This window comes from Triturus cristatus, chromosome 10 (assembly GCF_964204655.1).
Source record: "Triturus cristatus chromosome 10, aTriCri1.1, whole genome shotgun sequence".
Taxonomy (NCBI): Eukaryota; Metazoa; Chordata; class Amphibia; order Caudata; family Salamandridae; genus Triturus; species Triturus cristatus.
The window spans coordinates 870664531-870808709 of NC_140593.1; the positions used below are offsets into that span (position 1 = coordinate 870664531).

Consider the following 144179-nt stretch of genomic DNA (forward strand, 5'->3'; position numbering starts at 1 on the left):
ATAAGCAGCCGTGCAGACAGAAGCATAGATTTGCAACATATTTATGTACATATGTTGCATCCCTGTGCTTCGGAAGTACTACAGCACACTGCAGCTAAAGAGGTTACTGTGTGATGCTGCAGCACTTCCTTATAGTTCTGCACTTATACATTCACCATACGCTACTAATGCATTAATTCAGTCAATTACGTACTACACATACATTCATGTAAACTTTCACACACTAACAAAGAAATGTAGCTCTTTTTTTAAACCAGGAAAGTTAGTTCTTACAAGAACTTTTCTTTTTCTTCTTTCTTCTTTTATATTTTTTGGGGGGGGGGGTTCTGAACAATTTTGTGATTTTTTAGATTTTTCTGAAAAAAAAAACCAAAAAACAAAACAGGAGAAACCAAAGAATGAACTTCAGGGAACAATAAAAATAAAACAAAAAAAAACTAGCAAATATGACTTTCTTGGCGGCGGCAGATCAGATCGATCGACTGCTCGCCATAGCACAAAGTCTTATTGCACTTAGTGCAGAGCACTTTTAAAAATTGAAATTGAGGACGGATGTCCAAGGTTTGGTCTGATGGATGCACTCTTGATGTGCTTGGCTGCGATGAGGTGGATGGCGCAGGAGCAGGAGTGTTTCTCATCGTCGGCACTCTTCTTTTGCAAGATTGTTTGGATGAAGGGTCCTCATGTGCTTCATCATACTTGCCGTGCCACAACAGTATTTCTTGTTAGGATCCCCTCTCGATAGGACTCTTTTTAAAATCTTGCATGTGACCAAGGTGGCATTGGTTTTATTTTGCCCCTCGGGAAAAGTAAAAAATTTCCATACCACTGAAGAGAAACGTTCTTTGCGTGGTAACTCCGGCAAAAATTCATCCTCAGAGGCTTGAGGTGATGCAGGTGATGCCTGCTGTTCTGAAGCCATTTATGGTTGAAAAAAATTAGAGCTAAGTGTAAACTTAGTCTAAAATATTTTCTTCTCTCCAAAGAGGTGGTTCTCCAAAGAAGCTCAAAGAAGAATGATTGAAATGGGTGGGGTCTTTCAGTAGTTAGAACAGGAAGTGTAATGAACCAATCAAATCTCTTTTTTTGCAGGTCACATGGGATCCGCGCACCGTGCGCTTACGCAGCACGCACCCAGCGCGCATCCGCGAAATTGAATTAAAAAGAAATATAGGATTAGATGTCAAAATATATTAGTTTTAAGACTAGTTTAGAGTTTGTCTTCAATTAATATTCACATGCAATACATAAATATGTTTTTTTAAATGTTAAATAATTCGCTGGATCTGCGCACCCACCGCGTCATAGACGCAGATGACGCATCACGGAAGCGCATAAACGTCGCGTTACGTGCATCGAACGTGTCGCGTATAGGCTAGGAGTCGCGTACCGGTCGCATTGAAATCGCGCACTAACCACGTACCCGCCGCATACCATGCGCGGATGCTATCGCGTAGGGATCGAGAACGGTGCGCTTAGGGTGCGCGGATCAAAAACATTGAAAAAAATATATAAAATAAAGTTTTGCACATATAGTTAAAAAAATATTTTGAAAAATATAAAAAAATATGTTTGAAAAACTCATTAAGTTCAAATAATATTTTTTAATTTTTAAAAGAATTAATTGAAAAAAAAACATTTAAAAATGGTGTTAAAAAAGTATTTTAACAAAAATGTGATTAAATGACACACTGAATTTGAAAAATATAGAAATCCAATCAAAATCATTAAACATGATATCTTCAGAGATAAGTTATAGATAGGAATTAGCATTTAAAAAACCTTTGAAATTCACTGAAAAAACCATAGGTTTCATGCACGTTATAGTTAGGAATTGGCATTTAAAAAACCTTTGAAATTCACTGAAAAAACCAAAGGTTTCAGGGGCGTTATAGTTAGGAATTGGCATTTAAAAAACCTTAGAAATTCACTAAAAAAAAACATAGGTTTCATGGGCGTTACAGTTAGCTGGACATTTCCCTCATACAAAACTCTAGAAATTCCCCTGTTATAGTTAGTTCAGCTAACGATAATTCGCGCCCCCGCAATGCACTGTTGATGACGTCACATATTACATCACTCATGACATGGTCAGTGACATCACTGATGACATCACTGATGACATCTCAAATGACATCACAGATGACATCACTGATGACATCATCCAGTGAATGTGTGTTTTTCTGAAAAGTTTAAATATGTTTTATATATTTATACTGAAAGGCCTATGGAAGAATGAGTGGGTGTACAAGTGTGTGAATGGATGATTTTCTAGGTGAGTAACTAACTCTATAAGTGAGTCATTAAATGTATCTTACTGCAGACTAGTGACTAAACTGTGTGAATGTCTGTAGGTTTCTGTCTGTTGGTGTATAAGTGGCGGCATGGTTTTGTGAATAGCTATATGAGTGTCTATATGGGTTATCGATTGGTTGTCTGAGTATCTGTATGGGTGCCTGAGTGTTTGTGTGGGTAGGCTATGTGTGACTCTGTGCATAGATGTGTGAGTGGGTGATTCTATGGGTGCATTGTTTTAAGAGTGCATCTGTGATGAACTGTATGGTTGAGTGAGTGTATGTATGGGTGTGCTAGGGATTGAATGTATATCTCAGTGGTACATTTGTGACTAACTACATATGTGAAAGGCAGTATATATGCATGTAAGAGTATATAAGTGGGTATATGTGAGAGTGTGTGATTGTGAGAGTGGCTGTATGGATGAGTGTGTGCTTGTATCAATGATTGTATAAGAGCGTAAGAATGTGGTACTATTTTTATGAGTAAGTGAACTTGTGTGTATATAACTGCATAGGTGAGTAAATGGGAGTGTAATTAATTATTTCCATGACTGACTAGGTGTGTGAGTATATCTATGGATGATTGGTGGTGTCTGAGTGTCTATATAGGTATATAAATGCATATGATAGTCCTGTACTGAGTGACTGTAAGTATGAGTGACTCTACAGGTGAGTGAGTGGAGGTGTGTGTAGACCTAAGAGTCAATGAGTGTGTATGTAGTTATTGGTATTGGAGTATCTATGGTTTTGAGAATGGAAGTCTGAAATTTTGAATCGGTGTATCAAACGTTATATTAGGGTGTGAGAAGATGCACTAATTTATCACATGGATGATGTCATCAGTGATATCATCAGTGATGTCATTTGAGATGTCATCAGTGATGTCATCAGTGATGTCACTGACCATGTCATGAGTGATGTAATATGTGACGTCATCAGCAGTGCATTGCGGGGGCGCGAGTTATAGTTAGCTGAACTAACTATAACAGGGGAATTTCGAGGGTTTTGTACGAGGGAAATGTCCAGTTAGCTATAACGCTCCTGAAACCTATGGTTTTTTTAGTGAATTTCTAAGGTTTTTTTAATGCCAATTCCTAACTATAACACCCCTGAAACCTTTGGTTTTTTCAGTGAATATATATATATATCACTAAAAAAACCATAGGTTTCAGGGGTGTTATAGTTAGTTGGACATTTCACTCGTACAAAACCATAGAAATTCCCCCGTTATAGTTAGTTCAGCTAACTATAACTTGCGTGCCCGCATTGCACTGCTGATGATGGCACATATTACATCACTCATGACATGGTCAGTGACAGCACTCATGACATCACTGATGACATCTCAAATAACATCACTGATGACATCATCCTTGTGCTAGAGTGGCAGACCTCCTCTCACCCTAATATAACCTTTGATACACACACTCAAAAATACAACTAACATTTTCAAAACAATGAACATACCAATACCAGTTACAACATACCTATTCAGTAATTCCAAGATCTACACACACATCCACTCATTCACCAACAGTTCCTATACAGTCACTCATACATGTACTCACTCATCATATGTACTCATACACCTATACATCCTGTTACACACTGCCACTCATCCATAGAGTTACTCATACACATAGTCACACATGCAAACAAAGTATCAAACATCCATTTACTTGCATATACAGTTATACACACACTACCAAACTTACTTCTACAGAAACTTACACATACTTACTCTCTTAAACAATCTCTTATAGAAACACCTACTTATTTGTACAGGAACTCTTCCAATCTCTCACTCTCACATATACTCACTTATATACACCAATACTCATATATACTAGTTTAAAACATATGTAGTTACTCATAAAGACACTATTGAGACAGCCATTCACTCACTAACACACCCATACACACACCCATTCACCTATACAGTCCTGCACACATGCTGTTTCAACACATACAAACAGTGAGTCACTCATTCATGAATCTATGCACTAAGTAATACCCCCCACCGAACCATACAGACACTCATACTGATACTAAAAAAAATAACTAATAACCCATATAGACACTCATGTAGCTACTCACCAACCCATGCAGCCACTTATACACAAAGTGAGAGACTGATACAGATATTTACATATTTAAACATTACTCACTAACCCATGTATTCACTAAGATACACTTAATCAGTCAGTTATACAATAAATTTTACACAAAAAAATCATCCTTTTAGACACGTATATACCCCTTTATTCTTCCATCAACCTTGAGATATACATATATAAAACATATTTATTTTTTAGAAAAATACACATTCACTGGATGATGTCATCAGTGATGTCATATGAGATGTCATCAATGATGTCATGAGTGATGTCACTGACCATGTCATGAGTTATGTAATATGTGACGTCATCAGCAGTGCATTGCAGGCGCGCGAGTTATAGTTAGCTGTACTAACTCTAACAGAGGAATTTCTATGGCTTTGTACGAGTGAAATGTCCAACTTACTATAACGTCCCTGCTAATTTCTAACTATAACGTGCCTGAAACCTATGGTTTTTCAGTGAATATATATATATTTATTATACTATGTATACATGTGAAAATGTCTCGGTCCGCCTGTTTGCCTCGGTGGCACAGAAAAATGGGTGGAACTGACGTCAGCATGCCGACGAGGTCCTCTTATGGCTCCGATGACGTCATACGGTGTCGCGAGCGGATCCATGCTATTTTGATGTCCTCGTTAATGTGGGAGAGCTAGGAAAGTATTTCCGTGGAATGCTGGTGCAGGGGATATTCACCTAAGTGCTCAGGTTAGTCCTTTGGGAGCAACTGTTTATGTTGCCACTCCAGAAACCAAAACCAGTGATCTGAGGGCAGAGGCCCTGCAGATGGCTCACCAGGTGGGGTGCCCAGTCATGTGTACCGGCGGGGCAGCGAGGTGACAAGCACCACAACCCACAAAAAAGGTAACGAGGGCACTGAATAACACAGGATCTTCTCTTTGTATCTGGCAGGAACAACAAAGTTAAAATGCCCTAGTACCAAAATGTAGAATTTGTGCTACAATGATCTTCAAGAGGACCTGCGATGACGCTTCTGCCTCCCATACCCTGAAGGCAGCACATGGGTCACGCGGTACGGTCATACTGCGGTGGGATGCACACTTGTTGACCTCTCATGGCACTGCTCCACACTTCAGGGAGGACGCTTTCCATTATCTATGTTTTCTGATGACGTGACACGCCAGCCCCGTCCAACAACAGAACTCCTTTAGATCCAAACAGGCTCTTCCACTTTCTCACCGGAAGTGAAACCAGGCCATGCGGACACTTTCATAATACAACAGCTGGGAATGCACTTTTCTGTAAAAAATGACATTCCTTCCTCCTAATTAATCAAATAAACGTCTCACTGAAGAACAGGGGCCAGCTTCGATCAGTAAACAGTCGTTACAATGACATTTTTACTTCGCGATACCATTACAACGCATGCATTTCCACGCATGCGTTGTACATCGCGAAGTCATTACTACACATTTTTTTAGAACACATGGTCATTTTCCACGCATGCCTTTACAACAAATTTTGTTGTAGAGGTATGTATGGTAAATGACCATGCGTTCTAAAAAACATGTAGACGATCCACGTTCTTGTAAGGAAACAGAGGCTGTTCCGTTTCCTCACAACGACGTGCACTGCCCCTCAGAGACGACGTGAAGCAGGAACCACGAGGAGAGAGGAACCACGAGGAGTGAGAGGTAAGGTGATTGGGCATGGGGTAGTGTTTTAGGGTTTAGGCTAGTGCAGTGGTGTTTGGGTAGTATAGGGGGTAGTGCTGGGGTAGTGATTTAGGGTTTATGGTAGTGCAGTGGTGTTTGGGTAGTATAGGGGGTAGTGCTGGGGTAGTGATTTAGGGTTTGGGGTAGTACAGCGGTGTTTGTGTAGTGTATGGGGTAGTGCTGGGGGTAGTGTTTTAGGGTTTAGGGTAGTGCAGTGGTGTTTGTGTAGTGTAGGGGGTAGTGTTTTAGGGTTTAGGGCAGTGCAGTGGTGTTTGTGTACTATAGGGGTTCATGCTGGGTTCTAGTGTTTTAGGGTTTAGGGTAGTGCAGTGGTGTTTGTGTAGTGTAGGGGGGTCGTGTTTTAGGGTTGAGGGTCATGCAGTGGTGTTTGGGTAGTGAAGGGGTCATGCTGGGGGTAGTGTTTTAGTGTTTAGGGTAGTGCAGTTGTGTTTAGGTAGTGAAGGGGGTCGTGCTGGGGGTAGTGTTTTAGGGTTTAGGGTAGTGCAGTTGTGTTTAGGTAGTGAAGGGGGTCGGGCTGGGGGTAGTGTTTTAGGCTTTAGGGTTGTGCAGTAGTGTCATAGTTACCTCAACTAACTATAACGGCCAAATTTTTCTAGTTTTATACAACTGAAATGGCCAACCATCTATAACGTCCCTGAAAACTGTGTTTTTTTCAGTGAATGTCTAAGGTTTCCTAAATGCTAATTGTTAGACCTGGCACCATTGTCGTAGGTCTCCCTTCCATTTTTTGCTGTTGACTCCTCTGTTTTTGCTGGTATTAAATGCTCTGGGCGCTGTGCCACTGCCATTCAGTGCCACAGCGCGAATGCTCCCTGTGTAAATATGACATGTGAATTGGTATATCCATGATTGGTTTATTTGGTCTGCCTGTTAGTCCCTAGTAGCGTGGCCTGTGTGTGCTCAGGGCTGGTAAACCAAATGCTGTTGGTGGGCCTGCAGCGCTGGTTTGCACCACCCACAGAAGCAGCTTGTAAAGTGTATCTCAGACCTGCCACTGCAGAGTCTGTGTGCAGTCCAGAACTGCCATCTTGGCTGTGAAGTGCACCCACTTCCCAGCCCCTGAACCTTCCCTTGGCATCATGTAAGTCACCCCTATGGTAGGGTGCATTGTATATGTAAGGTAGGACATGCCTTGGTGTGTGTAGCATGTCCTGGTAGTGAATTACACCCAATTTCGTTTTTCACTACTGTAAGGCCACGTGTTCTCTATAGACCAGAATGGGCAGTTTGACTATTACACTCTATAGTCCTAACTGACCCCAGGACCATGGTAGAAAAACAAATTTAGTATGCCTGAACTCAGAATATTAAAATACATCTTTTAGTGAAGTTTATTTTTATATCCTGTGTTTGAAAATACCACTTTTAGAAAGTAGGTATTTTCTTGCCTAAGCCTTCCAGTGTGCTCTGCTGTTATGTGTATTGACTGGTTATGGAGGGACAGGGCAGGCTGAGTCAGACCTGGGTTGAATAGAGAGATCTGCATTGGAGTATGGGGAGGGGTAGCTCCTTGACCTGAATAGGGCTGTGCCTGGCAAGGTGAATGCTGGCTCCACCTCCTACTGTGCGTCTGATGGCAGACCCCGTCTTTCTGAAAGGAAGGATGCAGCCTGGTAATCAAAGTGCTCCAGGACTGGGCAGAAATGGTTCTGGCTGGGTTCAGTGACTTGTAGCTTTTGAGAACAAAGTCTTGTGGGGTATTAATATCTGTGCTGAAACCCCTACAATGTGTATTGCTCCTGGACATCAAGAGGAACCTCTATCCGTGTAACTGAAGGAATCTGCAGAAGGTGACTATCCTTGTGCTTGTGTGCTGTTTCTTGGATTGGCCTGCAGTGGTTACCATTGGACTTGGAAGATAAGAGAAAAGGACTTTGAGAGAACTTTTATTTTATCTTGCTAAAGCAATCACCCAAGGGCTAGAAAAAAGCTAGCCTCCTGTTGAAGTCACAGGCACTTCAGACTTCACCATCAGACTCCTGTTTTCTCCCAGCGAGGATTTCTATCTGCAGGTGAGGCTCCTGTGAGTGTTGAAATCGTTGCTGACGCCCGTTTTCGAGCTGCCGCAGCTGAAAGCACCCGGAAGATCATTGCGCTGCTGCCGCTGAGTCCTTGCTAAACCCAAAGATTATCACATCGCACATTTGCAGGCCTCCAAGCACTCGCTAACCAGAGATCTTCGCATTGAGATCATCACTTCACGACATCTCAGTGCGGACGCCAGGCGTCCGCCATTTTCATCGCATCGCATCAGGATCTTTGCTCCCTCTCAGAGCACCATTTCTTTTCATCGCAACCTGATCGCACACGCATCAGGATCGTCGCATCATCTCCTCCCGCGCGGCAAGGAGTCATCGCATCAACGGCCTAGTGTGCATAAGTTTGTCGCATCGTCTCCGCAAGCATCAGCAGATCGGCGCATCATCCTCCCTCACGGCAAGGATTCAACGCATCGCCGGCCTCGCATGCAGAAAATCCTGGCTACAGCTTCTTTACGACATTTTGTTGGTTTTGCTACAGAATCCAGGTACTTTGTAAGTAAAAGGGTCGCAGAAACTACTGCTTTGAACTGAACTCCTCTTTGCACACTTTGAACTATTTTTGCAGCATTTCAAGAGTAATCCTATTTTACAGTATTGTGGCATTTTACCGTTATTGGTCTTGTATTAAGTCTATTTATAAAGATACTTATTTTTTTATAACTACTTGTGTGGTGTCCCTTTGTAGTGTTCCTCATGGTGTTACTGTGTATGGTCATAAATGCTTCACACACTGCCTCTGAGATAAGCCTAGCTGTTTGTGCTACGTTACCACAGGGTTGAGCAGGGGTTATGAAAGGGTGAAGCCCTCTTACTCTGACTTAGGAAGAAGGGTCCCTATATGGACAGTGGCCAGCCATTGCCAACTAGAGACCCCCATTTCTAACACTAATTAATAAGTATAATGTCCCTGAAACCTATGGTTTTTTCAGGTAAATGCTAATTTCTAACTATGCCTACATAGGTAGGACATATGCAGAAAGAGGAAGAAAGGCACAGAAAGAAGCAAGAGAAATGCAGACAGAGGCAACAGAAGTGCAGAAAGACGAAGAAAGGTGCAAAAAGAAGCAAGAGATATGCTTAAAGAACCAACAGGGGTGCACAAAGAGGCCTTGTTGCAATGTCATCCTGTGCCCCCAACTTTTTGCTCACTGGTACTGGTGGTAACTGACTCTGACTGACCAGGCCTGGAGTCAGTGCTATGCTAAAAGACACTTGGAATACAGTGAAAACACCTACAGACACTAGGGTATACTATGTACCCCTGCGATTGGCATGACCTCCCGTGTAAGGCCCTAGTACTTAATAGGGCAGGGGGATTAAAACTACCTCTAAGTCAGAGGTGCAGAAAGAAGCAAGAGAATTGTTGAAAAAAGCAACAGAGGTGTGAAAAGAAACAAGATAAGTGCAGAAAGAGTCACGTGGGTGCAGAAAGAGGCAAGAGAGGTGCAGAAAATGGCAAGAGAACAGCAGAAAGCGGGAAGAGGGATGCAAAAAAGGGGGGAAGGGTGCAGAAAGAAGCAAGAGAGGTGCAGAAAGAAGCAAGAGAAGTGCAGAAAGATGGAAGGCAAGTGCAGAGAGAGACAACAGGGGTGCAGAAAGAGACAACAAGGGTGCAGAAAGAAGCAAGAGAGGTGCAGAAAGAGGCAATAGAAGTGCAGAAAGAGGCAAGTGATGTGCAGAAGGAGGCAATAGAACTGCAGAAAGAGGCAAGAGCATTGCGGAAACAGGCCAAAGGGGCCAAAAAGAGGGAACAGGTATGTAGACAGAGGCAAAAGAGGTGCAGAAAGAGGGAAGAGGAGTACAGAAAGAGGCAAGAGTGATGCAGAAATTTGCAAAAGAGGTACAGAAAGAAGCAGCGCAGAAAGAGCCACCAGAGGTGCAAAAGAGGCAAGAGGGGTGCATAAAAAAGTAGGAGAGGTGCTCAAAGAGGCAAGACAAGTACAGAAAGAGACTGGAGAGGTACAGAAAGAAGGAAGAGAAATACAGAAAGAAGCAACAGAGGTGCTGAAAGAGGCACGAAGGATGCAGAAAGAGAAGTGCAGAAAGAAGCAACAGAGGTACAGAAAGAGGCAAGAAAGGTACAGAAAAAGGCAGGAAATGTACAGAAAGAGGGAAAAGGGTATAGAAAGATGCAAGAGAGGTGCAGAAAGAAGCAAGTGAGGTGTTTAAAGAGGCAACAGAGGTGCAGAGAGATGCAAGAGAGGTGCAGAAACAAGCAAGAGAAGTACAGAAAGAGGCAAGAGAATTGCTGAAAGAAGCAATAGAGGTGCTGAAAGAAGCAAGAGAAGTTCAGAAAGAGGCAAGTGAGGTGCAGAAAGAGGCAAGAGAGGTGCAGAAAATGGCAAGCATACAGCAGAAAGAGACAAGAGGGATGCAAAAAAGGGAAGAAGGGTACAGAAAGAAGCAAGAGATGTGCTGAAAGAATTAAGAGAAGTATAGAAAGAAGCAAGAGAGGTGCAGAAAGAGGGAAGACGAGTGCAGAAAGAGACAACAGGGTTTAAGGAAAAGGCAACGGGTGTAGAAAGACGCACGAGAGGTACAGAAATAGGTAATAGAAATGTAGAAAAAGGCAAGTGAGGTGCAGAAGGAGACAAGAGAACTGCAGAAAGAGGCAAGAGATTTGCAGAAACAGGCAAAAGGGGTGCAGAATGAGGGAACGGGTGTGCAGACAGAGGCAAGAGAGGTGCAGAAAGAGGGAAGAGGGGTACAGAAAGAAGCAAGAGGGATGCAGAAATTGGCAAAAGAGGTGCATAAAGAAGCAAGAGCAGTGCAGAAAGAACCAACAGAGGTGCAAAAAATACAAGAGAGGTGCAGAAATAATTAGGAGAGGTACACAAAGAGGCAAGACAAGAACAGAAAGAGGCAGGAGGGGTGCAGAAAGAAGGAAGAGAAGTTCAGAAAGAAGCAATAGAGGTGATAAATGAGGCGTGAAGGGTGCAGAAACAGCAGGAGAAGTACAGAAAGATGCAACAGAGGTACAGAAAGAGGCAATAGAGGTACAGGAACAGATAGGGAAGGTCCAGAAAGGGAAGAAGGGTACAAAAAGAGGCAGGAGAGGTACAGAAAGAGGGAAGAGAGGTGCAGAAAGATGCAAGAGGGGTACAGAAAGAAGCAAGTGTGCTGCATAAAGAGGAAATAGAGGTGTAGAAAGAGGGAAGAAGAGTGCAGAAAGAGACAACAGGGGTGTAGAAAGAGACAACAGGGGTGCAGTAAGAAGCAAGAGAGGTACAGAAAGAGGCATTAGAAGTGCAGAAAGAGGCAAGAGAATTGCAGAAACAGACAAAAGGGGTGCAGAAAGAGGGAAAAGGTGTGCAGACAGAGGCAAGAGAGGTGCAGGAAGAGGGAAAATAGTACACAACAAGGCAAAAGGGATGCAGAAATTTGAAAAAGAGGCACAGAAAGAAGCAAGAGCAGTGCAGACAGAACCAACAGAGGTGTAGAAACAGGCAAGAGGGGTGCAGAAAGAGGTAGGAGATGTTCACAAAGAGGCAAGAGGGTTACGGAAAGAGGCAAGAGGGGTACAGAAATAAGGAAGAGAAGTACAGAAAGAAGCAACATAGGTGTTGAAAGAGACAAGAAGGGTGCAAAAGAGACAAAAGGGGTGCATAAAATTGTAGGAGTGGTGTACAAAGAGGCAATACAAGTACAGAAAGAGGCAGGAGGGGTACAGAAAGAAGGACGAGAAGTGCAGAAAGAAGCAACAGAGGTGCTGAAAGAGACACGAAGGGTTCAGAAAGAGAAAAAGAAGTATAGAAAGAAGCAACAGAGGTACAGAAAGAGGCAAGAAAGGTGCAGAAACAGGCAAGAAATGTGCAGAAAGGGGGAATGGGGTGCAGAAAGATGCAAGAGAGGTGCAGAAAGGGGCAACAGATGTGCAGAGAGATGCAAGAGAGGTGCAGAAATAAGTAGGAGAGGTACACAAAGAGGCAAGACTAGTACAGAAAGAGGCAGGAGGGGTGCAGAAAGCAGCAAGAGAAGTTCAGAAAGAAGCAATAGAGGTGCTAAACAAGGCGTGAAGGGTGCAGAAAGAGCAAGAGAAGTACGGAAAGACGCAACAGAAGTACAGAAAGAGGCAATAGAGGTGCAGAAACAGGTAGGAAAGGTACAGCAATAGAAAAAGGGTGCAAAAAGAGGCAAGAGTGGTACAGAAAGAAGCAAGTGTGCTGCAGAAAGTGGCAATAGAGGCGTAGAAAGAGGGAAGACAAATGCAGAAAGCGACAACAGAGGTGCAGAAAGAGACAACAGGGGTGCAAAAAGAAGCAAGAGGGATGCAGAAATATGCAAAAGAGGTGCATACAGAAGCAAGAGCAGTGCAGAAAGAACCACCAGAGGTGCAAAGAGAGGCAAGAGAGGTACAGAAATAAGTAGGAGAGGTACACAAAGAGGCAAGACAAGTACAGAAAGAGGCAGGTTGGGTGCAGAAAGAAGGAAGAGAAGTTCAGAAAGAAGCAATAGAGGTGCTAAACGAGGCATGAAGGGTGCAGAAAGAGCAAGAGAAGTACAAAAAGAAGCAACAGAAGTACAGAAAGAGTCAATAGAGGTACAGAAACAGGTAGGAAAGGTACAGAAATGGGTAAAGGGTGCAAAAAGAGGCAAGAGAGGTGCAGAAAGAGGGAAGAGGGGTGCAGAAGGAGGCAAGAGGGGTACAGAAAAAAGCAAGTGTGCTGCAGAAAGAGGCAATAGAGGCATAGAAAGAGGGAAGACGAGTGCAGAAAGAGACAACATGGGTGCAGAAAGAGACAACAGGGGTGCAGAAAAAATCAGGAGAGGTGCAGAAACAGGCAATAGAAGTGCATAAAGAGGCAAGTGAGGTGCAGAGGGAGGTAAGAGAACTGCAGAAAGAGGCAAGAGAATTGCAGAAACAGGCAAAAGGGATACAGAAAGAGGGAACAGGTGTGCAGACAGAGGCAAGAGAGGTGCAGGAAGAGGGAAAAGAGTACAGAAAAAGGGAAAAGAGTACAGAAAAAGGCAAAAGGGATGCAGAAATTTGCAAAAGAGGTGCAGAAAGAAGCAAGAGCAGTACAGACAGAACCAACAGAGGTGCAGAAAGAGGCAAGAGGGGTACAGAAAGAGGTAGGAGAGGTGCACAAAGAGGCAAGAGGGTTACAGAAAGAGGCAAAAGGGGTACAGAAAGAAGGAAGAGAAGTACAGAAAGAAGCAAAAGAGGTGTTGAAAGAGACAAGAAGGATGCAGAAAGAGGCAAGAGAAGTGCAGAAAGAGGCAAGAGTGGTACAGAAAGAAGCAAGTAAGGTGCAGAAAGAGGCAAGAGTGGTGCAGAAAGAAGACAGTGAGGTTCAGAAATAAGCAAGAGAAGAGCAGAAAGTGGCAAGTGAGGTGCAGAAAGAGGCAAAAGAAGTATAGAAGGAGGCAAGATAAGTTTAGAAAGAGGCAAGAGAAGTGCAGAAAGAGGCACTTTAGGTGCAGACAGAGGCAAGAGAGGTACATAAAGAGACAGAGAAACAGCAAAAACAGGCTAGAGAAATGCACAAAGAGGCAATAGAGGAGCAGAAAGAGGCAAGAGAGGTGTAGAAAGACGCAAGAGAAGTGCATAAAGAGACAAGTGAGGTGCAGAAAGAGGCAAGTGAGATGCAGAAAGAGGCAAGAGAGGTGCAGGAAGAGGCAAGAGAGTTGCAGAAAGAGGCAGGAGATCTGCAGAAAAAAGCAACAGAGGTGGTGAAAGAGGCAGGTGGGGTGCAGAAAGGGGCAAAAGAAGTGCAGAAAGAGGCAAGTGAAGTGCAGAAAGAAGACAGTGAGGTGCAGGAAGAGGAAGAAAGGTGCAGAAAGAAGCAAGAGAAATGCAGAAAGGGGCAAGAGAGGCACAGAAAGAAGAGAGATGTGTGCACCATTAGTACCAGTGTAACACCCACATTATGCAATAATTAACATGTGACCTTTCCAGCTTTGCAAAGGGCCTTCCACCACGCTGTAACACGTGACGCTGCATTTTGGGGAACATTTGAGCCATTTGAGCTAGAAACAAGGTTTTTTTGTTCAAATCTGCAGATCAGGCAGTAGATTATGTAATATTTGGCCAATGCGGAAAATGTTTAATTATGTGAAAATCGGTACAGCGTTACAGTCATTTAATTCCAGTGGCCCTGCTCATACGTCCGACTAGGTTCAGAAGTGCTCCTCAGTGGTTCCTTCTTTTTTTGTGTCTCATTGAGTTTATAGTTTAGCTTCTATGGAAACTAGGAAGACTATACCTGAGGTTACCACTCCACAACACAGACTACAATACCACATAATTACTAACCCTGGGCGCGACACTACGCTTCGCCCACGTAGTGTACGTAGCGCTGCCTGCTTCGCAGTTTTCGAAGTAGGCGAAGCAGGCAGCGCCTACGCACACACGAGGGCGAAGCGTAGCTGCCTGCCGCCTACCACCCGCCTCCCGCCCGCCCTACTTTTAAAAGCTAAAATAAATTTGTAATAAAGCAAATTAAAGGCACTTACCTGACGCGCGGCGTCTCCCGGGGCTCCCTCTTCCTGGTTTTCAATTTTCCTGACAAATGCGCATGCGCGGACACCCGCGCATGCGCATTTCTTGCTTTATTACAAATTAATTTTAGCTTTTAAAAGTAGGGTGGGTGGGTGGCGGGTGGCGCGTAGTGGGGCTACGCGAAGCACGTAGTGTGCGTAGATTCGGGCACACTACGTGCTGCTTCACGTAGCCCCACTACGCCCACTACGCCCACCCTTAATAATTACTCTCCAAAACACATAATCCCACTTCACATAATTCTTATACACTAAATACGACATACTTTCTATTCACATAATTTCACTGCACTACATACCACATAATTCCACTACACACAACGTATATCCACTCTACACCAAAAAACATAACTAAGCATTGTTTACATTTACAATGCCAATAGCTCTACCTCTCGCAAATGTGAAACCTATTACATTGCAAAAGCTTCTTTAACTAGTAGTCGCGTATGGAGAGTGGTGGAGAACGGGTGCTGGGCCTCTGACCAGTGCTCATGAATTCTGCTGCATAGGACTTACAGGAGGTACCAGGAGGGCTTCTTGGCCCCCAAATTCCCTCATGAGTAAAGTGGACTTCATCCTCTGTCATGTAGTCTGCCAGGAGCTGTGTTTGCAGAGTGGTGTAGAAAGGGGACGTGGCCTCCGAAGACGTCTAAGCAATCCCACTGTGTGGGACTTACTGGAGGTAACAAGAGGGGCAGTTGGCCCCCATGGACTTCCTTGGGGGCCAACTACCCCTCCTATTACCTCCAGTAAGTCCCACACAGAACGATTGCTAAGTACTCATAACTGGCCACCCCCCTTTTGCCCATCACTCTGCAAACACGCTCCCTGGTGGGCTCGTGGATGGGCATTGAAGACACCTTCGCTGCTGGGGGTCCTTTGGTGCCAACTAGCCTACCTCTTACCTCCAGTAAGCCTCACACAGTGGGATTGCTGAGAGGTGGACACAGGCCACGCCCCCTTTCTCCACCACTCTGCAAATGCACCTCCTGGCGTGCTCTTTGTTGGGAGATGAAGTACCCTTGCCTCCTGAAGGTCCCTGGGGGCAACTAGCCCACCAGGTACCTTCAGTAAGCCCCACACAGCTGGATTGCTGAGTGTGGTCCGAGGCCACGCCCCCTTTTTACACCACTCTGCAAAAGTGCCGCCTGGCCCCCACTACATAATTTCATATTGCCCCCTGGGCTTGGCCCAACCAGGGGCATAAGGACAACGAAGCTCGGAAGCAAGCGCTTCATTTTTATTAACTTTCTCAGCCAGATTCACGCACCCAGTGCAAATTTTCAACAAAAAAATGTTTTTTTGGGGCCTATTGGGGGTCAGGGTGTTTCTTGTTTTTAATCTTTTTTTATCCTTTCTTTTTCTGACTCGGTACCAAGGACAAGATGGCTCCCAGCACATTCTGGTTTAGAGTGTTTTATATATATATATATATAAATAACCTACTGGCAGTTGTTTCAATTAATGTGCTCTCTCTTTGGCATAGTAAATCTTCATGTTCAAGGTGGGCATGATTCACAGAACTAACTTAAGACAAAATCCTAAACTTACTACCATTTTGGTATTCACAGAAGGCACTTACTCATTTCGGTATTCACAGAAGTTAGGAGTCCTAAAGTTAGGACTCCTAAATGCCTTCTGTGAATACCGAAAGTCTTAAAATTAGGATTTTTCTCAGTTTAGGAGTCCTAAAGTTAGGAGTCCTAACTTTACTACTCATAAACTGAGAAAAATCCTAATTTTAAGACTTTCGGTATTCACAGAAGGCATTTAGGACTCCTAAAGTTAGGAGTCCTAACTTTACTACTACTAAATTGAGAAAAATCCTAATTTTAAGACTTTAGGTATTCACAGAAGGCATTTAGGAGTCCTAAAGTTAGGAGTCCTAACTTTACTACTCCTAAACTGAGAAAAATCCTAATTTTAAGACTTTTGGTATTCACAGAAGGCATTTAGGAGTCCTAAAGTTAGGACTCCTAACTTCTGTGAATACCGAAATGAGTAAGTGCCTTCTGTGAATACCCAAATGGTAGTAAGTTTAGGATTTTGTCTTAAATTAGCTCTGTGAATTGGGCCCGGAGACTTTAGGGGTAATCTGTCAAGAATGGGCCAAAAAAAGTGCAACACAGTCCCAAGGGGTGGAAATAAACATTGGAAAGTATATAAGGGGACAGGGTGGATTTCACTCGTACAAACTAGTGAAATTCAACAGTCATAGTTACCTAAGCTAACTATAACTTACGCCCCCGCAATGCAGTGCTTATGGCCACACATATTACATCACTCATGACATAATCATTGACATCCCTGATGACATAACTGATGACATCTCAAATGGCATAAATGGTGACATCATCCAATGATTGTGAGTGATATACATACTAAGGTACTTCTAAAATTAAATTATTACACTTTCTGTAATACTGATGAGAGATAATGTTTCTAACATATATTATGTGAATGGCTGTGTGACTGTTCATATGGATGTGTGAGTGGATATATGCGTGGCTGTATAGGTTTGTGAGTGGGTGTATGAGTGGCCATATGGGTGAAAAAGTGGGTGTGTAAGTACCTTTATGGGTGAATATGTGGGAGTAACTGTATGGATGTGGCAATCGATGCATGTATGGTTGCATTGATGAGTGAGTGGGTGTGTGAGTGGCTTAATGGGCAAGTGAGTGGCTATGTGCGTAGCTGTATGGGTGAGTGAGTGAGTGCGTGGGTATGTGAGTGCCTCTATGAATAAGTGAGTGGGTGTGGGAGTAGGAGTGTCTGAATTGGTGAGGGAGTAGTTGTATGAGTGGCTGTATGGGTAAGTGAGTGGTTGTGTGGATGACTGTCTGAGTCAGTGAGTGGATATGTGAGTGGCTGTATTGGCAACTAAGTGGCTGTCGAGTGGCTGTATGGGCAAATGACTGTGTATGTAAGTGGCAGTATGGGTGACTGAGTGGCTGTTTGAGTGGGTGTTTGGAGAAGTGTGGCTCAATGATTAGAGTGGCAGACCCTGATGCAGAGGACTAGCCCGGGACCAGGGTTCAATTCCCCGCCTCGGCGGGTCTTGGGCTAAAAAATTCCACGGACCTGATAATTCTCGCCTCGGTGCCATTCCAATCATGGAGTCCCACTCTGCAACTCTGGGCAATAGCTTGCTTAATCTCCACAATGGCCCCCACAACACTAAGGATGCCTGGCCTCCACCTTGGGGGTGCCCAGGAGTGGACGCCTCACAGGGAAAGCCAGGATGGGTTCCACAGCGGTATTCGTACAAGCGCCTTGAGACCCTTGCGGGTGAGTAGTGCGCTATACAAGTATCAATTTACATTTGGTTAACTGGTTGGTTGTCTCAGTGGATGTATTGGAGAGTGAGTGTGTGTAAGTGGCTGTATGGTTGAGTGAGTGGCTCTGTTGAGAGGCAATATGAATGAGTGACTGGGTGTGTGAATGGTTGTATGGATGAATAAGTGGGTGTGTGAGTGACAGTACAGGTGAGTGAATGGCTGTGTGAGTAGGTGTATGTTAAAGGAGTGGCTGTGTGAGTGGCTATATGGGTGAGTGAGTCAGTGTGTGAATGTCTCTGTGGATCTGTGAGTAGGTGTGAGAGTGGTTGTAATGTTTTTGAGTAGGTATATGAGTTGTGCTGGTGTGTGAGTGGTTCTGTGGATGATATCATCAGTGATGTGACAGTGATGTCATTTCTGATGTCATCAGTGAAGTCATTAGTGATGTCACTGACCATGTCATGAGTGATATAATATGTGAGGTCATATGCAGTGAATTGGGAGTCTTAAGGTATACTTAGCTCAGGTAGCTATAACTGGTGAATTTCAATGCTTTTGTATGAGTGAAATCTGAGCCTAAATATAAATCCCTGTAACCTTTCATTTTTTCTTTGAATTTCTGTGTTTTTTAAATTCTATATCCTAGTTATAATGTTTCTTTAACCTTTGGGTTTTTTGTGAATATCAAAGGTTTTTTAAATGTTATTTCCTAACAGTAACCTCTAATCTTCCGGATTGGGTATGTGAGTGGCTGTATTGGTCAGTGAGTGGGTTTGTGAGTGGCTCTATGAGTCTGTAACTGGGTGAGTGATTTGTCATGTGGGTGTGTGAGTAGCTGTGTGAGTGTGAACGTGAGTTTTTGAGTGCTGTATGGGTTTGTTAGTGGTTGTGTGTGTGTCTGCAGGGTTCTGTGAGTGCGTGTGTGAGTAGCTGTGTGGGTGTGAGACTGGGTTTGTGAGTTGCTTTATGGGTCTGTGAGTCGGTATGTGACTGACTGTATGGGTCTGTACAGTGGGTGCAGAAATGGGGCAGGGTATCCAATCCTGTGTGGAAATTACTGGTGGTAACAGGAGGGGTTCTTGGCTCTAAAAATCCTCAGCATCCATGGGGACTTCATCCCCTAACTTTTAGTGTGCCAGGAGCCATTTTTGTTGAGTGCTAGACTAAGGGGGTGGGGCCTCTGATGACCTCTCAGCAATCCTGCTGTCTGGGACTTACTGGTGGTAACAGGGGGGTTTCTTGGCCCACAAGGACCCCCAGCATTCAAAAGGACTTCATCCCCCAACCAGTAGTGCACCAGAAGACACATTTGCAGAGTGGTGGAGAAAGGGGAAGGGCCTCCAACCAGCTCTCAGCAATCTGCCTTTGTGGGATTTACTGGTTGTAACAGGAGATGTTCTTGTCCCCCACAGCTTCCAAGGGGACTTCATCCCTCTACAAGTAGTGTGCCAAGAGGCGCATTTCCAGAGTGGTGGAGAAAAGGAGTGTGGTCTCTGACAACCTCTCAGCAATACCGCTGTGTGGGACTTACTGGAGGTAACGAGATGGGTTCTTGTCCCCAAGAACCCTCAGCATCCAAGGGAACTTCATCCCCCTACAAGTAGTGCACCATGAGGCAAGTTTGCAGAATGGTAGAGAAAGAGGGCAAGGCCTTTAATGACCTCTCAGCAGTCCCACTGTGTGGGACTTACTGGAGGTAACAGGAGGGGTTATTTGCCCCAAAGGATCCTCAGCATCCAAGGGAACTTCATCTCCCAACTAGTAGTGTAGTAGGAAGTGCATTTGCAGAGTGGTGGAGAAAGGGGCGTGGCTTGCAATGACCTCTCAACAACCCTGATGTGTGAGACTTACTGAAGGAGGGGCTCTTGGCCCCTAGGGATCCTCAGCATCCAAGGGGACTACATACCACAACCAGTAGTGTGCCAAGAGGCATTTTTGCAGAGTGGTGGGACCTCTAATGAGCAGCATCAGGATGTTTGGGACTACAGGGGATGGAGGTTGCACTGAGCAACATGGGGCATCTGCGAATTCCCACGCATTGAGAATAAAATCTTATACAGCAATTTAGTGGCCTTTATGGGTCCCCCTCTAACATATCCATAGCATCATGGTACCTCCACCCTGACCCCTTTATTCACTTTGCACAGAAATGTTCAGCCCCGTGGACCGTTTCCCGACAAACAAAATTGCAGCAGCAACTTATCTGTGAAGGTGTGGTCAGTCAATCAGAACTTTGCTTTGGCGCATGGATCCACGTCCTTATATTTACAAAATTGTTTTTCGGCTCATATCTCTAAAAAACTGTACGGATTTACACCAAATCACAAAAAGACTGATCTGTGAAACAACATCTACCTTTCTGCCAAATTTAGTGTAATTCCATACAGCAGTTTGGGCTGTAGTCATGTTCAAAACTCCTAGGGGAGTTAACATCTGGAAAATGCATTTTGCCCTCCCCCCTTTTCTCAGTCCCTGCTAGACAGGCCTCCCTGAAACTTTCCAGACACAAGCTGAAGTGAGTGTCAAATGTTTGGGGAACATTTTGTAAAGATTTCTCAACTGGCATCAAAGATATAGGCAACAAAAAAACAGCTTTTTATTGAAATTAGGTCCTAACTATAAAACCTACCGGCATTCGCCAAAGGGTAATATATACAGAGAGAGAGAGAGAGAGAGAGAGGTACGTTGGGGACGAGAGAGGATACGAAAACTGTGTTGCTTAGCCGATCATGTGAGAAGGAAAGAGGATTTAGAATATAGACATAATTAAATGCGGCCTTCCTAGGCCTCTGATGTAAACAGTATACCGTATACAAAACTGAAAGATGAATGTTTTAAAGCGTGTATATCATTGTGCTTCCTATGGTAACACTAAATAAACACAGCCTGTATTTCTTTGTGGGTCCTAAGGTAACGCTAAATAAACTGCATAGTATTTAAAAGGATTGTTGTTGCTCATTGTATTGAAAACTAAAATCACTCTTGTAACCCCTCATTTTAGGCACAGGTGAACAGATTCCGAGGGAGGGGTCAGCCTCCTGTTTACCTGACGCGCCTGGCTTTCGTTTTTGCCTAGAGACCGGTGCTGGATCAGTGTTGCTCTCAGAGTCTCATGAGAAGCCTCCCAGGGCAGGAAAGGTGACAGCCTGCTCCCTGACTCCACGGCGCATTGAGGTATTGTACCCGAATATCTTTAGCTTAAGTTGAGTGGTGAGTCTCCTCACACGTCCCCCTGGGTGGAAGATTATCGGACTATGGTGCCCAAGGTGCTGGTGGGTGAAACACAACCGCACAGCTGTGTTTTTTTCATGGGGAAGTGCATAATTTCACAGTTAGACTCGGCAGGATTTCTTATCCATGTGTATACACAGCTCACTTTGATAACCAGAGGCAGTGACTACATAATAAAACAGATATTAATTTCCAGTCTCAGAACGCTGCATACCTCGTTCACAGCTGATTACTGGTGTTGGGAAAATGCAAAGCGAGGGAGGGCTGATGGTGACAAACCAACAAACTATACACATTGTTATAAGAAGCGAGTGATGTGAAATAGGCGATTGTAACATGGACTTTACAACCCAACTAGATTTTAAAAAAAATCACTTACATAATTTTGATCATAATGTCCATGCCCTTTTTGCTTTCACCTCTTTCTTTGTTTTCATAGTAATCTAATAACCAATTATCCGGATTTTTGAAAGAGACCAAGAAGTAATCACCAGCCATGAGCAACCACAGACAGAATGTTGCTGGCCACAATGTAAGTGCTTTTTACCTTTCATATGTTACATTTGTTACATGTTTTTACTCAAAAAGATTTATCTTCACAATGTCATTGTATGGCTGAGCTCTGTGCTGTGAGTTGGGATTTAGAGGTGAGCAAAATGTATGTTGTGCCTACAGAATAGGGATACATTTATATTTTGAACGTTTTGCGTAATTCTGTATCCGGCAAAGTTTGAACACAAACATTCTTTGAATTTTCCCCCAAAAGCGGATTTTCAAATGTGAGTCAGGGTTTGTGGGAGGGGGCTCTCAACAAAACAGGTGAATACGTTATTTCGCCAATTTTGCTGAGAAATTAAATATGGAGGAAACTCCCAAAGTTGAAAAATGCAAAAAGTGAAATTTTAAGGACGTGCCTTTACAGTGTGACAAGGCTTCAGTATTAACAGAAGAACAGCAGACTTTTCCAACGAGCACTTCAAGACATGTACTTTGGTGAATTTATTTCAAAAGACAAAACTATACAACCTAAAAAAATATTTTTAAGTCCCCTTTAGCACAATTCATATATATTTCTATGCTTCTCACTCTATCCATTATACTACATAGGGTATGGGCCTTCTAAACAATGTAGTTTTCGAATGGTCACGTTCCCTATTGGTCACCTTCAGCCATTCCTGATTTTTTTTCTGCTAAAAGTAGGACGCATGTTGGGACTTGTAGTTTCACTTACTTTAGATATAGTAAGAATAGGCTCAAAGTTCCTGGCATTCAAGGAGATGAGTTGATAAAAGCCTGTTCTCGTTGACGGTGTCTTATATGACAGGGGGCTCTTCTCTCAATTGTATATATTGAGAATATGCCCCACAGATTTGTTTCAATTGCAGTTGGACATCTCGAATTCAATATACTTAGACCTCTCAAAGAAAAACACTAGGGGATTGCAAAATATTCAAAATGTCACTGTCAGGCTATTTCACAATCTGAGGAAATTTAACAGCATTTGGCTTCAAAACAGCTCAACTGGCTTTTAAGATGGCCTATGTGAATTACAGGATATACAGCAACACTGATCCAGGGGTTTTTAGCAAGAGTTTTACCACATTGTCGTATGTCATGGTCTCAATCCATGGCCATACTCATAATCTCTAAGACTCAGACCAATAAGGGCACAATTATGAGTGCCCTGGAAGCATTGTGCAATATAAGGTAGCCAATAAAATCGGAAATTCGAGGGTTCAGAATTTATCCAAATGTGAAAAAAAGCACCAGGTTGAGTTTTCCCCCTTAATGTTGAATACAATGTGCATTTAGTGCTTATAGCACCAGAATCCATGCATAACTAAACACCTGCCTTTTTTACCCCTGATGAATATCAGAAGTTTGATCTGCCAAAATTTGATGGAGGTTGGGGATTTTCTTGTACCCAATACTTAAGAAACATTTCAGTTTATTAGGGTGCTTGTTATCAGGTTCTTGGTGAAGATGTGGCGCCTTCTGGGTCCTGGGAACTTTAGAATAGAATAGCATCCCTGCAAATATATCACTTGGATCATCTGGACTGATGTTCGGGAGAAGCTGCAAAGTGCCTCTTCTACACCTAAAGGAGGACACCTATGGGCTGCTGCTGTTCTTGTCATCCGCAGTAAACTATGGTTCAACAGTGCCAAGAGACTACTTGAGAGTAATAGTCACACTTGAAAAATAGGTCAGAGAACAAGGGTCATAGGACCATAATAGTCTACATTACCTGTGAGTTATTGTTTAAGACTCCCCACCAGCTCCGCTAATAAAGGGATACCTAGGAGACGGTGAGGGATTTTAAAATCTAGTTAAGCCCCTTGGTCACCCATCTAGTAAGTGCCCCCTGAAATACGGTTTAGCCCACCCTGACCTTTAGGAGTCAGGGTGAACCCGATGATGAAGCAAGACACAACTAGGGTGTGTGAGGGTTATTTATAAAAAATAAGTTTTCCTTTCCCGCACAAGTCATGCGGAGCTAGTGCACCCACAAGGGATGACCAATCACCCCTCTAGACCATGTCCAGTATATTATAGGCAATAAACCCACTCTAACCTTGTTGGGATACTTTTTTGTTATATAATGATTTATCCTGGGAGGAAGTATCCCCCCCATTCCCTTCATAGCCGAAGGGCCCTCTCAACCCTCCAGATCCGACAGGCGTCCCCTGTCTGGACCTTTTTTGTTCATTGCACTTTAAAAATAACCATTTAAAAGTACTCAATATTAATCCCCGGTGTTTCAATGCAATCACTGGCAGGAATTCTCACTTTCCGCTTCAGGGCAGCGCCTTGGGACCCTCACAGGTGAGTAGTGCGCTTACAATTCCCTGATTGAGGGCTGTGACTCATTTTCACATATATAGGGATTGAAAATTCATTGAAGAATGTTATGTCTGTTAAGTGTATTATCTTCTAATCAAGTAGTGGAGAGAGAAGCTAAGATCTATTTGGCTTCCATTCAATAATCAAGTAATCAGAGGAGAATGGATCACTTGTTCTTTTTTTTACCAGGGTCTTGGGTTCTTGCTGTCTAAAAAAACCCTCATTCACATAGTGCTCATAATAGTGGTATATCTTGGTTGTCCGCTTTCATCTTTTACGTGAACAGCATCATCATTGGCTATTATCTGTGCTATCCTCCACCAGGAGGGAGACCAACTGGTTATTCGCAGTAGTGATCAGGAATGGTGAGAGTGAAGTGAACTTAAAATTGCCTCTATGCCACTGATTCGGATTTATTTTGTCAGGGATTGGGCAAGGTTAAAAAGGGGATGTGGTGCATAAATACAAGGTCTACTGTTCTATGGCACCTGTATCAAAAGGTGAGTGGTCGAGCCATCAACGTGTTTCAGCCCTATAGGTGCCTAGTCAGGTCGGAGGGCTTTCTTCAGGACCAGATTTGCAAGTCACTATTGTGTGAAGTGCGAAGGTAAGTAATTTCACTTACCCTTCTTCTTTGGGCGTCAGTTAGTGCGCTGAATGGTTATGGGTCAGTTGTTCCTATAACTCAAGAAAGGGAGAATAGACCACCATGACAGTATATACATTCATTCAGTATATTATTATTCTACTTGTGACCGTATCTTGTCTAGGTGATGCAATATGCACTCCTTGAGAGCTTAGAGATCAGTTCAAAAACACACTTGGCGAAGCAATAAAATTAAATAATAATGGCTGAGAGCGTGAGGTTTACTTCACAAAGTCGTTGCTATAGGTCAGTAAATTTAGGAAAGCTCCTTCTTGGTCAAGTAATGTTACGGTATGGTATTTGTATAGCTACAGTGTAATCGTTGTTTAAATGTCCTTGAATTTTGAAAATAGTCTTTTTGTTGCAATTTATAAGAGCGAGGGCTCATTGGCATGATATGTTGAGTAAAATGGAGAAGAATGAAATCCCCAAGGTAGGAGTGGAGGCTGGTACTATGTGGTTGCCGCCATGATCAGAAACTATCATATCTCTTGCGCTGTCATGGTGCGATTTTATGCAGTGAGCTGGCGGTTTGGGATATCACAAATGTGTGAAGTATTTTGAAGTAGGTCGGTAGACCTGTGAAGATTTATAGGCTTAATAGGCCAGGAGGAAGCGAGCACGGCATGTTTAAGCTGTCCGATGTTATCTAAGTATAGACAATGCCGTCATCGTGTGAAAGGGCTAATTGCTATAGTGATTAACGGCATACTATCGGCAGCATTTGTGCTTAAAAGAATGGTTTCAAAATAGTCTACGGAATTAATTGATCAAGTGAAATGAGAAAAATTGGTAGAGCGTGGCAAGCTGCTTTGTTGCTACGCGATTGTGTTAATGGTACCATAGGGAAAGTATTCACCTTCATTAAGGGCTCGATAGGCTCCCTAGGAGGACGTGCGGAGTGTGCGCACTTCTACTGGTATGGTTGAAATTGGGAAAGACAAGGTAAAGGCGAGGTCAGTATTCCCGAAACAGCGCACCAAAGCGTGCGTGTGTCCTTGAGTTTTAAAGACGTACCAGTGGGAAGTCTTTGGGGTTGCTTGTATATTCTCCGTCTGACGTGCTCCGGGAGTGCGGGCCGGTTAGTTAAGTACTCTGAATTGTATACCCAAATTCTGCAAATTCCGCGAGCGGAATGGAATTTATCGCCCAGGCCTGGTAAAAACTAGGCCTGGGCTAAGTATCCGTTCCGCTCGCGGAAATTGCGATAATTTGACATTTTCGCGATCCGCAGAGAGCGCGAAAATGTCAAAATTTCCGCATTCCGCAGTTTCGCGATCATTTGTTTCTTGCTCGCGCTGTAAAATAATACATTCTCGCGCGCGCGTGATCGCCTTACCTGAATCCCCGTGTTCGCCGACAAGTTTTCCCGATCCGGTCGCGTTCTCCACAAGATGTTGAATTGTTGGTAGCCGTTTGCGCTGTCTTGCGACAGTTTGCGCCCGCAGTAACGTCATGCTTCGCGCGATCACGTCTTTTTTCTCGCGATCATGCACCGCGAGAAGAGTGAAAACAAGATGGCCGCACCCGCAAGCAACCGCATGGGTGAGTTGGCGAGCCGCGAACACGCAGAAAATACTGCGAACGGGCGGGAAAAAAACTTCCGCATCTTCGCGATATTTCCGGGTGTTTGCGGAGATTTTAAACATTTTCGCGATAATTTGCGAAAGTCGCTTTCGCAAATTCCGCCCACCCCTAGTAAAAACAGGGCAAGTGATCCATTCTCCTCGGATTACTTGTTAAGTGTATTATACAGGGCAACTGGATTCAAACGATTCCGAAAAATAAAATAGATATACTGCATTTGCTAAGTAATACATAATCTGCTGCATAAACTACAAATGTTACCCTAAAAACGTTCTACCTCAAACCATTCAAAAGTTACTGGAAATGCAGCAACACATGTTGCTGCGCAGTAGAAGGCCCTTTGTATATGTTGACTGGTCATGTTTCTTTCATATATGGCTCTATTTGGTTGTTAAACTGGAACTAATGAGGTGCAAGCAAGGTCCATATAGTGTTAACAAATGTAGAAATGACAAAATAATGGAGTAATACTTTAAAGAAATGTGCAGCTTTACGCCGCATGATTTATTCAACTCAGCCAAATAATTTGGCCTCCTCTGCCGCATAATTCCAGTGGCCCTGGTATTATGTAATTAGGCAGCTTGCTGTGGATGTCTTACAAAATGAAACGTATCATAGTGAATATAGAAAAAATGATCGTTAGAAATACAGAGGTTGTGCTGTTATCACATTATTTTATCTCATCAATTCAACTATTGAGAAAAAACTCTTCAAGCCACATGTGCAATTTGCGAATTCTAGCGACTCGCAATTTGCGAATCGCAAAAGGAAATGTACTAATGTGTTACAGACACATTTAGCGATTCCCAATGCGTCCGCAAATGTCCTGACTTATTAATATTCATGAGTCATGTCACAATTTGCTACCTATTGAGAAAGGGCAACAACACAGGGATGGTGACCAGCTGTCGGTGTTTGCGTTTAGAGTAAAGCAACTTTTTTTTTTTTTTAAATGCAGCCCATTTCCTTGAAGGAAAACGGGACATGTTTCAAAAACAAAAAAGGAACATTTCAGTTTCATTTGTTGAGTCGGCAGTGGTCTCAAGTACCATTGTCTGCTCTTATAAAACATTTCAGCTGCCAATCACAAAGGGGAAGGGGTCCCCCCAGAAGCACATCCTGTTTGCGACTGGCTTACCACCTACTTGATGTAGGCGGTGAACTTCAATTGTTTTGCAACGGATATTCCAGTCATAAAACAATTGTACATCTCCCAGCGACTCGCTATTAGGAAGGGACGCCCTTGGTACGCCCCTACCTAATAGCAGCTGACAAACCCTATTTTGCGAGTCTGTAACAGGTTACTAACTTGCAAAATAGGGTTGATGCATGCTACAACCCTTTTTGGAGGTCACAAACAACCCGAATCTCCATTTGCGATGCTGAAACCTGTAGTACATGTGGCCCTTCATCCTTAAAGAGCACAGAATGGGAGTGAATGACTGAATCAATAATATTTTTAAAGTGCACTGCTACCCCGAAAAAAGGGATGCCTTCTTGCTGACCCAGGAATGTACACAACCTTTTATTGATAATGGGCTAAAAGCAGTTTCTTTTTACTGTCCACAGTGCCTAATGTTTTAATGTCTGTTAGAAATATGCTGAAAAAATGTTCATCATTATTAGTACTTGTTTACATACATTTCGCTTTAAAAAATGATGTCTTATTTTTTCAGAAGGATGAGCAGTCAAATGCAGAAGAACCCCGTCCGTCCGGTAAGAGCTTGCTTTAAGTGGGATGATGTGTCTGCCATAAGTGCGGTGTCAGTCTGTGCATGTCCCCATGGGGGATTGTATTGTGTTATGTTTCAATACAGGCAGCCTCTTGGAACAAAGGCTGGCTGTTTCCATGAGTGTGATTTCGCATAATGTTTACTCATTAAATTCTATGAAGATTTCTTGAAATGATGGTTTCATAGCGAAATTTGATTTGCCGGAATTTCCTATCACTGTTTTTACACGAGCATGCACCTAGCAATAAAAAGGCATTGGAGATACTGGAAGGAGCCTGGATCGATTAGAACATGTTTTCAGTCAAGATGTTTTATTTGCAAACGGGTATCTTGCTGGAAAGGTGCGTGATCAGGTAGAAAAAAAAGATAAGGCAAAATTGCACAATGCGAAATTTCCAGAAATATCAAAATTTTCCATAATGCAATATTTGAGAATTGTGCAAATTACTCCCCCTCTGTAACAGCTTACAGTTCAGTCAATTTCAGTAAAGAGCAAGACACCTCAATAAATTCTAATATAATAAAATAGTAAAGCAGTAAGAGGTAGTAATGGACGCTATGGTAGCTATGACAGTTGCTGTGGGTATGATAAGTTGGAACTAAAAGTGAGGCAACAGCGCTATTAGGTTTTGAGGGTAGGTGACGTGTAGGCGCCAACATGACATTTGAATCCTGTGGCCCTTTCAGCTTAGATGAAGACTCAAGGGCAAGGTACGAGGTAATTTAATACAGGGTGAAGGATGGTTAGGACAACTTGGGGCACATTAGATGTAAATTAGGTGAGTGAGTGCATGGATGTTGTGCAAGTTATGCACATTGAAGGAACGGCATAAGGTGGAAGGCAAATTGACATTTGATCCAACCCAGTATTACGGCTATCATCAGTACTCCAGAAGATCTGGAAATATGGGTCCAAACCGAGATGAAAGCAGACTAGTTGCCGGGTAAAAAAAAGCATTCAGCCATCAATGGATCTTCTTTGACGTCTCCTGTGGTCCCCAAGCTCTGATGGACCTCAGTTAACCCCATATCAAGCATCTAGGTAAGAAGGCAAAAAGCCACTATACAAAGCAGGAAAAGCAGAAAGACTAAATTCCACTTCCTCAGTCTCGTCAACTGGTGTGAAACAGGGCCTCAAAGAATGGTAGATGGAATTGCCGTGACCCTTAATCAGATCTCAGGATTTCAGAGCTAAGGGTAACAGAATGCTAGCTTGAAGGCTTGGGTGCTCCTGGCCAAACACAGCATCTGTTCTCCTATGCATTGGTGCCTCCGTCAACAGACCATCGTACAGCCTATATAGTATAGAGTGCACATTGTATATATAGCTTGGCAAAAAATACCTTCATGCTTCTGGAGTGTCACATCCAAGGCTGTGGCTGGTGCTGCAAGTCTCCAGTGATGTGCCAGTTTTAATATGTAGTTGTAGCTACTGGCAGGACTACAATTCTCTTTTTAGGGATGCAGTGTTAATATCCTTTGCCTAACATTAGTCTGTGCTTTCTGTAAATGTTAGTATAAGTTTATCTTGTAAATAGATTTGATTGACCATAGCGAGATCAACAAAGTTCTAATAGGCACTTTAACAGAGCCACCATCAGCCTGAGAAGTTGTAACTTGCAGAAATCCCCATGCTTCGATATGGTCATGAAGATAAACCATTGGGCTCTGCTGTTGTGAGACAACTTGTGGTAAAAGAAGATTTTGGCCACACCAGGTAGGACCTGCTTGACAATGGCTTCACACATGAACAAAGTCCAACAAGTAAATAAGTATAGGCAGTCCATGAATCTAATCCGTATTTGAGAATCCCCATTTTTTATAACTGGGATTCTCAGAAAATTAAAAGTGGCCCTCCAGTAGGATATTTGACAGGGTGATTGTGATGATGACATTCAATCAGATGTAGAGACGAGGACAGTCACTAAATTCGGCCACATATCACTGCGATTTTTGCATTGAGTCTTTCATTTTTTTCTGAAACTTTATTTAACCACATCACACGTTCCCATTGGACCTACGTGGTTTCCTTTGAAGAACAGTCTGAACTCATACAGTTCGGTGCCAACAACCAAAGAACACTGACTTTGTGGGAAGTAGGGCAAATACTCTTAAGCCACCACTTGCTAAAAATATGGTGCGCAGTGTCTCTGATCTGACTATTGTAATAACTGAGTATGTAGACAGCAAAGCACATGAGATAGTTCTAGGGAAAGGAAAGAGTCCAACAGGGAGGGTGGTTTTAAATGGACAAATAAAGCCTTGTTGGTTGAATTAGCTGCCTATAATGATAAATATTGCACGAGCAAGAACGTGATTACTGAGGTAGATGCCCATGGATATTGGTTCAATTAAATTGAAGATTAACACAGATAACCCCAAAGCCCAGATCAACACTCACCCAGGTGTTTGCCCTTGGATTTAACTGTGGTCATGCAGTAAGGCTTTAGGAAGGGTAATTCCAGCTAGTAAACTTGCCTGCAACAATAGCCAAAGCTAGTCATTACAACCCTCAAGACATTTTTCTCAGGCAATGGAGAGCATGCAGCGCTCCCCTGCCAGAGGTATCATACTTCCTCTTCTCTGCCTTCCACCTCTCTATCCCATTGTTGCACCCCTGCCACACTCAGAAGCCCCCTGCTCTGTGCAGGTGGTTAATGTGTGTGTTAATCATATGCGGCGTACCCCAGGGATCCTCCCTCAGCCCGACACTGTTCAACATTTACATGGCCCCGCTCGCACACGTCGCCCGACAGCACGACCTCAAAATAATCTCCTACGCCGACGACACTCAACTGATCCTCTCCCTCACCAAGGACCCCATCACCACCAAAGCCAACCTCCACGAAGGAATGAAGGCCGTCACCGATTGGATGAAGATCAGCCATCTGAAGCTGAACTCGGACAAGGCGGAGGTCCTCATCCTCGGCTCCAACCCTTCAGCCTGGGATGACTCCTGGTGACCGACGGCACTGGGGGCAGCCCCGACACCCACCGACCACGCACGCAACCTGGGAATCATCCTCGACTCAACGCTCTCAATGACCAAGCAAGTCAACACCATCTCCTCCTCCTGCTTCAACACCCTCCGCATGCTCCGCAAGATCTACAGATGGATCCCGACAGATACAAGAAAGACAGTCACCCAGGCCCTCATCCGCAGCAGACTCGACTACGGAAAAGCCCTCTATGCGGGTGCCCCGACCAATCTCATCAAATGACTACAATGCCTCCAAAACGCCTCGGCATGACTGATCCTCGACGTACCACGACACGGCCACATCACCCCCCACTTGAGAAACCTGCACTGGCTCCCCGTCAACAAGAGGATATCCTTCAAGCTCCTCATCCACGCACCCAAAGCACTCCACAAGACCGGCCCAGCCTACCTCAACAGACGGATCTCCTTTTACATCCCAACCGCCAGCTATGCTCCGCCGATCTCTCACTCGCCACCGTCCCGCGCATCCGAAGAACAACCACCGGCGGGAGATCCTTCTCCCACCTCGCCGCCAAGACATGGAACACCCTCCCACTGAGCCTACGACAGACCCAAGACCTGCTGACCTTCAGGAGGATACTCAAGACCTGGCTGTTCGATCAGTAGCGGCCCCCCCCAGCGCCTTGAGACTCTTGCGGGTATGTAGTGCACTTTACAAATTATTGATTGATTGATTGATTGATTAAAGCCCTCGTAATAGGGGATACCGTATGGAATTCCTCATGGTGATCCCATGTCTGCACAAGTATTTCTCATTCTGAGGGGTTTAAATCATAATTGGTGAAAGCCCTTGCAGAGATACTGGCCAGTAATAATACTTTCTGCTGCTGGAAAACTTTGCATGGAATGTCAGCAAACTGGTAAGCAGGAACTTAGAGCAACATGAACGCAGGTTTAAAGTAAGGAAGCCTCCTATATTACCCTAGGCAGACACTACTGTTCTATCAAAAACAGGTGTATGCCTTGCAAGAGCCACTCTCTTTATTTAAAATATCCCTCCTTCTATATTAATTCAGAAAATATCAGTTGAAGATTATTGGAAGGACCAAGCCTAAATCCAAGAATTGTGCTCTGAAAGAGGGTCCAGTTGAGCAAGCCAAGTAATATGACTATTGTATGTGAAGTTATCTTGTATTTGGCCTTTGTGGCCCCATATTGAAAAAACTGCTGTTGTTCTGTCACAGTCAGATGGGGCTATAATAGCATTCAACTGGCGAATGGGAAGCTGCTAAGTTTGTGTAGCTCTTAAAGAATATCAGGCCAAAGCAGTCTTTAAAAGCCAGTGTGAAGCTCTGATTTAGGCATATGCAGTAGGAACCTCTTTAAATGTGTCACAAACATACATTGATGCCATTTATGGGGTACCCCATGCTTTCCACGTGTCACCCTCTGCACAGCTTTTGTGGCGCTAGCCCCAGAGGTAGCAGAATCAGTAACAGGAGCACAGGGACTGCTCACCTTTATTGCTCTGGGGCTCCACACTCCTTGTTTATTGCCCATTCTTGATTATACCAGTAGTACATCATAAATGATTACTATTCACTGTTCGTCTAGTAAAAAAGGAGCACCATGAGCTGGATCAGCATCTTCACTGACAAATGAGCAAATAAAAGAAAATTATTTAAAATGTTTGTTGTGTGCATGTGTGTGGGTGAGAACTTTTGTGCGTAATAGATAGTTTGATTGGCCATTTGCATGTGTGTCTGTATATATGAGAATGCGCGTGAGTATAAGTGAAGTGACAGGTATTGTGTGAGAAAAATTGAGACTGAGTCAATGTGAGTTAGAATGAGTGAGAGGAAGTGACTGAAAGCTGTGGTGCTGGAACAGTGTTCTGATCAGGGGTGCTTGCCAGGGACATATGCTCACTCAAATTATGCATGTTTTTGAAAAGCGTTCCAAAGATTTCCGGCTGATATTGAACAAGAACTTACAGCAAATCAAATAAACAATTTAAAAGTGATGTGGGATGGAAGGAGGGGAGTGAGATGGTAGCTTGAGACATGTTTGGTGAAAATGTGGTTCAATGGTGCATTGCTTTACATTGAATGATGGAATGTCCTTGAATATAAGAATAGATTGTTTCAATTCACTCAAAAAAGGAGTAGTTTTAAAACAGAAAATTATTAAATCAGACGGGTTTTAGCCGTGCGCGCGCACATGCATAACATAACAGCATTGTTTTCTCACCCTGAATTAAAACTTGCCTGTCACCACATTCCAAGATTAAAAGGCCCACTTGAAAAGGAGCCTCATTTTGAATATTTGCACATTTGAAGAAGCTGTTTTTACATTGGCGCCTTTCATGTTTCTCATTCATTCATTTTCAATAGAACTCGATTACAAAAGTGACGAAAGTGTGGTGGCTAATGCAATCTCTTTGAAGCACATATCATAATAGATACAAGTGACAAGCAAATGTGCAGTGGTTTGTCGAATGTTCTTCTCTACTTAATTACCACTGACCAATCACTGCAACTGAGCAAATCGTTTTTTCAAACATTCTCAAAATGTTCTCTATCAGATATTACACCTTTTTGAAAGTGAACAATCTGCAGACATGAAAGTGTAAAATATATTCATACATTTCTAAAATTAATCCCAGGAAAAATTTGTCGTCGACCGCCATAGAAATCTATATTTTTTGTTACTGGAACAGTCAAATAACTATTAATCAACATTGTAATGCATTGTTTCCTAGTACTGTTCAAAGGATTGCTTTCGAGGCTACAGTGTTTGTATAACTTTCCCTTGTCCTCTGCAGTGAGAGCGTTAACAGCCATGTTTAACCCATCAAAGGTGATGGTCGTCAAGCCACTTCCTCCATCGATGAAACCAAGGTTCAACAAAAATGATGCACTGAAGTGGATGACGTCAGTCATCGCAGGTAATCCAGTGACGGTTTCTGTTTCCCTTTTGTGGAATACATCTATGCATTGTTTTTCAGGTAAGAGGTGCCCATACGTTTCTAATTTACGAACAACAGTTCCCCTACTTTTTGTGAAAAGAAAACCATTCCAACAATTGAAATGCTTCAACTGACGTGTAAGGCAGGGAAGCTCCTGTGTTGTGCAACCAAGGGTAGGGCAGACAGCTAAACAAGCATTCCTGCCAGGGTGCCTGCTTGCCTGAAAGAAATGATGTGCGCAACTGGTCAACCTACAAATGTAAAGGGTGCTTGGAAGCCGGTATTAGATTTAATTGATGGAATCACTTAAATCTTCCTGATGACACAAATGTATTGTTTTTTGCGTGGTATTGCAAGGGAGTTATCAGCTGAGCTGTGAAGTGTGTGCATGGAAAATGCAATTATAAAAAAATCCACTACGTACAGTCTGGGTATTACTAAAATCTGTTTTGGAAGCCCTTTTTTATCTTGAACATTTTTTCGCATTTTGTAGCAGCCTAATGGTAATGTATGTAATGCAACTTTAAAATAATGACTTACATACTTACATAGTCACATTGCTTTCTGTCACACTCAAGGACTAAACATGCACAAGTCACCATTCTCCACTGAATCAACCAGGATTCAGTTCGGTGGCTCACGTGTTACAGACACAGACCTCTGAAATGCATTAAAAAATAGCGGTTACGTAATGTATGATAATGCATTTCCCACTGATTAACATCATTTGCATTTATTTTTCATTAAAGCTGTGCGCTGTTTTATATGTAGTTACCCGTGCTTTTGCCAAATGCGCTATGTGTGTGAATTACGTTGTAAGAGCGGATCTGCCCTTGTTGCAAGAAGTGCCCTCGGAAGCGTGGATGGGTTATGACAGGAAGCATATCTCAGTTCATTCCTCTTTCAGTTCGGGATGTGTTGAAGTCTGCGCCTAGCACGCCCCCTGCTGTACCCTTGTGGTCTTCAACTCGAAGGCGGCTGACACAGGGGAAGACGCATTGACAATGCAGGCAGGGAACAGAAATGTCTCACATTGTATTGCAGACTTCATATTCCATCACTCATGAAATGCATGATCAGTGAAGTGCAGACTTACACTTCTGTCTTAGAGGTATGAATGTAATTAAAGGCTTTGCCACTGATGGATGCTCTCCCATGGGTGACTGGGCAGCAGTCTGCAGATGTCACAAGCATCTCTTCGCTACATGTGGCTGGATTTTGAGACTGCTTAATAAAGCCGAGGGAGTCGCCCATGACTTAAAGGGAGTCAGTATGGAATGGTGAGCACAGTATCTGCCCTCACAGCCTCATTCAGATGATATCCGCAGAGCCTGGCTGTAAATCAGCATCCGTGGGCTAAAGGAGAGCAGGCCCACCGTTTCAAGAGCGTTTGACCCCTGCCATGTGCACCTAGGATTTATGTAAAGCAGACTCTGAGTATTCAGCATCTGTATCATTACACCAACAAGCAGTATAAAATGTATTAAGAAATAGACATTGACATCTGATAGGTCATCTATATCTGACCTTGAAATCACTGTGGGCAGGTAACTCAACAGAACAGCAAGTTTGTATGATTCAAAGAAACCAAGTAACTAATACCAATAGGTGAGCAACATTGCCACAATTTTGTCATGACAATTTCGTGCTACTGAGCACACAATTTTTGAAACTGTCATCAAATTGGGAGCATTATCCTTATGAAAGTTAGCACGAGACAGCAGCAGGAGGAGAAAGCTCCCGATACAAAAAAACACCCCAGTGTGCCAACCCACTATTTCAAGCATGTACTTGCAAAGTAAAGTGATTTGGAAATGATGAGACTAGCGACGGAGATGAGCAGGAGCCACAAATCCAGCAGCAGGTGCAGGCCGTAAGAGTTGTCATGAGCTGGTCCATTGATCATAGTCCTTTCAATGCTGGTAGGACATGATCCATCCCACAGGAAGGGGCTGATCTTAGAACTGTGACCAGCTGACAGAGGAGGAGCAGAGATCAATTGAAAGCCACTAGGAGATGCAGATAAAATGGCTGTGCTGGTGCTTTCATCCCACCGGCAAGAGGTGCTATGAAAAGGCATCATACCCGATGCTGATGGGTATAATGTATGCAGGAATCTCTTCAATAAACCCTGAACAGGCAATTTGGAGAGGGCACCCTGCTGGTTCCTAGGAGTAGTTTTGGTCCTGCCAATGGGCTAACACATGCTGAGGGCTGGTGGACACAAGTCACCCTGGAACAATGGGACCTCACCAGGCTAAGGTGCAGGGTCAGCCTAATTCATTATCAACTCCATGAGCTGTGATATGCCTTGCACAAAGTAATGTGAGCAGTGTGCTAAGGTGTCTCAGAGCCCAAAGATATTTGCACCAGAGGTGATGCTCATTCAAACACTTATATGTACTCAGAGAAGAGTCAATGAGTGTAGAGTCCTGACTTCCTGGGGCACAAAAATGTCAAGCTGCAGTATCAGAGCAGGAGTGTTGGACCTGTCATCCTTAGGGGGGGGTCTTTCCCCCAATTTTTTGCCTTTTGCCCCCTACATTTTGCTGAATCTTTTTGTTGGCCTTAGGACTCTGAGCACTTTACCACTGCTAACTAGTGCTAAAGTGCTTCTCCTCCAAACATGTTGACATTGGTTTATACCTAATCGGCATATTTAGTTTACCTGTAAGTCCCTTGTAAAGTGGTATACCATATACCCATGGTCTATAATCTAAATGCTACTAGTGGACCAGCAACACTGATTATCCACCCACATAAGTAGCCTTTCACACTTGACTCAGGCCTTCCATTGCAGATATTGTGTGTGCAGTTTGCTGCCACTTTAACTTGGCATTTAAAAGCTCTTGCCAAGCCTTAAAACTCCCCTTTAATTACACAAAGTCACTTTAAGGTAGTCCCTAAGTGACCCTAAGGGCAGGGTACTGTGTAACTAAGAGGCATGATATGTACTTTTAAGGTCAACATATCCCGGCAGTGAAAAACAGCTAAATTCGTTTTTCACTGCTGTGATGCCTACTCCTTCCATAGGCTAGCATTTGGGATTACTTAAAATACCCTTTAAGCTGTAATTTCTGAATGAAAGTGAGTAGTTACTTCAGGCTTAATACCTTGAGAATGGTGGTGATAAATCCTCTTTGGTGATAAAGTTTGATTTGACATTACCATTCTAGAAATGCCACTTTAGAAAGTGGACATTTCTTTGCTCTTATGTTTGTTCTGTGTGCCTGCAGCCTGCCTCCAATACATGTCTGGGCTGGGTGACACCTACACTTTGTGCATACTCTCTAGACAGCCACAACAAAGGAAGGGTTGGGTGTTACAGGGGATATATCTGCATTCATCTACATACTGATAGTCTTCCTGGACAGGGAGAAGGAAAGGTGGTACATACTTACATTTGAATAGGTTGTGTCCTGCCCTCACACAACAGACTAATTTACCCCTAACTGGTAGTCTGGAGACAGGGCAGGGTTGTAAGGGATCCTTGTGCACTTCAGAGAACTCTTTTGAAGTCACCCCCTACATCAAAGGCACTTTTGGGTATAAGTAAGAGGGCTTTGGCCCCATAAAATCAGTACACTACTAGACCTGGAAAGAACGTTACTGGCGTATAGTCTGCTGTGCTGAAGGATTGCCACCCTGCTGTGCCTGACTGTTCTGAGGAACTGCTTCACTGCTCTGCTAAGACTAAGGACTAAAACAATGAAGTGACTCCAAGGGCTTGCCCCCTGTTCTCCCTGAGGTCTCAGAGACATCACAAACCTTGCTATTTGCTTTTTGTTTACATCACTTCTGCAGAAGCTTTTCTGCAAAAACCAGCGCTACGCTCTGTGGGAGCCAAGATCAATATGTGGTGAAATACCATGCTGCCCAATTGCCCTAGGTTCAGTTCACCATAACTAACACATCAAAGACTTTGTTGTTCCCATTCCATACCTGACTACAGGGGCTGTTCTGTACAAACAAGTGCTCCACTCTGTGAAAGCCAAGATCTTTGTCCGTTAGGATCCACAGCATTGCCCAATTGCCGCCAGGCTCAGTGACCCGCCTTCCCTTCAGAGCCGCATCAGTGTTCGAACAGGCAGTAGCCCGTCAGTTCCTCCCACCAACTTCCTTTGTGGACAATTGCTGGAGAAACGCCTAGCCCCGCCTTTTACTTGGTCTGGAGCTAGACATCTCTGGCTGCTCATCCTAATCCTGTGGCCCTATCCAAGAAGGTATTGTGTGTCATCACGTTCTAGCAGCCCCTGCAAGCCCTACTGCACTCCATGCAGATAACTGAAGCTCACTCAGCGTGCCGATTTTGGGGAGAGGAAACTCTTAGAGCACCTCCTGTGCTCGTGATTAGGGTGCACATTCAGGTATTCATTCTTTGGTGATTATTTATCTAGCAATTCCCCGATGGGGATCGGACACAGTGAACAAGTGACCGTGAGTGATTTACTAAATGCAAGTGTCCCTTCCATGTTCAGGATTGTAAGACACAGTGTGATCATTGCATTTGCAAATGCATCTAAAGTCAAAAGCTCAGCTTTGCATTTATTCCTGTAAAATTGTTATCTCCTTAGTACTGGGCAGAATGAGTGAGGGTGGTTGGCGTCCCAGACAAAAACTACAAAGGGGTTCGAATCCATGTGCCAGAGGGGGCATTTGATGAATGTTTGAGGGAAATGTATTCGAGAAAAGGTTTTTACATTTTACTCTCCTTCACACGATTCCTACGCCCAGATCAATTGTGGCATCCTTCAGAGGTGCAGCCTTTCACAGTTGGAGGGCAGATATGATTTTAGTACCCAGTCACACCATGACCTGACCATAATTACTATGATAGCCTGACCCCTTGATATGAAGGAAAGATTATGCAGCATGACGTAGTAATCGTAGAGTTTTGGCAAGCCTAACTGCTCTACTTTACTGAAAATGATGATGTAATTGTTTCAAATTCCACTCTCTTGGAAGTGTTCAAAGCAACATTGTGTGGATCGTTAGTGGCCGGAGGCACAGCCGGGAAAGGAAAATACATTTTACCAGCGTTAAAACAAAGATCTCACTAGAAATGGAATTGTTGAACACAGTGGATGAAAAAACATGTACCAACTGGCCGACAAGGAACAAGGGTTCAGGGAAAGGCTCTGTTAGTTGATGAGGCAGAGAGGAACATGGCTGCCTTTAAACAAACATAGCAGACAGAAGGGGACAGATAGTCCTTAATATTTGGACTAGAGATGTGGTTGCTGAGACTGAAAGAAATTATGTAGTGCATGAGTTCTGTGACTTTCACAAACACCTTTGCACAAGTAAAGAGTTAGGGAAAAGGTAGGCATCAGGATAATATCTAAAGACATTCAAGTTACCCAGTGAGAATGTAAAAATAGGTTCTCTTTTCACATCACAAGACATGTCTGGAGCTCTAAGTATGCAAGTGGGTAAAGCACCACAATCAATGGTCTCACGGTAAGATTTTTAAAGCACTATGGGGATGTCCTGGCAGAACAAGTGGCATACCTTTGTAATGATGACCATTGCGGAGTCTTATTGCCACTGATGATTCTACAGACCTTGGTTAAGAGAGGAGGCTCTTGCCTAAAATGCTGAACAGTGCAGATTAGAGAGGTGTCAATAAAGCTTTAGTGTAAATGAACAGTTCCCTTAAAGTCATCCCTGTCATGCTAGATATTATGTTTATAAAAGGTCTAATCATGAATACCTACTTATTTTTTATAGTGCTTTGTACTGTATGTTCTGTGATGATACGATCTGAATGTTGTGAACAATTGTAACATGATACCTGATAGTATTGTAATGTATTTCCACTATGAACTGCACTTTATGTACTGAACAATGCATGATGTGTTCTATATTATGCTTTCAGCTAAAATGAGAAATAATAAAGCTTAAAAAATGATAAGCAGGTAAAAAAGATCTCCCTGTCAACATTATAAGTTGTGTTAGTTATTCAGCCATGAAAGTGAGCAATCTGAGGCAATACAAATATTAAAGGCATCACCTGTGAAGGACACCAAGTCAAAATTTCTCTGTTTCCGGATGATATCCTGCTGTGTCAGAGACTGTCTGCATATTTCTGACGGTATCTGTAGTTATCAATCAATCAATCAATGAAGATTTATAAAGCGCAGCTAATCACCCAATAGGATATTCAGGCACTTGCGGGTCCTGGAGGGTTTATTCGAACAGCCAGGTCTTGAGGGCCATTGAGAATTGCGAAAGTGAGGTGATGGTCCTGAGGTGCATAAGGAGGCTGTTCCAGGTCGTTGCTGAGAAGTGGGAGAAGGAGTGTCCTCCACTTCTGCTTCAATAGATGCAGGGAGTATGGGCAAAAGAAAGGGAGATAGAATGTAGTCATCTTGACGGTTGGTGGAAGTTCAGGCGGTGATGAATGTAGGCAGGTCCTTTGTTGTGCAGAGCCTTGTGTGCGTGAGTCAGCAGCTTGAATTGGCATATTTTCCGAACGGGGAGCCAGTGGTGTTTCCTGAGGTGGGGTGTGATGTGGATTTGAAGGGGAAGGCCAAGGATGAGTCTGGCTGTGTCGTTCTGTATGGTCTGAAGTCTTTGTAGGAGGTGTGCAGCGATTCCTATCTAGAGGGCTTTGCCATAGTCCAGTTGGCTGGTGATGAGGGCTTGTGTCACTGTGCATCACGTTTTCTTGGAGAGACCACTTGAAAATCTTAAGCAGCATGTGCAGAGTGAAGAAACATGCGAAGGAGACAGCTGTGATCTGTGATTACATGGTGAGCTTGTTGACAATTATGATTCTGGGGTTTCTGGTGTGGTTGGAGGGAGTGGGTGCTGGTTATAGGCATGATTGCCACCAGAAGTTGCTCCCTGTGTTGCTGCTGTTGCCTAAGATCAGTACTTCTGTCATGTCTGTGTTCAGCTGCAGGCAGTTGTTCTTCATCCAGTCAGCGCCGTTTGTATTGCATCAGTGGAAGTTGTTTCTGGTGTTGGGGAGGTCGTCGTTGAGTGAGAGTATGAGTTGGGTGTCATCTGTATAGGAAATTTTGTTGAGACCGATGGATCTGATGATGTTGGCCAGCGGGGTCATATATGCATTGAAGAGCGTGGGGTTGAGGGATGAGCCCTGGGGGACACCACAGGTAATCTCCCTGGGTTCAGAGGTGAAAGGTGGAAGGTGGATCCTCTGGATTCTTCCGGTGAGGAAGGAATGGATCCATCTGAGCATGTCCCCTTGGATGGCGATATGGTGGAGTCTTTCAATCAGTGTGTGATGGGATATGGTGTCGAAGGCATCTGAGAGAATGAGGAGGACAAGGAGGATAGACTCTGGGGTGCTGTTGCCGCTTGGAGGTCAATAGGAAAAGGTCAGTACTAATGGCCTTGTATCATACTGAAGGAATCTTTGTTAGAATCAGAATAGTGAAATATGAGGGTGGTAAATGATAAGATCAAGTATCTAGGGGTCTGTGTGGCAACCACCCTCACCAGACTTTATGGCTATCCACTGTTGCATAAACCTAATCTAAACAGGTTTAGGTCTTGAAGTTCTGACTTTCCCACTCATGGATGCCTGAACTTAGTTCAGTGCAACAATGCTTGAATGTGAAAGTCCAGGTTGTTGTATCCCCACACAATCCCACCCAACTCTCTGGTTAATGTAGTGTTAGTGTTTTCCAATTTACTAACAGTCCTGTAAATCTTTTTAGGGATGCAGTGGTAATTCAAATCCAATTCATATCTTTTAAATGTCGCTCATAAGCACTGTGCTAAGAAAGTGATACTCTATACTTAAAAATTGTTAAGGTCTATGAGGGGGGAGTGGCCAACCACCGAGGTAGATGGTCTCTTTCTGCAGCGGCTCTCGTCACTCGCCATATTAATCCCCGTCATCCGTGCACTTATGATCCACTACCATGATGCAATAACCTGCTGCTTGTGTTCCACTAACTCGGAGACATCGGTAAATGAAGCTGAGAAGGACCTACTTCTGCCCTCTGATGAGAACAGTGGTGCGGCCTGAATTGCGAGGTGAAGACACAACCTTGCATGCTTTGAAGAGGAGGGTGTGGACACAGGCGATTGCGAACTGCGGATTGGGCATGGTTTACCCCAACTGGCAGCACTTCTCAGGGCCAGCTGCTACGCTGTGCTGAGACTCAGGCTTTGAGTCGTAAGTCGATGGTGATGAGTGATCTAACATCAGCTTTGAGGGTGGAGCATACTGAGAGGGTTCCAGCGAGGCCTCCTGTGGAGGTGACTAAACCAGTAGCCAGCGAGAGATACATTGAAGGTGAGAGGGGCTTTGTCCTCCCTCCCACAACTGTTCTAGTGTCACAATTCCTTGACCCCTTGTGCATATGAATGTGGGACACGCCACCTGCCTTTCCACTTTGCTGAGAGCAACCTGACCACAGCCTGTCTTTCCTCCAACCACCCCTCACTGTGGAATTTTCAGGTTGGTGCAGAATGGAAACTGCACTGGGGCCTTCTACTGCATTGTTGTCAGCACCCAAGACTGGCATAACTACCTGATTTGTGGGGGAAATACTGAGTTTTTTCAAGTGGCGAGCCTCCGGAGTGGGGACTGACGACCAAAAAAAAAAGGAAAAATAAAAAACATAACAAAATAAAAGAAACCACAATCTCCTCTTCTTGAGCCTCTATTTTCATCCAGCATCTGGCAGCCTTTGATGGTGACATGGGGCAGTAGGCCATCTCGGACTGCACAAGAGTAGCTCACCTCAATTCGATATCACGGCGCAGCCTTGCAAGTTATGCCACCTGCTAAGTGAGACTCCTGCAACCTGAAGTCTGCCACTTTTCTGCCCCAGAGATGTCTTTGATGAGCAATTCCAATCACAAGGCTCAGTCTGCGTCCTAATTGGTCAACCTTGGAGGGGGGCTCCATTCATCTCCGCTTGACCAGTGGACCTACCTCTTGCCCGCATTCCAGGAGCAGCGATAGCGTCGCAATCTTCTCACTGCTGGTGGTACAGTGCACTTCACTAGCCAAATTCATCTGATCAGAACTGGCACTCAAAGACATCTAGGGAAGGTGAAGGGAAAACCAAAAGGCCAAAGGAGGGCCTAATCCTTGCTCCCTGGCAGGTGACGGCGAGTACTGGAGCACCCCCCTTCATTTCACACATTGCTGATAGCTGGGGTATGGTGAAACCCAGGGCAATCCTCTAGCTATGACTGGAAACAAAGGAAACCTCACAGTTCACCAGACCAATCTGGACAAATATACCCAGCTGAGAGAATCCATGGCAACACCAATGCTGAAGGAACAGCAACCTCCTGCGACACAGGCTCGACAGCAGGGACCCCTACCCTCATAGACACATTGGTGGCGACACAGAGAATCTACATGGCCTTTGAGTGCAAAATCGACTCAGTCCCCACTGAGGTTACTCTGATACGTGCATATCCCACTACATGGCAGCCCACGTCAAGGAGGTGGAGGATTCAAGCACCACTTTACAGGCGGACACCAAGGCCCTAAAGACTCAGGACAAGGAATTGTCCACCACAGCTGCTCTAAAGGCCCAGTTGGAAGATTTTGAGGAACAATCAAGGAGAAACAATGTCCACACAATAGGAGTCCCCGAGCGCTTGGAGGGATACATAATTGATTTGTGTATTGAAAACCTCATACTCATACAGCTTCAACCTCGAGGTCTCTTGAAACATTTCTCTGTTGTGCATGGTCACAGAATTCCAGGCACTCCACCAAGGCTAGCCACGCCACAGTGTCCCATAATAGCACACATCTTCAACTACCCTGATAGGGAAGTTATTCTACAAGCCGCTCGAGTGCGCCACCAGTCAAATGTGACAATGCCTCTGTCACCTTCTTTCCGAACTTTGCAGTCTGAGTGCAAAAACTTTGACAGTTCTTCTTTAAAGTTAAAAAAGAGCTGAGAGATCATGAAACAAAATACTCTATGGTTTTCCCGGCGAGGTTAAGAGTGGTGGTAAATGTTAAAAACCTGGTATTTCACTACACCGAAGGAAGTTTGGGACTCGCTGGATGGTTGGTGCGTGGTTGGAGGTGCTGGACCTTGTTCCTGCCCTCATAGGCAACAGACTGGTGTTGGGTCTTCAGATGGACTAGAGGACACAGCTGTCTAGCGATGATGGTAAGACCTGACCAGGAACAGAGCTCCCTCCTGGCCTTTCCCAAAGGACACTGTCCGACGTTCAGTGACGGTTGCTGCTCATGATCTATTATTTGATCACCAGAACTGTCTGGAGTGGACACTGATATGGGGGGATTTTTTAACCCTCCTGCCAAATGAATGATATCCTCTGTGGTATGGGACTGGAATTCTTCAGCTGTTGATAATATCAATTGTGACCTTACATATCTTTGCATACAAGGGGGCGGCTGGATGGCAACCATGACAGATGCACAGTCTCCTTTAGTTTGCAGTATGTTTGGGGTGACAGGCATTCTGCAAAGTTTGAGGTCGTGCAGGTTTAGGTCTGTCCTGCAGGACAGCAGAGTTTGGAGATGTTAAAGGAGTTTGTGTTAAACACAGTGACTCAGCAGCTCAGATTGACCCTCCAGACCCACTACTCTTTGCTTGTTCCCGCTGCTCGAGGGCTAGGCTCTGAAATGGTGCTACTGTTCCCTCCATTGCCTACCAGACACCCCCGAATCCTGGTGGGAGACTCAATCTGCAGGCTATATCCACGCGTTTGTGTTATTTGGTTACCCATGGCTCGAAACCTAAAACACCCTAATTTTAAGAGCCTCTCTTGGAATGTCAATGATTTGGGTGGCAAAATCAAGAGAGGAGTGGTACTGCATTATCTCAAATGACATTCACCCAACGTAGTCCTATTGCAGGAGATGCACTTACAGGGGAACACTTTACACACCATGGATAGATGGGGTTACAAAATGCAGGATACGTGTGGGGGTTAGAGGGTGGGCATCCTCATGCATAGATCACTTCGATTAACTGTACAACATGCCTGGCCTGGTAGATATGTAGCGATCATGGGACATTGAGAGGGCACAAACCTCAGTGTCATCTTGCAGTATATACCCTAGAGACTCGAAGATGCAGCATTATCCCTTTTTCTCAAGCTCCCGGGGGGGCTTGTTGTTGGAGGGAGACTTTAATACGGCCCTGTCCGATGCTAATGATCACTTGCTCTTTGCCGGTCACTCTTTGTTCATCGTCCGTTAGCCATCTTTATGTTGGGGATCAAACTTATCGACAAGTGGTGCACTTTTAACCCCACAGCACGTTAGTACACATACTTCTTGGGAGTAAATGGGAGCCTTTTGTGCATGGATTATATACTTACCCTGGGCTCACCAAATTCTCCACATTCATGAGGTTCACCACTTTGCCAGAGGCATCTCCGATCACTCCCCTGTCTGCACGACCTACACACTGGTGGAACGTAGTAATAGACAGAGAGTGGTGCTTAACCCATTGTACCCTAAGAAACCTCGCATTTTAGTGGACCTCTATGGTGCCAAAGAGCAATATTTTGATGAAAATTAATGTTCAGTGAACTCTGTACAGACACTGGGAAGCTAACAAAATGATCATAAGGGGTCAGGGCGTAGCTTTGATAGTGAGAAACAAGAAGGAAATACGAACCTGACTGGAAAACCTTGAGAGAGACATCCAGGAGTTGGAATCCCAACTCCCTGTGGATGAACAGGGGAACATACAACATAATCTGTCCTTGAACCAAAAGGAATAGAGAGATGTTGTGAAAGAGGCCACAAGGACTCATCACTGCGTAACCCAACACCACCTCTATGATGTGAGCAATAGGGCTGGTAGACTTGTGGCCTGGTTGGATAAAAGTGAGACAGCACCACAAATCATAAATGATAGGACGAACATGTTAAAGACAGACACGGCATGGCTGATGTTTTTGTCAAATATTACCCCCACCTGTACTTCCAGACCCTCAGAGCCACAACCGAAGAATCCTGAGAGTTGCTATCCAATATTCTGCTACCAAGACTCACACATACAGACACAGAGTTTCTAGAACAGCAAGTGCGAAGTGCCTAAGGCAATACATGACTAGACGATAGGTAAGGCTGTGGGCGATAACGGCCTGCCAATGGAATTCTACAAACGTACAGCGACAAATGTCACCCCTCAGCTCCTGCAGATGTTCTTGGAGTGCAGAGATGCTAGAGTGCTACCCAAAGAACAGAGAGTAGCTAATTTAGTTGTCATTCACGAAGAGGGCAATCCGCCGGAGGTGTGTGCCTCCTAAAGGCCTATATCGTTGCTAAATGCACAAGTAAACATTTTGGTGAAATGATTAGCCACACTACTGATTAAGGTATCTCAGTCCTTGGCCCACCCGGATCAATCCAGATTCATGCCTGGGAGGAGTACTGAGTTTAACCTGCAACAGCTACATGGGGTCTTGAGATGGGCAGCAAGAATCAGAGAAGAAGCTCTTGTGTTGTCGATTCACAAATGGCTTTTGACACAGTGGAGTGGCTCTTCATGTATACGGTTTTGGAGGGATTGTGATTCGGTCCCCAATTTGTCTCCTGGATATGGCTCCTATATTTAAATCCCCTTGCTCAAGTAACAGTGAATGGGGGCATGTCTGATCCTTTCCCTTTCCACTAAGATGCAAGGCAGGGCTGTTCACTTTCCCCCTTGATTTTGTCCTGGAACTGTTGGTGACATGGATTCTTAGTGATCCCTTGGACTGCAGACTTGGAGGATACAATCTCCCTTTATGCAGATGATATCCTGCTTTATATAGCAGATCCCTCCTCCACTCTTGATAGGGTAATTCAGATATTCACACTCTTTGGTCGGTATTCGGGCCACACCATTAATTGGATGACGTCCCTGATCTATGCCCTTCATTGATCGGTGCAGCATCTGCCTGATGATTGCTCAGCTCTTGTGGTCACAGAGGATATCTGTGGATCTTTGTTACCACCACTCCTGACGCTTTTTATTTTGCAATCTTGAACCACTGCTTACACGTTTGCGAGAGGATGTCCTACATTGGGGAAGGCCGCTCTACTTAAAATTATGGTCCTCCTCCGCTTCCTGTATGTACTTCAGAACACATTTGACCCATTCCCCAGTCCTACCTCCAGGCAATAAACAGTGCAATCTGCACACTCCTCTGGGATGGAGGCCACCCTCGAAGAGCTCTCAAGCAACTGACAAGGGGCTGGTACGATGAGGGGATTGCTCTCCCCTATCATCAGAAGTTTTACTGAGCATCACAATTAACTGTCATCCCTCATTGGAATCACCTCCAAGAGGATGATCCAGCTTATAGAATGGATAGAACAAAACATGCAGCCCAGGGATTACCTATGAACCATTTAAGGGGGAAGACACACTACACCCCTCCTCAACCATACAGCGTTATGCTATCTCTTTGGCACACAGCACTGAAGCCTATGGGCTGGCAGGGTAAGATCAGGCGAGCCACTCCCCTATGGGATACTGCACAATTGGGCAAAATAGCCTTTCAAGGGGGCTTTGATAGGAAGGATCTCATTGGCCTGTCTAAGGCGGGAGACTAATGGAAGCAGGGTGAGGTACTCACATTTTCAGAATTACCAGGAGAATACCAACTGGAGCCAAATGAGACCTATCGATATCTGCAGATTCGTCATGCCTCACATAAGGAACACTCAAGGGGTGAGGAACTCCATAAATCCTCCTCACTTGAAGATAGGTTGTTGGATGATTATACTCCCAGAAAAGCAATCACACTCACCTACCAAAAGTTGTTAAATAATCCCCCTGACACCCTGACCTAACTGCAGGGGAGTTTGGAATATGACCTGTGAGACTTTGAGAATGATGAGTGGCCTGAGGCTTTGGTGTCCCGTAGAGGAAGTGGCTGTTCAATCACTATTTTGCCTGGTACACCTCAAAATCCTCCACAGGTGTTATTATGCATGTACCGCTTTGGTTATAGGCAGGATGGACACAGCACTCTGCCCCAAGCAATGTGGTCAGGATGGGACACTTTTCCATATGATACGGAGCTGCTTTGCACTCCAAAGACATTGGTTAGTAGTGTGTCTGTCTCAACTGTGTTTCTAGGAGTGACAAGGCACCAGCAGTGAAATGGTGCCTCCTGTATGTTTGGGACAGCACTGATCTCACTTGTATTGACCCCCTCTGGCTCATATTGGGTTTGATGGTGGTGAAATGTGATATATCAGGTTTATGGGGAGCTGAGCAGCACCGCAATTAAACAATTGGAAGAGGGATATGGACAGGTGTATGCAGGCGGAGTGAGTGGTCTACGAGCGCAGTTATGTCCTAACAAGAGAACTAAAATGTGGGGGAAATGGAATATATACCAGGGTAGGCTATGTGCTCCTGTTGTGGATACCAAATGAGATATATGAGGTCAGGGACACCTGGACTTTATCGGTTCCCTGTAATTTCTTAGGGGGTGGTTGGTAGTTCTGGGGTGGTGCAGATCAGATGGGTTTTGCTGCTGTGTGTTTGTGATTCAATCAACATGATGCATGCTGCTTAATGCCACCATGATTCTTAAACAGCAATAAAAGGATTTTTTTTTTTTTAAGTGTTTATGTCAACATTCTAATTTGTTTGTTTAGCACATGGAAGATCAGCACATAGGATATGATTAAAACAGCACTGAGGCATGTGAAAAACAATGAGAAGCCTATGATCAGTTCTAATGCAGTGAGAAATACACTTAGCAACTTACCAACCTAACTCCCTAACACCTACTTCTATGTGCATGGAGAAGATTATTTTACATCTAGAGTTTCTTGAAAGACAATGAACAGCACACCTGTTTATTGCAAAGTGTTGTGATTATCAGGAGTACTGGAATCAAGTGTTGTCTTGAAAGAAAACACCTAAGAGCTGGGCTCAGCTCTTTGCCTCTCAGCGCACTATCAGCATTCGGCACGGGACTGGAGGCTGCAACAGTACATTGGTTTGGCAGACAGTATCAGGACAATCTCTGGCAGAATCAGGTCTGATAATCTGAGGATAAGACCTCTTCAATTTGTTGGTGATTTTAGGAGGATTTTATACTAAATTGACTGGCTTATCACTTTTAAGGAATGTACTCAGATAATTACATACATCAAATAGATGTACTAACAAGGAAAAACATGTCAATACAGACTGCACAGTTTGAGTTATAGATATGACTTGACCTGTAACAACGACCTGTCCGAGTCTGACGTCACACAAGAAGTCTTCATTTATGTCACTGTGGGGAGGATATGACACTTATTTTATGATACTATTCCGGTGGATATGGCATCTTTATATGTTAGGGTAAAAAGAACATGACACATTTACGGATCAAAAGGGAGTGACATATATGCATTTCTTAGGGAAGGTAAAGACCATCATATTTTAAACTGTCGTGTAGTTCCTACTAAACCATAGGATCTGCACGTTTGTTAAGGGCTTGGTTCCTAGACTGATTCCGGACTACCCCACAGGATATGTTGGCCTGTAGACCAGCTAGCTCACACTGACACCGTGAGCCCCCCTAACCTTACCAGGGAGCGAATGGTTTCTGGCAAACACTGAACATGACCTCCCTGATCCTGCAGGAATCGTGGCAACAGTACAGAACCTTTTGCCCTGTCTCTCGTGCTCCCTTATTTTCAGAGAAGTATACAGCGAATACACACTGGGATGTTTTCATTATATTTATTGAACTAAAGTTATTGTTGAAAATGCATGTGCTGCAATGATTAATAAACAGAAGCAGATAAAAGTGAATACAAGCACCAAAAGTGTAAATAGAAGATATAGTTCTACCACGGTGCTAAAACAGTATATATATGCTGGCATATAACAAGGCACTAATCGAGCATACTCCTACTATACGAATCCTACTCTAAGTGTACCTAGAGTGTGTCTAGGCGCAGAGCCAAGAATCCCCGCAAGGGATGATCCAACCGCATTACCTGATGGGAGAGAATGAAGGAGCCCGTTTTAGTCACAAACTGGATACCCCCGCAAGGAAATGTCAGACTACTGTGTGGTGACGTCTCAACATGCAGGGACCCTCCATGTCAGCTGAAGGGCCTCCTCTACCAATCTATTGGGATGCTCATCTTTTATAATATAAAGCAGCCTTGCGATGTGCATATAAATTAGTGATGTTATGGTGTAGGTTTTTTTTAAAGAGATAGGCGGACCACAAGGCGCTTCGAGGAGGGGGAGATCCCCGTATTTATTGAGGGTGTTCACAATCAAAAAGAAACACAACGTATACCTTTTATAGTCCGGCGTCATTCTCCCTATGAAAAAGGATCATTCTCCCTTTCTGGACGCTGTCGGGTTGGATGTCCCTCGTTTCTTGAGTCGTGGTAAAAGGCAGGCAAACCGGAACAAAACACAAAAAAAGAAAGAAAACAAAAAGGCACTGGTCAGTGCTGCAGGAGCCACAGTATTTGATACAGGGGAAAGACCCGTGCTGGGATTCACAGGGGGACGAGTGAGAGCAACTTGAAGGGGGTGGAAGGAGAATACCGTCACCATAGGAAAGGCGGGGAACAGACCAAGACCAGCATAGAGGGATTCTCGTACGCTTACGGCAGAGGCGGATGAGTCCGTCCCCGTTTTACCCTGTCGGTTTCCGCTTCCCCACCCCGCTCCCAAGCCCCCGTACCTGGGCACGCACCTGTTCATGCCACGACCCTCCAGGGCCGTGGCTGGGTGCTGCGTCCTCCAGATGGCCTCTCGGCTCCCTCCTCGTGGGTTCGGTGTCTTGAGTGGTCTCTCCCTGGCTCTTCGGCGTCTCCGTATACGGCCTCCACTCCTTTACTTCCTTCTTCAGGGTTCCACCCTCTTCCTGGAGCTGTCTCCTCTTATCTGGCTCAGGGAAGTGAAACTCCGCCTCCATGGAGGTTGGGCCGAGATTAAAGGGCCAGTCGTCGGAAACCTCATCCTGCATCACGAGGTGATCGCGGCCGTCCGGGGGCTGTAACGGAGAGAGAGCAGAGGGGTCAAGAGTGCCGCGAGGTGAGGCTTCAGCGGGACGGGATACAGTCCGACATATGGATATGTAGAATGCCCTGTCACCCTGTGGATGAGGATAGAGACAACATTTGTACATAGTGCAAAAGGAGACCTTGTACATGATGTTCAGGGCTTCGTGATAATGTTATGCGAATCTAGATGTATAATCAAGTTTAGATTCATAGAAACTAATCCAACATTGTCACACACACAATATGTGCAAAAGAACACAGCTGAAATGTTCTTGTGAAAAATAGGACATTGTAAGAAATGAGCTGCTTTGCTACATGGGCCTAACCCAGGAACATAATATCCACTCCTCGTACTATGGGTCGATATATAAAAAGCTATCTAGAACCATTCTAAAAAGCCAGCAGGCCATACTAAAATAAACGTTTTAAAAACTCTTAAAACTAGTTTAAAATCATCTAAAAGCAAGTTTCCCTCTAAAATATAAAAAAGTCCTTAAAAGTCATTATACCATTTGAAGGTCCATGCACTCTGAAAGTCACGGTGCCTAGCATAAAAAAACAGGAATTTATGTATTACATTTTGTTGAAAAAACAGGCAGAATTGTTCCCACCACATGGAAAGAGTCAATTCTTTATGTGTACCAAGTGGTAGAAGCAACATTGCTGTTTCCCACAACTGCAGATGACGTTCCCAGGGGTGCACCTCATAGCAGCTTTATGGAGCAAAGGTGATCCCATCCAATTCCCTCAGTTGCTGCTGAGGGGGATGTGTAGCCCATAAGTTTTCCACAGAGCCACTGTTCACATTACTAGGAGCTAAAGCATGCCAGGGTGGATCTAAAATTGCATTCATCATGTATGGAATACACTGGGGACAAGAATACACATGATCCTTTAAGGGGTCCATCAGTACTCCAATGTCCGGTGGCGCAACCAGTTGTGATATGACACATATATCCAGGTCGTGTAAGTTGCTGCAAAGCAGAAAGTGGAAAACAGGTTGTATGCAGTCAAGCCAGACAGGCCTGAATGATAAGAACCAGTGCTCGTTCAGTTCTTGAAGCTGAGGTGTGCCGAAGCAGTGTACCATGCTCTCACAGCAATGCAGCACCATTAGTATTGTTTCCATTTCCCGTTGAACACGGACGATCCATTGTGGAGCAGAAAAATTCCAATCAGGATTTCCGCCACAAGTAGCAGGATAAGCGAGAGGAATTATGGTATAACTCCAAAAATCATCTGAAAGGTGCTAATCAGCCCAGAGCCGATACATTTAAAAAAGTGAACTATTCCTCTTATGTCATGTTAAAGATACAATGGACCAGGTCCCCAAAATGCAGCGGAAAGTAGTTAAAATGCACGAAGTAGCCATATACCATCTGGTCTATCACTGGCAGCTCAGCAGGTTTTGTCAAGCTGGGATATGACTTGATCTGTGACAAATTTACATTGACGTAGTAAATGTTCTGAATTAAAATTTGTGTTTCTGTACTTGTTGGTTGTACAGTTATAAGTGTTTCAACAGGCAGAAGTAGAACTTCATTGTTGTTTACAGCTTCATTTTGGAGAGAGGAGTCTTCTTTAGTTATCACAGCTTCCATCTGAACTTCCTGAATGGTAGTGAGAGGAATGCGGCAGCTACCCAGGAGCCCACGCAGGCCTAGTGTCGAGAATCGGCCACATAGTGTAGGTTGGTCAGATCAATTCAAACAAACATTTTGTCTCGGCGGCCGGCAAGAGGCAGAAAAAGTACAGTTCTGGTACCTTCAACAGCCAGGACAGGTACAGGTGCTCTGTAAGATGGCCCAAAGCTTTTATGTCCACTGTTTTCTCTCTGACTAGGTCTCCGATCTTTAGGATTCAGGTTGGTCTATCCGGTAGTACCTTCACTTCCCCAGTGGTGATGTGTTTTTTACTTGGATGTTGCTTTGTAAAGCCTGAAATTCACTGAGTTCCTGTAAAACAGCCAAATGTTAATTGAGGTCAAATTGTGTTTCAGCCACCACTGTGCTGACATTATCGAGGTCTGGTACCCTCATTCTCACACCAAACAGGAGTTCATATGGAGTACGACACACTAGGGATTTTTTGGGCATGTTAATAAGTGCCTTCTGGACCCCATATAGGTGATTGACCCAACTGCCACCCGAACCTAATACCCTTGCTGTTAATGACTGCTTTACGTGACGGCTTTTCTCTCAACAACCAAATTTCCCTCAGAATGGTACAGGGAGGAGTACTGCAAAGCCACATCCAATCTTCCCATGGCTTCTTTGCAAGCCCAAGAGCTAAACGCTGGACCCCTATTGGAATGCAGTGTGCCAATTGCCTATGTCCGTATAAAGACTTGTATATCCTTTATAACAGTTCGAGCTTCAGCCAAGCTCTGGGGCTATACCCACAGGAATCTGGAGCATGAATCCACTGCCACCAAGATATTCCTGTAAGCCCCATTACATTTTAAAGGGGCGCAGTGATCCAAATAGACACAAGCCAGAGGTGTCTGTGATGGACGTGCTATGGTGGAGCCTTTCATCTGGAGGCAGATGTCGCATTTAAGGACAAAGTCCTTGGTCTGTTTACTTAGACCTGGCCATCAATAGCACTGCGTCAGTAAAGAGACTATAGCAGTAATCCCTACGTGAGCTGAAACCATACCCTTGTGTGCAGCTAATATCAGTCCCAGTCCTTGACCAGTGTTTGGTATTACTCGATCCCCCACTCCTGAAATCTGAGCATACAGAATGTACTAACTTGTAGGAGTACTTAAGTGGAAAGCCTTTCAGCAGGGCTGACCCATTGCGTACCGCATTAACAGCCACCATGGTTGTTCCATCTATCCTCGTACTAGAATGAGTTAATGCAGCAACAGCAGCAGTACGAAGTGTTGCCTTAGTGGCTTCATTGACCATGGAATTCCCTTCAATGTGAACGCCAACATGTTGATGACTCAATGTATGAATAAGATGAGCTCGGACAAGCTTTCTTTTAGCTTTGCCACCTGTTGCCAAAGCATCTTGGGCCAGATGTAGGACTGTTTTTTGAGGTTGCAAAAGGGAAATCAAACTGTTTGTGATGGCAAAAAATGGTACTGGTATGTTCAAACGCTATTTTACAAGTCACTGACTCGCAAGATAGCGTTTGCGACTCGCTATTAGGAAGGAGTGGGCCAAAGGTGTCCCTTCCTAATAGTGAGTCCAAATGGCATGTACCATTGTTATGCAACTGCATTTGCAGTCTCATAACGCTTGCAGTTTATCACCTACTTCAAGTAGGTGGTAAAGCACTCTCAAACGGAAAAGGGTCCCGAGGGGACCCCTTCCCCTTTGTGAGTGTTTGCGAAAATATTTTTTAATAGCAGGCAGTGGTCCAGGGACCTGCCCTTAAAAAATGAAACGGAAAAGTTTCATTTCTTTTTTTTGAAATGCATCCTGTTTTCCTTTAAGAAAAAGGGGCTGCATTTAGAAAAAAAACTGCTTTATTTAAAAGCAGTCACAGACATGGTGGTCTGATGACCCCAGCAGGCCACCATCCCTGGGAGTGCTAGCCATTCCCAATGGGGTGGAAAGTGTGCCTGCCTCATTAATATTGGTTAGGCATGCAATTTGAGACCCCATTGGGAATCACAAACAGTGTCTGAGACACTGGTGTACATTCACTTTAGCGAGTCGCTAATTGTGAGTCGCAATTCAATGCATTTTTGACACTCGCTAAAGTTAATGGTTGTACATCTGGACTGTTGCGCTTTATCGTGCAACCTTTTGAATCTCGAAATCCATTCTGGCCCTAATAATGGAGATATTCACTAAAATGAATCGCACACAATAAGTGTGGGGAATTCACAATTCATATTTTGCGGAGCCTGTATCAGGGCTTTTAGTTCTGCCAGCTGTACTGTACAGTCTCCTAGCGACTGTGTATGTGTTTTTCCAGGACACATTTTTACGGCATGCATGCACCATTTCACAATGCACACACCGCAGAGTATTGCTGTTTTGTTCCTACGGTTGGCTGTGCAGAACAATCGGTTTAAATGATGCATTCATATCGATCTAGAGGCATTATATCATTCGGAAGAGGAAATTCTTGTTCATATTGCAGAGATGCGTGTGTCTTTAATGCAGAATCGAATCTGTAATTTCCATCTATTGCAGTAAGAGAGTTAGCCCATTGTATTCATCATAAATGTAATGCTTCGGCATTTGGCATGCTCACTTTTGTAACAGCCTCTAAGGTTGGTACTGGGGTAATGAAAATTATGCATTTCCCCTGCGCTAGTGCTCTCTCCCTCTCTCACTGCAGCAGTCTGTACTGCTGTGAGAATTTTCTCAGTGAGGCCTCGGTTGGTCCAGCGACCACGCTAATCGCCAGGTTTGTTGTGTTTGCACGTGTGTGTAAATGTTTGGAAGCTATCATATCAGCTTGTACGGAACGTAAAATGTCTATATGTTCCTGTATCTCTTTTTCTTGAAAAATCAGGTCTAATGAAATCATAGAATGGTTTTACCCTTTCTTCGTAATCCAAAATGTAAGTTCTACCAAAAATCTAAAATCCTATAACGTATTGTAGTCTTTTCTGAGTCGGTTAGAGGTTGAAGCAATGTGCATCTTTCTAAAAAATGTGCCGCCAGACTTTTGCCTTCACTTAATAACTCATATCTCAGAAACGGACAATTTTTGATTTGTTGAAATTACATTTGTAGCCCAGGTGAGCAAATCCAAGAATTATGTTGTTTACTGTCACCAAGTGTTCTATTAATTAATTGCCCGTCAGATAAATATCATCTACATAAGACAACGCCTTCTCATCAAAATGTTGAAGTAATTATTTGACTCTGGCTGAAAACAGCCTGGGGCTATTGTAATACCCCTGAGGTAAACGACAAAATTGCTTCTGAGACCTTAGCACAGAGAATGCTATCAAATATCCAGGCGTTATATTCTGGCAGAAAAATCCATTTGAGATATCTAGTGTTGTTTTGTATTTTTCCTCACAATGTTATTCATTAGTGTGGCACTATTTGCATTTTGTACAACAAATGTGCATGTGTGTTTAAGGTCTGTAGTCTAAGACTAGACAGTATGTATTATCGGGTTTCATTACGGAAAACAAAGGATTATTCATGGATGAGGTGCAATTTTCTATTACACCCTGGTATTCAAGTTGTTCTAGGATTTCCCTAACTTGTTTTTCAGCTTCATGTTTTATTGGGTACTGTCTCTAGGGTTGAGGAGTAGATTTTAATGGGATTTCATGATGAGGAGACTCATCATCCCACCTAACATGATTGCGCTACAGTGCAGGAGTCGTACTAACGCCCACTCCTGAGCATATGAATTTTTAACTGACTCCGAACTGAGGTCTGAGAAAGCTACCCCCATTGGGCTCTCCATTATGAACTCAGGTGGCCAATCATTTTCAGCCAAAAGAATATCATAACCATATGTCAAGTTCTCCCAAAAGAGACCCTTCTTTTCCTGTGTATATCCCCCTCCATTTAGAGCATTATTTTGTATTAACAGTGTTGGACACTTACCCTGGTATCAGGTCTTTCCACCGTGATGTGCTCTCAGCACTACTGCTGCCAGATAATCCATCAGATTCTGGCGAGCTATTGTGACTTCTGCCTCGTTGTTCAGCATCGTCACTGCCCATTCCTCATTCAGAAGCAGAGTCCTCAGTAGCCTGGGCATTTCTTATCTTAATCCCTGCTACCTTCTTCTTTTTGAATTGAGGTTTAGGAGTCTTTTTTTTGTCTTCCTTTTGATGTTGTAGTCTCAAGTGTGATGTGTCTCCCTTTTTGGCTTGTCTCGCTCTTCTGCTTTTTGCTCTGACTGTCTGCCTCTCTCTGAATATCTATCAGAAGAATCCTGAAAGGAATGAGAAGAAAGTTTGTAGGAGAGTAGGATCTGCTTCACATGGGTACCCCCACTTTTTGCTGGTGTTTCACTGTTTTTCGACCTTAGTCTGGCTGTGGCCCTGCTAATCAGGACCAAAGCCTAGCTGCTTCTTCTCTAAAATGGTTTCCATGTACATTAGGTACATAACTAATTGGATTCTGGAGTGCCTTATAAACCCCTAGTATATGGTATACTATGTACCTAGGGCATAGGTACCTCAGAGGCCTACCAGGGGCTGAAGCATGTATTATGCCACCCCTGGGAAGCCCTCCAAAATGGCACCACTGGTCTGCTATTGCAGCCTGGGTAAGGGTGTGCTTGCACCCCCTACAGTGGTATAGGCTACCTATATCCACATATATATACAGACACATCTAAAATAAGTCACTCCTATGACAGGCCTTGACAATCCGGAAGGCAGAGTGTTTGGTTTTATGTGAGAGGGTGCCCAAGCATGAGCTGAGCCCCTCTGCAGCTTTCGGAAATCTTTCCTTATAGCTAATCTGTGATACATCCATACCATATACTCTTAAGTGCATTATAACCTTGCGGTAAACGCTAACTTTGGGATGGCTGCATCAAAACATGTCGTGTTTGGTGTCAAATGCTTTGGAATACTACCCCCCACCAGTTCTGGCAGCGGGGGTAGCATTCCACCCTTCTTGAGGGAAAGACATGTTCACACTGGTCAAACCAGGTAGGACTTTCCTGCGCCCTGGCATCACATAATGGATGCCTCTGCCACAGACACGGGTCTGGCCTCCTACTGCTGGCCAAAACTCCGGCATGGGAGGCCTGGACAAAAGGGTTCCTGTCGAAGGGAGGTGTAACCACCTCCCCAAACGGGCAGATGTGTATTGGAGCTGGGCGGTAGCACTCTCTGGTGCTTTGAAGTCCTGCACTGGGGGCACGTTTGCTGTCCCTGTGCATAGTCCAGTTCAAACCGGTTGCAGGGGCTACCTGCCCCTGCTCTGGTGTGAAACTGGACACAGGAAATGGGTGTAACCACCCCTCTTTCCAGGCCTTAGAGTTAGTCCATCCCCTAAACTTAGTATAAGTATAGGAATCCAGTCCCTAGGACTTTAGATTACCCTGGACGAAATTCTGCAACATGCATCCTGGGCCTTCGACGTTCTATCCTGACTAGAAGACTGAAGAAATCTCCCTTGGGGTCAAGGAGTGACTCCCCTGCTTGCCAGGTACCAAAGAAGCAACTGACCGGTCTGCATCGCTAAAGCTCCCGCCAGATGCTGAAGTCTTTGCATCACCAGAGGTGGATTTCCATACTTCGCTAAGGCTACCCTGAGTCCACAGCAAAGCTGAGGCCTGTGGTTATCGTGGGTGATGGGGAACCGTGACCCCTGGACACCGTGAACTTTTGTAGCAACACTATCTTCCTGGTCCTCCTTGAAGTTGTGCTTTGGGCTCTGAGTAGCCCCAGCCTTGAGCACCTCCTGTACCGAAGATTGTTGGCCCCCACTCCACTAGTGACCCGTGGGCCAGCTTCAAGTGCGACCGCTCGAGGCTCCTTCGCGATCACTAGCCCATTGGCTAGCAGGTCTCCACGAAGGCAACTCCTCTTCTGCTTGGGCTTTCCTGGCTGCTCCAGATGTGCCAAGACTTACCCTTGCTGGGTGAGTCCCTCAGCCCTTGCTGGTCTGCACTGCAGTCCTTTCTCTGAATTCCAGTGACTTGCCGTTGCCAAGGCTTGTTGGGTCCATTCTGGTCGCCGACACCGCAGTACTCGACAGACTTTGTGGGACAGTTCGAATCCGGCTCGTAGACTTCGTTGACACCTCCTGGACCTCGTGGCTGAAGAGTCAAGACACCCATCCACTCACATGAAGCACCCGACATCTGTGGGCATTGGTCTGTCCTGCCCACAGTCCCTGGCAAGTGACCCAGACTCTGTCACCTCTGCTTTCAGGTTCCTTCCTTCCTAGATCCGGGCTTGGATCTCTTCGGACACTTCTCCTCTTCACGGCAGGAGCAGTTCTTTGCAGGCTTCCATTGAAATAGAAGACGCGACCCGACACAAAAAGACACCTATGCACCCGGCTTCCCTGGGTGAGGTAACTCGAATTCTCTGGTGGTCCCGTGGGTGCTAGCCCTAGAACTTCTTAAGTCCAAAAGGGTTTGGTCCTGACTCGATTAGAAGTGTCCCTGATCTTTAAATTTCCAACCGCGACATTGCCCATAGAAGCTAACGGGAACCCGCGGTTGTGTTTACACACTGCACACAGTCCCCGTGGGTCCCCTGTGTCACTACTTTGGGTGGTTCCTTGGGGTCCCAGCGATTCTACAGGCTCTAGGCCTTGTGTCTAGTTCAGTCGTGGTTCTTATACCACTTTATTGGTATATGGTTTGGTACGCCCCTAGTGCCCAAACGTGTATTTGTGCTATTACTGATGATTGCTCACTTGTAACTTAAGTACTTCGAACTCCAGTCTCATAAAGAGACTAGAGGGGTGTTTGTTAACCTAAATACATATATTTTAAATATATACCTGGTGTGGTTGTCCTTTCATTTGATCATTCAAGAGATTATAGACTGGTAAAACAAGCTGCTTTACATTTCTTCAAGACTTAGCCTGAAGGCTGCTCTCCATAGCTACCACTAGGATAGCTTTCAATAAAGGTTGTCTTTAACCTATCACCATAAGGGGTTGTTTGGACTGATACAAGGTGCCTACTAGAACTAGTGGACTGCATATATCAGGCCACCTTCTCACAACATGTATCAGTATATTGATACCTGTCAGGTTTTTTTATATTATCACGGTTTCTCAAATTGTTTTTTCTCTCAGTGGGTTCCTGTTGTGGAGACCCACTCCATGACTGTGTTTTGTTTTCTTTATTTTTTTGTTTATTATCTCATTTCTTTTTAGAAGAAACGGGTGCTTTCTTGGAGTTATCCTATTAAGAATTATTCCTAGCTGTTGTTTTCCCAGGTCTGGCTCCCAGGTTATCTCTTCCGAAAGAAGCATATGTTTCTTCGATAATCTTAGGCAATTCTCGCTCCTGCTGTGCACGGGTGAATTCTCTCTGGCGTAGGTGTATAACCAATGCTGTTGGCTCCCCTTTTATGTTACTTAACATAATTGGTTGATACTTGGTCAAAGTTGCCCATCAGTTTCTGTCGCGGTTTTTCGTGATCTTCTCCTCGGGATGGCACTGATGCTAGGTATGGGTCCCCCTCCCATCCGTCCCCAGCCCGGATAATGTGGGATACCCTCGGACTAGGGAGACGGGTGAGCGAGGGAAAACGGGATAGGAACAGCCGAGAGAGGGAGACCTGGCACTCCTGTCTCTCCGAGACCGAGGGTCGTTGAGCTGCACCGGGAGGCTTCGTGGATCACCACGACGAGTCGAACCAATGTTTTGGGGTGGCGCTACCACTTCAACGCCCGGAACTCCGTGAGCGGAGGAGCGCCAAACAGGGAAGGGTCTTTTCCCTCCCTTCACGAAGTGTGGTCTTGGCGGGTTCCGCTCGTTTCCCTCCCGACAGTCTGGGGAGAAACGACCAGAAAACAGTGGAGAGATGGCGGGAGATCCCGTCGGAGATGTCCGCGCTTCCACTCTATGCTCCCTGATCCGCCGGGAGCAGAGGAGCGCACTCCGAGGGACTGGACGCCCGGAACTCCGAGGGCCGAATTGAAGAGTCGTTCGCCCGGGAATCCGAGGGCAGTGCTGGGTTGATGTGTGCCCGGAAATCCGTGGGCAGTGATGGGGAGAAGTACGCCCAGAAATCCGTGGGCCGAGGTGGAACTCCGGGGTTCCGACGAGGGGATGGCCGCGAGGGTTCAGGCGAGCAGGGGGACTGGACTTGCGGCGTCAGCGAGGTCAACGACGAGCATAGAGGCACTCACCGAGCGGTGCGGGCTTCGGCAACGTCACTGGCACTGGATGGAGGAAGCTCCGAGGGCCGCTGGAAGTTCCGACGTTCCGCTGATGCTGGCGGGCTGGAAACCGCGAAGATGTCACACGGGGGGCCGTTGCAATGATTACAAGAATCATAGGCAACGCCCCCGTTGTGGCTGTGGGCTTTTATGCGCGGAGGGGAGGTAACGTGATCGCGCGGCCGCCGCGCCTCTGGGGCTTGTAGTTCTTCTGGGTTCTTCGCGCTGGCGCCGGCGATCACGGATCATGACAGCACACCCCCCTTTACTCCGCCACCGCCGCTTCCGGCGCCCCCGGGCTTGGCAGGACAGCGACGGTGAAAGTCTGCCACCAGACGTTTGGCGTGCACCGCAGATGCGGGTTCCCAGGAGTCTTCCTCAGGACCGTACCCCTTCCAGGCCAGAAGGTACCACAACTTCCTTCTCACCAGTTTGGAATCAAGCACTCGGCGAACCACATATTCCTGATCATGGTTGATCCACACCGGAGCAGGAGCCCTCCGTACTGGACAGTTCGAGGGTTTGAGGAGAGAGACGTGGAACACAGGGTGAATGCGCATGTGTGGCGGAAGGCGCAACTGCACTGCCACGGGGTTTATGTGTTTGATGACAGGGTAGGGCCCTATGTATTTGGGGTTGAAAACACTGGGTTTCCGAAAATGGAGGTTCCGTGTAGACAGCCAGACCCTATCTCCCTTGTGGTACACCGGAGGGGGTCTGCGATGCTTGTCCGCCTGGGCTTTGTATCTGGCCTTGGCTAGCCGAAGGTGTTTACGGGCTTGTCTCAGGGCCGTGTGAATGGTTTGAAGTCGGCTCTTGAGATCGGGAAGGCTGATGTTTTCCCTAGGGAGGAGGAAGGGAACGAAGCGTGGATGGAACCCTGCGGCGAGAAAGAACGGAGACTGCATTTTGGAGGAGTGTTGGGAGTTGTTGTACGCCACCTCCGCCACCCATAGCGAGTCTACCCAAGTGTCCGCAGCTTGGTCTGCGTAGCAGCGCAGGTACTGTTTGAGTGTCTGGTTTAGTCTCTCCGTTTGCCCGTCTCTCTGTGGGTGGAAGCTCGTGGAGAGGGAGGAGCGAATACCCAGCGCTTTACACCACACCTTCCAAATCCGGGCGGTAAATTGTGCTCCTCTATCGGATACAATCCCCATTGGTAGTCCGTGAAGCCTCACCACGTGTTGCAAGAGGAGTTTTGCCAACGTGCCCGCTGTGGGCACCTGTTTGCAGGCAATAAAGTGTCCCATCTTCGTGAGATAGTCGACGACCACTACTATTGCTGTGCAACCTTGATCTTTCGGTAGCCCTACCACAAAGTCGATTGAAATTCGTTCCCAGGGGTTCATAGGCGTGGGTTGTGGCATTAGAAGGCCTTGGGTCTTTTGATGGTCGCTTTTCATTTGAGCGCAGGTGGCACATTCTTTCACCCACTGTAATACGTCTGGTCGAACGGAGGGCCACCAGAATTGTCGCAACACCTTCTCCAGGGTCTTGGTACCTCCTGTGTGTCCTGCACAGGGTAGGTCATGACACCATGAAAAACAAGTTTTCGGAGTCGGAGAGTAGGGACCAGCAGCCGGGATCCGTTTAACGGGAGGCCCTGTTGTATACGCCATTCTTTGTATCTTTTTAACCAAGAGGACCATGCAAAGGTTCGTATTCCTCGCTTCACCCCTTGCAGGAATGGTTCGGTGTGCATGCAACCGATGATTTGCTCTGGCGATAGGATGGGCTGGTCAGGTGCCTCCAACGGGAGGTTTGGGAGGGTCTGTCTTGATAGGGCATCGGCTTTTTTGTTTTGCGTTCCTGGCCGGTAGGTGACAAAGAAGTGATACTCCGCAAAAAAGAGCACCCATCGCTTCTGCCGGGGAGAGAGATGTCGAGCTGACCGCAGGAACTGGAGGTTGCGGTGGTCCGTGAACACGGTCACCTGATGCTGGGCCCCCATTAACCAGTGACGCCATTCCAGAAACGCGTCTTTTATGGCGAGCAGCTCTTTCTCGGAGACAGTGTAGTTACGCTCCGCTGGATTCAACTTCCTGGACATAAAGGCCACCGGGTGGAGTTGACCTGTATCCGGGTGGCGTTGGGATAGAATAGCTCCTACTGCTTCGTCTGACGCGTCGGCTTCCACTATAAACGGAAGATCGGGTTGTGCATGACGCAAGATGGGCGCGGTGGTGAAGGCTTTTTTGAGCTGCTCAAACGCTGTTTGGGCCTCATGCGACCAGAGGAAGGGTATTCCTTTCCGTGTCAGTTTGGTGAGTGGTGTCACCATCTGTGAGAAGTGGTGAATGAATCTCCGATAAAAGTTGGAGAAGCCCAAAAAGCTTTGGACTTCCTTCACGGTTTTCGGCTGGGGCCATCGCGTCACGGCCTGGACTTTGCGGTCTGTCATGACTTGTCCATCTGGGGTTAGCTGGACACCAAGGAACTCCACAGTGGTGACGTGGAATTCGCATTTCGTAAGCTTGCAAAACAGTTGGTGACTTTCTAAGGCCTGCAACACCGATGTCACATGGCCCACATGTTCTTCTTCAGTGGATGAGAATATTAAGATGTCATCTATGTACACCACTACATAGATGTCCAGAAAGTCCCTCAATACCTCGTTCAAAAAGAACTGAAAGGCGGCCGGGGCGTTGCTGAGCCCGAAGGGCATCACCAAATATTCGAACAGGCCGAATCTTGTCTTGAACGCGGTCTTCCACTCATCCCCCTCTCGTATCCGCACCAGGTGGTATGCCCCCCGGAGGTCCAATTTGGTGTATAACCGTGCTCCTCGCACCTGTTCCAACAACACGGGGATGAGCGGCAGTGGGTATTGGTTTTTGATAGTCATGGCGTTGAGGGCACGATAGTCTATGCAGCAGCGTAGCTCCCCGTTGGCCTTCGGTATGAAGAAGAGGGGAGACGCCGCGGGAGATCTGGAGGGGCGAATGAACCCTAATCGTAGGTAGGTATCTAGATATTCACGGAGGTGACGAGTTTCCAGACCGGTGAGGGCGTACACCCTGCTACACGGGACAGTGGCTCCAGGAATTAGGTCGATCCGACAGTCGTAGTCGCGATGCGGAGGGAGCACCTCGGCCTTCTGTTGATCGAACACTCCCTTGTAGTGGGTGTAACAGTCAGGGAGCGTCACGTCCTTCTCCGCGGCTGTGGCTACGTGGTGTGCTGTTGGTTCCTCTGGGTCCGGAGCGGTCTCCCGCCGAAGGCAGTGGGTGCGACAATATGAGGAGCACAAAGGTTACCGAGAAGGAAGCCCAGTGTATCCGAGGCTCGTGGATTCGTAACCATGGTAATCCCAGGATAAGATGACATCGGGGATCTTGTATGATGTTGAATGCCAGCCACTCGCCATGTTCCTCTCCTATGGATACCTTTAGGGTTCGTGTGATGTACCGTATGGGCCCGGATTCCAGCTCTTTGCCGTCCACGGCATAAACGAGTTCAGGGGTGTCTTTGGACAGTAGCGGTATCCCCAACCGGTGGGCTTCGCTGGTATCCATGAAGCAGCCCGTAGCTCCTGAGTCGATCATGGCCCTTACTTGGTGGAGTTTGGGGCCAATCGCAAGCTGCACCGTTAGAAAGAAGTGGTCGGGTTCGTTGGAGATGTCTGCTTCTAGGGAAGGGATGTAATGACAGCTTGAAGGCGTCCCTTCTGGCTCCTTCAAGCGTTCGGGTTTCCCACCGGTCCATCACGGGCTACGATGGCGGCTTGCCCTATCCTTGGTCGGCTGTTCTTAGGGCGGACTGGGCATTCCCGCAGGAAATGGCCTTTCTTGCCACAATACAAACAGAGGCCCTGTTTACGCCGGTGGTCTCTTTCGCTGAGGGTGAGGGAAGCTCTCACCGTTCCGATTTCCATGGACTCCGCTCTGGGAGATGCTGGTTCCTGAATGCGAGGGGAATCGTAGGACAGAGGTGTCTTGTCTCTGCGCTTGTGTTCCCCTTTTCTTTCTCTGAGTCTATATTCTAATCGGGAGGCCAGCTCTATCATGGCCGAGCCGGTGTTGGGTTGAGGGTCTATCTGCGCTATCACGTCCTTCAGCTCCTCGGTAAGCCCTCGGTAGAAGATAGCGGTTTGCTTCGTCTCGGGCCAGTCCGTTTCTGCCACTAGTCGCCGGAAGCTATCGAGGTATCCTATGAAGTCCGAACTATTTTGGCGCAGGTCAAGTAGGTCTCGATCCGCAGAAAAGGTATCCGCCCGACGATCGAAGGTCTTCTCGAATTCTTGTCGGAAGGTGTCCCAGTCATACAGGAGGGCGTTGTCTCTGCGAACGATGGGGACCGCCCATTGCGCCGCTTCTCCCGTCAAATAGGAAATTAGAAACGCCACCCTGGCTTGATTAGTGAGGAAAAGCTTCGGTTTGCATTGGAAGTGCAAAAGTACCTGGGTCATGAAGATTTGTACCTTCTGAATATCTCCATGAAATCTCTCCGGGGGGGGCCAACGGAACGTGAGAAGGCATTTCCACCACTACTTGTGGGGTCTGAGACGGGAGCACGGGCCCTGCATCAAACGGGTTGCGTTGGAGGCGGTCCAGGCGTGTATGTAGGGCTGCGGTTTCCGCTCTTGATGTTGCTAACTCCCGTTGGACTTGGGCCAGAGCCTCTAAGATGTTGTCTAACGTGGCCATGGTATGTTGTCAGTGCGATCAAGAGGAGAGAATTTTCGTGGGCCTATGATTCTGTCGCGGTTTTTCGTGATCTTCTCCTCGGGATGGCACTGATGCTAGGTATGGGTCCCCCTCCCATCCGTCCCCAGCCCGGATAATGTGGGATACCCTCGGACTAGGGAGACGGGTGAGCGAGGGAAAACGGGATAGGAACAGCCGAGAGAGGGAGACCTGGCACTCCTGTCTCTCCGAGACCGAGGGTCGTTGAGCTGCACCGGGAGGCTTCGTGGATCACCACGACGAGTCGAACCAATGTTTTGGGGTGGCGCTACCACTTCAACGCCCGGAACTCCGTGAGCGGAGGAGAGCCAAACAGGGAAGGGTCTCTTCCCTCCCTTCACGAAGTGTCGTCTTGGCGGGTTCCGCTCGTTTCCCTCCCGACAGTCTGGGGAGAAACAACCAGAAAACAGTGGAGAGATGGCGGGAGATCCCGTCGGAGATGTCCGCGCTTCCACTCTATGCTCCCTGATCCGCCGGGAGCAGAGGAGCGCACTCCGAGGGACTGTACGCCCGGAACTCCGAGGGCCGAATTGAAGAGTCGTTCGCCCGGGAATCCGAGGGCAGTGCTGGGTTGATGTGTGCCCGGAAATCTGTGGGCAGTGATGGGGAGAAGTACGCCCGGAAATCCGTGGGCCGAGGTGGAACTCCGGGGTTCCGACGAGGGGATGGCCGCTAGGGTTTAGGCGAGCATGGGGACTGGACTTGCGGCGTCAGCGAGGTCAACGGTGAGCATAGTGGCACTCACCGAGTGGTGCGGGCTTCGACAACGTCACTGGCACTGGATGGAGGAAGCTTCGAGGGCCGCTGGAAGTTCCGACGTTCCGCTGATGCTGGCGGGCTGGAAACCGCGAAGATGTCACACGGGGGGCCGTTGCAATGATTACGAGAATCATAGGCAACGCCCCCATTGTGGCTGTGGGCTTTTATGCGCGGAGGGGAGGTAACGTGATCGCGCGGCCGCCGAGCCTCTGGGGCTTGTAGTTCTTCTGGGTTCTTCGCGCTGGCGCCGGCGATCACGGATCATGACAGTTTCATCCCCAAGTTAAATGCAGGAACTGCCAAATGCTCATTCTGTACTTGTTTCAGTATGACAGCAAAACTGCTATTGATAGGGTATCATGAGTTCTGGTATAAACCGCAGCGAGGACTCTACCCCAAGTGGCACAATCTTCTACTGGCGGAGCCATCCCCATCAGCAAGCAGATTGCTAATATTCTGTGTTTTTCCTACAGGTCTGTTTGGGGAAAAACCGCTTCAAACTGACTTGTAGCCTGTGCTATCCAGAATGGGATTTGCTCCCGACTGGTGGGAATCTTTCCCATTACGGCATTCAGTGTCTGTGGGCTGACACTCATTGTAGCCAATTGAGGTTGTGCTGCATGAGCAGCCTGCACAGGGTGAACTGTTAGTGTTCACATTATGAACTGTGGGAGATTTCTGCACATTTTTACAACATCCCTATAAAGTGTATGTATTTCTGCTGATTTCAAAGTAGCAATAACTGGATGCAGTGTGTAAGCAGTTAAGACCGGGCAGGTCACTCCTTCGTTACTGAGCAGACAGAGTCTCACGTTTTCTGTGGTATGCGGTAGGGTGCCCTTAAACCAATTAATATGTTCTGGTTAATTTAATGGGACTTCTATGTCCACGTATGTAAAGTATTCCTCAAGTGGTTCATCTTCAATGTAAGAGTGAAACAATTGTGTGCGTGCATCTGCAGCCGGGAATTTAACCCAAGAATAGAATACCTCTGTTTTGAATGCTTTGTGTGCCTCAACCACGAAGGTAACATCTCCACCTGTTGCCGGGAGACCATATTGTGGTAGCTTCAAAGTAACTGTATGCCTACAGTTTTCTGAAATATTTAGAGTTACGGCTTCCTCTTCATTTTCCACAACGCCTGCTCCATTAACAGACATTGTTTGAAGTAGGAAGAAAATACAGCTATTAATTTTGAGCTATGGTATGCACAGTTTGGGCGATTTTAATCCTACAAGCTTGAATAACCTACAGGCAATATATGGGGTATACCTCAGCTGAGGCAGATTTTAGTGCCCACCACGACGTCTCCAATTTGGAGGTCAGTAGGGGTCCCTGTGAAAGCACGACTGACCTACTCAGATTGACCGTTAAGTAAGAATCCAATCAACATTGGGCGCCATGTTGTGCTGTCCCAACTAATCCGTAGGATCTGCATGTTTGTTTGACAACATAATCTGAGGGCTTGGTGCCTAGACGGATTCCAGACACCCCCACAGGATATGTTGGCCTGTAGACCAGCTGGCTCACAGTGCCACCGTAATCCCCCCTAACCTTACCAGTGACCGAATGGTTTCTGGCAACCACTGTACATGATAACCCTGATCCCTCGGGAATCGTGGAAACAGTACAGAACCTTTTGCTCAGTCTCTCATGCTACCTTCTTCTCAGAGAAGTATACAGCGAATATACACTGGGACGTGTTCAATAGATTTATTGAACAAACATTATTCTTGTAGAAAATACATGTGCTGCAATGATTAATAGACAGAAGCAGATACAGGTGATTATAAGCACAAAAAAAAAAAAAAGATATAGTTCTACCATGGTTCTTAAACACTGTATATATGCTGGCATATAACAAGGCACTAATCAAGCGTACTCCTACTATGCAAACCCTACTCTAAGTGTACCTAGAGTGTGTGTAGGTGTCGAGTCAAGAATCCCCCAACGTTCAATCCAACCCCATTACCTGATGGGAGAGAATGAAGGAGCCTTTCTTGGTAATGAAGTGCACACCCCTGCAAGATGTCAGACCGCTGCATGGTGAAGTCTCAGCTTGCAGGGACCCTCGATGTCAGCTGAAGTGCCTCCTCTACCAATCTATTGGGATGCTCATCTTTTATAATAGAAAGCAGCCTTGTGATGTGCATATAGATTAGTGATGTTATGGATATGTAGATAGCCCTGTCACCCTGTGGATGAAGATAGAGACGACATTTGTACAGAGTGCGAAAAGAGACCTTGTACATGGTTTTCAGGGCATTCTGATAATGTTGTGCGAAGTTTAGTTTCAGAGAAACAAATCCAACATTGTCATGCATGCAATATGTGCAAGAGGTCACAGCTGAAATGTTCTTGTGAAAAATTGGACGATGCATATAATCTTATCGGCCTCTGGCATTTAAAGGGTTATTAGACCCGGGCCAAGTTCGTGGAGTAGTGCTATGTGGAACCCTCAAAGTGTTTAAAAAACTCTGCGCTACATGGAATTCTAAATGTGGGCGGAGTTTGCTAGGCACCCGCCCGCATTGCCATGTTAAATGCGGAGTACGGCCTTGCATTGCAAATCGCGTGCAAATGGCACTATTCAGTGTACATATGCGCCCTCACACTGGAAATCACTTGTGAATGGCACCATGTGGTTCGCATGGGTGTGGCCATCTTGTTTTTCTACTTTCTGATATAGTGGTGGGCCTAATTTTCAATCCCTCTTTGATCTCTTAATCCTCGCCCTATCAAACTCATCTACCCGTCATTGTTATTCATTATATTAGTGTGTCTTTGTGTTTGTATATTTTACGTCTTTTCGTAATTGTTTGGGTATTTTTTGTGACTTTTTGTATTTTGTTTATTTTTCCCCTATCTTCCTTATTTCTTCTTTCCTTTCCTTCTTTTTCCATCTTTTCTCATCGTTTTTTACCCCACCCAGCACAATGTCAGAGGGTTGTCTACCTTGCGGGTGGTGTCGCCTCCCAGGTGTGCAGCCCCGGGCAATCTTTAACAAGGAGGAGGTAGCAGTACTAGTTTTTTTGTGCAATGCTACCTCCACTCCATGCTGGCAGCGGGCCTGGCAGCGGATTCACCCTGTGGGAGAGTCAGCTGTGCAGGGGGATAGTGCACCAGTGCGTTCTGCACACCAGCCAGGTTTGGCGCACCATCCAGCAGCTGATGCAACACTGGGCGGATATCTTAGATTAGGAAAAGGACTTGTTCGACCTGTTAGATGTTGAGATTCTGGGGCTTGGTGAGTTTTATTTACTTGTTGTGTTCGTGTTCTACAATGCTAACATATTTTTTTCTGAATAGCATGCTGTTTACACTCAAAGGCAAGTTACGTTTGGTTTATGTTGGAATATTATTATTATTATGTTGTCCAGTTTCTAGTTTCTGCCAGACAGGTGCTCAGTGCTACCCAATCATACTCATCATTGGCGTTTGAGTTGGCTGATTAATTAAGAAGGCATTGCAGACTGCCCTCCTGTCACCATAGCGAATCAGTGATAGCAGTGAGTTAGCGTTCTCTCTGTGACTTTGTTTATGTAGCTCGCAAAGTTCCAAGCTATTTCACAGCGATACGTAGTATGCATCTATGCACTGCAAAAAAAGAGACACTGAGTTGGCCCCTCAAGGGCGTTGAGAAATGAGAATAGAATCAAAGATCATTTACTGCAATGCATTAGTTCCAAATATATTTTGTTGTTAAGGAAATTTGGGAAAAGGGTTTTAAGATTAGTATGGGAAACTCAACAATAGTCGATAGACTTATGATTAGTACCACAGGTGATCTGTTTTAGAGAAGTACAATTATGTGGCTGCATTTGCCTGTCATAATAATTTTGTGGAGATTAACTGAATCACTAATCTATTTTTTTTATCTTCTTCATTTCTTACATCAGCATCCAAGGGTAAAAAGAGGGACATTGTAGAGGGACTGAGAGTGGCTGGTCAGCAGGAGGCGCCAGTCACTAGTGCCGCTGCTAATGTCTCTGCTAACCCCAGTAAGTCCTAATATGTATTATTATTATTTCCATAATGTTGGGTTTTATAAATGTTGTGGGTTTAGGGTTGAATCTTTGAGTATTGAAATGTTGGTGCTGGGTTCCAGGATGGGAGCTGCTGCCTGGAGGTTGGTGATGCTGGTGAGAAATAAAGTTGCTCTGACAACCCTAACCTGCCATCTTCCTTCCATGCGGTGACGAGGATGGGATACAAACCCACTTATGTAAAGCACAATGGATTACATTTTTGTTTCATGTCTGTAATCCCTGCGTTATCTTGTTTCCCTTATATTACATGGTTTTATTTTATTTCACTGCCCCAGGAGTGACCACTGCGCCCTCGGCCTGGTCGCCCCCACACCTCCCGCCTGCTCCTTACCTGCTGAGCCTCCTGCTGCCACCTGCTGCCTGAGCCACCACAGGGCCGCCGAGCGCTGCCCCAGCCGCCACAGGGCCGCCGAGCGCCGCCCCAGCCGCCACAGGGCAGCCGAGCGCCGCCCCAGCCGCCACAGGGCCGCCGAGCGGCGCCCCAGCCACCTCAGAGTCGCCGCCGAGCCCCCAGGTTTCCTGCCGCTACCAACGAGACCCCGCCCCCCCCGCCCGCCGATTGGGTCCCGCGCTCCCCGCCTCCCCGCAGACCCTCCCTCCCGGCTCCCCTCTTATGACGCCCCCAGAGCGACCGCGCAGCGGACGCGCGCAGCGGGAGCACCGATTGAGCGCCGAAGGTGCGCCAAAGGTAAGCCCGTCTGCGCCCGTCCGTGCCTGGACCGCGCCCAGCGCCAGAACCCCTGGCCCCCGCAGAGGCCACCCCACCCGCCGGACTTACGATGCCTCCACCCTCAATGCACTCAACACCGGCCGAACCCCCGGGTGCTACCGAGCCACTCCGAGACGCACCCACGGACCCTTCACCTGCCAGTCCTGCAAGTTCTCCTGCATCCGGACCTGCACTGCTTCAGCACCCACCAAACGGAACACCAGCAGCAACCACCTCAAGTGCATCCTGCTCAACACCCGCTCCGTCCACAGACACGCCGTTCAACTCTGGAACCTCCTCGACACCACAGCTCCTGACGTTGCCTTCCTCACGGAAACCTGGATGAACGACTCCTCAGCGCCCGACATCGCCATTGCCATCCCAGAGGGCTACAAGATCATCCGGAGAGACCGCGACAACCAGACTGGAGGAGGCATCGCCATCATCCACAGGGACACCATCCGTATCTCGACCAACGCCGACGACACCCTGACAACCGCCGAACACCTGCACTTCCAGATCCACACCGACCCCAAGACCACCCTCAGAGGCACCCTGATCTACCGACCCCCGGGACCATGCACTCAATTCAGTGCAGACATCGCCGACTTCATCAGCCCGCACGCCCTCCCCTCCGCTGACTACATCCTCCTCGGGGACATCAACTTCCACCTGGAGAACAACAACGACCGCAACACCACCACCCTGCTTGACAACCTCGCCACCCTCGGACTCAAGCAGCTGGTGACCACCCCCACCCACCTCGCCGGACACACACTCGACGCCGTCTTCTCGTCCAGCAAAGACATCTCCTTCAGCCACGCCACTGGACTCCACTGGACGGACCACAGCTGCATCCACTTCACCTTCAAAAGAACCACGGTCCACCACCACCAGCAACAGGCTGCACGAAGAAGCTGGAACAAGATCACAGCCGAACAACTCGCCGCATCCCTGAGCCAGCACCCTCCCGCCAGCTCACCGAACCCCAGCCAAGCCGCCAACAACCTCACAAAATGGATCTCCACCTGCGCGGACGAGCTCGCCCCTCTGAGGACCCCGCCCAGCAGACCCGGAAGCAAGAAGGCCCTGTGGTTCACCGACGAACTCAAGAGCTCCAAGAAGAACCGCCGTGCCCTTGAGAAAGCCTGGAGAACAGACCCAACGCCGGACAACATGACTATCCTCAAGCTCGCCACCCGAATGCACCATCAACTGATCCACGCCACCAAGAAAACAGCATTCAAGGACCGGCTGGACAACAACGCACACAACAGCAAGGAACTCTTCAACATCGTCAGAGAGCTCTCCAACCCCAACGCCGGAACCAACGACATCACCCCATCGCAAGACCTCTGCAACTCCCTCGCCTCCTACTTCCACAACAAGATCGCTGACATACACAACAGCTTCAGAACACAACCAACGCTCCCCACGACCAAACCAACGCCCCCCACCACCACCCTCAACGCCTGGACACCGATCAACCTCGAAGACACCATCAGCACGATGAACTCCATCCACTCCGGATCCCCAACCGACCCCTGCCCTCACCACATCTTCAACAAGGCAGACGCTGTCATCGCACCCCACCTGCGGGACATCATCAACACCTCCCTCGACACCGCCACCTTCCCTGAGAGCTGGAAGCACGCCGAACTCAGCGCTCTACTAAAGAAACCAACAGCGGACCCCACCGAACTCAAGAACTACCGCCCCATCTCGCTCCTCCCGTTTCCAGCCAAAGTCATCGAGAAGACCGTCAACAAGCAACTGGCAGCCTTCCTCGAGACGACTGGTTCCCTCGACCCATCCCAGTCAGGCTTCCGGGCCAACCACAGCACCGAGACCGCCCTCATCGCTGCCACCGACGACATCCGAACCCTGCTGGACAACGGCGAAACAGCGGCCCTCATCCTCCTGGACCTCTCCGCGGCATTCGACACTGTCTGCCACCGCACCCTAGTGCAGCGCCTCAGCAACGTCGGAATCGAGGAGAAGGCACTGGAATGGATCATCTCCTTCCTCACCGGAAGGACACAGAGAGTCCGCCTGCCCCCGTTCAGATCAGAAGCCACGGAAGTCATCTGCGGCGTCCCTCAGGGCTCCTCGCTCAGCCCCACCCTCTTCAATGTCTACATGAGCCCCCTTGCGGCCATCGCATGCCAACACAACCTGAACATCATCTCCTACGCCGATGACACCCAGCTGATCCTCTCCCTGACCAACGACCCCGCCACCGCCAGAGCCAACCTACACGAAGGGATGAAAAACGTGGCCGAGTGGATGACGACCAGCCGCCTGAAACTGAACACAGACAAGACGGAAGTCCTTATCCTGGGCTCCTCACCCTCCGCCTGGGATGACTCCTGGTGGCCCCCCGCCCTGGGCAACGCACCCAAACCGACAGACCACGCACGCAACCTGGGCTTCATCCTGGACTCCTCCCTCTCCATGACCAGACAAGTCAACGCCGTCTCCTCGTCCTGTTTCAACATCCTGCGCATGCTACGTAAGATCTTCCGGTGGATCCCCACCGAGACCAGGAAGACGGTCACCCAGGCCCTCGTCACCAGTCGACTGGACTACGGCAATGCCCTCTACGCCGGTACCACCGCCAAGCTCCAGAAGAGACTCCAGCGGATCCAGAACGCCTCGGCGAGACTCATCCTCGACGTCCCCAGACGAAGCCACATCTCCAGACACCTGAGAGACCTGCACTGGCTCCCGATCAACAAAAGAATCACCTTCTGGCTCCTCACCCACGCGCACAAAGCCCTACACAACCAAGGCCCGACCTACCTCAACAGCCGCCTCAACTTCTACGCTCCCAAACGCCACCTCCGCTCGACCAGTCACGCCCTCGCCGCCGTCCCCCGCATCCACAGAGCGACAACAGGAGGAAGATCCTTCTCCCACCTGGCCGCCAAGACTTGAAACGCCCTCCCGACCGACCTACGCCTGACCCAAGACCACCTCTCCTTCAGGAAGAAGCTCAAGACCTGGTTGTTCGAGCAGTAGCGGACCCCCCCCCCCCCCAAGCGCCTTGAGACCCTCCGGGTGAGTAGTGCGCGTTATAAATGCCTATGATTGATTGATATGGTAGCAGACTTTTTTCCAGTCTCTAGTTTACTTATCTTCTGCTTTATTGGGATTCTTTCCCTCTCTCCTATATATTTTGTGGTACTGTAAGTGTAAAACTAAGAATAACACATTAGTGGTACTCTACCATCTGCTGTGAAGATTGATGACCCAATTAAGCTAGTATCATAAATAATATTCACCATGTATGTTTGTTGAGATGTCTTTCTTATTCCTGTTTGTGCACTAGCAGTTGAGTTCACAAGAGAGTGGCCATGGTCAACAACCACCCCCCCAAAAGTTGTGTGATGTGTCATTTATTTATACTATATACCAGCAGTTTTCCATGACAGTGCAGAATCGCTAAAAAGAAAGTATGAGGTCCTACTCTCATTGCTTTTGCCAAACCAGCACCATATATATTTCATTGACAGTTATTCCACCCTTGGCTTGCCTAACATTGTGAACCAATCAAATACCAAATGTAATATTTTTGTTAGAAGATACTGCAGTGCTAACCAAACTTTAGTTATGTATTTCAGCAGTATTTTTGTATTGAAAACATTAAGGGACGGTGTATCTGGCTTCTAAAATATGTATAATGCTTTATTCTAGCCACACAGACCACCAGTGACACCAGCTCCAGTACCGCTGCAGGAGGAGAGTCAGCTGGAAGGGGATAAGCGGTGTTTCAGAACATAGTTACAAAGTTGCATCAGTTGCTGGAGTATAGCTACATGAGTTACATGGGTTACAAAAGCATAACATAAACATAGGAGGCAGGGGGTAGGAAATACAACGGGGAGACGAGGAAAAACAGTGTCCGGCATCCGGCTGGGTAGGTGACGGCCGAGGGATGAACCAGAGCCAAACTCCTCTATAGCTGCATAGGACAGCTCCACTGGTCATCGGCCAAAGGTTGCTTGGGCATCGCAGTACATACAGAAGGTTCTAGAATCCGTCTAGGAGAGCATAGTCAAAAAGTTCCATCATGGGCGCCGGTCACGGCGAGGCTCTCGCCTGAACTTGATATGTTGGGTTTGAAGTGTTTCTCTGAGCCGTTGGAGGTCTCGCAGTCAGATATGACCTGCTGGGGTTTCCGCTGCTTTCTCCTGGACATCTCCCACCCATGGGTGTCGGCTTTTGTCGCACGCAGGGTGCCCCTTCGGATGCAGTGAGAGCTACCTGAGGCATCAGGTCACGTTCAGTGTGCTCCGCACCTTAAAGGAAATTTGAAAGAACCGATGGTTACAAGAAAATACAATGGTATATAATTGAAAGGGTGGGTGGGTGAAAGGTTGTGGGGGTAAGTAAATAGATGGATGGGTGACAGGATGGTTGAAAGAAAGGGTGGTTATTGAATGGAAGAATAATAGATTGAAAATGTTGGTGAAAGACTGGATGAGAGAAAGTAAAGCCTAATCATGGTGGCTATGTGTGAATTAGAATGAAAGGATGAATTACTATTTGGATTGCTTTGATGAATAACAATGCAGCTATTCTCATGGAGAGGGGAATGCTGCTCACCTACTTCACTTACTTTGTTTATGTAGAGTTATCAAATATAGAGTTAATTTGGGTATATTGTTTTACATTTTTGTTCTACTGCCTTAACTAACTGTATTTGTTAAGTGTGCCAGCTGTATCCCACCCATCATTTATCACCTCATCTCCCTGCCCATGGCATTTTGCCACCTAAGGTGAAGTGCAGTATGGTTTAATTTGTGACTGCAGTGTTGTCTGTGCAATGTGTGCCTGCTTCACTTAATGCAGCATTTACAAAGTTTTAGATGCATTGAAAACCGAACACACAAAGTGTGTTTTCCTTGCTCACTCAGTCGCCTTTTAGTACTTCACTCCTTTATTTTTCCTAAGTTCTTCCATCTCAGCCTACCAAAAAATTTGAAAACCCATTCTTGACACGTGCCACATTCGATTTTATAACCATGTGATGTGAAGTGATTCCAGAATACAAATATTTCATGGTTTACCGTAATAGATTTATTTTACACCTGTTCAGATTTTTCCCTTTCTACTATGTGAACTACAGTGACTGAATAAGCCAAAGATAATGAATCGATGGTCAGTGTAGTGACCCCTTTATTCTATATCAAAAGCTCTGCCCTAACTACCTAATTCCTCTACCCTACCCTGCAGTAGAGTAAGTCAAGTGTCCTTTCTTTACTTACTGCCCAGCAAATGAGCTTGTTGGAAATAATATGTGGTGGTGGGCGAGGCCAATGAGTAAAGTGGGATTAAGTGTATGGTTTGATGTCAGGTGCGATATATGGGATACACTGTGATGAACGTGTCATACAATCTATTATAGTCCATTCCTTTCCATGTAGTGCAGTGCATCATTCATTTTCCCCATGTCTAATTACACCAGAAAGGATAATATCCACATTTCATAAGTGAGGTGTGTGATGAGGTATGTTATTTAATGTTCATCTGCATCTTTGGAGTCAGGGTGGAAAGAGAAATGCATTTGGAGAAGAGCAGGGCCATTCGATTTAAAAATAGATAATTATCAACTACAGGTGCCCCAGCTGCAGACAGTAGCAACATACCTGACACGTTTGGTAGCAAGGAGCATGGCTCCATTATTTTAGCACAACACACAACTTGTACTCCATAGTGCATAATGCCATACTTATTAATGAGAGATAATTATTTTTTTCCCACTCAAAGTCACTGTTTTTTCGTCAGGTATTATTCTACCTTCATACTTTTCTGCCATACAGTCAGTGCTTTTTATGCAAGGCATGTTTGGGTAAAATAAAATATTGGCCTTGTGACTGTCCTAATCAAATCAAATTACAATGGCCCTAGGGGACCAGCAATCTACTGATACTGTGCCACCCACTAACTGCAAACACTTGTTTGGACAGAGCATTATTTACAATTTGTCTTTTTTCTTTTTGTTTTTCTCAGTGTACCTATTCCTGCTGGCCCACCTGTAACACCCAAAAACAAGCAGGCAGGTGATAACGACCCATCTGCGGAGGCAGAGGCAGGACCGCATATAACATGAATACCGGCGGCTGGTGGTCCTGGAATAGGAGGATGAAGTAGATGCTTTTTACCATAGAGAGCCAGTTTTCCACATTGGAGTAGAGCCTGGACCAGCTTCGAATCCAAATACAGAATGCCCTATTTTAGCCCTTTTTTAAATTTATTGTTTTGGTGGGAGGGCCTTGTTGGTGGAGAGGGTGAGAAGGGAGTTGGGATCGGGTTTTATTCTTTGGACATTTCAGATTTTGGGACATTAGGGCATGGGTCGGTTTGTTTAGGGAGAGGGGTGGGTATGTTGTGTTGGTGGAGAGGGTGGGCTTGTTTTAAAAAAATAAATAAAGGGTAAACTATATTTTATCGGAATTTATGTCTGAAGTAGTTTGTTTTACTTTTATTTTGCACTGCTGCCTTCAGTTTTTATGCAAGCTGTTTATTGTCAGTGTCCACTGCTTATTTATAGAGCTGCACCCCTCTAACTATCTTGACTAATAGGTGGGATGCTTCCATGATCTATATGATCTACAACAACCTAGATAAATGAACACTTGTAGTAGCAGTTAGTTACTTACCTACTAACTTACCTAGTTCACTTTACTCCATAGTTCTCTTACCTAAATATAGATGAAGCAATAACAGGGAAGACATCCCAACTTCACAAGCAAGGGCCCACTTCCACCCAGGTGAGCTCCAACTGTAGGATTAATTGGAAGGATTATTCATCACAGGCAACTAAAGGGAAATAAAACACTGAGTTAGTGGATTATATCAACGCTTTAGAAAGGATTGACACCAGACTACTACATGATGACACAAAAAAAATTCCTGATAATTATAAAATTAGAACACAGAATGCAACAGTAGTAACTTGAGCAATGGAGAGCTACTAGTAAATTACAAAATCCTCGAGTCATAAAAATTGACTCAAAGTCTGGAGTGAACAAGCTTACATTAGGCATTTACAGTTATGCAAAACAAGGCCTAAATAATGATGCTGACAAGTGACGACTGATGTTCTACGTTCTATATCTAAAATATAGATCACTTTTTTATATGGGGGTGGGTAAATAGGGCCAGTGTGGGCCATTGCTTAGAAGATCCTGCAGTGAGTTGGTGTTGCTTTCATCAGATCTGCCCCACCAAGTGTGTGATCCATTGATGTGGTAAATTAAGCCACACCTCAATAAATCACACAGCCCAGGGGAAGAATGTTAGGGGTTTGATGAATGGGTAGGAAAGGGGATTTGGGGAAAGGTTTGACAAAGACAAACACTGCACAAGTCCAACATTCATCTGTGCAATGAGCAGCACATAATTTGTCATCAATCTGTTGTGGAAGGAAATGAAGCAATAAGTATGACAGAGTACAGTAAAATGCATTGCAGACAGTCCTTCTGCCTCCAAGACTCAAGTTATCGAATATCTGAATATTCTGTCTTCTATGTTGGGAGAGAAATCAACCACCCAGTTCTCAAAATCAGGCCTGGGCATAGTTCACAGAGTTTCGCTACACAGAATTCTGCAAAGCGACAATAAAACTCTGCAGAGTTCTGCAAGTGGTGGAGGGCAGTGCTAACTGCCGATCGCCCTGAACTTCCTGCCACTCGGAAAGAAATTCTACCCGAGTGGCAACTTGTGCTCGCCGACTTGCCGTTCGCGAGTGTGAGTGGGGGAAAAACTCCACTGCACTACGTGGAGCAGAGTTTTCTTCACACTGCAAGCTCCGTGGAGAGCAGAGTGCAGAAAACTCAGCGAACTCCGAGAACGGAGCAGAGTTCACTGCCCAGGCCTACTCAAAATATGATTGTTAAAAGAAAAATTATATCGTAATGCAAAATTAGGTGGTGCTTCTTAAATCTCCTCTGGAATTTCCATCACTTTTGGGTGCCTGTCTGGACTGGTCCGGTATGTAAGCAGAAGTGTTGAGCTCAGCTTTCGCATTTCATCCATGCAGGAGACTAGAAGGCCTGCAGATTTGAAACAAAAACTGTATCTTGGAGTCAGGGAGAAGGACAGAAGGAAGGTAAGCTTCATGAAGAATGTATCAAGAAGACTCGGAGGCAGAGCAAAAAAAAAGGGCACTCAGAGTTTAACTTTTTTCACCAGTGTCACACACACACATGCACACACACACACATGCACACACACACACACACAACAGCAGCATTTCACAAATAAATGCACCTCTCTCCATTTCACATAGTTGAGTACTAGGCCTCAGACTCTTGCTTTATCTTGGAAGTTGATAACTTCTTACTTCTATCAATAGATATGGTAGTGCCTCAGCTCCCACCCTAAATTCTTCCATCCACCTCCTGACTCAGATTAACTCCATCCCTGGCATGTCATGACCAGAGCAAGATGGAAATGTAGTGCACTGTTGTTGAAGAACAAGTAGGAGAACAGAATTGCAGTATTTCGCCTAGGTTTGTGTTTGCTATCTAAAGTGATGATTCTGGTTTCTGAAGAACCAGATAAAAATAAGAGAACCCTGCAAGTAAATCTGGTGAAATGTGAAAGGGTCAATCAACATCATGGAAAAAATGATAGCCCATTACTGAGGCCCCAAACATTGCAAATCAATAATCTCAAACAAGTTCCCAAATTACAGTTAAACACCCTTCTTCACTGTCTGCCACCCCATTAATTATCAATCATCAATCACAATCCCTTGATAATCAGATCACTCGGTGCAATGGTTACCTGTTCCAATCCAAGCATGGTGGTAGGTACACTATCCACCCTTTGATGCAAGCAACAGATTGGAATTTGATAGTCTTATAAATCAAAGGATTGTATGGGGAAGCCATCCTAGATGTTGAAAAAAAATAAGGATCAGAAGAGTTGACCTTACAGGTTAATACATTTTCACTAAGTAAGTTTGTAAAGGCCAATCACCTCAAGGAAAAAATGACCGCCCAACACTCAGGTCCCAAACATTGCAAGTCAATCATCTCAAGCAAGTATCCAAATTACAGTTCAACACCCTCCCTCACTGTCTGCCAGCACATGAATCATCAATCATCATCACTCACACAATCACTCACTTCCTGTTGCATTAGTTGTAGTTACTGCTTCAAATCCAGCATGGGTAATTTAGGTATAAGGTATTCATCTTTAATGCAGGCAACACATTGGAATTTGGTATTGGCACTCTTGTAAATCAATGATCTTCTGGGGCAGACCTGCTAGTGCTAAGTAATGCAAAAATGGGGGGGCATGTATTGGCTCCAATGTCATGAAGGAATTGTAGGGACTTCTTTAATGCACACTGGTCCAACCTGCAATGTGGCAGTATATGTAACGAACAAATGGTGGGACAGCATGAATCTGAAACAAAAGTAATAATGTTCCATAATTGACTTTTTTTGGTGCAAATATAGAAGTTACATGAGTAATAATTAAAAAGTTCCAAGGGGACACTGGCATACTGGAAGTAGAGTTCATCCTCAAAGTCAGGTGGTTGACCTAGAAGTTAGTCATCTTACACACTTGATTCTGACCAGTCCTCCTCCTCCTCCTGTGCTGTTTAAGGAACGGTGTTATTGTGTGGTTTGAAATGTTGGTTCATTTTGATCATAGTCAATCTCTACACGTTTTGAGTTGAGAGATTGGTATTTCTCACTGTACCAACCACACCAGCTGCACTAAACACACACTCAGCAGACACACTGGTTGCATGACAAGCCAGACACTTTATTGCCAGCCTGTTGAGCTCTGGCCATTGGCGCATCTTCCCATACCAATTCATCAATGGATTGTGATCCACAAAGACCTTTTTTGAATCCTCCAGATTTTCCTGGAACATCCTGTGGATGGTAATTAGTGCTGCTGCTTGCTCAACCTTTTTAGCCATTGCCACTGCAGTGGACTTAAGCTGTGCCAATTGAAAACAATACAATGCAGAGGTTGGGTCCAGCCCTTCTGTACCTGTTTGGACAGTGTTCTGGTTGATGGTGTTGTTGGATGCTGTGAGAGAACATTGCCCTCTCTCGAAGTTGAAGGCAGCACCCTGGAACTGCAGGGTGGGACTCTAAGTTTCAGCTGTTCTTCTACCAGGTTTTCAACTTGCTCAACAATCCACCTCTAGTATTTTGAAACACCCCCTTCAGAAAAAGGAATGAAAGTGGGCAGAATATTTTTGTATGGTGGATCAAGTAGTCAGGCACAGATGGTTATTCATACAAAATATCAAAACCAAAATATCGTCAAACCAAAATGTCATGTACAAATACTGTGACCTCAAGAATATCACTATCAAGAATATCAATTTCAAGATACGTAATATTGAGTTTGAAAATATTTACATCATTAATATAGTTTACAAAAATATAAGTCCAGATTTGGATATCGGGTGGAAAGTCACCTGACAGTCTTTCGGAGGCTTTCCGCCCAACATTCAGGGTTTCCTTTTGACCGCCGTATTATGAGGACGGCAGTCAGAGGGATACCTGAGGGGTGATTCCACACTCTTTCGATGGGCTCACCATAAGAAGAGGAGTTGAATTGTTATCCCTTGAATGACGGCGAAGTCAACCTTGGCTCCGCCGTCAAGATTACAATGTCGGTTTCTGACAACCATTCCATGTCAGCCTTTCTGATAAGGAAAGGCTGTCGGAAACTGACTTTGGGTGCCTCTAGCAGGGCCCCCTTGACCCCTGGTCCTCTGCTATGTAACTTGAGGGGCACCCAATGTGCCCCCCTAAACTTGTTGCAATGTGTGGCCACGCAGTGCAGGGTTGTTCTCAAACATCCATTTTTCAGTGGAAGCTGGTGGTGTGGGCCATTTCTACCCGTCACACAAGCTTCCATTGAAAAATGGATGTTTTGCAGTTGCATCGTAATCCTGAAGTCGGAACGGTCGACCTAAGGTCTGACGCTTCCAAACCGGATGGTGTCAGGTGGATGTACGTCTGCTCGACATCGTAATGAGGCCCATAGTTGTTCATAATATTATTTTTTAATTTTTGTTATGTATTTTGGTATATATTTTAAATGTATATGATGTAAATCTTTTGTGTAATTATTGTTTATGCTTTTAATATAGGTGTTAAAGTTTTAGTAGTTATTACATTAAATTAAATTAAATTAATTTCTGTGATTTTTAGTCCCGTAATGGATTGTGGGTTTATAGGGGTACACGATGAGAAGTAATTTAATTATAATTAATTAATAATTAGTTTGTAAGTAATATTAATTATTAAATGTTTAATTAATTATGTTATTTGTGCATTTTTTTATTTTACATTTTAGGTGCAGGTTGTGGGGTTCATAGGGGTACAGGGTGGGAAGTAAATTAATTATAATGAATTAATAAATAATTTTGAGTTAATATGAATTATTTAATTGATAATTATGTTAATCATTCAATTAATTTTGCTTGTTACATTTTAGGTGTGTGTTATGCGTTTTTTAACCATATTTTGTGGGAAGTAAACTAATTAAAATTAAGTAATTACTTTTAGATTATGATAATTACTTAATTTGATAAATATGTTGATAGTGTAAATAGATATATATTTAAATTAAGCTTTAAGTGCTGGTTGTGAGTTTTGTAGCGGTATAGAGTGGGAAGAAACTAAATTAGAATTATTTAATTAATATATTTAGGTTAATAAATGATTTGTAAATAATAATATTTATTTAAATGAAAAATAATTATGTAAATTGTGTAACATATTACACTATTTTAGGGTGTGTGTTGTAGTTTTTGGATGTGTAAATGGTGTGTAGGTAACTAATCATACTAAATAATAAATAAAGTTAATGTATAATAATTATAGAAATGAAAAATAATGATGTTAAATATGTACATAAAATATTTTTAGAATATATATTTGGTGTGAGTTGTTGAAGCTATAGGAGTAAATGGTGGGAATTTAATTGGATATTATTAATTTATTATTACTTAATTGTTAATAATAAATGGATAATGGAGATTTAATTATGAACATTTTCATAATAATTATTTAATGTATATGTATGGTGTGAATTCTTTTATATGAAAGGATAAATGGTGGGGTGGTAATTACCTATAATTGATTAGGAATACATTTTTATGATTAATATTTAAACTAATATTTAATTAAGTAGCATGTGTAATAAGTGTTTCATATAACATTTTTAGATATGTGACTTAAATTATAATAAATTCAAATATAGGTAATTAGTTTATAAAAATGATGGCACTCATTACGATGCTGGTCGGACGAGCATCCGACCGACATCATTTAGTGATTGGGACTGCCCGACAAGTAGGTGGCGGTTTCGACCTCCAAATTATGATCAGACCACCGTGTATGCCTTTGTGCATTGAGGCTTGTGCTGCAGCCCAGAAAAAGGTCACAGCACAAGCTTCGATGCAAAAGGGCATGTTTGGTAACATCCCTGAACAGTGTTCCATGCAACATGTGGTGCCTGCACAAGGTGCATGGATGTTTCAGGGGGCCCAATAGCGGAGGCCCAGGGGGGATGGGGACCCTGCTAGGGGCCCCAAAGTCTCTTTCCAACAGCCTTTCTTTGGCAGTGGTACCACCATTGAAAGGCTGTTGGAAAGGAGCATCGCTATCCCTACATCGGTGCCAGAGAAGGCACCGCCCCAATTGTAGTTTATTACGCCCCAACCGACGGTCCGTCAGAAGTGTCGGTGGTCCCTAAACCCACTGCCTAAGACTGCCCGCATCATAATGCGGAGGTCGGACCGCGGCACCAGATGTCTGATGGACCAACACTGAGAGGCCATCGGTGACACTCTGTCCAACATCGTAATCGGGACCTCTGTTATTTATTATTGTATGTGTTAATTGGATTGTGTTTTTTAACCGTAATTAATATTTTACTTATTAGTTGTTATTATGTTCAGAATATATTTTTGTATTTTAATTAAAATAAGATTTGTAGTTATTTATGATGTGTATTTAGCATTGTAATAATTATTTATTTTATTTAATTTTTTTAATAATTTTTTTTTTTACATATTTATATTTGTTATTGATTACTATATTTTTTAAATTAATTTGGTATGTTGAAGAGAGTTTGTTAGTTTTTAATGTTGCAGTGACTGTAGTGGGGAATAGTACATTTTATTCATCCGCAATCTAACACTTTCCTTACTATTCCGCTTGCTGGAGTGCTAATAGTAAATGTTACTCCGCCGCAATCCTACACTTTCCCTACTTTTCCACTTGCTCAAGTCAATAGATTATATTTTACCCCTCTTTTTTCCCTATTGTTGCACCGAGTGTTGCGGAAATAGTAAAATGTATCCCACTGTAATTGAATAAGTACTCGATTGTTGCAGTGACTGTAGTGAGAATAGTACATTTTTCCCATGTGTGATATAACAGTTTTTCTACTGTTGCGTTGTGTGAAGTGGGAGTAGGAAATGTTATCCATCCTCCTCTCAACAATATGGCTATTTTTGTGTAAATTGTAGTGGGAATAATATGTGTTTTAAATATAACATTTTAAAATGTATTTTATATTTTTCCAATTTCCATTAATATGGCCCTGATTGTGATGTCAGTTGAAATTGCCTCCGACCGACATCACCGGGATTCGGGGACAACCGACCTCCGGTCAACTGTCCTAACGGCACTATTACACTGCGACCGCACATGGTACGACTGCATACTCCCATTTTTCTATGGGAGCTTGTGCTGTGGCTGTAAATCGGCCATAGCAGAAGCTCCCATAGAGAAAAGGGAGATTCTGTTAATCCCTGCACCGTGTGGCAGGCACCTCAAGCTACGTAACAGGGGTGTCCCCTGTGCCCCCAACAAGAGTCCGCAGGGAAAAGGGGGCCCTGCTAGGGCCCCAAAATCACCATCTGACTGGCTTTCCATGTCAGAAAGCCTGACATGGAAATCCTGTTGGAAACCAACATCATAATCACGACGGTGGAAACGCTGTCGTATAGGGATTACGTGCCGGTTCTGACTGGTCGACGGGCTTCTTGAGCCTGTGGAAGCCAGCCGAAATGACCGGCCAGTATCAATTCCATCCGCCAAGATTAAAATTAGGCAGTCGGAATTGAAACTGTTGATGTCGGTCTGAATGCCTCCGGAGGTTTTCCTAATGATATCAAAATAAGGCCCAATGTTTTTGTTTCTTTAAAATTATAATATTTATAATTATTAACGTTTTTGATGTGTCAAATATTTTTAGCAAATTGTAAGTTATTTATGGTGCTTACTTTTTATTTAAATAAAATGTGCTTGTTTTTAAAATATTTCATGTTCTATATATATATATATAATATTTATTTGTTATATTATGACATTATTTTAAAAATTCTGAAATTGTAATATAAATTACAATTATTTGTATAATAATAGTTGTTTAACTAGATATATGTAAATATATATTAATATACATTTGTGTTTAACATTTTTAAAATAAGTTTGTTATATTTGTTTAAATATGTATTAAATCTATTTTATTTTGATTAAATTAATGTTCCTGTTTAATATATTTTAAATTTACATATTTAAAAAATTATATTTATTACAATGATATTTATGACAATGATATATTTCTTTTCAATATATTTGTACTTACCATTATAAGTATAAGATGACAATATTTTTGACAACAATATTTTTGTCACAATATTTTGATATGGCAATATTTTCAGATGCAATACTTTGTCAGTCAACCGTATAGATGTACTCTTTGGATGTGATGATGTCATGTTGCAGTCTTGTATTACAAGCCAATCAACGGATTAAGCTCTCAAACCAGGCATGAGCTTTTGTGTTTCCATTCACACCTGCAGGGGCAAACCTTTCAGACACCTTTTTTACCTGATCATGTAGCAGATGAAACAAAGGGATAACTTGGCCCGTCTTAATGTCCCCGATGTTAACATCCCATGTGAAAATCTCAAAAGGGATTAGCATCTGCGTCAAGCATTTGAGTAGCCCCATTTGTCGGCATTCATGGCCATAGCTTTCCCAACTGCATCCCCTCCTCTTAGAATGACATAGTCATTTGTCTGTTTGTACTGCTCAAACAGATGTTGCAACAAGTAATAGGTCAACCTCCTTTTCAGTGCTTTAACTGGTGCCCTATAACTATACTGAATAATCTGCAATTGCTTCCGGCCTTTAAAAGAATGTCTGAAATTAGTGCAGATTCTTCTGCAGGCCGTCAGTATTTTGCTGACTATGTCTTCTTTTTGAGAAAGTCGTACACCACCAGATTGATGTAATGGACCAAACACAGGATATTGAAATGGCTTTCATCTGGCATGGCCTTGACTATGTTATTTTCATTGTCTGTGGCAACAAATCTAATTCTGAGACCTCTGGGTCACAGCCATTCATACACCTTGCTGTTAAATTCATCCAAGATGTTTACAGCTGTATGTGATTTCTCCATGGTGAACATGGCCACTGTTGCATGCCGCTGAATGCTCTTCAAACTTTCTTCATGGCCAAGATCTGCAGATATCTTTTGCTTTACCCTGCAAAAGAGATCCAGTGTGCAATAATGCATATGTAATCAGTTGCCTGATGTTAGATTTGGGGGTCTCTAGTTGGCACAGGTAGGTACTTGTGAAAAATAGGGACCCTTGCCTCTAGTCAGGGTAAGGGGGTATACTCCCAAAATAACCCCTGCTCACCCCCTTGGTAGCTTGGCACGAGCAGACAGGCTTATCTCAGAGGCAGTGTGTAAAGCATTTGTGACCACATACAGTAATCCAGTGACAACACTACAAATGGACACCACACAGGTTTTATATAAAAAATAAGTATACTTTATATAGATTTACCACAAGACCATAAACGACAAAAATACACAATACTATGACTTTAAGATGGTAGTTTTTAGCTTAGTTCAGTTCAGTTCTTAAGATGCGACACTTTGCGTCAATGTACCTTACGATGCGTTGCGCTTCCATGACAAGCAATGTCGCAACGATGGAAATGCGGCAAAGTTCTGGTGCATAGAAATAAAGACGTGAAGACCTTCCAGATGCGGCACTCTTCTCCGGGGATGCGAGAAGTTCTTGGTTCGATGCGTGGACTGCAGCGGCGACACCCTTGTTCAGAAGTGCGACGGCAACAGCTTCAGCTGCGACACTCTTCTCCCAGTTTGCGTGAAGCTTCCGCACAATGCGACAACTACAGCGGCGACATCCTTGTTCAGAAAAGCGATGGCAGCAGCTCCGACGGCGGCGCGCTTCTCTTGGGATGCGAGGTGCTTTCCTTGATGCGGTGCAATGCGACAGTTCCAGCGGCGACACCCTTGTTCAGATGTGCGACGGCAGCAACAGCGACGGCGACACGCTTCTTCCTCATTGCGAGACCCTTCTCTCGATGCGGTGCAGTGCGACAACTCCAGTGGCTACACCCTTGTTCAGAAGTGCGATGGCAAGCAGCAGCGACGGCGACACGCTTCCTCTTCATTGCGAGATGCTTCTCTCGATGTGGTGCAGTGCGACAACTCCAGCGGCGCCACCCTTGTTCAGAAGTGCGACGGCAGCAGCAGCGACGGTGACACGCTTCGGCTTCGTTGAGTCGAGCTTCCAGCTCCTTGCGACACGCAGTCCCTCAGAAGGCCCAAAACAGCAGCAGGCACTTCCAAATAACTCTGGGGAGCTGGGGGTTGAAGTCTGTTGTCCCTGAGACTTCAGCAGGAGGCAAGCTCTGTTCCAAGCCCTTGGAGATCCTTACAAGTTGAAATAAGCACACAAAGTCTCTTCTCCTTCCTTTGGCAGTCAGGCAAACCACTGCAGGCCAATCCCCAAAGCAGCACTTCAGCTTAGGGATAGTCTCTCCTCGGTTTCTTCAGGTTCCGCTCCTCAGTAAAGGTTTGTTCTTGTTCCAAAAGTGATCTAATTTCTTGGGATCAGGGTCTCAATATTTATACCCCAAAATCCGTTGCCCTCTGAGGGCAGAGGGGCCTTTGCCCAGTCCTAACCAGTTCTGGAGCACTCTGTTGACATGACTCCTTCTTTCCTCTCACAGTGCAGGGCAGAAACATCAGACGTCCCACAGGAGGTGGAGCCAGCATTGTGGAGGGAAAGCACAGCCCTGGAGCACTTTGTTGACATGATTCCTTCTCTTCTTTCACAGTGCAGGGCAGAGACATCAAATGCACCACAGGGGGTGGGGCCAGCACTGTGGGGGGCAGGCACAGTCCTATTCAGGTCCCAGGTGCAACTCTTCCCTCCCATCTAGATGCAGATCTCTCTATTCACCACTGGGCGGACTCACCCTGTCTCCTGGAATCCCCCAGCCCTGTCACTCAAACTCCAGACAAGGAATACACAACCTAGCAGAGGCAGGTTTGGAACGTTAGACAAGAAAATACCTACTTTCTAAAAGTGGTATTTTCAAACACAGAATGTTAAAACCAACTTCACTAAAAGATGCATTTTATCATTCTGAGTTCAGGCATACTGAACTCGAATTTCTACCATGTTCTCTGAGTCAGTTAAGATTATAAACATGTAATAATCTAACAGCCCATTCTGGCCTATGGAGAACAAGTAGCCTTGCAATAGTGAAAAACGAAAATGGCTGTAATTCACTATTAGTACATGCTACACACATCAGGGCATGTCCTACCTTATACTTACAATGCACCCTGCCCTTGGGCCCACCATAGGGGTGTCTGATATAAAGAAAAGGGAAGGTTTAGGGACTGGCAAGTGGGTGCACTTGCCTAGTCAGCATGACAGTACCAGACTGCATGCAGGCTCTGCAATGGCAGACCTTAGACACATTTTACGGGGCTGCTTCTGTAGGTGGCACAACCAGTGCTGCAAGCCCACCAGCATCATTTGGATTTACAAGCCCTGGGCACACTCAGTGCACTATACTAGGGTCTGACAAGTAAACCAAATCAGTCAATCATGGAAACACTAATCAGTACATTCATTTACAGTAGGGAGCACTTGCACTGTGGCACTGGACAGCAGTGGCACAGTGCCCAAAGCATCTAACACCAGCAAAAACACATGAGGCAACAGCAAAAAAACGGAAGGGAGACCCACACCAATGGTGCCAGGTCTAGCACGTGTCCCCTCCAGCTGAAATGTGGGGAGAACTACCCTACCTCCTGGAAGTTCTCATCACTAAGGCGGAAAAATCTGGACAGACCATCAGCGTTGGCGTGTTCCGTACCAGGGCGGTGTTCCACCGTAAAGTCCATACCCTGTAGGGAAATAGACCACCTCAATAGCTTTGGATTCTCACCCCTCATCTGCATTAACCATCTGAGGGGCCTGTGGTCTGTCTGAACCCAAAAGTGAGTCCCAAACAGGTATGGTCTCAACTTCTTCAGTGCCCAGACCACAGCAAATGCCTCACGCTCAATAGCACTCCACCTCTGTTACTATGGAAGTAGCCTCCTACTGATCAAGGCTACAGGTTGATCTAGGTCCTCCTCATTCATCTGTGACAAAACAGCCCCCACACCAATCTCTGACGCATCTGTCTGAATGATAAACTCTTTGGAGTAGTTGGGTGCCAGGAGCACGGGCACCGTGTACATGGCAGCTTTCAGGGCCTCAAAAGCTTTCTGACAGGTGTCAGTCCAAATCACTTTCTTGGGCTGCTTCCTGGAAGTCAGCTCTGTCAAGGGTGCAACAATGTTGCCATACCCCTTGACAAACCTCCTGTAGTACCCTGTGAGTCCTAAAAGGGCTCTCACCTCTGTCTGGGTTTTGGGGGGTTACCAAGCCTGGATGGTTTCAATCTTGGGCTGTAGGGGCTCCACCTGGCCGCTCCCAACTTAGTTTCCCAAGTACACCACGGAACACTGCCCATCTGGCACTTACTCGCCTTGATCGTGAGGCCTGCCTTCCGCAGCGCCGACAACACTTCCCAGAGGTGGTGCAGATGTTCTTCCCAACTGGTGCTGAACACTGCGATGTCATTCAGGTAGGCGGCACTGAACTCATCCAGTCCAACCAACACCTGGTTGACCAACCTCTGAAAGGTGGCAGGGGCATTCTTCATCCCAAAGGGCATAACCCGGAACTGGAAATGCCCATCTGGTGTGGAGAATGCTGACCTCTCCTTTGCCCAATCAGTCAAGGCGATCTGCCAGTACCCAGACGTTAAATCAAACGTGCTGAGGTACCGTGCAGCCCCTAGCCGATCAATGAGCTCATCAGCTCTGGGGATGGGGTGCGTGTCCGTCTGTGTGACTGAATTGAGCCCTCGGTAGTCCACACAGAACCGGAGTTCGAGTGTGGCACCCGGCGCTGCAGCCTTTGGGACCAAGACCACTGGGCTGGCCCAAGGACTGCTAGAGGGCTCAATCACCCCTAGCGCAAGCATCTTTGAGACCTCCTCTTTGATGCAAGCCCTCACCCTGTCAGTTACCCTGTAAGTTTTGTGCTTCACAGGTAAGCTGTTTCCTGTATCCACATCATGGACACACCAATCTGTGATACCAGGAACCAAGGAGAACAGGTCAGAAAACTGTCCCAGCAACTGGCAGCAGTCATTCTGTTGCTCAGGGGTCAGTGTGGAAGAGAGGTTAACACCATCCACTGACCCATCTTGCTCTGTTGCAGACAGGAGATCAGGAAGAGGCTCAGTCTCCTCCTCCATTCCAGCATCTGTTGCTAAGAGCATGCCCACTTTGGACCTCTCCAAACGGGGCTTAAGGCGGTTGACATGCAAGACCGCAAGTCCACCAAGTAGGTAACTGGACTCTTGCGCTCCACAACCTCAAACGGTCCGGTCAACTTATCTTGGAGCGCGCAGGGCTCCACTGGGGCCATGACCCACACTTTCTGACCAGGCTGAAGCTCTACCAGAGTGGCATTCTGGTCATACCATCGCTTCATCTCCTCCTGGCTGGCTTCCAGATTCGCCTCAGCGAGTTGTCTGAAATGCCTAGTCTGGTTCCTGAAGGCCAGCATGTAGCTAAATACATCCTGGGGAGGTTTCCTGGGAGATTGCTCCCAGCCTTCCTTGACCAGACTCAGAGGTCCTCTGACTGGGTGTCCATAGAGAAGCTCAAAGTGACTGAACCCTAGAGATTTCTGTGGCACCTCACGGTAGGCAAAGAGTAGGCATGGTAAGAGGACGTCCCACTTACGCCTCATGGGTTCCTCAAGACCCATTATCATGCCTTTCAAGGTTCGGTTAAACCTTTCAACCAACCCGTTTTCTTGGGGTGGTAAGGAGTGGTGAACTTGTAAGTTACCCCACACTCCTGCCACAGGGACTTCATATACTTAGAGATCAAGTTGGTTCCCCAGTTAGACACTACCTCGCGAGGGAATCCCATTTTGGAGAAAATTCCCATCAGTGCTCGTCCTGCCACGGGCGCCATCACTGTCCTCAGAGGTATGGCTTCCGAGTACCGGGTGGCATGGTCCACCAAGACCAGGATGAACCTGTTGCCCATGGCTGTCTTGGCCCCACAATGTCAATCCCCACCCGTTCAAAGGGGGTACTGACCACAGGGAATGGCTGGAGAGGAGCCTTCTGCTTCCTCCCACTCTTTCCACTTGCCTGGCAAGTCCGATAGGTCTTGCAATGGGTGTCTGAATGCTTGTGCATTTGGGGCCAATGAAAGTGGGTGACAAGCCTTTCAAAGGTCTTGTCCTGCCCCAAATGTCCTGCTAACGGCACATCATGAGCCTGCCCCAGTAGGAAGGCTCTGAAACTCTGGGGTACCACCAGCACACGGGCTGACCCAGGTTCAGCAACCTTAGGCTCACTATACAGGAGACCATTCTCCCAGTAAATCCAATGCGATCCTGACTGATCACCTGCTGCCTGGCTTGCAGCCTGTCACCGCAAGCCCGCAAGAGAAGGGCATTCTCTCTGCTCCCTGCAGAATTCTTCCCTGGAGGGGCCTCCTTCTTGCTGCCAATGGGTCAGCTCAGGCAGGTCCCCCAGTTCAGCTACTTGCTCCCCGGTAGGTTCCAGGGCATCCCCCTCCGGGTCTACCTCCTCCTGGGCCGTGGGAACCTCTGGGGCCAGTTTCCCGTGCCCCGGCCTCTTCTCTCTAAGGCAGATTCCTGGGCCTCCCTCTCAGGCTCCAGGTCCTCTTGAGCACCCCTATTGGCTGCCATTAACCGGGTGGTCACACACACCCAGTCAGGCAGACCCAACATCTCCAGGTGAATACTCTTCTCCACCTTTCCCCAAGGTGAGCTCTCCAAATCGTTCCCCAACAAACAGTCAACAGGCATGGCGGGCCTCACAGCTACCTGAAGAGAACCAGAAACTCCCTCACTCAAAGGGAACCAGAGCCATTGGACAATGGCTCTCTGTGTTGTCGGCGGCAACAACTCGGCAAAATGCATGAGGGACAATCTGCTCTTGAGACACCAGGTGACACTTGACAGCTGTCACACTGGCTCTTGTATCTCTAAGAGCCTCCACCTTGTGGCCATTGATGGTCATCCACTGCCCATATTTCTTGTTGTTCCTCGGCAGTTGGGTCCCTGGGACCACCTCACAGACTCCTAAAGGGACATATCTGCAGGACCCCACCCACCTTGGACATTAATCTCCTCCCCAAAGGCTACACTAACCGTCTGCCGGGGCAGAGCACCAGTGGATGCTGTCTTTCCAAATAGGCGGCACCTGGGATCATTCGCCTTATGACCCAGGTCCCCACATTTGTAACATTTCAGGGGCCCCTGTGAAACAGGACTACCTGTCGGGACCCCCTGCCTTTTCTCAGGGGGAGGCTGGGAACTTTTCCCTTGGTTCCCTTGGGGACTTCTTTGGGGCCCTTTACGGAACTCCTTCTGTTTACCTTTGTTCCCCCCACTCTTCTGCTGGGGACCCTGCCCACATTTGGCTGAGTCTCCCATGTGACCCATGTGGACCCTGGTGCTAACCCAGCGGTCCGCCTCCTCAGCAGGCTTGCTAGGGTTAGTCAGCTTGCTATCTATCAGATGCTGGCGCAGCTCTGGAAAACAATTATCAGACAAGTGCTCCCATGCAATCAAATCAAAGAGACCTTGAAAATCATTAACCTTGCTGCCCTTCACCCAACCATCCAATGCTCTGCAAAAGATAGTGACATATTCTAACCAGGTACTGTTTTCTAACTTCTTGCATTTCCTGAACCTCTGTCTTTAGAGTTCAGGGGTCAAACCATACATAGATATTAATGCATCCTTCATGTGGCTGTATGAATTGTGGACTTCAGAAGGAAAGTCTAACAGTGTGTCCTGCCCCTCACTAAGGAACCTTCCCCACAACCCCCCTCCCCAAATTCTCTCAGGGACCCGGTGGGAAGACATTGCTACCTCATAGGCTCTGAACCACTACCCAATATCATCATTTTTATAAAATTCTTTCACCACATCTTTGGGAATGTACACTCTAGCTTCCACATGCACTAATGGTATGCTGCCACCAGAGGGAGTAACCTCTAAACTCTTGGTTTTAAACTCCAACTCCCTCAAAACCTTTTCATGCTCAAACTGTAACCTTTTTCCTATATGTCTAATCTCCTATTGTCTAACTCCAGTTGCCAGTTCACCTTGAACTTGGTCATCTCCATTTCATGCTTCCTAGATCTCTCGCTGTCCTCCAACTCCTCTGGAGACAGACTCTTGCCAGAAGCACTGCTACCTGCGGGGGAAGGTACTTTCCTTCCTCCTTGGCCCACTGGCCCTTCCAGCTGTACATCTGCATGGTCATCCCCTCCTCAATTTCAGGGGTTTTCCTTGCTTCAACCCAGGCCCTCAGCGCCTTGTAGAATTCTTCTTTCACTCTGAATCCAGAGGTGGAAACATTGAATTTCTTGCAGAAGTACTTCAGATGCCTTACTTTGTAGCTTTCTAGTTTCTCTTCTTCCCAATCACAATCCATAGAGGCTATGGATTCTGTATCTCCCATGACAACTGAATCTGGCATCTTTCAAAAATAGAAAATCCAAAAAGGAATCTACCAAAAAGTATGTGGTTGCGTTGTGGTCTGCACTCACTAAGTAGTGTTCACCAATCACTGTACATAAGTCACAAATGCAAGTCCAGAATCCTCACCGCTGACCACCAATGTTAGATTTGGGGGTCTCTAGTTGGCACAGGTAGGTACTTGTGACAAATAGGGACCCTTGCCTCTAGTCAGGGTAAGGGGGTACACTCCCAAAATAACCCCTACTCACCCCCTTGGTAGCTTGGCACGAGCAGACAGGCTTATCTCAGAGGCAGTGTGTAAAGCATTTGTGACCACATACAGTAATCCAGTGACAACACTACAAATGGACACCACACAGGTTTTATATCAAAAATAAGTATACTTTATCTAGATTTACCACAAGACCATAAACGACAAAAATACACAATGCTATTACTTTAAGATGGTAGTTTTTAGCTTAGTTCAGTTCAGTTCTTAAGATGCAACACTTTGCGTCAATGTACCTTACGATGCGTTGCGCTTCCACGACAAGCAATGTTGCAGCGATGGAAATGCGGCAATGTTCTGGTGCAAAGAAATAAAGACGTGAAGATCTTTCAGATGCAGCATGCTTCTCCGGGGATGCGGGAAGTTCTCGGTTCGATGCGTGGACTGCAGCGGCGACACCCTTGTTCAGAAGTGCGACGGCAACAGCTTCAGCTGCGACACTCTTCTCCCAGTTTGCGCGAAGCTTCCGCACAATGCGACAACTACAGCGGCGACATCCTTGTTCAGAAATGCGATGGCAGCAACTCCGACGGCGGCGCGCTTCTCTTGGGATGCAAGGCGCTTTCCTCGATGCGGTGCAATGCGACAGTTCCAGCGGCGACACCCTTGTTCAGAAATGCAACGGCAGCAACCGCGACACGCTTCTTCCTCGTTGCGAGACCCTTCTCTCGATATGGTGCAGTGCGACAACTCCAGCGGCAACACCCTTGTTCAGAAGTGCGACGGCAGGTAGCAGCGACGGCGATACGCTTCGGCTTAGTTGAATCGCGCTTCCAGCTCCTTGCGACACGCAGTCCCTCAGAAGGCCCAAAACAGCAGCAGGCACTTCTAAATAACTCTGGGGAGCTAGGGGTTGAAGTCTGTTGTCCCTGAGACTTCAGCAGGAGGCAAGCTCTGTTCCAAGCCCTTGGAGATCCTTACAAGTTGAAATAAGCACACAAAGTCTCTTCTCCTTCCTTTGGCAGTCAGGCAAACCACTGCAGGCCAATCCCCCAAGTAGCACTTCAGCTAAGGGATAGTCTCTCCTCAGTTTCTTCAGGTTCCGCTCCTCAGTAAAGGTTTCTTCTTGTTCCAAAAGTGATCTAATTTCTTGGGATCAGGGTCCCAATATTTATACCCCAAAATCCTTTGTCCTCTGAGGGCAGAGGGACGGTGCCCAGTCCAAAACAGTTCGTAAGCACTCTGTTGACATGACTCCTTCTTTCCTTTCACAGTGCAGGGCAGAGACATCAGACGCCCCACAGGAGGTGGAACCAGCATTGTGGAGGGAAAGCACAGCCCTGGAGCACATTGTTGACATGATTCCTTGTCTTCTTTCACAGTGCAGGGCAGAGACATCAGACGCACCACAGGGGGTGGGGCCAGCACTGTGGGGGGCAGGCACAGTCCTATTCAGGTCCCAGGTGCAACTCCTCCCTCCCATCTAGATGCAGATCTATCTATTCACCACTGGGTGGACTCACCCTGTCTCCTAGAATCCCCCAGCCCTGTCACTCAAACTCCAGACAAGGAATACACAACCTAGCAGAGGCAGGCTTGGAAAGTTAGACAAGAAAATACCTACTTTCTAAAAGTGGTATTTTCAAACACAGAATGTTAAAACCAACTTCACTAAAAGATGCAATTTATCATTCTGAGTTCAGGCATACTAAACTCGACTTTCTACCATGTTCTCTGAGTCAGTTAATATTATAAAGATGTAATAATCTAACAGCCCATTCTGGCCTATGGACAACAAGTAGCCTTGCAATAGTGAAAAACGAAAATGGCTGTAATTCATTATTAGGACATACCACACACATCAAGGCATGTCCTACCTTATACTTACAATGCACCTTGCCCTTGGGCCTACCATAGGGGTGTCTGATATGAAGAAAAGGGAAGGTTTAGGGACTGGCAAGTGGGTGCACTTGCCTAGTCAGCATGACAGTACCAGACTGCACGCAGGCTCTGCAATGGCAGACCTTAGACACATTTTACAAGGCTGCTTCTGTGGGTGGCACAACAATTAGTGCTGCAAGACCACGAGCAGCATTTGGATTTACAAGCCCATGGCATACTCAGTGCACTATACTAGGGTCTGACAAGTAATCCAAATCAGTCAATCATGGAATCACTAATCAATACATTCATTTACAGTAGGGAGCACTTTCACTGTGGCACTGGACAGCAGTGGCATAGTGCCCAAAGCATCTAACACCAGCAAAAACACATGAGGCAACAGCAAAAAAATGGAAGGGAGACCCACGACAATGGTGCCAGGTCTAACACCTGACAACTGGTCCACATGTCTGTCATCAGGTGGACAGTGTGAACAACACTTTGCTGTAAAGCTTGTCCAGCCAACTGCAGCACTTCATGATGCAGCAGTGGAACAGCAACTCTGGCAAAATAGGTCCGACATGTTACCTTTCATTTGAGCCAGATGGCTGCCACAAATGTTCAAGAATCCCACTCCTTCCACAAAAGAAAAAAGAGGAGGTCCAGGGCTAACATTTGTGCCTGCTTCCTATTGTACAATTGTGAGGCTCAGTGGTTCCGCTCATAGGGCTCCTGCTGCCTAAACATGCCTGTAATAGTAGTCTGGATTTTCTTCTTTTCTGGGGTCACTGACACAGGCATCTTTCAAGAATTTGATGGTGGTGGTGGTGGAATCAACGTGCGTTGTGGTGAGGCAGTCACTGTATGCTGCTGTGTCTCTGTCTCACTCTCTCTGAGTCTTATGCAATTGTGAAGTTGCAGCGGTAGAGGATGCTGCTGGCTCACTGCTGGGGACATGGCTGCTTTCGGTGAAGATTTCACCCTCGTCTTCCTCATCATCGCCTCCCACCATGATTGGACTTGTATCTGATGGTCTCTGGCTCTCCTCACCACCATGACAACGTTCAGCAATTTTCTTAAAGTTCTCCTCCCACTTGATTGTGTGGTGTTTTTTCATAAGGGGTATTTGTACTCCAGTACCATAATGTGCCATAGGGTTACCTTGAGGAACATTTGTGTTGCAAATGCTGCATATTGCAATGTGCTACCCCTCTTTGTTAACCGTAAAAAAAATTCCAAACTGCATAGAAGTGCTTTTTAACTCTGCTACTGCCACTGCCTCAAGAAGAACTGGAGGTAGGTGGGCGTGTCGTCAATTGCCAGTCTGCAGTGAATGCTTCTCCTGATATAGTGGTTGGTGTAGGTCTCAGCTGGGCCTCTGCAAATATGGAAGCTGGCGGTGCTGAATGTGCCACATACTTCAGAGCAGGTTGACTAGCAATGTCCGACTCCTCTAAGTCTTCTTTCACAATTACTGCCTCGTCGTGTTCATCCTCCTCATCATCCCCTTCCATAAGATCAAGTCTTTTGGGAACTTTTCTTCTTTTCTTGCCTCTCCTGTTTTCTCCTTGACTCTGCCGGGGTCAACTCCATGTCCCTATCATCTTCATGAGAAGAGGTGCTTTGAGAAGATGGTTGAATAGTACCCTTCGTTTTGCTTGCTGGAGATATGGGAAACAATGATTCTAAAAGAAGAGAATCTTGCTTAGAAGGAAGCTCAACCTCATGGTCTGATACAACATCAGGAAAATGTGCTATTGCTGGCTGCGGGCTGCTGTTCATATTGCTCTGTTTCCTGAAACAATTGCGTACTACTTTGCAAATGGGACATTTCCAATTCAAAGTTACTACTCATTGGTGCTGACTTGATGGCAGTGGCTTCCTCACTGACAGACATCGTTCTGGCTTAGGTTGGTGTGATGCTGTTGATGCAGGAGTGCTGCTCTCAGCTTGCTCCCTAGAAGTTGGTGCAGCAGGCACATGACATGGTGGTCCAACAAAGATTGGGGCGACATGCCACTTGTGGGAAGCTGCTTCTTCTCACTGACCATTTTCTTTGAAGCATCTGTCTTTGGGGCCATCTTAAAGCTCTCAGTTGGCAGTTGTACCAAGCTACACAAGATGGAGAAATTGGACCGACGTGTGACTGCACTGGCTTTCTGTTTGGCAGTACGTGGCATTGTTTGCAGTTTGAATTAGTACAGGCAACAGCAATATTAGTGTGGTTGTTTTGTTAACTTAGGTAACCACTTTAAAATCAAACCACACCACCATTCCATAATTGCCCCTCAGAATAAAGGAGAAACCTGTGCCACTCAGGGAACTGAATGGGTAAATGGAATAGCAATTGTTTAAAAAATGCGGGTTAGTGTGCGCATTTGGCAGACAATGTGGTCTAGTGGGTAATGGAATAATCATCATTGTTACACAAATGAATGATGCTAATATCTACTCTAAAGTGCCCCTACAGGCAGGGTGTCCAGGTGGAAATTGAATTACTATATACCTTAAAAACCAAAATGTTGTTGCGTGGCTGTGCACCTATGGTAAATAGATGAATGGATGGATGGATGACGAATCGACCGAGGCAAAACAAGAAAAATTAATTTAGAATAAAGTTTTTTAATTAAAAACGAAATTAAAATTAAAAAATAAATTACAAATACTAAAATAAACAAATAAATATAAAAGAATAACAATAAGTGAAATTATCCTCAAGCATGTTATTAAACTGATATCTCATCCTCACAACAGCCAGCAAAGAGGCATTGACACAACTAAGAACATGCCTATGACAAAAGCACACTGGCCACCTACACAAAATGGCCACCAGTCGCATGGTCAAACAACAACAATGAGGAGGCATGAAAAACAAATAACACATACAGGTCTATGGACACTGATTATATAAAACAAATGGCCCTGGCCCCATGGCATGGGGAACAAAGACAAATCGTGGCCTATGGCAATGACACTCACTCACTGGCCAGACAAAGAGAGGAGACATGGCAGTTGGTAACATAGTAGAAAACAGCATTAATTCAACAATGCCAAAAACAAAATCTAAGTGGGCTAAAATAAATTATAACAACACTCATCCTCAAAAGGCTTCAAACATATTACCCCACCTATACACTGTTTGCAGAAAAGGAAATGTGAAACACCCCAAAAAAACACATTTTATAATTTAATCCAGTGCCATCCATAGTCTAAATGATGTTTTAATTCAACAGACATCACTGAAACAGTTATATCATGCACCTATGCCTAATACTGGGCCTACTGGCTGGAAGACCCATTGGCAGACTAGGCCACATACTGAATTAAATGAATGATGCAAATTTATCAAAAAACATGAAGAAAATGTATTAAATTGTGCTACATATTTCCTGTCCCCCTGGCTGGTTGAACAACAAGGACTGGGCGCACAGGAGATTCTCGAGGGAGGCCCTGTTGGCTTTAAATCCACTAGTTAACAGGCATACTTGCTCCAAATCTTGCCCGGCTGACTCTGATCATTTAGGGGATACCTGCCAAGCATTTAATATGACATTTATTTATCTGGATACTCATGAGGTGGTGTTGGCATCTGCTCCCTTGGATTTGGGTTTGACAGGCATTTTCCTCAACTCCGGTATTAACAATAAATGTGCATTGATCAATGCCAGGTCTTTAGTTAAGCATCATCTTGAAGTCGCTGAATTAGTTGATACATATCAGATAGATATAATTTTTGTGACAGAAACCGGGGCTGACCACAGTAGTCCTACCTGTTTACACTATCCACTGGCAGGACTGAGAGGATAAAAAAGGAGAGGAGCTTTTGGTTTTCCTAAATGTTCACTTCCCCCCCAACTTGAAGTATGAAGGCTTGATATTTAAATTGGAGCTTACCAAAACTCAGTCACTCAATGGACTCCTGTTGTATTGGCCACCGGGACCTAGAGCCCACTTTCTTGATGCCATTGGTCCTCTTCTGGAGACTTCCCTACTTACATAGAATTCTACACTTCTGAATGATTTCAACTTCCATTTAGAGAATCATAACAACCCTTACACAGAAACACTTATTGACATAATGCCAGTTTTTTTGTTTTGGAACAAATGTACAAAGAAGTGGCAGAGTGAGGCATTAGCCATCATGGCCTAACGCCTCACTCTGCGACTTCAGAAACGCAAGGCTGCACCATATTTACAAGAATATGGTGGAGCCTTGTTTTTCCCCCTGTGCTGGCGCTAAGTTTAGCAGCTTAGCACCACCGCAGGCACCCTTGCACCATAGTGCAAGGGTGTCTGCGTTCAGGGGAAGATTGTTGATGTGTAGGAAGGTGTCCCTTCCTGCACATAAACAATCTTTAAATGCCGTTTTGTCACTTCTATGTGTGCTGCCTTAATGCAGCACACATGGAAGTTACAAAATGTCATATTTGTTCAAAGATTGTTTATGTGCAGGAAGGTTATTAAAAAATCTGTAAATGACAGATCAGAGAACCTAACCAAAGGGAAGGGCTTCTGCAAAATGTGCGAAACAATGCCCTGAATCTAAGAAGAGAAAATTCTCTTCTTGAGTCCCCTCACTCACCAAGGGTTGCCCCTAGGTGACATGCTTCATCATTGGGGCCATCCCAGACAGCTAATGTCTGGGGCGTGCTGCAACTTGCGGAACTACGTAGGAGCACTTTTTGTGAAAGAAATGTGTAGTGTAGTGTATGGGGAAGTGGTGATGGTGATGATAAAAATACCTAGCTAGTGAGCAATTAATTTATTCCTGCTCATAGTTGGTATGGATATAAAGGGGTTAATAGTAGGGAGGAGTGTAACTGTTATGTGTATACTGTCCCTAGTATTTGGTCGACATGTTTCGAGTTGTCCCCTAAACCTCTTCTTCAGGACCACATGGGGACCAGCCCCATGGGTACCACTCCGTGAGAGAAACAATCCTATACTAAAGAAATAATATAATAAAGAACAGATGCCCCTAATGTGTGAGCACCAAAAATTAAATACATAAGGTTGAAATCAGACTCGTAGAACCTGTTCAAGGAGATAAAGTGTTAAAGAGATTAGTACATATTGCCTGCCCACCTTTCATGTGGGCAGGTCCAAACCGAGTGCAGTGCTGAAATCAATGCGTTCCTCTATAGTTTTTGTTGGTGCCCTTAGTAGTAAAATTCATAATTAGTGCTTGTATTCAATGTGACACCTTGGAGCACATCGTACTACTCTATTGTGAGAAAGCATGGCTAATCGTTAAAAACATTGGTAAAAAGAAAGAAACACTTGTGAGCAAACATTACAAAACAAAACAAACATATAAACATACTGTTCACAATTTGTAAGAAAATACTTCTGCTTTGGCAACGCTGTGCCTATGGACTTCCAGGGTGGAGGGCCTCTCTCCTTACAACTTTTTTCAATGCTGTGTTTAGGACTGACATTTACCTAATGTTTGGAGATCTGCGGCAATTCTTCCACTGCTTAAGAAATACAACCTGAATATCTTAGATCCGGAAAGCTATAGACCAGTCTCTAGACTGCCATTTCCAGCTAAGCTGACTGAGAAGGAAAATAACTCTTATCAGCTTTTCTGGATAATAAGCATCTGTTGGATGATTCCCAATTTGGGTTCTGCAAAGGACTCTCTACAGAATCAGCCCTTATTGTGTCCACTGAGATGATCAGGGCTACAGTTGATATAGGGGGCAATGCGGCCCTCATCTTACTGGACCTGACCGTGGCCTTTGACACGGTCAACCATGATCTTCTGATTGACCAGTTGGAAGGCCTGGGGATTGGTGGTGTTGCTTTGTCTCTATTTAGATCCTTCTCGACTAAGAGAGTCCAAATGGTGTCAGTGTGGATATTTATTCCCCCTATCCTTTTTTTACTGTATTGTGTGCCCAAGGATTCATCGTTAAGTTCAATCCGCTTTAGCAATTATTTAACCCTCTAACGGCTGTGGTGAAATTTTTTGGGTTGTTGCTGATGAGACATGGATCTTTGTCTTTCTTTCTAGGAAAGGCCGATATCCAAATGAAATCTTCCTTGATTGTATGAGGGCGGTAAGCTTATGCATGGATGGCGACTGCCTCAAGTTGAACTCCTCAAAAACAGAGATTTTTTGGGGGGGAAACAACATCTCTTTCTGAAACCCCTCATGGTGGCCAGACAAATTAGGTCTGCTTCCAGTGCCAGTAAAAAAGGTGACAAATCTGGGAATACTGCTTGACGACAGGCTTGCATAAAAGAATCAAATAAATTAGGTTATTTCCACCTCCTTTTCTTTGCTCTGAATGATTAGTAACATTGCTCAGTTTCTTCCTCCTAATCTGTTGTAAACAGATGTACTGGTGCTTGTGCTTGCTAGACTGGACTGCTGCAATGGATTGTATCTAAATCTGCAAACGGTTTCCCCTAAAAAACCTTCAGATTCTTCAAAACTCAGCGGCTAGGATGTTGATGAAAATCCTGCGATTCCATTCTGCCTCCCAAGCTTTAGTGAGTCCACACCGGCTCCCTGTTCACAGGAGGATAATAATCAGAGCTCTTTGTATTACTTGCAACATGCTTCAGGGCCTAAGTCCAGCTTTTCTAAGAGAAAATTTCTGAGGGTTTGTTCCTGAGAGGACTCTTAGTTCCAGCTCAGCTAGAAATTTGGTGGTGCCATCTTATAAACGTTCATGTTGGGGAGGTAGGAGCTTTGTGGCTGGTACCACTCAGAACTTGAATTTGCTTTCCCTGGTAATAAAAACTGCTTCCTCCCCTTTGAGCTTCTGCATGTCTCTAAAAACATGGCTTTTTATTAAATAATAGCTGTGGTCTGTTGATTATCTTGTTACTCAGCGCCAAGACCCCTCAGGATATTTGTTTGCACTTTATAAAAAAACTCAAATCAATTCAATTGTTAGTTTCATAAACAGAAGCAAGTCATCATGTTAGTTGTAGTTATTTCAATGAAACAGTCACAACACTTGCAACATTTTAAGTTGAAAATACCTAGTGAACATCAGCAGTAAAAAGAGAACAGACATATACTGTATGAAACACATATATGTTATTTGGTTTGCAAACACAAGTACCGTTGCTGCAGAATACAGTTTAAAATCTAACTTTTTCTGTTTTGTGACACCTTAATTTACACCTTGTCAAGAAGAAAAGTGACACAATTAAATTTTTTAATTCAGATCTTGAAGCCATTCAGCTTACGCTGCGGCTTGACTCTCCCACCCACAATCAAGGGCACCTACTAGATCACATCTTTTCTAACTTACCGGATTTGATTGTAAGGGTCCTTATCAAGATTATATGCTCTGACCATCAATTAATACCTTTCCATCTGAACATACATAATAATCCAGCCACCAAACTCTATAAGGCCAGATGCAACTGGTCCAAGCTGAATCCATCAAACTGGGAAATTGTACTTGCAGATACTATCCCGGGCTTAGGAGATCTAGACAATAGATATAGCATCTTTGAAAAATGGATACAGAACACTCTTAGCATGGTGCTGCCTGCTCAATCACAGAAGGCATCCAGTACAGGAGGGAAAGCTCCCTAGTTTATGACCTCCTACAATTGAAAAAAAGATCTAAGATATTAGAAATAACTATGATGTGACTATGAAACTCTCCTATAAGAAAGCAGTCAGCAGTCACCACTGTGCTAATAGGGATTTCAGAACTAGATATTTTGCAGATGAAATTGAGAAGGCTCCACATTCACCAAAAGAACTGTATAAAATAGTAAACAATATAATAACCACTCCTAAAAACACCAATATCCCAGAGCCATCATATGAACGCTGCAAAGAATTAGCTAATTGTTTTCCCAGAAACAGTCAACAATATCCCTCAAACCCTGGGAGGAGATGAAAAAACTACACTGACAGACAAGCCAATTCAGCGGAAACTGTGTACATTCCCATTGATAACGTTTGGAGAAACTGCAGAGATTCTCTCTCCCCTCAGATCAGGATCACCCATCGACTCAGCCCCCAAGATATTAACGGGAGGTAAATTAATCGCACCCTTACTTATATGTTTCATTTCTCTCTTAAGTCAGGTACTGTACCTGTAGCATAAAAACATACTATAGTAAAGCCTCAATTAAAAAAACACACGCTATTCCCCTGTTAACTGAAAATTACTTCCCGATTTTCCTATTGCCAGGCCCCAGCAAAGTCCTGGAAAAAAATGTAAATAAAGCTTTGGACAGCTATTTAGAGGAGATAAATATTTTTCTACCCCTCCCAAATTGGATTCAAAACAGGAAACTGTACTGAAACAGCACTCCTAGCTGCCTCTGAAGACATAAGAGCTATCCTGGATAATGGAGGATTGGCAGACCTCGTTCTCCTGGAAATGAGTGACGCTTTTTAAAACGGTTTCTCATTTTACACTTATCAAGAGAATGGCACAAGCAGGAATCTCTGAAACAACACTAAAGTGGTTAGCAGCCTTTCTTCAAAATAGAACCCTACAAGTTATTGATGAGGATAAACAATCTAATATCTTCTCCTGGGATTGTGGGGTACCACAAGGCCCTTCTCGCAGCCCAACACTTTTTAACACTTATGTAAGCCCTTTGGCAGAGATTAACAAAAAATATGGCTATACTTCTTTTTTCCAATGCGGACATCACCCAAATTATTATAAGTCTTTTGATTGAGATGGATACTATCTCCATTCTCCTGGACAAGTGCCTGAATAATGCACTAAACTGGATGGCTGCCAACAGCCACAAACTAAATGGAGGCAAAACAGAGGTGCTGGTAGCAGGAAAAAATCCAGCGCAGTGGTTATACCTAAACTGGTCGATATGCATGTACTGTAATCCCACCCCTAAATAAGAGGTGAAAAGTCTTGGGATCTGGATCGATGAGGGACTCACCATGGCAACCAAAACGAAGAAATTAATGGCCACTTATTTTGACTTTCTTCGCAATCTCAGGAGATTTCTGAGGTGCTTGCCAGACACTTCATGTAGAATCATAGTACAAGGCCTAATTATGTCCCGCCTTGACTACGGAAATTCCTTATACCTGGGCAACCCAAAATCAGTTATTAAAAGACAGCAAATGACACAAAATGTGGCAGATGCACAGTGCAGGACATCCCTAGTTTACCGCCAATGACAGCAGTCAGAACCACTCTGCTCTGACTGCCGGTACAAAAGAGGATACATCACAAAAGGATCAACACTGATCCAGAACCTTCTGATACACCATTAGCCTTCACAACATCTATGATATTCTACATCTTGTTGTTCCTAAATTAAAAAAAGCCAGAGCTGGTGGCCACTCCTTTGCAGTCATTGTTCATAGGCTGTGGAATGTCCTTCCTTTACAGATAAGGATGACGAAATATGAGCTTTCTTTCTGAAAAATGCTAAAAACACTCTTGCTTGGATAACATAATATCTTAGCGTTGGGAAGCCCTGTTGGGCAGCTATGCGCTTTATAAATCTTGGAGACTAGACTAAACCATAGCTCATGTGCAACATAATAGAGATTGAAACCGGTTATCTTACATGCACCACAATACATTGAAACAAACAAGCCAAATAAGATATTACTGAAATATGTAGGTTTCTGTGTTAAAATAAATGTGCTGAACACTTTAGCAACAGCTAACTTCAAAGCAAACAGCACATTTAGATTTAGTGACACATTTAAAAGTCTAGTTTGCCACTCTCCACTCCACCAGGGATTTCTGTCAAGCCTTCATGGTGTAGGAATGGCAAGACCTTCTCCTCCAGGAAAAGAGTTGTAATGGGCGGCTGGGAGAACCACTACCAGTCTTCTGGGCCTCAAGGTGAAGCTTGGAGGCCAGGAAACACACTCTCCTCAGCAGGCTGTTCTACCTCTTCCTAACTTCCTCCTGTGTGCAAGTTGTTTGCTACAGCATTCACTCTGTCAATTATTCTAGACCACATTTGCCTTTACTGAGATATGGTTGAATTTTTGACTTGGGATCCAAACAATTATGGCGCTACTCTGATGATTTCATTCACCATGACTGACAATTCACCCTCTCTAAAACTGGGATTTCTCCTCAGTGCCATTATTCAAATAAATATAACAAATATAATTATTTAACCACAAGGGAATAAATGAAAGAAGAAAAAAGGGACAAGAAACAGGGAAAACGCTTACAAATAAGCTAACTTACTGAGCAAATTACTACTTTCAAATGTCATGGTGCAGTGGAGTGGCAAAAGATCATGGTCTCAAATGTAGTGTGTTTAATAGGATGGTATGTAGGTGAAAGTAATTAGGCAAGAGGCATATGGTGTGTTATACTGGCATTCATCCAAAGGCCACATTAATGGTACATTGTTGACCGCGTTTCATGACAGAATCCCTCCATCGGGAAACCACTGCTAGGACACCATCAGCACAACTGTGTAATCTAGATATGCTTGGCGCTACCCTGCCACCCCGATGGCAATGGAGTACTATTCACCAGCATAGGAGTCTGCCCCTCCGGCAGTAGTGAGCCACGTACACGACGGTAAACACTCTGTCAACGCGGATGGAGATTCAGCCTTTATGCATCTAAATAGAGTAGGCAGGATTCCGTCAGCTTGACAGAGTACTTGGAAACTCCACCGCAGAGTGGCGAAGCTATTGTATTGTAATTGCAATTGCATTTATTTAGCGCTTACTACCCCAGACAAGTTGTTGAATCGCTTTTTCGGCGAGTAGCACGCTACTCCAGAACCCATAAAGAATTAGTGTTGAATTAGTATAGTGAAATATGAAAGTAATTTGAGTGGTGGATATGTTAATCAGTTATTTGGATTGAGACGGGTAGTTGAGGGATAGAAGAGGAAAAAAGGTTTGCCTTTATATACCACTTGTTGCCCCTGATGGGGTGTTGAAGCACTTTTAAAGAGAGTAGCACGCTACTCTGGAACGCATAAAGGATTAGTGTTGAATTAGTATAGTGAAATTCGAAAGTAATTTGAGAGGTGGATATGTGATTCAGTTATTTGGATTGAGAAGGGTAGCGGCGGGATGGAAGAGAGAAAAAGGATTAGTGATGAATTAGTATAGTGAAATATGAAATTTGAACAGTGAACATGTTAGTCTGTTATTTTGATTGAAAAGGATAGTGGAGGGATAGAAGAGTGAAGGATTTTTTTTTTGTTTTTTTGTTTTGGACGTCTTAGCAGTAGGAGGAGGCTTGGGATGAGTAGAAAGGGATGGGCAGGGGAGGAATCAGAGGGAAGAGTTTAGAAACGCTTGTTTTGGGGATCGGCATAGTAAAAGAGGTGTCAGATGATGCAAGGAGTGGTAGAGTAGGGGAGAGTTTAGAAAGGGTTATTTTGGGGATCATAGAAGTGGTATGGGGTTTGGGAGGAGTGAGAGAGTGGATGTAGAATATATATTGATATAGATATAGGGTGGGAAATATAGAAACAAACATGGTCAACAATGCAGTGAAGCAATGCGATCAGGCGGAAGAAACACTCATACACTTTTTGTGCATTAGCCCAGCTGTGAATAATTTGAGACGGCATTATTTACTTTGTACATTCCGCTCTCTTCAAATTACATCATGCCGACTGGCTCTAATGTCATTACTAAATAGCCAGTTGCTCCGGATCTCATGCAGGGCTGCCAGATTTTTGCAAAAAGTTAGCACATTGCTACAAAAATCAAACAAATAGTGGTCACTTTAGTGTCTCTCAGCATATGACCGCTACACATCGCATCTGTATACTTTGCACATTTGGTATTCTGGTGGTGGATATAAAGGCTCAGTATGGAACCATAGTGCATAATTAGAGCTAGGATTTTGAGGATGATTAATTATCTAGATATCAACAACCATGCCATATATTATATTACATGTTTTAATGCCATTAGCGCTATGTCGACTTTAGATATTGTCATTGTCTTAGTGACAAGCACATTTGTATTTTTGGACACGATTCAAGCCATGAAATTGAGGATCATTAATATATGGCATTTACTTGTATATAGTTCATACCTGCATTTTTGCACATGTTTATAGTCATGAAATTGGGGATCTGCATTATCTAGTTTACATTTGTATTTTTGCACACAAATTCAGCTATGAAATTGAGGACGATTAATACTGAGTACTAACTTGTATATAATTTTTCATTTTTTTTTTTTTTAGTGTTTACCTGACTCCTATAAGCATGTAGCACACAATTTTTCACGTTTACTGCCTTCATTGTTAGGCCAATTTTAGACACTTCGTTATGATACATGTCTTTGCATTTTTTGCACTAGTCATTTAATTATGACAACGAGGATGATTAATACCCAGTAGTAACCTGTATATAGTTTACATTTTTCTTGGGCTTAGAGGTATATTGCTAATTTTTAAGTTTAGTGCAAAGAATTGAACAATTAAAAGATTGCATCAAGAGTGTTGCACACCAAAAATGAGAAACGGCTAGCTGACTTATGCATAATTGGTAGTTAAATTGTGCCAAATTGGGAGTCAATACACTAGGTTAAAATGTTTGTGTATTAAGAACAAATGATTTCTGCTTGTAAATAGGAAAGTTTTGACAAAACTGATGATTTTTAATACAAAATTGTAAAGGTTTTAATTAACTATACACAATGAAATCTTTACTTACAGTACAGTGGTAGTGCATTGGAAACAGTAGTAGAAAGAGGTTTAGGATGAGTCAGAGAATTGAGGTAGAAGATATATTGAGAGAGGTATAGGATGAGAAATAGGGTAGTGCATTGGATATGCTTTTTTAGCAGAAAAGTAATAAATATATGGATCCAAGTACATGGAAGGTATATAGATGCATAAAGACAGTAAGGATATGTAGATTAAAGATGCATTAGATAAACTCTGGATTTCAAGTGTTGTACATAAAAATGTTGTTTTTTTAACATAATTATTCTACATGTTTATACAAAGCAATACACATATATAGGTACATATCTATAGTACAAATAAATGCTTATATACAGAGGGATATGCTGTATATTTCTGTTTGCATATGGTGTTTATGTGGGGAAGAGACAACGCTTGAGTAGTTCTCTGAAGGTAATGTTATGTTATGTTATCGAGACTTATGAAGTGCATGTTTACCCATAGGTGTCTTGGCGCTTGCAGAAACATAAGCATACTGAGACGGGGTATTACTAATTGCTAAACAGCCAAGTTTTGAGTTCCTTTCTGAAAGCAAGAAGGGTGGGTATGGTCCTAAGATGTAATGGAAGAGAGTTCCACAGTCTGGCTGTGCTGTTAATGAAGCTCCTTCCTCCCCTGTTCACTTTTCTGACTCTTGTGGTGGTAATCAATCTAGCATTAGCTGATCGAAGATGTCTGTTTGGGGTATGCTAATTACAAACCTTCCATAGAAATTTCAGTCCTTTTCTGTGCAAGGCTTTATGGGCCACATAGAGCACCTCAAATTTAATTAGCTGTCGCATCGGGAGCCCATGAAGTCCCCGAATGCCTTCGGATATCAGCTGATATTTGGAAATATCCAGAGTCAGTGTGGCTGCTGCATTTTGCACCGCCTGGAGTTTCCTAAGTAATTTTACCTGGAGGTTCATATATAAGCCATTATAATAGTCCAGCTTTGACATAATTAGTGAGGAGACAACAGTCTTCCTAGTATTTTTGGGGAAAAAAGGGAAAAAAAATCCCAATGTTCTAATGATATAAAATGAGGAGGACACTACCTTAGACACCTGGGCCTCATAGCTGAGCTTATCGTCCATGATAAAACCTAGGTTTTTGGCTTTAGTCACCGGGAGGAGAGGTGAGCCCAGGCTGTCAGGCCATCAGGCAGAAAACCATGCTGGAGAGAGATTACCAAACAGTATACCCTCTGTTTTACTCGAGTTCAGTTTTAGGCAGTGTCTAGTCATGCAGTCATATAATCTTAAAGAGTAGTTGACATCATTATCCACAGCTGATACAACCAATTGGGTGACATCAGCATAGGTTGTAGGATTTAGAATGAAACTTTTAATTGAAGGGGCAAGTTCTGAGACGTAGATATTAAAAATCGTTGGGCTTAATGAAGAGCCCTGAGGAACCACGCATGGCAGAATAAAGGGTGAGGATTTAAACTGACCAAGATTCAGAGTTTGGGATCTCTCTGGTAGGAAGGATATTAATAAAGTAAGAGCTTTACCTTTAACTCCCATGGCATTCAGACGGTGGACAAATAAACCGTGGTCCAAGGTGTCGAACGTCGCGGATAGGTTCAATAAAATAAGGGCTGCTGACCTCTGCCATCCAGTGCCATTCTTATCTCTTTGGTGGTTTTAATCAGTGCAGTACCGTACTGTAGCTCGCTTTAACCCCAGACTGACGAGGGCCTAAAAGCTGATTCTCAAGAATAAAGGTGGATAGCTCTGCATTGATTATTTTTTTTACAATTTTAGTTGGCAAAGGAAGTCTTGAGATAGAAAGATAGTTGGCAGGATCGCTAGTTTCAAGAGTTGTTTTTTTTTATTAAAAGGAAGAATACAAGCTTGTTTCCAAAGCATAGGAAATGACCCTTGCAGGAACATTTGATTAAACACTTATAAAAGATGAGAAGCAATATGCAGATTTGCAAGCTTTAAAATCCTAGGGGGACATGGGTCTGGAGAGCCAGATTTGGCAGCTAAAAGAATAGACGCCACTTGATTTGGGGAGGTTGGACTACATTTTGTGAGTAAAAAGTAATCAGTCACTTCCTGGTTGTTTAAATCCATTTTGGCATTAGATTTATTGATAAGGTGGTTGTCCGGGGATCTTATGTTGGGGGTAAAGAGTTCCATAGTTTGGCTGCTTGAACAGAGAAGGAGGTGCCACCCATGTTTTTTTTTGTATCTTGGGATTTTGAGGCGAGGTGCCACTCCTGAGTGGAGGTTCCTTTGTTGAACGCGTTTGGTGATTTTATTCCTGATGAAGAGTGGTCTTATTCCATGTATCGCTTTGTGGGTGATACAAAGCAGCTTGAACGTGGATCTTCTGGCAACCGGTAACCAATGCAGGGCTTTCAAGGCAGGGGAGATGTGGTCTCGCGGTTTGATATGCAAGAGTAGTGTGGCAGCCGGGTTCTGAATCCTTTGTAGTCTTTTCATGGTTGTCAAAGGTGATCCATGGTAGAGGCTATCGGTGTAATCGAGGTTGGGCAGAACAAGGGAGATGGTAGCTTTGACCTTGTGTGGAAATCCCAAATGGGGTAAGATTTGTGGCAGAGTTATTATAGCAACAAAGCTAGTGTGTCCACTTAGACATTCATCGATAGCTTGGAGTCCATTGTAATTCCGAGGTTTCTTACTTCCTTCGATGCTTTAGGCAGTGATCCCAGTTTGTCAGGCCAGGCAGCAAGCGGGTCATAATGTTTCCAATTGCCACACTTGAGTATTTCCATTTTGGAAGCATGCAATTGATTGATCAGGACCAGTTATGACTTCATGTAGATTTTGAAAAGCATGGGCGAGATGATAGAGCCTTGAGGGACCCCTGCTTTTATGAAGTACGGTTTGGACGAGAAGGGTGGGGATGGATGACATCAGTTCTGTTTCAAAGGTAGGACGCGATCCAGTCTAGAGCAGTCCCCTCTATGCCGGCTTCATAGAGTCTTTGTATCAGAGTGTCATGTTCAACCATATCAAAGGCAGTCAAGAGGTCCAAGAGGAGTAGCGCAGCCACCCAGTTGCAGTCAACTGTGTTCTTCAGGTCATTCCAGATGGTAAGGAGGGCAGATTCTGTGCCTCTTTCTGGGCGGAGTCCTGTTTGGAAGTCTAAATGTATGGCATTCTCGTCAATGAATTATGACATCTGGGCGAATGCTGCTCTTTCTATCAGTTTGCCCAGGAAAGATCCATTTGTAATGGGTCTGCACTTGTCAAGGTACAGCGGGTCCAACTTTGGTTACTTCAGTAAAGGTTGCATGTATGACTTTTTGAGTTCTTCTGGAAATATTCCGGTGGTTAAGGAATCATTGATGATTCTTCTTACTGGTGTGGCAGCAGAGGTTGTTAGGAGAATTGTCTTGAAAGTTTGCAGTGGACACGGGTCAGAAGGGCTGCCGGCAGGCCTGCTTGCTTTGATCAAGTCCTTAAATTCATTGTGTGAAATGTGTTGTAAGTAAGGGAGAGGCTGGGTTAGAGTATTTTTGGATTGTTGTAAAAGGGTTAGTTCTGGTGCTTTGTCTCTGTTTTGAGTATGAGTTCAATGCGTCTCCTTTGTCCATGTAATGATTTTCCAGTTTATCTGTAAAATCTTGAGTAATGGGATGAGTTCCTTCTAGGCAATTTTGTTAGCAAAATGTAATGAGTATTTTATAGAATTCTTTATTTGCACATTTAGCATTTTGGATTCTGTCTCAATGGTACCTTTTATTTGCTTTTTTGATAGCTGACTTTTATAATCTATTAACTTTCTGTAGGGGAAATTTGTCTTGTTCGGCATTTGTTTAGAGCCAGGCATGTTGCAGCTTTCTAATTTGTTGTTGTATGTCTTTTATCACTGTATTTCTCCAAGGTGCTTGTTTTCTTTTGTTCTGTTGTGTGGTTTTGAGTGGTATCATGATATCAAATGCTTCCTGTAGCCACTCATATCGTTTTTTATAGAATTTATTATTTCCAGATCTATACTGGATGTTAGTTGTGTTTCTAAGAGTTCCAAATTGAATTTGTTCCATGGTCAATAGGTGGATGCATGTAAGGTAGTTTTAGGTGAGTAGCTTAGTGTTGTTTTATGTTGGAAAGCAAGCAAATGGTGATATGACCATATGACTGGAGTTATAGTTTGAAAGGTAACTAGTTCAGTATTAGCAAAAGTTACATCTAGGATGTGTCCAGCTATGTGTGTGGGTTTGTGGACGATCTTATGCAGCTTCAGTGCGTCTAGGGCAGTGATTATTGTTTTCGGATTGGGCATATTGGGTTTGTCAAGCCAAATGTTGAGGTCACCCAGAACGCATAGGTTGGTTGGAGTGTATTGTTATTTGTTATCAGGGTTAAAACTGTGTCTAGAAGTGTGCCTGAGAATGTCGCCTTGCTAGGTGGAGGTCTGTAAAGGAGCAGGAAGTTATAGGAGGAAGACGGTGTAGGATTGCATCTGGTGAGAGGAGCCTCACAATTCTTTATGGAGATGTAGTCAACTTTAGTGATATGTAATGTTTGCCTGAACACAACAGCTAGGCCACCTCCTTTTTTGCCTATACAATTTTGGGTGATCGTCATGCAGGACTGGAGTCGTATCATCTCCCAACCATGATTCAGTGATGAATACTATGTCTGGTTTTGCATCAGTGAGAAGGTCATAGATGTGATGTTTGTTTTTAGAGAGCGCTCAAGCTTTTATTAATAGATAATTTAGAGAATTTGCTTTGGTGACAGTGAGACTTTGTTTTGTAGAAGAGTGATCAGTATTGTGTGGGCTTGTAGCAGGTGTGTTTTTAGTGCTGGTATTAGCTGTATTATGAGAGCAATCATGTAGCTGTTCTGTAATGTGGTCCTTGTCCAGCAGGCTAAGAAGGCATTTTGATGGGTCTGTGTGTGTAGGTGGTAGAGAGAGTGTTTGAGAGTGAGTTGGTGTGCTGTGTTGTTTTCGTGGTGTAACCTTGTTGTGCAGTAGACATGGAGAAGCAAAGTGGTGATGTGTGGCACATTGCTTATATTGTTTGTGTGCATTTAGGGCAGAAGTTGTATGAGTTAATGGTGGTGGTGCAGCATCTGGGTCATGTAGTAAGGTTCTATATTGTCCAATGGATGAGAGACGGTTAGAAGAGAGTTGCTGTGTTGCCCTATGTGTGTTAGGTGTGATGGAAGAGAGAAAGATTGGCACTGTAGTTTGTTCATTTATGTAGTTTGAAAGGTGGGTGTATGATTGTATTTTGTGACTGTAAGTATTATGATGTGTTGCGCTTGAGAGATTTTGTCGTGCTGGTGTGCGTGATATATTTTGTTTTTGAGGAGTAGTGAAAAGAGGTGCTGATGTATTTGTTGATGAGATGGATTTGTTTGTATAATATTGTTTTCAAGTAGAATTTGTAAGGTAAAGGGGGTAGGGATGTGTTTGTGAGTAGAATGTATGTTGTGTGTAGGAGGGGATAAAGTCGAGTTAAGTCTTGGACTTGTTTGCTGAAAGAGTTAAAATGTGTGGTGCTGTGGTGTGTAAGTGTTGTTTTGTTGTGTTATTGTGGTAGAGGGAAGAAGAGGGTTGTGGTTGGACAAATGATGGAAGGCTGAATATAGGTTTGCTAGTGATAAAAGGGGGTCTGTTAGGAGTAATTAGACTGGGGAGTGTGTGTCTGGATGGGTTGTAGTTAAGTATAGTATGGATTTTAGTTGTGTTAGTGATGAGTGGATTGGTTAGTGGTATAGGATAGAGTTGTGTACTTTTTGTAGGTGATGGTGGAAATGCATCGTAGCTGGGATAGAAGGGTATATAGGCATGGTTTGAGTGGTTTTGTAGTGTGTGCTGGTATAATGATTTGTGCATAGGGTTGCTTTGTAGGAAATGTGTGGAGTGCATTTGGGTTTGAGTATGTTACTCTGTTTTTAGATGTGGATGGTGTAGGGTGGGTATTACTGAATGAGAAAATGGGCAGCATTCTGGCCCTGGTCCCGACCAGTCTTGAATAGGCCCAAACAGGTACTCACCCTTGTCCTCTCCACCCTTAGCCTCGACTCCCAGGCTGAAACGCCTTAAACCCTGCCCTTATATAGACCTAGTAATCAGGTGACCCCCTCAGCCAATGGGAACCCTAGCCCTTATCCTAACCAATCACAACACTAGCCCTAAACCCTAGAACCAATAGGAGATAAAGCCCTTACAAACATTCACAGCCCGAGTCCAAGCACCTAATCAGGCTCAAAACCTTAAACCCTACGTCTAATGGAAAACATAAATACCAACCCTAGTCCCAACCCTGTTCCCAGCAACCAATCACACAGGAATCCCTAAGCTCTGCATCCAATAGAAAGCATAACCCTATGGCCTAGTCCCAACCTTCGACTCTGCAACCAATCACACACAAAACTCTAAGCCCTATATCCAGTAGAAAGCCTAACTGTAGCCCTAGTCCCAACCCTAGACTGCGCTACCAATCACATAGGAAACCCTAAGCTCTACGCCCAATAAAAAGCCTAGCCCCAGGAACCAGTCCAAAACCCTAAACCTATCCACCAATCAGATCACTAACACAAAGCCATACATCAATAGAATCACTGACCCAGGAACCAATCAAAACCCTCATATAACCAACCAATAAGAACACTAACCCTAATCCAATAGAAACACCAGATGCAACCACCAATCATTACACACATGTACCATCCAATAGCAGACTATATAAGGTCCCTGCGACCTCAGTCAAGGTTTGCTGGCCAGGGAGTTGGAAGCTGCTCCTATATTCAGAATCTCCTAGGAGACAGACAGGCTCAATCCACACAAACAAATGTTGTCTTCTAACAATACTGTTTTTATAAAACTTTATTCACTCTCCTAGCCAAAAAACGAGTACACAATCCCTATAAAACACAGCTTAAACAGCTCACAGCAGATTACTGCTGTCTCAGAGCACCCTCTGTTTCCTCTCTGATGTAGAATATCCCTGTTGCTAGGGGGGTAGAAGGTGGGGTCTGGTTTCACTCACTTGCTAACCAAAATGGGAGCTGGGGGTGGATTGCTTTACATACAGGTCCGAGCCCAGTGCAAGGGAGAAATTAGGAGGGAAAAACAGATAGTCACGGGGAATGAGGGGGAAAAAATACAGATTTTGGACTGCTAATCCCACAATTCAACAGGATAAATGAAAACAGTCAAGGGCAAGTAAAAACCACAAGTTTAAACACAAACAGGTGATAAATTATGCAACCACGGGCAAGTTAAAACTACAATTTTTAAGCTGTAACAATCACAAGCAAAAACAGTTCGAAAAAATGATGCAATCATGGGTAAGGAAAAATCGCTTTTTACATTTTAGGAAAGAGACAGCACTAGTCAGCCTCCTTAACACCGCCTGGTCTTTGGTTTACTGCAATCTGGGGCACAGGGAAACGACAACTCACAAAATGGAGGTGAAGGTTTTGGGGTTCACCCAGCAAGCCCTTAAGAGGCCTGGGCAGGTGAGAGAGGAGGGCTCAGAGTTGCCTGGGTAGTCCTGCCAATATCTAAGTCATGCCTAAAGTATAAAGCAAACACTCAGTCTGAGTTGGCTGAAGCTATAGGGTTCAAGTTCTGTGAATCATGGGGAAAAGAATACTCCGGGAGCTGGAAACAGAGGAAGTGCTCTGAGGCTGCTACTCTATGCGCTCCAATGTTCTCTGAGAACCTCGTCAATGTACTGGAATTCAGGCAGGATAGATGCTGTGGTACTCACACTGTATTTTAAAGAATGTTGAAAGCTTTGTTCAAAGGTTTGTTTTTTCGGAAAAACATTATGCCTGTTGTCTGTCACGCAGAAATATTTGTGGAAATTCTGATTCCCAGGAATCGTGTAGATATTTCCATCAAAATGAGACTAACCAATATTTCAATCTCTAATTTCAATGTACTGAGCTCTTAACAGGCACAAATTTTCAAATATCAATGGGGCAGATTTATGTTTTCTGGCGCATCCCTGCAAATCAGCAGGGATGCGCCAGGAAAGGTGTGTCACGCAAGTTTACCCTTGCGCCACCACAGATGCGCCGCATTTACAATGCAGCGCATCGTGGCGCAAGGATAAACAGATGCGTGACGCATCTGATGGCGTAAGGGCGGCGCATTGCTGCAAGCACGACGCAACTCCAGCAATGTTTAGGGGCTGCCCATACCTAACATGCTGCGTCATGCCTTACACCTGCTTCAAGCAGGCGCAAGGTTTTGACGCAGCAGCGTCGGAAAAGTGACTGAGTGAAATCTTGTATATTTCACTGCGTCACTTTTCCGAGGCTTTTTCCGATGGAACGCCCACCCTGCATACATTAAACCTGACGCAGGTTTAATGTGGCGCAGGGCTTTACACCGTAACGCATCTCCATAGATGCGTCACGATGTAAATGGGGCGCAACGTGGCGCAGGGTTTACGCCGCCGCTGCATCACAAAAGTGACGCAACGGCGGCGTAAAAGTGGCGCAAGTCTAACATCAATCTGCCCCATAGTTTCTATGAATGGTATAGGAGTTGGTTGTCTAATTGTGCGCCATATTACATTTGTACAAAAAGTTACTCTATCAACACTATCAAAGTATGCTCATTTTTTTTTAATTCTGTCTTCAACAGATGATACAGATAAAGAGTTGTACAGTAGGAAGTCAGAACTCAGAATTGTCCTTGTTGGTAAAACCGGATCTGGGAAAAGTGCCACTGGTAATACTCTCATCGGCCAGAAAGGGTTTCCGTCTCACTCATCGACAAATTCCGTTACAACGGTTTGTGCCAGAAAAGAGGTGTACATTAAGAAGCGAAAGATTGTCATTGTGGACACCCCTGGCTTGTTTGACACAAAGCTGTGTCATGAAGAAACTGCCCATGAGATTGCAAAATGTGTTGCGGTGTCCTCCCCTGGACCTCACGCTATCGTGCTAGTCCTGCAGGCTGGCCGTTACACCCCAGAAGAAAAGGACGCCGTCGAGAAGATCCAAGATATATTTGGAAAGGAGGCGATGAAATACATGGTTGTGTTGTTCACCAGAAAAGATGATCTAGAGCATGAAATGGTAACCATAGAAGAGCAAATTAGCAAAGATCAAACAGACCTACAGGAGCTGATCGAGATGTGTGAAGGCCGATACTGTGCCTTCAACAACAGGCTCCAAGGAGAAGAAAGTCAAAATCAAGTATCTGAGCTGATTGCAAAGATTGATGGAATGGTGAAGTGCAATGATGGCCGGTGTTACACCAATGAGATGTACATCCAAGCAGAGAAGATAGTGAAACAGAAGGAGATAGAGCTGAAAAAACACTACCAAGAGGAATTTCAAAAGGAGGTGGGAAAACTTATAGAGCAGCATGAAGAGGATCTAAGGAGACTGATAGCAGAAATGCAGACCAGAGAAGAGGCACTTATGAAGCAGTATCAAGAACAACTAGAAAAAGAGAATGGACAGAAAGGAGAAGCCGATGTGCATATGCATGTGAGGAAACAAAAAGAGGAGTACCTGAAACATTCAGAAGCGGAAGAAAGCCAGCTGAGCAGAAACTTCGAACTTAGTATGGAGAAAGCAAAGGAGAGGTTTAAGGAAAAGCAGGAGAAAAGAAGACGTAAAGCAGCCAATATCTCGGTACCAAAGGTGGAAGAGAAGATGCCATGGCTAAGAAGTACATTAAACAGATGGTTTGGAAGAAAATAAATATATTTTAATGAAGAGCTGTCCTCTGAGATATGATGAGTGGGTAGAGATTATAGCTCTAGCTCATAGTGCAAGAAAGCGATGAGATCCTTTTAAGAGTGGGATTCTTTTTGGATTGGATTAAGCGAGGCGACTTTTTGGAAACAAAGAAAGTTGGAGACATCTTTTAAGTGGCTCAGGGCTCCTTATAAGTAAAGACAAAATCCTTCTCGCTCTTCCTTATTATCTCATTCTCCTTTCCTCCCTGTCAGCCCTCTTCCTTGGTCTGCACACAAACCGCAACCTGCTTCATGTCTTTTTCAAAAACTTCATTTTCGCTGAGTGACGAATCAGACAAATTGTAACTATTTGATTCTTATTTTCGCTGTATGCATATGTATTTTGTTTATGGAAGACCGGTGGCCGAAACTGTAAAATAAATCTTCAAAAAGGATTTTACATCATTCTCCTGTCCTTGAATGCTTCTGTGCCTTGTTGTCATGGGTTACTCTGAACACTTTACTGATTGTTAGCACTGAGTAAAGAGTGCGCAGGGATGATTCAACTGCCTGCTTGAGGAGTGCAGAGCACCACTGAGCTCATCGGCATCACTGTCTGCTTCACTCTTGTGACATACCTCTTCCTGGTCAGGAACAGAGAATAAAACACATGTAATTGAAGAACAGCTGGTGGGTGAACAAAGACACACATCGCTTTTGCTGCATTTCTGTACAGTACATTCTCTAAAATATGTTATTGCGTTGCACTGCCACAGGACCACCTCAGCCTTACCACAGACCTCCCAGTCCACTCATTATACTGCGGTCGGAAGACCGCCAGCACTGTGCTCTTGTTGCGGTCTCGGCAGCTGTTCTTCAGCGGTTCGACCTTCAGTGGCGTCACTAGGGTTGGTGTCACCCGGTGCGGGTAACTCATGGTGTCACCCCCTCACGACTTACTACATGGACCTCCTCTGCTCTGAGTCCGCCAGTGGACACAGTTGGCAAATAACGGGACCATACAGAATCCTTAGTAACGTTTGTAAATGTAGGTCCTATATTTACAAAATGTGCCTGTTAACAACAGTGTGATAATGACTCATTAATCAGGTTGTACAGTGGGCTACCTGCTAGTCAACAGTTTATTGGAATTTATAATATCGTAGGTATGGTACTTTGTACTGGTGTGGTGTTCCCACTATCCAGCAACATGATATATCAGTGGTCGAAGTGGGGGAAAAAAAGTAGGGGCACTGTGGGCGCAGAATCAGAGGGTGGGAATAACCCAAGGATTGGATCAGTGGGCGGAGCCAGAGGTGTGACCAGAATGCGCAAAGATCCCAATTTTTTGTATTTGTTTGGTTTCACTGCCCAGTTTTATCAACCAATGGATACACATGATTATTTAAGGTTATAAGGAGTTATTGACAGTAAAATGTATTCACAAAGTGGGATATGCTTCTAATCACAGAATGTCCCCAAATACGATAAAATGTGGAAGCACAAGCCATTTGTCTCCGAGCCATGGAGCTTCTGTCATCAGCACTTCTCCCTTTTCCAAAACAACAGTTCAAACATGAATGGCTAAAAATCCTAGTTTGCAAATGTTTTCTAAATAATAATGGCTCTGCCATATTTGTCTCATAATGCAAGGTCTGCAGCATGATCTGACCATTTAAACTAATAAATTGTTTGTAGCTCAAACGTATCAAAAGTTAATAAAAAATGTGACTTGTGTTGCTGCGGAGTAGATGACAGTTAATAGCTCACTGTTCTATGTTAGGATTTTAACTTATAAACTGCAAGTAACAAAAGGATCTCTCTGACAAAAGCAGTAGCCCACTGGCCTATTTACATTATGTGCACTTTGTGATCTGCATGATACATGTTCTTTGCAGCAGGTACATTAACCCTCTGAGCTACCTTTCCCTGAGCCAAATCTTCCATTAGACAAAATTCCGATCTCTCTCTAGGAAGAACATGAATCACCAGTCATCATGACATTTTTATTGTTACCGAAAATTGTTGGAGGCCAGGAAGGAGGCAGCAAGCGCTTTTAAAACCATAATATACTTGCAAAAATGATGCCTCCACCTAAAGTCAGCACCGGGTGCGGTCACACCGGTTGCACCGCCCTAGAGCTGACCCTTCTCAAGGGTCCTGTAATCTCAGTGACAGGGTCACTGTTGTTCTAGGGTGTGCTGCTTCATAGGCCTACTGGCAAGACTGGAGGTGAACTTCAGTATGAATAGTGGTGGACAAGCCTTGAAGGTTAACCTACACTTGTCATGCTAGGGTCCACCTGCTGGTGCTACGACACCGGGGCTTCTAATGTCTTGCGAAGCCCTTCTAAGATCTAGCATGAGCTAGTGCTCTCTCAGGAGAGTGGTCTGGTGGACTGGTTGTTAAGGCTGAACCTGGTTCCCCGGTTCCAAATTCAGCAGCTCTGGCCATTGTGCCACATCCTCTCCCCCACTGAACACCTTACTGCCCCACCGAGGAAAAACTCAGACTGCCTTCAACTACAACCCAATTGTTGCCAGCTATAATCTCCTGGATGCGGCTCAATTTAAATTACGCACTGGGCAAGAGCAATGTGTGGCCTACAAGAAAAAAGTGACAGCATCCTGGAAAAAGCAAACAATCATAGGGAATGCAAAATTTTGCAAACCATGTGAAATGCAAGCACAAACAACATGGTTACCTTAACGCTTTTACACTCACTGTTCAGAAATCAGTGAGTGCTTTTGCCTGGCCATTGCTTATATCCTTACAAAACGTAAGCAGTATGGTAAAAAAGACAACATCCCTAGATGCAGAGCAGCAATACAAATTTTGTTTTTCAATCCTCACATTGCAGTACCTCCAGGATTGGTGCACTAGTTCCAAGCCCTGGGAAAACAAAGCCAAAAGACAACAAAAATAGCGCTTCACTGGCAAACTCTGAAAAAGTGGCGCTAATGTGTTTGGGTGTGAATACAATCAATCTGGCCAGTTTCCTACCACTCTGTCTTACTTTATTTAGTTATTTCTTTTTCATATTTTTAAACTTTTATTCCCGATGCTGCACTTTGTTATTAAATGTCAGAAAAGTATGTCATTGATTTCCCAGCAAAAGTGATTTTCTTTTTTGGATCCATTTCACTGGGAAGCAAATAAAAGAAAGGAGAGGAAAGAGAGTGAGAACCCCGTCTTGCAGCCACTGTTTTCAGTAAGAGAAGAACTGCCGGGCTAGCAGGCGAGCGGCCTCAGCATGTACACAGTGGTGCTGTGCCTGAAATTCGTCTTCGCAGGCCTCCCAACAGCTCAAAAGATGGGCCCACAACTCGGTGATCAGTGATCAGAGGCAGGCAATCTCGCTCTGCACTGCCTCCGCCGTCCGCCCTGCACCCTGCTCAAGATGTCACTCACTCACAAGTCGCACAGCACAGGCAGCATAACTGCTTGACCACTCACAATCATATCAATTGATGCGGGAGAGACACACCTGCTGTGTTGGTGGCAGACGGGGGGGGGGGGCTACGTTGGCAGGCGGCCCAGAAACTGGTGGTTAAGACAGTGCCTGACATGAAGTTAACCACTCATTCATGTTGGGGAGGAGTTCATGTTAAAACCGTTACCGCTCAATAAACTCACATACATTGGTGAATTACGGTTAACTTCTCAAGCATGTCAAATAAATACATTTTTATATCAAGAGGCTACATCATATTTTATAGGATTTTCCTTGCACGATTTACATGCGAAACATTCACATGGTTCCGCACTCGTGCACGCTCTGGAAGCATGCCAGACGCCTGACTCGGCTCTGGCTTGGCTCTCCCTGATAGTTTGGTAGCTCACCCACCTCTAGTTAACAGAGCCAGTGGCTACGTGCACTGGGCACCTTTACTAAGAGAAGGCCCCCATCTATATTCCTACACGGCCGCAGAAGCGCAAGAGTAAGGACGGCGCTCGCTGCTTGCAGAAGGCAGCTCTTCCGAAGCACTTGGAGGACTGAACTTCCCCTGACCCGGAGTCGGCGGGGACGAGTGCCTCACAGCGCTCATCCTCCATCCGGCAGCCATGCACCGGATATCACGGCCCGGGAATGACGCCTGCACTCGAGCCTAGAGAGGCGCGCAGACACGGAGGAGGAGGAGACAGTGCGCACTGCGCACAGGCACCTCCTCCTCCTGAAAGGTTAGGTTGCTCTACACACACCGGCCCTGTTGGTGTCACCCCATGTGAGGGTGTCACCCGGTGCGGTCCGCACCCCCATAGTGATGCCGCTGTCGACCTCTGAACTCGCACTAAGGCCCTTGGTATGTACTCTGGAAGACAGACTTCCATTTACCAGTTTCCATTTCTATTGTGGTTGGAACTTGTGTGGTGTGCTGGAGACTCATCACCTTTGAGCTCGACTATTCTATTTATCTTGTAAGTTTCAAGTGCCGCACGGCGTGATTACTAGAGCTCCAGTACTGGGTCGTTATTTGTTGCATCACATAATTACCGACCCCCTGTAGATCGTTGTTTAACAAATCTGATAAGTAAAATAAGTTGCAGCTCATGTCGCAATTGACCGGCCATTCGTAATCAGGCATCTAACATTGGGCAGCAATGCAATATCATATTTGAAAGAGCTTCAGTGCTGTATTTATATGTATTTTGTATATCAAAGACCGGTGGCCAAAACTGTAAAATACATCTTTAAAACTGAATGGGCATCATTGTCCTGTCCTTGAATGCTTCTGTGCATTGTTCTCATGGGTTACTCTGAACACTTCACTGATTGTTAGCACTGAGTAAAGTGGGGACACGGATGATTCAACTGTCTACTTGAGGATTGCGCTTTAGAGTCTGCAGAAAAAGCACCACTACGGCCAAGGATCGATAACTTAAATATTAAACACTATAAAATGTAAAACCCAAACCTAGTTCAGTGCAAGTAAAATGTGATTCGAAAACAATCTGAAGAAAAATGAGCTAATGAAAGCGGAGAAGAACTGTTCCTGTAAAAGTCAAAGGAACAAACCATCATTAAAGGTACATAGAGAACTCAATGAAAATCAAAGGGAAAAGTTACAAGCGATGAACAGTATATACCCTTAGGGAATCATCAGTAATTAGCCCCTCCATTTGCTCATTCTGCCACTGCTTCTTTCTCTTGCGGTAAATGCAGCTGGCCACGTCGCATGCAGGGTGACATAGAGGGGACAGCATCCTAGTGTTGCTCCCCTGCTGCAAGGGTAGACTAGCCCATTGGGCCATCATAGGAGGGGAAGGTGGTTAATCCCCCTTAGATTATGGCCTCGGGGTGTCAGGAGGGGAGGCGAGGAGAGGACCAGGAGGGCTCATAAGCGGTCACCTCACAAAGCAGGGTCTCTTTGGCGGTCAGCTAGAATCTAACTGAGTTGGTGTGAAAACAGCAACAGGACAGCTCTATCTTTCTCAGGATGGGTGTCGGACGTTCAAGGAACTCATTGTTGACACCTGGATCACTCGTAAGCTAACCCAACCTGTGTAATCAATAAACTTGCAACATAGTTTATCCACAAAAAGTGCCCCTGTCATTTATTATGTTGCACACACTTTATTGCATTCCAGGTGTGTGCATGTTTATGTGTGTGGCAAAAGGCGTTTGTCCAGGACAGAGCAAACTAGTTTGAGCAAAGATCTAACCACCCAAAATACCAGTAGGCCATAGTCTGTGTTTTCCAGTTTTCCAGAGTGACAGCTGTTGATTGTTGAAAGTGGTGAGGCATAATACAGGCCAGGAGTTCACCTATGTTTTTCCAAATTTGGCTCACTCTTAGTCACTTGCTCTCACATTTGCTCTCTTCCCCTTCACTCACTCTAATTTGCATTTGCTCACTCATACTCATTTGAACTCACTGTTACTCACACACAAACATTCTAAATATCACAGGTTCTCATTCTCACTTACTAACATACTTACATACACTCACTGAATTTGGGCCCTGATGCAACTACTCCCGCTACACAATTGATAGCTACACCCCAGACTCACTTCCACTCCCTCTTACTGCCTCCAATCAATCACTTGTTCTAGCACACTCACAATCCTTCACTCTATCCTTTGTACTCCCTTTCACTTATTCACACACACTGTTAAGTTCAAATTCTCGCTGAGTTTCATTCTCATTGACACTCTCAGACACACTTACATACACACTTTCACTCAATCCCATTTACTCTCAATTATTCACTGATGCAGCGGAGTTTACCAGCCCTATACATACTGTTAGACCTGGCACATTGGCGTGGGTCTCCCTTCCATTTTTTCGCTGTTGCCTCATATGTTTTTGCTGGTGTTAGTTGCTCAGGGCACTGTGCCACTGCTGTCCAGTGCCACAGTGCAAGTGCTCACTATTGTAAATGAATGTATAATTTGTCATTCCATGATTGGTTAGTTTAGTTTACCTGTCAGACCCTAGCACAGTGCACCAGGAGTGCCCAGGGCTTGTAATCCAAATACTGCTGGTGGGCTTACAGCACTGGTTGTGCCACCCACAGAAGCAGCCTGTAAACATGTGTCTAAGGTCTGCCATTGCAGAGCCTGCGTGCAGTCTGGTACTGTCATGCTGACTGGGCAAGTGCACCCCCTTGCCAGTCCCTAAACCTTCCCTTTTCTTCATATCAGACACCCCTATGGTAGGCCCAAGGGCCGGGTGCATTGTAAGGATAAGGTAGAACATGCCCTGGTGTGTGTGGCATGTTCTAATAGTGAATTACAGCCATTTTCATGTTTCACTATTGCAAGGCTACCTGTTCTCCATAGGCCAGAATGGGCAGTTTGGTTATTACATCTTAGAATCCTAACTGACTCAGGGAACATGGTAGAAATTCGAATTTAGTATGCTTGAACTCAGGATGATAAAATACATCTTTTAGTGAAGTTGGTTTTAACATTGTGTGTGTGAAAAAGCCACTTTTAGAAAGAAGGTATTTTCTTGTCTAACCATTCAAAGCTGCCTCTGCTAGGCTGTGTATTCCTTTGTCTGGAGTTTGAGTGACAGGGCTGGGGAATTCCAGGAGACAGGGTGAGGTGTCCCAGTGGTGAATAGAGAGATCTACATCCAGATGGGTGGGAGGAGTTGCACCTGGGACCTGAATAGGGCTGTGCCTGCCTTCCACAATGCTGGCTCCACCTCCTGGGGAGCGGCTGATGTCTCTGCCCTGCACAGTGAATGAAGAGAAGGAATCCTGTCAACAAAGTGCTCCAGGGCTGCACTTACCTTCCACAATGCTGGCTCCACCTCCTGTGGGGCATCTAATGTTTCTGCCCTACACTGTGAAAGGAAAGGAGAAGTCTGGTAAACAGAGTGCTCAGGAACTGGTTTGGACTGGGCAAAGGCCCCTCTGCCTTAAGAGGACAAAGGATTTCTGGGTATAAATATTGGGACCCTGATCCCAAGAATTTAGATCACTTTGGGAAAACAAGAAGAACCTCTGCTGAGGGAGGAACCAGAAGAAGCTGAGGAGGAAACTATCCCTGAACCTGGGGGATTGGCCTGCAGTGGTTGCCTTACTGCCCAAAGAGAGGAGAAAGGAACTTTGTGTGTACTTTTGCTCAACTTGTGAAGGATCTCCAAGGGCTTGGAAAAGAGCTTGCCTCCTGCTGAAGTCTCAGGAACAACAGACTTCACCCCCCAGCTCCCCAGAGTTCTTTGGAAGTGCCTGCTGCTGTTGTTGGGCCTTCTTAGGGACTGCGTGTCGCAAGGAGCTGGAAGCGCGACTTAAGAAGGAGAAGCGTGCCGCCGTCAGAGCTGTTGTCATTGCATCTCGTAAAGTGTGTCGCCACTGCAGCATCAGAACTAGCGGAAGTGTCTCGCATCATCCAGGAAGTGTCTCGCAACGCCGAAGAAGCGTGTTGCCATTGCAGCCATCGTAGCTGAAGCATTGCACCGCATCAAGAGAAGAGTCTCGCATCGAGGAAGAAGCGTGTCGCCATCGCAGCCATCGTAGTTGTCGCATTGCACTGCATCAAGAAAAGCGGCTCGCATTCACGGAGAAGCGTGCCACCATCGGAGCTGCTGTCGTTGCATCACGTAAAGGGGTGTCACCGCTGCAACATCGCATCGAGCGGAAGCGTCTCGCAAACATTGGAGAAGAGTGTCGCTGCCAAGGCCGCTGTCGTCGCATCACGTAAAGTGTGTCGCTGCTGCAGCTGAAGCATCAAGTCGAGTCTTCTTGCAACATCGGAGAAGCGTGCTGCATCTGGAAGATCTTCACGTCGTTATTTCTTTGCACCAAAAACTTCATCGCATCAACATCGTTGCAACACTTTCGTTGCCCTGCGTGTCGCATCTAAAACGTACATTGACTTAAAGTGTCGCATTTAAGAACTTAAGAGAACTAAGCAAAATCCTACCATCTAAAGTAACAGTATTGTGTGTTTTTGTCGTTTAATGGTCTTGTGGTAAATCAATATAAAGAATACTTATTTTTTATATAAAACCTGTGCGGTGTCCATCTGTAGTGTTGTCACTTGGTTACTGTATGTGTTCACAAATGCTTTACACACTGCCTCTGAGATAAGCCAGTCTGCTCGTGCCAAGCTACCAAGGGGGTGAGCAGGGGTTATTTTAGGAGTGTACCCCCCTACCCTGACTAGAGGAGAGGGTCCCTATTTGTCACAAGTGCATACCTGTGCCAACTAGAGACCCCCAAGTCTAACACATACATATACACAACACTCATTTGGGCCCATATACATTCATACATTCAATGAGCCAGCAAATATCCGCTGGTCATCAATTGTGATTTACCTCAGAGAACCTTTACACCAGTATTCTTACCATCCCTATCTCCTAAGTAAATGTACTTTGTCGAAAGATCTAGAAGTAGTTTAGAATAGGGAGGAAATAATAACACATTTAACCTTTATTCAAAGAACCACAGACTCAGTAGGAGTTTAAAAGGTTTATCTGAATTAATAATTTTTGTGAGTCAAGTCAGAATACAAGTCGACACACCAAATTCTCCAACAGGCAAGAATATACAGTTAGCTTAAGATCAATATTAGCTAGAATCTTTATGATGACAGTACCTGAGGAGAGAAAAGAACAGAGAGCAAATACGAAGCACAACCCCACAGAGCTATATTTACCTAGAATGGTGTGAGGACCTAGACATCGGAATATCAAGGATTCAGGACAGGTTCAGGACCAGGAAGGTGATCTCTTCTAATGTAACGCCAGCGTTACACCCCTCTCTGGTGCTACTGTCTCCGGCTCCGACTCGTCCGGACCCCTTCCTAGATGTGCCTCCTCGGTTGTTCCATGATTTTTCCCTAGTGTTGGATTCTTCAATCAGATTGCAGCAAATTCGAGCAGCATCTCAGCATAGCATCAGTATCAAGTGGGTCAAGTGTGTCTAACTAACTAGAACTTACCTCTGTTATACCAATTCAAATGTATGATCCACCCCCAAATGTTTCAATTCTATGTACACCCCTCAATTTGATTAGGCCAGGCAGTGGGGTGAGGACATCACACCATAATAAGAGCAATAACTTTCTTTAGTTCTATTGTCTAATTCCCCGCCCCTTAATTTTAATACCCACAAGCATTTCATATGTGGATCGATAAATCTGTAATACAATGTTTCGGCTTCTTCCTCTCATAGGGTCAGAAGTTGACCTTACCATGTCCTTGCTGGGCACATGGGTTGACGGCAATTCAATGACTTCCTTGGTCTCAGTACAAGGATATAAGACACATGCATAGTTGTCGCAAAGGATAGGGACATCGGTCACCCTCCAAGGCCCATATGCCAGCTATTAATAAAGTCATAGAAAAACATGTTAGAATATGAAATTAAATGAATTCGCTGTATACCACTTACTTCTACTCTAACCCCATTTACTTAATATTTTCTTTGCATTAATGGCTTAGTAAAACTTGCATAGGTTAGTTTCAACACGGCATGTGTGTTAATGCGAGGGTTTCGAGCAGCCCTTTTAAAAGCTATTGTGCAGCTGCAACGATTTCCCACCAAGCGACAGGAGACGTCATACTACGTAGATGCAGTAGACGCATGCGCAGAAGAGTTCCCGCGTTTTTGGCAGCCATTTTAAGGACACTTGGGTTACTGGTTAGTAGAATACATAGAAAAGCTTCCCCTAGATACAATATGTAAAGTGTAATACAAAATTAGTACTCACAAACATGTTGATTATAATGTTACAGGTTATTCGAGAGAATTGCATACGAGCAAGTTTCTTCTTACACGAAACCTTGCTCCATCAATCCCCTCTCTGATGGCATTTGATGCCATCACTAGCTTTTATTAAATCAGATGTCAACTTTAGCATTCTACCATTTTGATTTCTTCAAATCTCTTATTCCTTCCTGTGTCCTTCTTAAATTGTGATCCTTTCATTCTTTTGCAGATATTTCCCTTCAATTCTTCAAGTTGTATTTCGTCTAATTTTCTTTTCCTACACTTCTCATTCACTTCGTACCTTTTTCTTTTTCCACTGCATTTGTATCAACACATTATCATCAGAACTAATAAAGTTATGCGCATGATCGGCAATAATATTTGACCTAAGATGCTCTTACCTATGTTAGAAAACCAACTACTAATAGTGGAAAAACTATTGGTTATCTTCTTCCATACACTGTGAACCTCCAGTGGTTTTAGTTCTTCTTCCAAATGTGTAATATTTTTAATATATCTTCCAATTTCTACACTTTTGTCAGGTATATACATGCAACAATGTTGCTCTTTCAACATTTTACAGACTCCACCCTCTTTTGCTAATAAGATATCAAGGGCAAGTCGATTTTGCAAAACCATTGATCTAACAGCAACTAATCCTGTATTGATCAATAAAATTCCTCCAGCAGTGTCAGTAGATAACCGATCAACTACTGTTGACAATTGACAGATTTTTCCGGAATTCAGCAGAACCCCCACTGAAGGTATCAATGCACCAAATATATCACCTACTATTTCAGAAAAACTAGCTCTTTTATATCGGGTTAGTCCATTACTGGCATTACTGCCAATGATCAGGCAACCTAAAATAGGCTTTGTTTCCACAAATATAATAAATTCCAGGGAATACGGGATCAGTTTCTCCTTTTAGTCTCCAACCCCCAATTTCTAAGAAGTTATGTTCACATTCACAGGAACCAATAAATGCATTGTTATATTCTATTTTTAGTCTATGGAGACAGATTTTCCCTTTCTTTTCAAAATCCAGAGACATAATTGTAATTGTAATTGTAAAATATTTGTAGAGCGCATGGTTACCAAAGGCATCCCAGCGTTAGAGGCCAAAGCTAATGAAATAGTATCCGTTTATGGAAACAGAAAAGTTTTTAAGCGTTTCCGGAAGCCCAAATGGTTAGTTTCACATCGAATATCTAGGGGGAGGGAGTTCCATAGCCTATCTGCATTGTATGAAAAAAAGCGACCCCCTGCACGTACTTTCCTAATTCTGGGAACAACTGCCAGCCACTTCTTGCCTGAACGTAAGTTTCTGGCAGGATGATAAAAGGAAGCGAGGGAACAAATGATAGAAGGGGCAGAACCTGACAATATCTTATGTAGAATGCAGAGAGCCTTATACTGCACTCTCTGCTGGATAGGTAGCCAATGCAGGGTGACCAATGCTGCCCGTGCTGACTGTCGCTTGGGGATGTTCAGGAGTTGGCGTGCCGCACAATTCTGTACTACTTGCAATGTCTTGACCGTGGAGCAAGGTGCTCCTAGGTAAAGAACATAGCATAGCAGCATTAGTCTTGCCAGTTACCAAAAGGTCTTCCCTTTAAGCCCATTTAGGTATCTGAGGTTTCGGTTCTGAGGCCCTTCTTTGGAAATACTGTCTCCTTTGTTCTACTAAGTTCAAAAATATATTTTCTTCTTCATGTAACTTACATGTTACGTTGCGTTTGTGTGCATCAGCTATATCTATTGCCTTCATTGTTAGGAAATATTTACCGATGATTTGTGAGTCTCTAGTACTAAGGACAGGGTTCATGCTCTTTCGCATAGGGACCTCTGAAAATATTACATCTACATTTAAATAATAACACTGAAGTTTTCCAGTTCTATAAAATAAACTAGCCAATACACTACATGAAATATCATATGTCAAAGGTAAGTGATGATAAGTTACCCGTTCAGCTACTGAGTTTGGCAATTTCATGCAAACATAACAATCACTAACTTCCATTGTTTCTACATAATGTACTAATTGGTTTACAAATACATTTAAATCATTTTCCTTTTTATCCACAGTATGGTGTAAATCTAACTCATCTGGCGTTTCTTAAGTCTACTCTGTCTCCTTTAATGTTTGCTACCTCTGTATGTGTATTAGTACTATTCTGGTTGTTTGTAATCATCCAATAAGGAATAGCTATTGCTAATATTACCCATATTATGAGGACTAATATTAAGCCATATATACAGATCCTACAACACTTCTTTATACAGCTTTGTTTTAGTTTTCCAATAAGTTTATTATCAGACATTTTGGACAAGAAGATTTGTCTCTTGTTTAATTCAGAACTTGGTATGAGATTACACCTTAAGCGTCTTCTCTCTCTTTCAAGTCGGTCTCACTTCTTCATCGATTCGTTCGACATTCAGCTCTTCATCACTTTCTTAATTTAAGTCAAGATTTTCAAAATCTTCAAGAGTGACATATGTCTACTCAGGACCCTTGAACTTGTTATTCAATGTCTTCAATCTTTGACTCCTTCGTTTTGTGTTACTGTGGAAGGTCCAGATTGACTGGATACTTCGTTTACTTGATCAGGTTCTTCATTGATTGTCTTAAGGCGGTATTTTAGTCTTTTGATAATTCTCGGCCAATTATCACCTTTTCGGCTTTTCTTAATTTTCACTGTACTTCCAGTTTCTTCAATGCATCTTTTATCTTCCTTTATTTCCGGCACCATTTGATCATCTTCGTCTTCAGATATCCTTTCTATCTGACCTTGTCCAGGGCTTATTATTCTGGCCTGTTCTGCCTGGATATGTTTGTCTACCTCAATCTGACCTTGTTCAGGATTAGTAATGCCTGGTTTTTCTTCTGTATCCTGAACTTGTGTTTCTATGCCTATCTGGTCCTGTTCAGATCTTTTTACCTCTTTACCTTCTTCTGCCTGAACGTTTTCTCTAAACCATATCTGTCACTCCTCAGAACCAAAGCCTCAGGAATGGGGCTTTGGATTTCTTATGTCTGAGTATATTGTTCTCTCCTTACCTGTTCCTGATCAGGTTCCCTAATAGTCGTTTCCTTACTCTCCTGAGCGAGTTCTTCTACACCTGACTGGTCTCCACTCTTTTCCTGTTTGTCTAAGTGTGTTTGGCTTCTAGTTCTTTTAAATACTTCAGGTATGTCCGCCACTGGGATCCAGTCATCCTGATAAATGCTTGGCTGTTCTTGGAGAGCTACCTCAGGATCTTCTATAGGAAGCTCTTCAGCTGCACAACCTTCAGCAACTTCAATTTCTCGTTTCAATTGAAACTCTTCTTCTTCAGGAGCTGGTACCCTATTGGTATGACTTGAATGAATCCAATTAGGTAATCCTGCACACTTTACAGCTGTTGAAGTAGTAAGTATAACTTGATGCAGTTTGTCCCACCTTGGTGATAGGCACGATTCTCGAGTGTGATTCTTCACAACTACCCAGTCACCGGGATTCAGATCATGCGCTTTGTTCAGCTTTGTTGACTGCGTCTTCCCCAACCTGATGAGATAGAATGCACCCTGTCAGCCAACTCTTTGCAATACTGCAAAACCAAGTAATCAGTTATATTCAACAGCTTGTGTCCTCGTACACATGCTTGACTCATTGCTCTTCCCATGAGTATTTCATGGGGAGTCAATCCATTATTTTTGTCTGGAATACTTCTGAGTCCCATCAGAAAAAGAGGTAAAGCATCAGGCCATTCCAGTGGGATGGACGCACACACCTTTCTGAGTCTTGACTTGATTGTGCCAGTCAATTGTTCTACCACCCCAGAAGGCTCTGGACGGTAAGCACAGTGCAATTTTTGTTCGACTTTGAATGCTTCACAAATTAGTCAAATTATTTCATTATTAAAATGAGACCCTCTATCTGATTCAATCGTTACTGGTAAACCAAATCTAGGGATGATTTCTCTTAATAAGAGTTTGGCCACTGTCAAGCTGTCATTTCTTCGAGTCGGGTATGCTTCCACCCACTTTGAACATAAACAAACTATGACAAGTACATATTTCAGCCCTTGACAAGCAGGCAGTTGAATGAAGTCCAATTGAAGTCGTACAAAGGGACCTTCTGCCTTTACAATCTTTCCCATACTAACCACGGTTTTCCTGCCAGGATTCATTTGTTGACATGTTAAACATCTTTGGCAAAGACTCTCTGCTACATTCCTGAACTTTGCGTTATATCAATCTTGTTTGATAAGTCGAATCATAGCATCTCTGCCCACATATGTGTCTCCATGATACATTCTAGCCATGGGTGCAAGCATACTGTCTGCCATCATAACAAACCCACACACCATCTTCTGCCCTTCTTTGACATTCTATTTTTACCCACTCTTCCTTTTCTCTTATTTCTACTGCATCCTGCAGATCTTTCACTTCTTCCCAGGTTCCCACTCCTGCAAGTAGCGTAAGTTGGCAGCTGATTCCACATGTTTCGATTTTCTTGTTTAGGGCAAATTTATGTCTCGCACAGTGTTGGGCAACCTGGTCAGCATATCAGTTACTGGCTGTCATATAGTCAATTTTTAATAGGAGTCCCTGAGGAAGTCAGGAAATCCCTGTGCATCCATAGCTGGCCAAAACCATGCACAACCCCATAACCATATTGGCTGTCAGTAAATATGGTTATTCTCCAATTTTTCCCAATTTTACATGCTTTAATTAAAACAATTAATTTGGCTACTTGTGCAGATCTGACTTCTGGTAAATAGGATGCCTCGACTATGATGAATACAGGCCCCAGCTAGGCCCGCAGGACACAAGGGTTCGCTCTCCTGTAATGGAATCTATAAGGAAGTTGGCACGGAAACTGCAAAGTACAAAGACAGCATTTATTAACCCTTAAGGGTGGTCCTACAATCCACACAACACTCTTCAGTATTGCATAGAGTAGCACAAAGAACTTGCGTACATGGTCCCCTTTTATACACAATAGAGGGGCTCATAAGTGGGTGGATACAACATGAGGCCAAAGAACATTACCATTTATGGTCATTTTCGATACTGAATCAATATGTGGGCGGAGCTAACACACTCCTTGAGCCCGCGAAAACATGGTCAAGCAAGGCTAACTGATAACAGATGTGGTCAAGCCTGGGCATGCGCCAGACGGACAAAGGAGCTATTTATAGACTGTTACTAGGCAGATTACAAGAGCAACTAACACAGAGATAAGACTCTCCTCGTGTCGAGCACGTGGAGACATGACAATACAAAATGGAGTCCAGACTTCAGTCAACATAACAAAAGGAACATGTGTAAGGGAGGAGAATTCATGTCTTTAGTAAATGCTTAATCACATCGAAGTTGCAATTTACAACAGACGACCCTTTCAGCATTTACTGAAGACATCCGGCTTGTTAGAATAATCATCATATATATCGATTATCATCATTTCTTCTACTTCCTTAGCTAAACGTTTCTGATAAGTGACATTGGCAATAGCTTTCTTATCGGGGATACAAAATGATACACATACAGAACAGAGCAAGGGACCACACTGAACACAGATACAGCAAGAAAATAAAATTGCTATAATTATGCAGAGACCAGTCAAAACCTTCCATCCCCAGGCAGTAATCAATGCCCAAAACCATCCAGAAAAGGACCAAGTGCCGTTTTCTGTATGGATTTCAGCTGCAATTTTATGTAGTTTGTTGATGGCATTATAAACCGATGGCGTATGATCAGGGATAAACACACAACAGCTACTCCCAATAATTTTACATGCTCCTCCTCTGTCAGCTAGCATAACGTCTAATACCATACGATTCTGCAATGCAACAATTCTAGTAATTTGCAATTCCTCCGTAAGATTTCCAAGAGCAGCAGCAGTCTGGTTTGTCACAGCCTCTACCACTCTTGTTAATCTTCGGATCTTCCTACTGTTCAGAGCAGCTCCAACAAAGAAAAACAGTCCTAAGTTAAAATCAATATACTGTTGCAGACTGGTATCAGTCTGATCTACATCATCAATTGATAAAGTACGTTTATACCTATTTACAGTCACATTATTCAATAATTTCAGATCTTTATGATAAGATGCGGGTGCTAGGAATACAGGAGGTAATAGAAATGATACATAGCATACCCCAGACCACCCAGCCGGCAGACGGTAATAACCTTTATTTCCGCACACAAAGTATGTATTATGGGACGCTAGAAAGGTACTATTATTCAATCCATCAATGTTCAGGACAGTGATGCAATCACTGACACCAACAGGAATAAAACCCACACTCTGGACACACAGGTCCGCTTGAGCTTGTGCTACTTGAATCACAAATTTGTCCTTTCCCACAGTGTCTCTTGTGTTCGTGAAGATGTAGGGAATGGATTCATTTTCTGGTCGGTACTCTTCCCACTCCCAAATTGTCCCATTCGCTTGCGGATACACATTTTTATCCTGATGACATTCTTTATTGAGTCTGAAGAGCAATCGTCCCACTGTCGGTTTCCGAGTGGCAAAAAGCAAAGTGTACCATGCTCTACAAGAGCCATTGTGAGAGAAAGGAAGTGGTATGAATGGCGTACCTCCTTTCTTCTGATGGGCTGGCATCATCCCACATATCCAACAGTTCGTAGCGTTCGTAGCAACGTGGGTATGATGCAGCATCTGGATGAAAGTGTTATTCAAGTAAGACTGTCGATGCTTCAACTCTTGATACGGTAATGTATAAAAGTAGTGCTCCTCAGGCACCGGAGTTGTCAACACAAGTATTTTCCGAGCGGGAGTTACATCCTCCACAAACCATGTGGTTATCCCAACAATAGCTACTGTCAACACGAACCCTGATGCACAAAGGATTTTCTTTTTCTCCATGTCAAAAATAAAAACCCAATATCTTCCTGAAACTAAAAGTCTGTCAGAACTCTTCCCCTTGGGCAGCGGTCGATTTCTTCACCAGCGGGCCAAGACGGGTGTCGCTACACTAATGCAGGGCTGATCCCCCCCCCTTGCCTCATCGGCTCTCCGTTTCACTAACCCAAGGGCCGTTCTGACAGTATGTCCCGGTACTGGAGAACTCACTTCCTTGGTCGAAGATGATATCGCCTTCCTCCAGGAGTCGCGTGGTCCGGAAAGAGCTCCTCAGTAGCGTTTGGCTCCACAGCACGGCCTGTCTCTGCAGCCAGGATTTCTCGTTGATCGGTCAGCACGGCAGGTTCCACCAATCCGGGCGGCACCTTCCTACAGTGCAGGGAATGGATCCAATTCTTTCTGTTGGAGACCCGCACAGCCGTCCTCGTTGCGAGGAGGACCTGCTCAGGACCCACCCATCTCGGTTCCAAACTGTTTGTTCTGTCGAAGATTTTCACCATTACATGGTCGCCAGGTCGGAGACCATGTCCTTCACCGGTGGACCGATCAGGGAGCGCCTCTCGGACCTGTTGATGAATAGAAACCAAGTTATCCGTTAACTGTGCCAGATAATCGTTCATCATTACACAAGGTACATCATACACAGCTTTAGGTTTTGGTGGACCCCAAATATTCATTGGGCGTCCAAAGACAATCTCGTAAGGTGTAAGGCCAGTTCGAGAGTGTGGTACTGATCTAATTGACAATAATGCCAGCGGTAGAGCATCTGGCCAAGTCAAAGACGTCGAAGCTTGAATTTTAGCGATCTTGAGCTTCAGTGTACCATTATACTTCTCGACTAGTCCTGCAGACTGAGGGTGGAATACCGCATGAAACTTCTGGGTGATGCCCAGGCCCTTCAAGACGTACTTTATAACATCCGCTACAAAGTGAGGCCCATTATCACTCTACAGAAGTCTACAAACGCCATATCGGGGGAAGAACTCTTTCAGCAGCAACTTCGCAGTAGTCATTGCAGTATTGTCTTTCGTAGGGTACGCTTCAACCCATTTACTGAAGGCGCAAACCACTACTAGAACATACTTCAAATTGTTACAGTGCTCAAGCTGGATGTAATCCATCTGCAAAACCTCGAAGGGTGCAGTGGGTGTCACGAATCCTCCTGCTGGAGTTCGAGTACCCTTTCCTGGGTTATACCTCAAGCAGATCATACAGGTCTGCACCACCCTCTTTGCTGTGCTAGCAATCTCTGGATGCTCCCAGACTTGGGTAAGCAATTTCACAATTGCGGAAGCTCCAACATGTGCTAGCCCATGTGCCATCTGAACCATAGGTTGTACAAAGGCCGTGGGTAATTTCCATCTATCCATCTGCTTATTTCTCCAGCAGCCCTCGTCATCCAGTTCTCCCTCGCTGGCCCATTGTTCCCGCTCTTTGTCAGAAGCGGTCCTCTGCATTTCTCGCACTTCCTCCTTCGCATCATGCCATCTTTCCACCTGTGACTTTACTACATACATGGCAGTAGTACCGGGCTGCATCGCAGTCTCCCGTGCTACTCGATCTGCTAACGCATTCCCTTCTCCAACTTTATCAACTACTTTCCTATGGGCGCTACACTTAACGATGGCAATTTTCTTTGGGTATGTCAATGCAATTAAAAGATTGTGAACTAACTCTCCATGCATTATCTGTACTCCATGTGACGTTAAAAACCCTCTCTCCTTCCAGAGTAGGCCGAAGTCATGCGCTACTCCGAAGGCATAGCGGCTATCTGTATAAACATTCACACATAATCCTGTACTGAGCTCACATGCTCGTGTTAATGCTATCAGTTCCGCTGCTTGAGCTGATTTCTGTGGTATGCGTGCTGTCTCCACTATCGTTTGTAATGTTGTAATTGCATACGCTGCTGAAGTCGTACCATCTGGTAGCTTCAGGCATGATCCGTCCACCCACAGTTCTCCATCTACATCTGGAAAGGGCGTATCCTGGAGATCAATACGACCCTTTGTTTGTTCCTCAGTCACGAGAATACAATCATGTGCTTTCCGCGCCTCAGGCTGGGTTTCGGGGTATGGCAACAATGTTGCCGGGTTTAACGTTACGAACCTTTTCAACGTAATATGAGGAGCCAAAAGCGTCAACTCATATCCCGTTAAGCGGGCACTGGTCAGATGCTGCGTCTTCGTCTGATTAAGCAGGGCATCGACAGCATGGGGGACTAATACCAACAGCTTATGAGATAACACAATTCCCTCACTTTGGCGTATTGACACAGCTGTCGCCGCAACCGAGCGAAAACACCCTGGTAACGCTCGGGCGACAGGATCAAGTACAGCCGAAAAATATGCACAAGGGCGCTGCTTATCGCCGTGCATCTGCACTAAAACTGATAATGCACATCCATCTTTCTCATGCACATACAACGAAAAGGGTTTTGCATAATCAGGGGTCCCTAACACTGGTGCTGAACAAAGGGCCTGTCGTAGTTGCTGAAAAGCAGTATCACACTCATCTGACCAAGGGATTGGGATAGGCGTGTCCTTTGTCAAGAGGGCTAACAATGGCTTAGCTATATGTGAAAACCCCAATATCCACTGTCTACAAAAAGAAACAAGACCCAAAAATGCACGCACATCCTTCTGCGTGGACGGTCTCGGTGTGTCCAAAATTACTTGGATACGATCCGGTGTGAGTGCACGCCCCTCCTTAGACAAAAGGTGACCCAAATAAGTCACCTTTGGTCTACAGAATTGCAATTTCTTCCTAGATACCTTATGATTGTGGGATGCTAAAAAGGAAAGTAAGGATAACGTACTTTTCTCACACAACTCCAGGGTGTCAGCCGCCAGCAAGATGTCATCGACATATTGAATGAGGGCGACCCCCTCGAGCAGAACAAAGGAATCCAATTGTCTTTTCAAAGCCTGACTGTAAATGCTAGGGCTTTCTGTGTAGCCCTGGGGGATCCTACAAAAACGATAAGATCTATTATTTAATGTAAACCCGAAAAGATATCGGCTATCAGGGTGAATGGGAATGGAAAAGAAGGCATTCTTCAAATCGATCACTGAGAACATAGTCGCCGTAGGCGGGACTAAAGTAAGCAACGTCGTGATATCGGAAACCACTGGGTACTGAGGTATCACGATCTTGTTTACTTCTCTCAAATCAATTATAAACCGATAAACTCTGGCATCCGTATCCTTTTTCAGTATGGGAAGAATCGGACTGTTACAGATGTTGTAGGGAACTTCCTCCACTACCCCTACCGCAATCAAATCCTGCACTATCTGTATGAGAGCCTCCTCGCCCTCCTGGGAAATACGGTACTGTGGGAGGCGTGGTAACACCGCCCCCTCCTGGACACTAATGTGGACCGGTGGAATCACCATTTGTCCCACATCAGTATCCGAAGTTGCCCACAAAGCACGAGGGAGGGTAGCTAACAGCGCATCCTCTGACATCGCACACATCCGTTCAGATCGGGGGTAATTGTCATTCAATATTACCCGCACACCAGCAGGGGAGCAGCGGATCGTAGCCCTAAAATGCTTTAACATATCAAGGCCCATAATGTTGTCCGGTGTGTACGGGGCAAGCAGAAACGGACAGGGTGCAGAAAAAGAATCAACCTTAAACATGAGGGGCTGCGAAAGAGGGCTTCGGGAGAGTGTACCGTCAAACCCTACCGATGTGACCATTAAGCCGGATGGGGGAGCCCCCGGAACCAATTGCTTAGACAGCGCACTACGTGTCGCTCCTGTATCCACTAGGAACTGATCAGTAGAGCCCAAAACCTCAGCCGATACATAAGGACCCTTCTGATCGACCAGCACCTCAACTGATTCTAACCCCCATCCAACGCATTCCTATGCATGCTGAGAATCATGGTACCCCGATCGGTCAATCCCCGACACTTGATACTGATGCTGGCGATCGAAAACATTCGATCTATCTCGGTGCTGCCCAGCAGAGTCAAAACGAGCCTGTTCGTTAGAATTCCCTCTAAAGTTCGAGAAACCCCCTCTACCTCGCGGGCCACCCTGAGTATGCCCCTGACGCGAAGCATGCAACACCGGGCAGTCCCTAGCCCAATGACCCGATTGCTTACAATACGCACATTGGTTCCTATTCAAATCAGATCGGCCCGAGGGAGGACCATAAGATCCTCCCCTACCTCTATTACTACCCCGTCGGGGCGGGCCATATACTTGTGCCAACATCACCTTTGTTTTTAGATCTTTCGATTTCTTTTCCTCCTGGCCCTTTGCTTCTTGCTCCTGACGCTCATAATACTGAGCGATAGTCAGGAGGGCCGTCGGGGTTGCGGAAGACCAAGAACTCTCGCTCGCTTTCAAACGGGCCGCAACTGCCGGCAGCAGATTAGCTACATATTTATCCGCAAAAAGATGGCGACCCGTATCATCAGTAAGCGACTGGCCACTAAAATCATGAAACGTCTCCTCAAAACGCGTAAAGAAGTCCGCAACTGACTCGTCAACTTTCTGTTTACATGAAGCTAACATATTCCAGTCAATCTTTTTAGGGGGGATAATTGTCTTCAGCTTAGCCAGAATAGCAGCAGGGAGATCTAAAATACTCTGGGGTGGTTTCTGCGCGGGCTTCCGTTCCCTATCTTCATCCTCAAGGTCAGACCACCGAGCCTTAAAGGCAACTATGTCATCTACCTTTCGGACAGATCGCCACATATCCGGTGGTAGAATAAGGCCAAAGAACAGGTCTATATCTGCTAAGGTCATAACGCAAGAATTCAAGGCCCCCTCGACTTCTTCGTAGAAGGCCGCTGGATTCTTGCGGGGATCAGGCAACGCATTCTTTAATGCCATAACATCAGCTCTATGCCACGGAGTATAAACCCAATTATACACAAAATATCCCTTAGCATCGGCGGAGGTAATGTCCGAGCTAGTCCCCGCTCCTTTAGGAGGAACATACAAAGGCGCCGCCTCTCGCATTGGTTTAACATGCACTATGCCATCCTTATCTGACTGGGAGGTGGATGAGTGGCCTTCTGCTGTACACGAATCCAACTGCTTCTCCTCCCCTGTTCGTTGGCGCGCTTTTTCTTTAAGGGCCAGCACCGAATCCCGCAAGGCGAACAGCCGCCGAGCCGTATCAGGAGCCTTAGAGGAAGAGAAAACACCATTATGCAATGCTTTAGCATCCGATGTCACTTCTTCAGGCTCAAAGACACTAGAATATTTCCGGAAGGCAGCAATCACTTCCTCAGCGAAATGACCCAGAAAATACAATTTCTCTCTATCCTGCCACGGCCCCCAAGTATGGAATAATTCATCCACGGACACCTTGCCCTTAAGTGCACGGAAGGAAATTTGCCGAAGCTCAGCCATTTGCTCAGCCGATAGCATGGACCGCGTATCTACCTTACCCGGACCCGGGACAGAATCTTGTGGCCTCGGAGCAGATGCGCCAACATAAGGGGGCGGAGAGCGATCTACTAAATAAAAATCATCATCAAGATTATTAAGGACAGGATAAAGTGGCTGCCGAACAGCATATTGACCCGAGACTTGTAGCCTACGCTCTTTCTCTTGTCTCTCCGTCTGTTCTCTTTCCTCCCGACGCTTCGCTTCCTGTGCTCGCACATGATCATTCTTCCGTTGTTCTTTATCAAACAGCGCTTTCTCACGCTTCTCTCGCTCACGCACCTCCTTCACCCACAACCGCACACACTCAAACATATCCTGACGAGCACGCCGCTTACACATACACTGTTCCACATACTCAATCTTACGTATATCAAACGATCCATACAAAGGCCATCGTAACTCAGGGTCTTTTTTAGTATATTTCCTCCATACTGTGCTGTACATTATGGAAGAAAGACCATGCTTCACATACATATTCCTATTAGGAGTCCCCTCTGGGGGAGCTGGAGCAGATTCCTCGAGGTTCAACCGGTTTCCAAAGCAGCAACACCACTTACGGAGTGCGCTAAAAGCAGGCATGCTCAGAAATAATGCAAAATATGCAATATTAGAAAGAAAATGGCACTTAATCGTTGCGCCGTTCAAAGTTACACAGCTCCGGAGAAATCTCTCCACATTACCTGCCTATATGTGTTGCAACGCATATATGTTCACAATAACAAATACAAAACATGACTAGTCATCACAAATCAAACTCAAATAGCCGGACCAGGCTTCAAAAACTCGGAGCAAGTACCGTACACCGGTTCTTACCAATCAAGAGTCCAGATTCCAACTGCCAAGCTCCAAAATCGCCCAAACGGCTTTCACGGCAAGACCGACAGAAGAGGTCTCAGTCGAGGACCGGCGCCACCCAGACGGTCAGCTCGGAAGGGAAGGAAGAAAAACCTCGGGATGCCAGGGCTAAGACGCCGCTGGCAGTGATCACGTCCCCGGCCAAATTCCTCACCTTCGTCGCGACCAGTCCTTCGAGCATCCGAGTCGCCGATGAGCCCCACGTGACGGGCGCCAATTGATGAATACAGGCCCCAGCTAGGCCCGCAGGACACAAGGGTTCGCTCTCCTGTAATGGAATCTATAAGGAAGTTGGCACGGAAACTGCAAAGTACAAAGACAGCATTTATTAACCCTTAAGGGTGGTCCTACAATCCACACAACACTCTTCAGTATTGCATAGAGTAGCACAAAGAACTTGCGTACATGGTCCCCTTTTATACACAATAGAGGGGCTCATAAGTGGGTGGATACAACATGAGGCCAAAGAACATTACCATTTATGGTCATTTTCGATACTGAATCAATATGTGGGCGGAGCTAACACACTCCTTGAGCCCGCGAAAACATGGTCAAGCAAGGCTAACTGATAACAGATGTGGTCAAGCCTGGGCATGCGCCAGACGGACAAAGGAGCTATTTATAGACTGTTACTAGGCAGATTACAAGAGCAACTAACACAGAGATAAGACTCTCCTCGTGTCGAGCACGTGGAGACATGACAATACAAAATGGAGTCCAGACTTCAGTCAACATAACAAAAGGAACATGTGTAAGGGAGGAGAATTCATGTCTTTAGTAAATGCTTAATCACATCGAAGTTGCAATTTACAACAACTATCCCAGTTAATTTACACACAGCGTAAGCAGCACTCAATCCACCCTCCTCGTGTCGCATGCATAAGCCATCTACAAATAGCTCATGATCAGCATTTTTTAAGGGTTCCTCTTGTATGTCAGGACGTGGTTTGGTGCTAAGTTCTATCACGTCAAGACATTCATGTTCAACCTCATCTTGCACCTCTTCTTGGAAGGGATCAGGTAGTAAAGTGGCTGGATTAAGAACAGTACACCTCACTATAGTCACGTTTTCAGCCCCCAGTATTATTCTCTCATATTTTGTTAGCCTACTGGGAGCAAGGTACTGCGTTTGGGTTTTGGTCAGCAAAATAACAACTGAATGGGGAACGTACGCTTTGACAGGGTGTCCCATCACAATTGGCTCACTCTGTTCTATGCTCACACAGGTTGCGGCTACAACTTTCAGGCAACCGGGAAATGCACATGCTACAGGATATAGGGTAGCAGAAAAATATGCCACCAGTCTTCGCATTAATCCATGTCTCTGTGTCACAATTACCCCATTCATAGCAGAATAATGCAATTTCTTTTGAATAGTCTGGCATTCCTAAAGCAGGTGCTTCACACAATCTCGTAACTTTCTAAATGATTCCATGCTTTCATCATCACATTCTATGGGGTCCTTCGCTCTCTTTCTGGTCATCTGTATCAGGGGTTTAGCTAGTAAAGCAAATCCTACAATCCACTGCCTACAATATCCTACAACCCCAAGAAACATTCTTATTTCTTTTTGGGTTCGAGGCAACTGCATTTGTCTTATTATTCTGATTCTTTCAGAGGTCACTCTTCTAATGCCTTTTTCTATTTGATGTCCTAAGTATTTGACTGAGTTCTTACAAAACTGAAGTTTCTCGGAGGACACTTTGTGTCCACCTTTTGCCAAGTGATTTAGCAATGCAATTGAATCAGTGACACAGTCATCTCGAGTGTTCGACGCTACCAACAGGTCGTCGATATACTGCACCAGGACTGACTCTCTGGGCAACACAAGAGATTCAAGGCTTCTTTTGAGAATCAGATTAAAGATTGAAGGACTTTCAGTGTACCCTTGAGGCACACGATTCCACACGTAAACATGCTCTTCGACTTTAAGCGAAAATAAAAACTGGCCATCTGGATGCAATGGAATAGAAAAGAATGCATGACTTAAATCGATTACTGTGAACCAACCTGCTTTAAATGGTATCTGATAAAGAATCACAGCTGGACTGGGCACTACTGGACAGCATGGTACAACTATCTTATTAATTTTCCTAAGATCTTGAACCACCCTATACTTACTGTTAGGTTTCTTAATGCCAATTATAGGTGAGTTACAAGGGCTACATATTATTTCTTTCAGGATGCCTTGTTCCACTAATCGCTCAATCTCTGCTGCAACACCTGCCTTTATTTCTGGACTCATTTTTGGATTGTCGAGTATTCGGATAAAATGCACCTTCTTTCACTGTCACTTTTACGGGATCTACATTTACCATCAATCCTATTTCTTTTCCAGTAAAATCCCATATCTCTGCATTTACAGTCAGTTTGACTTTGGCAGGTAATTCATTTTTGGTTATCATTGAATATAATTCATTTAGTTCTGCTCCCTGTTTAGCTAACATGAACTTGTAAACTCCATCTTCATCTGGGGTTTGTGTTGCAACACCATCCGGTGTGCAAAATATGGTGCAATTCATTTTGCACAACAAGTCTCTACCAAGCAAATTTACAGGACTTGAGTCACAGACCATGAATTTATGCATTTCTTTAAAATTTCCAATTCGATTTCAGACGATCCCAGCGGAACCCCCTATGCGTTACATCCACTCTCTGCTACGAGAGCTGCTCAGTTTCATCTGGGCGGGGAAGCGCCCGCGGGTA

The 144179-nt window shown here is 44.8% G+C and overlaps 1 protein-coding gene across 2 annotated transcripts; it reads left to right on the forward strand.

The window, feature by feature from the left end:
* The first annotated feature begins 21012 nt into the window (after positions 1 to 21012).
* LOC146796140 (GTPase IMAP family member 7-like) lies at positions 21013 to 118619 on the forward strand. Of its 2 annotated transcripts, none has more exons than XM_085630179.1 (5): positions 21013 to 21109; positions 21606 to 21698; positions 27920 to 27959; positions 33742 to 33864; positions 117112 to 118619. In XM_085630179.1, exons 2-5 carry the CDS (start codon positions 21663 to 21665, stop codon positions 118179 to 118181), a joined length of 1269 nt encoding a protein of 422 aa, XP_085486305.1. In that variant the 5' UTR covers positions 21013 to 21109; positions 21606 to 21662; the 3' UTR covers positions 118182 to 118619. The 2 variants fall into 2 exon arrangements, with proteins under 2 accessions (XP_085486305.1, XP_085486304.1); XM_085630178.1 differs by having other exon boundaries at positions 27923 to 27959.
* The last annotated feature ends 25560 nt before the right edge of the window (positions 118620 to 144179 follow it).

Excerpts from the sequence above, each read along its gene's own strand:
- LOC146796140 (XM_085630179.1), top strand. The coding sequence starts at position 21,663 with ATGAGCAACCACAGACAGAATGTTGCTGGCCACAAT. Across the intron at positions 21,699-27,919 it reads AGAATGTTGCTGGCCACAAT|AAGGATGAGCAGTCAAATGC; the intron begins GTAAGTGCTTTT and ends TTATTTTTTCAG. Across the intron at positions 33,865-117,111 it reads GATGACGTCAGTCATCGCAG|ATGATACAGATAAAGAGTTG; the intron begins GTAATCCAGTGA and ends TGTCTTCAACAG.